This window comes from Glycine soja, chromosome 16, assembly GCF_004193775.1.
Source record: "Glycine soja cultivar W05 chromosome 16, ASM419377v2, whole genome shotgun sequence".
Taxonomy (NCBI): domain Eukaryota; kingdom Viridiplantae; phylum Streptophyta; class Magnoliopsida; order Fabales; family Fabaceae; genus Glycine; species Glycine soja.
In genome coordinates, this window is record NC_041017.1 from 36,452,233 (window position 1) to 36,596,411 (window position 144,179).

The 144,179-nt window shown below is 30.6% G+C and overlaps 12 protein-coding genes, 2 long non-coding RNA genes and 1 pseudogene across 18 annotated transcripts; 11 read left to right on the forward strand and 4 right to left on the reverse strand.

Moving 5' to 3' along the window:
* Positions 1 to 9,127: 9,127 nt before the first annotated feature.
* On the reverse strand, positions 9,128 to 11,410 carry LOC114390249 (protein DETOXIFICATION 49-like). Its single transcript, XM_028350960.1, has one exon. It carries the CDS (start codon positions 11,133 to 11,135, stop codon positions 9,447 to 9,449), a length of 1,689 nt encoding a protein of 562 aa, XP_028206761.1. The 5' UTR covers positions 11,136 to 11,410; the 3' UTR covers positions 9,128 to 9,446.
* A 19,971-nt stretch (positions 11,411 to 31,381) lies between these two features.
* On the reverse strand, positions 31,382 to 37,705 carry LOC114390033 (two-component response regulator ARR1-like). The gene is made up of 8 exons (XM_028350719.1): positions 37,603 to 37,705; positions 35,551 to 35,703; positions 34,335 to 34,703; positions 33,846 to 33,922; positions 32,761 to 33,705; positions 32,394 to 32,474; positions 31,532 to 31,627; positions 31,382 to 31,441 (listed from the first exon to the last, which is right to left on the reverse strand). The coding sequence occupies exons 1-8, from the start codon at positions 37,703 to 37,705 to the stop codon at positions 31,382 to 31,384; spliced, it is 1,884 nt and encodes a 627-aa protein (XP_028206520.1).
* A 10,026-nt stretch (positions 37,706 to 47,731) lies between these two features.
* Positions 47,732 to 51,682, forward strand: LOC114389581 (annotated as a pseudogene). Its single transcript, XR_003661791.1, has 5 exons — positions 47,732 to 48,273; positions 48,454 to 49,563; positions 49,724 to 50,015; positions 50,111 to 50,908; positions 51,003 to 51,682. The product of XR_003661791.1 is annotated as a TMV resistance protein N-like (transcript).
* A 7,408-nt stretch (positions 51,683 to 59,090) lies between these two features.
* Positions 59,091 to 60,273, forward strand: LOC114390126 (dehydration-responsive element-binding protein 1A-like). The gene has a single exon (XM_028350808.1). The coding sequence runs from the start codon at positions 59,348 to 59,350 to the stop codon at positions 60,041 to 60,043; it is 696 nt and encodes a 231-aa protein (XP_028206609.1). The 5' UTR covers positions 59,091 to 59,347; the 3' UTR covers positions 60,044 to 60,273.
* Positions 60,274 to 62,087: 1,814 nt separating this feature from the next.
* On the reverse strand, positions 62,088 to 67,118 carry LOC114391204 (post-GPI attachment to proteins factor 3-like). The gene is made up of 5 exons (XM_028352241.1): positions 66,743 to 67,118; positions 64,176 to 64,437; positions 63,882 to 64,078; positions 63,020 to 63,207; positions 62,088 to 62,633 (listed from the first exon to the last, which is right to left on the reverse strand). Exons 1-5 carry the CDS (start codon positions 66,835 to 66,837, stop codon positions 62,347 to 62,349), a joined length of 1,029 nt encoding a protein of 342 aa, XP_028208042.1. The 5' UTR covers positions 66,838 to 67,118; the 3' UTR covers positions 62,088 to 62,346.
* A 6,134-nt stretch (positions 67,119 to 73,252) lies between these two features.
* Positions 73,253 to 78,104, forward strand: LOC114391180 (sorbitol dehydrogenase). The gene is made up of 6 exons (XM_028352198.1): positions 73,253 to 73,460; positions 73,604 to 73,671; positions 74,192 to 74,428; positions 75,851 to 76,141; positions 76,662 to 76,849; positions 77,531 to 78,104. Exons 1-6 carry the CDS (start codon positions 73,343 to 73,345, stop codon positions 77,721 to 77,723), a joined length of 1,095 nt encoding a protein of 364 aa, XP_028207999.1. The 5' UTR covers positions 73,253 to 73,342; the 3' UTR covers positions 77,724 to 78,104.
* Positions 78,105 to 79,587: 1,483 nt separating this feature from the next.
* Positions 79,588 to 85,594, reverse strand: LOC114391179 (zinc finger CCCH domain-containing protein 48-like). 2 transcript variants are annotated; one of them, XM_028352196.1, is made up of 9 exons: positions 84,805 to 85,592; positions 84,020 to 84,115; positions 83,023 to 83,112; positions 82,746 to 82,847; positions 81,941 to 82,087; positions 81,691 to 81,810; positions 81,538 to 81,597; positions 80,387 to 80,484; positions 79,588 to 80,145 (listed from the first exon to the last, which is right to left on the reverse strand). In XM_028352196.1, exons 1-9 carry the CDS (start codon positions 85,228 to 85,230, stop codon positions 80,001 to 80,003), a joined length of 1,284 nt encoding a protein of 427 aa, XP_028207997.1. In that variant the 5' UTR covers positions 85,231 to 85,592; the 3' UTR covers positions 79,588 to 80,000. The 2 variants fall into 2 exon arrangements, with proteins under 2 accessions (XP_028207997.1, XP_028207998.1); XM_028352197.1 differs by lacking the exon at positions 81,538 to 81,597 and having other exon boundaries at positions 84,805 to 85,594.
* A 3,475-nt stretch (positions 85,595 to 89,069) lies between these two features.
* LOC114390581 (calcium-dependent protein kinase 26-like) lies at positions 89,070 to 92,730 on the forward strand. The gene is made up of 5 exons (XM_028351364.1): positions 89,070 to 89,336; positions 89,779 to 90,699; positions 90,808 to 91,104; positions 91,534 to 91,941; positions 92,022 to 92,730. The coding sequence occupies exons 2-5, from the start codon at positions 90,114 to 90,116 to the stop codon at positions 92,285 to 92,287; spliced, it is 1,557 nt and encodes a 518-aa protein (XP_028207165.1). The 5' UTR covers positions 89,070 to 89,336; positions 89,779 to 90,113; the 3' UTR covers positions 92,288 to 92,730.
* A 7,955-nt stretch (positions 92,731 to 100,685) lies between these two features.
* On the forward strand, positions 100,686 to 102,508 carry LOC114390743. The gene is made up of 2 exons (XM_028351615.1): positions 100,686 to 101,307; positions 101,860 to 102,508. The coding sequence occupies exons 1-2, from the start codon at positions 100,852 to 100,854 to the stop codon at positions 102,133 to 102,135; spliced, it is 732 nt and encodes a 243-aa protein (XP_028207416.1). The 5' UTR covers positions 100,686 to 100,851; the 3' UTR covers positions 102,136 to 102,508.
* A 332-nt stretch (positions 102,509 to 102,840) lies between these two features.
* Positions 102,841 to 103,552, forward strand: LOC114390034. The gene is made up of 2 exons (XM_028350720.1): positions 102,841 to 102,992; positions 103,087 to 103,552. The coding sequence occupies exons 1-2, from the start codon at positions 102,841 to 102,843 to the stop codon at positions 103,550 to 103,552; spliced, it is 618 nt and encodes a 205-aa protein (XP_028206521.1).
* Positions 103,553 to 105,282: 1,730 nt separating this feature from the next.
* On the forward strand, positions 105,283 to 108,709 carry LOC114390742 (pentatricopeptide repeat-containing protein At1g62930, chloroplastic-like). Of its 2 annotated transcripts, XM_028351614.1 has the most exons (5): positions 105,283 to 105,369; positions 105,456 to 107,220; positions 107,720 to 107,917; positions 108,011 to 108,151; positions 108,333 to 108,709. In XM_028351614.1, exon 2 carries the CDS (start codon positions 105,538 to 105,540, stop codon positions 107,206 to 107,208), a length of 1,671 nt encoding a protein of 556 aa, XP_028207415.1. In that variant the 5' UTR covers positions 105,283 to 105,369; positions 105,456 to 105,537; the 3' UTR covers positions 107,209 to 107,220; positions 107,720 to 107,917; positions 108,011 to 108,151; positions 108,333 to 108,709. The 2 variants fall into 2 exon arrangements, with proteins under 2 accessions (XP_028207415.1, XP_028207414.1); XM_028351613.1 differs by having other exon boundaries at positions 107,720 to 108,151.
* Positions 108,710 to 109,782: 1,073 nt separating this feature from the next.
* On the forward strand, positions 109,783 to 113,863 carry LOC114391267. 2 transcript variants are annotated; one of them, XR_003662084.1, is made up of 4 exons: positions 109,783 to 110,443; positions 111,157 to 112,048; positions 113,156 to 113,293; positions 113,565 to 113,863. It is a non-coding gene; the product is annotated as an uncharacterized LOC114391267 (long non-coding RNA). The 2 variants fall into 2 exon arrangements; XR_003662083.1 differs by having other exon boundaries at positions 109,793 to 112,048.
* Positions 113,864 to 119,809: 5,946 nt separating this feature from the next.
* Positions 119,810 to 120,148, forward strand: LOC114390035. The gene has a single exon (XM_028350721.1). The coding sequence runs from the start codon at positions 119,810 to 119,812 to the stop codon at positions 120,146 to 120,148; it is 339 nt and encodes a 112-aa protein (XP_028206522.1).
* Positions 120,149 to 133,218: 13,070 nt separating this feature from the next.
* Positions 133,219 to 134,898, forward strand: LOC114389152. Its single transcript, XR_003661708.1, has 2 exons — positions 133,219 to 133,506; positions 134,676 to 134,898. It is a non-coding gene; the product is annotated as an uncharacterized LOC114389152 (long non-coding RNA).
* Positions 134,899 to 137,293: 2,395 nt separating this feature from the next.
* On the forward strand, positions 137,294 to 140,586 carry LOC114389293. The gene has a single exon (XM_028349933.1). The coding sequence runs from the start codon at positions 138,435 to 138,437 to the stop codon at positions 140,373 to 140,375; it is 1,941 nt and encodes a 646-aa protein (XP_028205734.1). The 5' UTR covers positions 137,294 to 138,434; the 3' UTR covers positions 140,376 to 140,586.
* Positions 140,587 to 144,179: the final 3,593 nt, after the last annotated feature.

The window sequence follows — 144,179 nt, forward strand, 5'->3', positions numbered from 1 at the left end:
GTTGTGAGATTTTTGAAAAAGACCTTGGGTGGTTTCAAGAGAATATTGTGAGAGAAGTGGGGTTTGTGAGTGAGGTGAGCTTTTGACACTCTAGCTGGATAGGGGAGGAAAGCTTATGTTCTAAGCTAAGTAGGGTGCATCTAAATTTCGAGGAGAAGGAGAAAAGTATCTTATGGAGGTGGTATGAGGGGAGATGGTGTTGGGAATTATCATGGAGAAGGGCATGATTCCAATGGGACCTTCCATTAGTTCAACAATTGTAACATCATTAATGACTTTCAACCAAGTATGGATCGAAGAATAGGTCTGGTTGGAAATTAAATGATGGAAAAAAAGTATGTGATAAAGGAGGTATAATGCCTTACATAGAGAAGGAAATTCGGATGATGAAATTTTTTTCAAATACCTTTTTAAGATGTCTATCCCTTCAAAGATTAAAGGGTTGATAAGGAGAGTGGCTCACAATAGAATCCAACCTATGGATAACTTGAAGAAGAAAAATATTATTCCTATTTTGGAGATTTTTTTTGTTGCTTATTCTGGAATTTCTCTCCCTAAAATAATAATTCCTTAACAGTTTTTTTTAATTCAAACAGTTTTTTTAAGCTAAATTTCCTCAATGGAGTATTCCTTGACAACTTCTTAGTTTCTTGCTTTTGGAAAACTAAAAATCTTCAAAATACTCACATCTTGCTCTTCATTGCATGTCCATCAATTTTACTTGAATTGTTCACTTGGTTTGCATCACTATTTTGTCATATAATATCTTTGCTTTTAGAACATGTTTCAAAGCAAATTTAAGACTTTTTTTTTCTTTTATTGCATCACTATTTTGTCATATAATTTTTTTTAAAATTTGATTCTTATAAATTTTTATTTATTTTTTTAAGCTCGATATTTCATTCACAAAGAAAATGGTTGAAAGCCTTAGATAATAGGTTCTAATTGGTGAGGGATGTCCTTAATCCAAAATCTTTCTTTACACTCAAAAGAAAAATGAGCCATGAAATCTGTGACTCTACTAGCTGATCTGTGAACAAAAACCAGAGAATTGGAGAATCTAGAATTCACAAAACTAGAGCAATCCTTAACTACAATATCCAAATAATTGTTCCCAACAACCTTTTCCCTCTACCAAAGCAATCAATAAGAAAACTTCAGATTTATGAGTCTTTTTTTATTTATTTATAGTGTTTAATTTTTTTATTTTTATTTAACGTAAAATTTTATCTCACACTTATATTCTAACACGTTTAATAATTCGATCCAATTTGAATGGAGAGAAAGGAAAGGTTAGTAACAGGATCAGCAGCCCATCTGAACGCGATAGTTTCCGCAATGTGCAGATCATAACAGTTACAAAAAATTCACCACAGTGATCCCAAAAAACAAACCTTAAAATTAGCCTTTATGAAACCACCGCTTAAGAATCTGCTTGCCTTCTCCAGAGGATAATTCTTCTTTTGGAAAAACCACTGGTTTCGTTGGAACCCAATTGCCCAAGAACTCTGCAAATCGGCCAACAAAATAGGACCTCTGACAGACGTTGATTCTTCCTCCCAAATTTGAGACAAACCATATTCTCCATACTTTCATTATAGCTTAAAAGCGCATGAACAATGTCCTCTTCCTCTAACTAATCCACATATTTTGCATTTTTTAAATTTTAGTCCTTCTAAGAATTTTTTATTTATTTATAGTTTATATAAGTTGCATTTTTAAATTTTGATTTATGTAATTACAAATTTATTAGAATTAAAAATGAACAAAAAAATTACAAGAACCAAAATTAAAAATAAAAAACTTATACATATATCAAAATTAAAAAAATACAAACTTATAAAAACTAAAAATATATTCATACTTTTTTTTTTTACTTTTTACGTTTTTTTAGATAGTTCTCTTTTAGTGATGATCAAATACTAAATATGAATATATATCTTTCCTTTAAAAATTTGATTCAGTGTGTGTTGAGGATAGATTAGTGTTTTCCTTAAATATCAAGTATTCTAACTCAAGTCTCTTCCCCTATATTAAACTTTAACACTTAAGTAAATAGTTATCAATAAAAGAGTTATAGTTCTAATTGCAAAAATTATATTTAGATTTTGAATTTAAGTTTTTCGTTTAACTTCATATTTTGTTTTATAATAACTAGATTACATTTTTTTTTACCATCAAAAGGGTTATTTTAATGATTATTATTTTTGCATCTATCTGCAGATTCACTTATTAAATGTTGAGAAAATATGTCTTTAATTACATTATTCCCGTTCTTGCAGTCTGCATTTGGTCGAGGAATCTTGTGATGTTCTTGATTGAGCATGGCGCACAAAAAATATATATTCCCAACCTAGAAGTCAACTAAATATATATAATACATGTGTAGAAAAAATTAATTAAATCATATAGAATCTTTTCTGTAGAATCTACTTGTGATTCTTATTGTACGGTCGCTGCCTGCTCAATATTCTATCATATCAAGCTCTGTTAACTTTTTTTATTACTGCAAGCTCTCCTAACTTGAACAATAACAATTATATCAAATTTGTTTTTAGAAACTATTGTCACAATATATGGTAAACTCGTATGAATTATTGTAAAAGAATCATATAAATTATTATAAAAAGTCATTAAAAGACAAAATACTGTAAGTGCAATCAATTATGGCAATTTGGTTTCGTCTAAAATGATGAGATATACTACTTCCGATCTCTCTCTCTCTCTCTTTTAATAAAAAACAAGTTTTAGTTTAATATATACTGAAATTTGTTTCTTATAAATCGGAGGGAGTACTTTAGAGAGTAAAATATATTCATCATTGTTGATTAAAAAATCAGTTATGCAGAATTGTGACAAAATTTTATATATATATATATATATATATATATATATATATATATAATAAATCTTATAATTAATTATACTTTCAATTATTGATTTTTTAAATTAAAAGTAGTTATTATTGTATTTTATCCCTTATCGTGATTCCTTGCTAAAATAAAACGAATGCTTAAACGAGAGATGCATTTTGGAGAATAAAATGTACTCACATTTATTATTAAAAAGTCGTTTGAAAATTATGATAAAATAAAATACATATATTAAAAAAAACATAAAGTTAATTACAATATCAATCATTAATTTTTTAATTAATAATTGCCATTATATTTTATCTTCTAAAGTATATTTATCTCTAGATGAGTTAAGTCCTAGTTTTTGTGATGGATTTTTCTCACGTGCATGTAATACTGATTTGTTTGTAGAAGCAACCCAAAAAATGAGTTGCATATGCTTATTTTCTTTCCTATGAATCTTCTCCTATATTATAAATTAGAACATACAATTTGGAGAATGAGACTCCATTTTTACCCTTCTATCGATTAGACATACTCGATCTTTTCCATTTTCTCCCTTTTAATGTGCTTTTCACACACTACACAACTAGCCATAGATTTCTCTTTCAAATATCATAAAATACCATAGTTTTCTATTTATTTGTATATTTTACATTTTTAACTAGGGTGTAAATAGTTGAACCGAGTCGAGCACTAAAAATTTAGACTTGTCTAGTGAAAAAGTGACTTGCTCAAAATTAACTATTTATTATTTAAAAAGTCTAATCGAAAGCTTGACGTACCTAGCCTTCTTTAGAAAAAAAAGATGTTTGAGCTTGACTTTGTTTACCTTATTTAAAACTTAAATAGTTTCTTATATGAAAAATTTCTTTAAATATAATTTTTAATTTTATCAATCTTGTATTTAATTAATATTTTAATACTAGATATTAATATGCGCTCAAAATATAGTATAAATCTATGCAATTTTCTCTCTCTCTAATATTACATAGAGGGAAAATTAATTTATTTCAAAAGTAACTCTTCATTCTAGATCTGACCATTCATATTCTTAAAATCCAATGGTTATAATAAATAATTAATTTTAACAATTAAATTTTAAAAAAATAAATGATTAGGATGACAAATAATTCTTTTAAAATTATCTTTAAAGTAAGTTAATCTCTCCCCTCTCATATTATATATATATATATATATATATATATATATATATATATATAATTCCAAATTTTTATTTTTAGCTAATTTTACTCCCAAAAATTAAATTCACATATTTTTTCCTTAACTTTTAAAAAACTCACAAAGTTTACCTTTTTGGTTTAGCTGATGTGATAAGGTAAAAAGTTGGAGGTAAGGCTTATCAAAAAGTTAAAAATGAGATAAAATTTGCCAAATTAATTTTTCCTCAAGGATTATTATGTTTGTTAAATATGGACTGCAATTGTAAAACAAGTTTTAATTAAGTTAAAGTAATTTGAAAAAAATTATAAACTGTCCAACTGAATTTTATTTTTCTTGAAGGTTCCTAGCGGGCTATTTGAGTGAAGTCGCTAAAGCAAATCTTCAAAAGACGGAGAATGAGAATTAGTACCTACCAAAAAAATTTATATGAACATTTATTTTGATTTAAGTTAAATAGTCATACAGCGTGAAATAATTTCATATGGTTAATTATCTTATCACAAATATTAATTTAGAAATATTTTTTAATGTGTAAATGAGAATGAGAATTAGTACCTACCATATCTGCCCATCTATTACCACCTCAACACACACATACTGACATACATAATAGGGATAACATTTATCATTAGTATTAACACCTCTACACATATATGATATGATGTGACATTAACTCTCAGTGTTACCTTAACAAACTTCTATTTTTCTTAATGTTAAAATTTATTAATTCAACAATTACACTTTTTTTTTTGTGTTCATTAATCATATCGAAGTAAAAATTTATGATATATCATATATATATTATTCAAATACTCCACCACTAGATCGACCTAGTGAATATTTAACCATTACATTAAAATTTGCCTGTGATAGATTGAGTCTATATAATTTCAAATAATTATACAACTAATTAATACTTCATACAAGTTAAATATCTATGTTATCTAGAACTTAGAATAAATAATAATATATGATATATATTATTACATAATTTAGCGATTAGATTAATAAGTTTTAGTATTTCTAATATGTAAATTATCAAAGATGCGTATAACTTTGCCAAAAGTTAAATATTTGAGTTATATTATTATATAAAATTTAGTATTTATAGAAAAATTATTAAGATGCGTATGAATTTGCCAGATCATACATCTTATAGACATTGATCTTTTTATATATAAAAGGTTCACAGATAAGAAATACTAGTACTTTATATGTTACTCAGAGGGGAAATATCCTTACATTAGTTACACAGTGATTAAAAAAAAAAAAAAAAGTATTTACATATAAAAAGACTAAGTATTATGTATTTCTTAATCATTGCAATTTATAAAGAATCTATAAAGCACAATCCCAGTATAAATATTCTATATAACATGCAAATAAATCAGTTGACCATAATTAAAAGTCAACCACATTTTTTTTTCATTTTTTTCGACATACCAAATTCTAAACAGAAAAAAAAAAAGTTTAATGATGGAAATCTAATCAGATGACACCTGATGATTGACTTCTATCAACAGCATTGCTCTTTTTTAAATGCATGACATTTCATTCTCGGGCTTTTCTGTTTCCCGTTAACTGCTTGCACACCATTATACTATGTGTGCAGAGTCTAATCAGATAACACCTGAACAATGAATAAAAAAAATAACACCTGAACAGAGTTTTTTTTTAATAAACAAATTTATGGATAATGTATAAATGAGTCCTTATTAACATCCACCCTTTGGGGTGAAAGGAGGTAGATAAAAGAGAGATAGAAAGAAAAAGAGAAAAGATAAAAAGAAAAAAGTGACAGATGTGATAAATGATGAAATAGAATAAAGAGAAGAAGAGAAGAGATAAAGAAAAAATGAAGCAAAAGTGAGATAAAAGAAAAAGTAAATATATAACTATCAATTTTCTAAATAAATTTTTTAAAAAGAGATAACATCTCCATGAAAAGGTCTTCAATTTTAAAGAATATTTACACAAGAACAGATTTTCAACCTGATTTTCTTTTCAAAAATGTTTTTTATATAATTTCTATGAGATATTTTTTAATATTTCCTTAATTTTTGAATAATACTATTGGATTTGATTGAATAAAATTTTAATGTTTGAAAGTAAATATATTGAATTTTCTTAATTAATTGTTGGTGATGTACATCATGTTTAATCGTAGTCATTTAGGCAAGATTATATGAAAGGTTAGAGGAGCTGTCATTTGGAATTAAGAACTCTGGTGATATATATGAATTTCTATCTTTCAGCAGGCACACAAAGATAAGTTCATTTTAAAGGAATCTTTTCCATCTTAATAAATATTTTACACGCAAATAGTTTATATTAACTCAAATAAACTTAATTAATCAAATAATATTCTCTAAAATGTTTCTTAATCATCCTTAAATGCTCGTTGACTTTTAGAACATCCTTCAAATAATCCCCTGGTTTCAAGTTTTGAAGTTTGATCCTTTTCTTAATTTTTGTATAGTTTTATCTCGTAAAATGCCTACTTCACAACCTTGTTTATGTTATCTTGCTTGCTAAAATTATGATAAAATGAGTGGTGCTGTTTTTTGATGCTAGAACAATGCAAGCACTAAAACAATTTAAAAAATTTGACTTAAACAAACCAAGTTATAATAAAACCGTACGTGCACTTGAATTTGTCACAAACTGTTGGTCCAATAACCTTTGTCACCAGCCAATTCGTAAATAAAATTGAAAAGAAATTTATCCGAATACATTTTTTTTTTGTCATGGAACATTAAAAAATTTGAAGAATCAAAGCCAAGTGATCAAAACCAAAACAAGTCAATTTATTGTAAAAGTATATACTTGTCCTTTAACATAAGCTCCTTAGAAAAGGAATTTTGAGGAATCGTGGTAGAATAAGCTATCCAATATTTCTATCAACTTCATCCCCTTTTAATAAAATAAAATAAAGAGTAAATTTTTTTTAAAAAAGGAGGAAATTTGATTCCCCATTTCCCAGACTCTACGTTGATTTCCAACAAAAATAGTGTCATCTTTATTATTATTGCTATCAATTAATAATGAAAGCAACAAAGCTAAGCAAAGAGGGTGTGAAGATTTTGTCCCCCCCTCCCCCCCCAAATAAAAATGTCTTACTGGTGACTCTTCATAAGAATCTGTTACCCCCATTAAATCAATGTGCAACTTGATCTGCAACTTGCAGTGCTCTTTTACTTTGAAAATATGAATGTGCATAAATTCCTCTGCTTATATGCACAAAAAAGTACCCATCCCATTTTGTGCCTAACTAATGGTTTTTATTTTTTGTTGCATCTTATTTTATTTAATAGTAAAAGGCCACAACATCATGTCCACCAAAAGTTTTGGACAGGGTCATGATCAGTGCCACAAAGCACAAATTCACTAATTATTATGATATAATTCGCAGATAATCATGCTTATTAAACATATTTAGGTATTCAGTTTTTAGATAAGTGTATAGAAGAACGTTTATTGAGAGAGGTCAACTTTTATAAAGATTTTAATGTTTCGATAAATTAACTTATAATTCTTGGCTTGAGGATATTTTAGATTAAAAAGAAAAAGTTTAAATTCAGACAAAAGGCACAAGAACCATAAAAGTAGGAGAGGAAACAAAGTAAGACCACTTAGTTGCCGGCGTTGGGCAATGACACCCCAATTTTATGCCTTAAATTGTTGTCCTACCCGTGAGTGAGTTTGACTTGAAATTCAAGTTCTAAACATTTTTTATACTCCAAAATACTACAATCTTCACACTGAGTGAGATTACCTTGTACTTGCTAACTCCACGACAAATTTCCACCACTTGAACATTAAAACATAGATTTCCACATATCCATTTAATGTGGTCCTTGAACAAATAGAAACTCCGCATTATATCAATTGGTCAAACTCTGCCCCATGAGTGATTGATCTTGTGATCTGAATTGCTAGTGACTCCACGTTTGTTACGATCCCCATCTTATTTTAAGCAAACAATATTTGATAGTTGAGATCTTTCCTAGTACAATGCCAACGGGGAGAGGTGTACTTTTTCTTTTATTTTATTTTGTCCCATGTATAAGTATAAGTAGAAGGAGAGGGAAAAGTTGAATTAACAGAGTAGCAAGTTTTCAAGGTGTGAGGATCATGAAATTAATACTTGATAGTGAAACCAACTCCAGTCTCTATCTATGCAATCCCAAAAAACAAAATAAAAACTGATTGTCACTTAGAAACAGCTAAAAGGGACTTCTTTAAATATACTATTGCCTAATCAAATTCTAAAAATAACTCTTGATAATTAATTTCTTTGACTAAATCTCTTACATATAATAATGTTGTCAATTAGGCATAGGTTGAAGTGCCATGGCAGTGCAATGATAGGACCGAAGATCTTAGTTTAGTAACAAGGAACCAAATACAGCTAGCTAAGCCTTTGCTTCAATTTATGTGGGGTGAGAAGAAAACGCATTATTTTATATCCACTGATACATTAAAGTTACAACAACGTGCAATTCGTTCCCAAAATAAGTGTCAGGCTGGCTGCTATACATAAATAGAAGCTCCTAATTCTCAAGTCAATGTTAAATTTCAATATATTAAGAAATTCTTAAGCTTCAGAATAATTCTGGTTTTACTTTAATTCTTTTTCTCATATAGATATTTCTCTTTTCCATTTTCTATTGATCATATAATTTGCCAAAATACAACTCCAAATAGAGTAGGCAGATTCTCTAAAGCTTGTTGTAGCTTATATAATGACTTCTTTTAGAGAACATGAACAAAGGAAGAGAAGAAGAGAGAGAGGACAAAAGGTGAATGTATTGAGGTAGAAAAAAGAGAGGAACAGACAAGTCAATAGTAATAAGCATAAATCATGAAATGAGGGCCTATTCTCTTCTTCTGTGCAAAGCTGAACAAAAAAAGAGTACGTTACAGAAATAATGGTTACTCCTCCTGGACACCCCATTTTCCTACTTCCAATGACATTCAATGCCCTGCAAGATGTAATTGAATTTTACTGGAAATAGCAGAAGTCCTTAGAGGAGAGGCATATACCCCAGTGAATTTTTCTTAAGGACAAAACTTAGGTGCAGCAGTTACTTACGTGCTTTTAGTATTATTTTTTAAAATCAAAATTGAAGTTTCACATGGGTAACTTATACTATTTTTTTTCCTATGTAAACTTGTATTATGCAAATTACCGAGATAAAACTCTAATTTTAATTTGAAAATAACAAAAAAAAAAACACTTAAGGAACTGCATCTAATGTTATCTAAAAATCATAAAATAAAAATGCTATCCTCTGTCTCTACCCTACTGCCCTATACAGTTAAAGACAAATTTACGAAACATCTTATCCTCTTCTCTTCAGTTTTTGTTTTTCTCTTTAAGGAAGTTGATGAATTTTAAACCAATCACTGTTCATTTTCATCTGAGTCAGCGAGCAGCAAAGAATCTTCATTGCTTTCATGTTTGAGTGGCTTCTCTGGATCAACCTCACGGCTCTGATCAACACCAGAAGCTGCTCCTCCCATTCCTGTGAGTTTCTTGGCTCTTTGAGCCTCGAATTCCCAATCAGTTCTACAAAGAACCACCAACATGGTCACTGCGCAAGACCCTTGAGCTGCAAGAAGGCCAAGCCAGAGCCCTTGAAAGTCATAGCCAGTGAAAAAGGCCAGCCAAATGGACACAGGCATTCCCACAAGATAGAAGCATCCCAAGTTGATGTTAGCACCAACTTTAGGCCTTGCTGTGCCTCTCAGCACCCCACACCCTGTTGTTTGAGGGCAATTCCCAAGCTCACAAAGACCAATTATAGGTAACACCATAGATGTCAAAGTTATAATATCCTTGTCCTTTGTGAACATGCTAGCCCATGTGTTCCTAACCATGAGAGCAAAAACCAATGCCAAGACACCTGACATGAAGCTGCAAGACAACCCCACAATGGCAGAAAGCCTTGCCTTTGAGGGCTTTTGTGCACCAAGCTTGTTGCCAACTCTTGTTGACACACTGAAGCTCAATGAAGAAGGGAAAATGTAAAGCAAAGAAGTGGTTTGAATGAGAATCCCCATTGAAGCCACAGTAGCCTTGGGGTTCACCAACAAACCACACAACAAAATCATGATCTCATACCACCACCACTCCAAGCACACCGAAACACAGCTTGGAATGGCCAAATTGAGAAGAGACTTCCACTGTGTGAAGCACTCAAAGGAGAAACCACCCCATGTTTTCTTGTGAGTGCCAGAGAAGACTATGTAAAGAATCAAGGAAGCCACAAGGTTGAAGTTTGTCAACACCCCACCAAGAGCAACCCCTTTGATTCCAAGCTTGAGGTGAGCCACAAGGAAATAGTTGATGGGTATGTGAAGGAGAATAGAAAAACTTGCACAAAGAGTGAGAGGGAGAGTAATGGATTGGGTTCTGAGGTAAATTCTCAAAGGGTGTAGGAAGGATTGTGCTATGAGGTCAGGAATGGAGTAAACAAGATATGATTGGGCTTGTGTGGCTATGGCCACATCCTGGCCACAAAGGAGGAGAATTTGCTTCATGTAGAGCCAAAGGAGTGATATGGGGAGGGAAGTGAATAGAAGAAGGAGAATGGTTCTTTGTAAGCAGAGGCCAAGGAGGGTGAATCTTTTGGCACCAAAGGCTTGGCCACAAATTGGTTCCATTCCCACAGCTAGGCCTGAGAGAATTGAATAGCCAGTGATGTTTGCAAAGCCAATAGCTAGAGAGCCACCAGCTAAAGCAAGCTCACCAAGATGGCCAAGGAAGAGCATGGAGATCATGGAGCGGCAGTAGAGGAGGAGGCCAGTGAGGATCATTGGGATGACAATTTTGGATATTGAAAACACTTCTTTGATGGCTTCAGGGACATGATGGGGTTTTGGTGCTGTTGTTGTTTTTGTTGCTGTTGTTGATGGTGGTGGTGTTTTTGTTTTTGTTGTTGTGTTGTTATGTTGATGAGGTGGTGGTGGTGGTGTGGTGGTGTTTTGGGGTTTGGAGATCAAAGGGTTAGTGATTGAAATTGGGCAATCAGGAGGCGAAGTGCTGCAGCATTGGCAATTGCAAGTGACGTCAAGAGTTGGATGACACATGGTGTGTTGTAGCTACTTTGTGTCCGTGTGGAGGGGAAAAAAATGGTATTGTTTTGAATAGACTTGAAACAGAGAGAGAGAGAGAGAGAAAGATGTGAGGATTGAGAAGAAGGGGTTGTGTGTGGGGTTTTATATAGGTGTTAGAGTTGGAGGTCTTTTCCCTTTTATTTTATTTTTTTCGGTGGGAGAAACAGAACAATATAGACTTTGAATTTGTACCTTAGTCCAAGAGGAAGGCTTCACATTGATTTATCATGTGAGTTTAATCTTGAGTTTCATGAGTATGAAAAAGAGTACAAGGAGATTAGTTTTTCACCTGGTAGGTAGGGATTCTATTTTTTTTTTTTTAACTTTTGGTATTTAAAAGTGAATTTAATTAAAATATGGGTTGATAGTAGTGTTTTTCTAATACTACTACTATTATCTAATCATAAGTTGCGATGGTGATGATAAAGTTATTCTTTTTGACTAGTTTAGTCACGAGTGAGTTTGAATTCGAAAATATTTTTTTTATTTAATTATATAATTTTTTTTTTAATAATTACTTTAAAAATAGTATTTAAAGTTATTTTTAATTAATTATATAAAAAATTATACTATCAATATATGAAAATTAATCTTTTCACAAATTACATTCCACTCAATTAGCTCAAGTTAAGTACAAAGGGATAAAGTTGTAGTGACATCTATTTCTTCTCTTTACAAGACTTTATTAATTATGCCAAATCAAGCTTCCTGTCACTTGATTAAGAAGTCTTTAGAAATATAACATTACATAACCGTACATGATAATTAAATTAGAAAGCATGACATACATTACATATCTTTTAATTCAAGTTGTGTTTCTTAAATATAAATTAAAATAAACAGTGTTTATGTCCATAATTTATTTAAATAATTAAAAATATTTAAAATTGTAATTAAAAGCAAATAATTGAGAATAAAATATATTATTTTAAAGGGAAATATACTAAAATAATAAACCACTCTTAAATAATGTAAACAACTCTATAAAGATATATATAAAGTTGGATTATAATTAAGCAATATATATATTTCAACTATTTAGAATGTTGCGTAAAACTATATATAATTTTTTTTCCCTTTTGGATGGGCTAAAGCGTCCAACATCGTCCGGCCTGAAAATATATACAATTGTATTGCACTATCCACTTTGGAATTTGAAGAGTAAGATTTACAGGTTAAAAATTTGTGTGTGTTTTGGTTCTTTGGAGGCCTAATTGAAGTATAAATAGATCATTCCAACTTGAGCTGAGACTAAAAGACAGAAAGAGATAGAATCATCCAAAAGAGACACAGTAGAATAGATTCAGAGAGTTTCTGGACTATTAAGGGCCAAGATTACATCCAGACAGAGGATATATCCTTGGACATAACATACAAGGAACTAAGCAAAAGCCAAAGAGCCCAATGGAGTTCATCCATGTTTATGATCTTGATATATAAGGAATTGTGTATAAGCATTTTGGATTTGTTAATATATATATATATTTTTTAATTAATGCCAACCCATAGTTGTCTGCTTCATAGCTGGGCAGGTTGGGACAAAGTCACTTAAGAGATAGTTCTATACTAAGCAGTTTGAGGCATCAAGGGATACCACTGTGTTTTCTTGTTTTGTACTTCCCACGAGATTAATCCCCAACCAACCCTCTTAAGTCTTGTCTCCAACACTCTCCAAGCTTTGTCTCCACATAATTAATTAATTATTGAATTATATTATCTACAGAATATTTTTTTAATCTTTTTTTTAGAATATATATTCTATGTTTATCATATTACTCATTTTATTTCACACTTTTTTCTTTTTTAATTGTAAAAAAAGCTATGTATAAGTTTTGTATAATTTTTATTTTTAACTGCTTCAATTAAGGCTTTTTGGCTCTTATTAATTTGGTGAGATTTTGATGTATCTTTAGAAGCCTCCATTTTTTAGATTGAATATGAGATTATTTTTTAATTTAAAATTTAGTCACATTTAAATTTTTTTTACCTCTTCCCAAAGAAGTGCTGTATAATTAATAATTCTCATTAGCAGTTAAGTGTGAGTGACTGCTGAATCAAAGGTTAACCAAGGTAGCAGGGATAAATGAAAATATATTTTTTTAATTCTCTTGATTTAGAATAACAGGGACCAGTTACATTTTTTGGCAGGACCTTATTTAATTTATCTTTATTCAAAAATCTGAGTTTAATCCTTGATCTTTTTTTTCTTCTTATTTTTAATTCGGTTCTTTTTAGTCTATTTTGGTGAATGTATCTTTGTCTGTCAGAAATTATTTTGTTGACCATCATCACTAAAACCAATATGTTGATAAAAAAATATTAAAACAAAAATATATATAAACAATGAAGTTGAGAAAAGAGATAAGAGTAATTCTAAGTATTATAATATATATATATATATATTATAGTATCTGCGACATCTAGTTATTTTCTATGTCTTGTGCAACTATAGGTAAAAATAAATTAAACTTGGATATTCAAGCTGAAAAAGAACTTTGGTTAATATACATTGAGAAAAGGTTAAATTATTTTAGCTCAAGGATAAAAAAGAATTGAATTGTGAGCGAGCAAACTGATATAACATTGGAACTTTTTGCTTATAACATCATTGTCTGTTAGGTTTAGGAATTCAACCGGATTTGTGGTATACATGATGAGGTAAATAGAGAATGGCATGGTTCTACCATTAATGACGAAAATCTTGAGGCATTTGGAGCCGAAATGCTACTTGACATCTTGCCATTATAAGGTGTAGATTGTGACTGCAAGAGTGTTAGTAAGACCCTCTTATCAATACATTAGGTTAAAAATTTATTGAAATTTGTATAATTATGGGTGATGAATATCTTTTTATGTCTCTTATTGAGTTTTTGCTCTGTTATTTCCTCTTTTTTGTTCTTATGAAATAAATATCTTTCCATATGCAGTATTCGACCAAGAATGACATCGCAGACCAAATTAAAATGAGAATAATATATGAATTTTATAACAAGATGGCCAATGCATACAATGATCCAGCTCTGATGCCAATGAAATATTCTGAAAGATCTGATAGTCACACATCTAGATCTCCACTTCTTCGTTGTTCAGAGAATAGTTCATAGCAATTGTAAAATATTTTCTGGAAATCATCAACTGTATATGTAATTGTAAACTTTTACATTTAATTGTTAAATTTGATGAGATAACGTTTGGTTGAGAAAATTCTTATCTTTTTTTTTATTGATTAATCATTGAAAAAAACTCATTGTTAAATTTGATTTCTTTCGTTTAATTGTCCATTAATCAAATGTTAAGAATGAAACTATAGTAGATTATATAGTATTTGTTTTGAGTACAATAATCAACCTGTGATATAATGAATTGTAAAATATATAATATTGGTTATAAAAATAATTAATAAATATTAGAGATTAAAAAATCTGATGAAATAATTAAAATTTAAAATACTGTTTAGTTATTTCTGGAACTTTTAAAAAGTGTTAGAAAATTCAAAAATTGAATACAGTAGTATCCACATCCACTTTGTGATAGTTTTTAATATATGCCACAAATTTATTGGAAAAAAATATCAACATTCAAATAGGAATCATCACAAATTGTCATTGATATCTGTAATCCTAACAATTAATCTTGAGTATCTCAAATGTATTTTGTGAATGGATTCTGTGACGGTTTTTAATTTAAAAAATGTCATTTTAATCATCAGAAATGTCATTTTGTTTACTATCCTTTTGCATCACGTACTGAATTAAACCTCGTTAACTATGACTTATATGTACTTGATTTAATTAACTATGATGAAATGTAAAAAAATTAGCTATGATTGTGAATTTATTAATCTTGGTTTCAATTCCAATTATAACATTTTCCTCTTTAATCCAAGCTTCATAAAATTTAGTACTACAAAAAAAAAAAATACTATAAACGATGAGTTAAAAGTATGAAACTAATCCCCTAAAATTGTGTATAAATTAAAATTAGTTTTCGATCAAAAGCTTGCACACGTCACTCGTGGAACAAGTTTCAAACTTTGCTCCCTCAGTGTGAGCAAATACTAGCATCCCAAATAAAAACAATAATAAGAAAAAGAAACATGCTGCATGCATTTTGAACAAAGGCGACTTTCATGCGTGCAGTACAATAAAAAAATAGAATCATATAACTTTAATGTTATAAAATGTACAAATACATAAAATGTACTAGTGTCCTAAAGAAAAAAAAAATGTACAAAAATATAAATTTATTGTTGACTGATAAAAGAATTATATTAACGCGCGTTCTTACGCCCTTTTTACAATACTCTTTAATTTTTTTTTCTTTTATATATCTTTTTTTATCACATTATCTATCATACTATTTTTATCGCTCCTAATTATAAAATGAGTCGGAATAAAATTTGTCATAAATAAGTCACGGTTCAACAGCAGTAGGTGCATTAGCTTTTTTTCTTCATTGGTGGATTTGTCATTTTTGTAGGGCAAGATTTATGCACGAACCTATGTTAAAAAAAGTATGGGTAGGAGCCCACAGAAAGCCAGAATATATAATAATAAGGAAAATGCAGTGATCGTATTACTACTCTCACAAGGTGTAGAAATTAATTTCCCCAAAAGTTACATTGGCGAAGAATCATTTACATATGTAATTCATTAAACTCACAATGACTAGAATGTTTGAGTTTCTACACCGCTTTTGTTAGTTGATAATACTTTGCCATGGATTCTAGTGTCACCATCTTTGTGGCAGTTATTAGGCCACTTTATATATGCTTCCCTTTTTTAAAAATCTTTTTCTTTATTTTTTTAGCTTGTTTTGTGTGAAAATTTGTTATTTGATTTAGAAAACTGTGCTTTCGGTGCTACCCCTTTTGAAGATTTGGAAAACTCCCTAATTAATGAGGAAACGAAGACCTTGGATGGGACTTTAGCATCAAAGTTTGAAGAACAATACCCAAGTTAAGGAGCAGGAAAAAGGTTGTAGATCGAGGGAGACACGAATGAACTATTGGAGGGGACATAAAAGGTATTGAAATAAGAAAACAATGACCGACTGTTAATTAGTTTGAATAGGAAAAGTTCGATTTTTTTTGCTTAAATTAAATCTTGAGATTGAGTTTGAGTGTTCCTTATAAGTTCAAATAAAATTTTGTTTCTCATTAAAAAAAATGAATTCAGATTTTATGAATGGAAAAAGTAAACACTAAATTAGTTGTCTATTAAGTGGATCCACATATATTAGTTAATTTGAATCTAAAACAACTTTTGAATATGTTATTAGGAGCTTTAGATCCGAAGAAAAAATAGGAAAACAAGATACCATGCACAAGATGCAAGACATGCATGCAATGGCAGGATATCAAATTCAGGGATAGAATTAAAGAAAACAAATTTCGATGCATCATGCATTTTTCCAAATTAATCCAATGCATATATATATATATATATATATATATATATATATATATATATATATATATATATATATATATATATATATATATATACGACTTTCTTTACGATGTATTTTTTATATACTCCATGTATAATTGACAAAATATTAATTCACACTAAATGCCAAGCTTAATAAATTTTCATTTTTAATATCTTTGAACGAATATTAAATTTATCAATCTATGATTCTAATTACAGTATACATCAATTTTCTGATATATAATGGGATGTATCGAGTGAAAAAACATTAATCACATAATTAAATATAAAATTTTAAGATTATTTGTATTTAAATATAATTATCTATATATAATTATATATGTAGATAAAGTTAATTATTCACATTTATCATATACGCGTGACTGTGTGTGTGTTTGATATTACATAGTTTATTTAGCTGCGTTCAAGAAATCAACCAATCAAGCATGGAAAACGATACATTATTCCCTATATTGAACGGACACAGCACACTAGCTTAGTTAGTCCAATAACTACATAACATGTTTCAATGCACAAAACCACTTTCTCACTTTGAAAATGGCAAAAGCTGTGAGAAATGCGTATAATCAACTCCAATATCTTCAAACTGAAAATTTGAATCCATGATTGAGAATCTTGATCAGATGCACTGGTCTCGCGAATTCATTTGTTGGGCATGCAACAGTGGGTAGGTTCAATGAGTCTTTCAACAACAAACCACACTTCTTTTTGATTATTCTGTTGTTGACTATGTATCCATATGCAATCTAAGTGAGGACTTTAACACTGTTAGTATTCTGTGAAAGCTGAAGCGCATGCATATTTGATATCCGTTATTCTCCACGTAAGTATTTTTTTTTTCTTATAACTATTTATATGTGCTGAATCTAAAACACTTCATTATAAAATTAATTAATCAGAACTTTACACACTTCTAACAGACCATATATATTTAACAGATAATTAATCTTAAAAGTAGTATATCTAAAACCTGTAAAAGCATACCATATCAATCACATCCCCTTTTTGCTTGCTAAAGTGTATTGGTTGGATCAATAAGACTAGCTAGCAAGTAGCAACAGTGATCTATACGTACGGGATAGGGAACCTAGCATCCGATTTTTATGAATGAAACTAGTAAGTGATACATCTATGATCTAACAACCACACAAATCTTAGGAGTCATAAGGTTTATCTTTATTGCACATGATATATCCCTTCCTTTGTCAACCTTACAAAAATTCTCTAATTTTTGGACTTTTGTTACATCGATTATCCCTCTTAGGTGTAAGTTATTACACTAATCCTCCCTCTTTGACATAAAAAATGTTAGGCCGACCATCTGTTGAAAGACTCATAGTGTAGTGTAAAAGCATGAAAATATATGGAGTGTAATAAGAGTAAATTTCAGAAAGAATTCATATAATTTACTCAAAAATAAATAACCAATAATAGAAAAATTTCATTAAAAATGACCAATTTGATTTTTCTTGCCAATCTAGTACTTAATTATTCACATGATAGATATTCAGATCTATCATATAACAATGATAATAAATTTGCTGATTAACTTTTGTTCAAATCATGATTTGGTGAAAATCAACACCATATCATTAATTAATTACACTATACAACACATATTTACAATTAAGTTCAATCGTAAAAATACAATGTGATTATAAATCCATTTGTGAATACAGTGGACCACTTGTTATTAACATCATCTCTCGCCGCACACCCAACCCCACGCCATATAATAATTAATTCATTGATCAAAGACCAACTAAGGTAAAGCAATACCAGAAAATTATAGCATCTCTTAATTTCAAACTAAAGAGAAGTAGAATACTTATTATATTCTTCCTCAGTTTTGTGACTATATATATATGTTTAATTTGAAGAAATATATGGTGAAAGAAAAACAATCTAGAAGTATGTCAAGAGTTAGCATGCTTTAATTTGTACGAGAATCTTTACGACAACAACTTAAGCCATCATCACTTTTCAAAAGCAAATCGATTTCTAAATAACAAGGGATAAACCTTCTTTAATCATATAGTTAATTAATGGCATGATTTACAAAAATCACAATCGTAAGGGTCCATAGGGACCACATCTTAATTAATTACATATCCTTCAAAGTACGACAAAACTATATTCAAGCACTGACTACTTTAATTTTCTTGGCGTCACACGTGCAGATTGGATGCCATAAATCAGGTGTGCGTAAAATCAGATCAGTGGTAAAAAATAACGACCAACGATCTGGTTTTAAATTTTGCATGTGGGTACATATGTGGATCAATCTTTTACCATAAAAATATTTGGGACGTCGACGACGGTCATATCGTTTGTGTTACCCGAGAGAATTGATGCAAATGAAAAGATATCCCAAGAATTCTCTTCGTAGATGATGTATATGCTTATTGAAAGATTTGATCATAGTTAATAACAAAATGGAATGGTTCAAACATATATATTTAGGAAGCATGTTTTGTGTCACAAATTCATAGGTGAAGGGTCAAGGGATGTTATCAAAGATTTCATTAATTTCTTAAACTTTCTGTCTAATTGTCATCGTGCACATCTTTCTCCCTCTAACGTAGCTTTTATCGTTTGCTTTTACTGATAATATTACTTACAAGATTATCATCTATCCAAACCACTTTGTTGACTTTGTCGTCGTCTTCAGTAAAGCCATTTTTCACGCCACTTTGCTGTTTTTTGTCTTGTGAGAAAAAACAATTTTCCCATTTGTTTGTTACTAGCAGAAAAAGTTAGTGAAAGATTATTCCAATTGGTTTATATTCGCATTTTTGAGAAATTATACTATCTTTTTATACCTCAAAATATACAATAAAAAAGATTATAAAACATATGAGCAAGAAGAGTGCAGTAAATAAAAAAGAGAAAGAAGAGTGATAGGCACAAGATATTCTAAGCTATCACTACTCCTTATCATTCTACCAAAACTAAGAAAAAACATAACAATTTTGATTTTTTCATTGATTGATCCTGATAGGTAAAGGGAATACATTTATGTGATCCCAGATGATATTAATCTATAGACAATATTTATCCAAATGTCAATATCATTTATTATAGGCATAAATAAAATAAAACTATAAGTTATAGATATCTAATTCCATTCTATATAATCTTTGACCCACTTAAGCATCTTTCTTTTGGGTCTCTTTGAGCCCATCTTATAAAAAAGACTGTGAAAAAAATTATTCACCTGATAAAGAGAAACGAAAAAATAATATTATACAAAAATATAAGTATATGAATTAATAATATAATTTTTTTTTATTTCCTTTCGGTGATTGATTTGTATCGTAGGAAATAACATTTTGTGATGTTTTTTTACAGTGCTAGTTTTCTAATTAGTGTAAGTTTGGTTTTCAGTATTTTATTTTTATAGCATTTTGGATAATAAAGAATTATTTTTCTTCTTAAACTTTCATTTGAAGCGAAGAGGAAGATTTTTTTCTTGATTGTTGTAAAACCATAGAATTCCCACTTTCAAGAAATACATCTTTAATTTAGGGTTATTTTTTAATTGCAGACACAAAGTGACTACAACATACATCTTGGTTAGAGTAATTGTCACAACCACATAATAAGGTTTCAATGGCCAACGACAATGACTACATTTAACTGCAACAACCATAACATGATCCTGATTCCACCGTCTGAACCATATTAAAACATTTAATCCAAGCATTAAAAAAATAAAAATTTAATGTCACTTTTAATCAATTAAATTTTATTATAATTTATTTTGATATATTAATTTTTAATGTTGATTTCAAAATGTTTTAATTTGGTATTTTTAAAAATTTTCTGTTAAAAAGATTAATGTTCTGTTTATTTTTTAATTTTAAAATAATCACAAATAAAAATTATTACTAACTTTATTTTATTTTAAAAATTAAAAATTATTAAGAAAATTCATCACCTCCCTTTCTCTTCTCTCAAGCACTTGGCAACCTCAAGCCATTCATGGAGTGACATCACGTGCAATGGTGTGCAGCTCTCGTAATCCTTTGTCTTCACCAGTGATGGATCCTCTTCTATCACGACGTTGTTTTGGTGCCTTCTCCTTCTCCTTTGCTGTTGCCACCGCCATCTATGACAATCTGCCGCCGCTGCTCATCACCTATGCCACCTTCCTTGGTTGCTATGGCTTGAGTTTGATTACTACTTGTCAATGCGGAAATCAAATGCAAATGTAAATGGAAAATGCACGTGCAATGCAAATGAAATTGAAAAATCAGAAAATATAAATTACCATAATAATTATAAGTGAATTACCATAATTATAAAACTCCTACTCATGAAATATAAATTATTCTATAGTGGTAAATTTTACAAAAATTACAGTAATTAGGTGATCTAAAGGTAAATTATTCTATACGACTAAAAAAGCCGTCACAAGCCAACGTATAACCTAGGGCTACTCTGTGGATGTAGCAGTTTTTTCCTGGGGAGTTATGACTAATTTTTTTCTTCTAGAAGTAGCTCTTCGGGGAAAATAATTTAAAGTAGTCATATATCACTAATTACTGTAATTTCTAACATTGACCATCGATTTATATATTGCATATATATTTTAACGATCTTTTAGACCAATATATACATGCATGGCTGGATGAGACTCCAACTTTGGACTCTTCATGGTAGAAAATTACTCCCTTTAGAATCTGACTCACATTTGGATTTAATTCCAATAGTCCACCTGATATTGTCGTGTTAGGAATCAGTCTACAACGAATAACATTCCTCTCATCCACACTGCAGCAATGTACCAAAAGCAAAGTTTATGCTGTTTTGGGATTCCAACCAAAACCTTGATTCACGTGGGTGTGTAGATAAACTGATATATAATTCAATGCAGATCGCTAAAATTAATTTGAATAAACTGATAACTAATTAAATGAAAAAAGAAAAATGATTAAATTAGTTTTTGAATCTAATTTTAAAGGTTATTTCAATCCAATTCAAATATATATACATATCATATACTAATATATATATATATATATATATATATATATATATATATATATAACTCATATTATATGTATAAATTTATAAAATTTTCAATTCTTCATATTTTTACTATCTTGAAAATGTTTTTATTAGGATTGGAAATATTTAATTTTGTCCTAACTCATTTAATTTTGATCAGATTATTTTTTAAAATAAAGAAAGTAAAAAACATCAATTTTTTTTGCTATTCGAGTTGGAAGAAAAACCAAAAAATGATAGTTTGTTTTTCTCCCTTTTAGTCATACAATAGAAATTAAATAACCTTTTGCACTTCACAAAATAGGAGAGAAATAAAATTCAATAATAATATTAAAAAAAAGATAGAAGTTAATTCGTGTCAGGCAAAGAAAAGAAGAAAAGGAGGAATACTTTTAAGTCTCGTATCAGAGAAGTTCTAATTCTCTGGAGTTGATGTGATTACAACAATTATGTTAAGTCATTGTAAATAATAAAAACGGTGAGATATTGAGTATTTTCAGAGTTCGATGACAAATTATCAATTCATAAAATCAACTACTAATTAGAATAATAGACAGAATTTGTAATGATATCTATGATTTACTAAAGAATAATAGTAATAAAAATCAACACAATGTTTTTTGTTTTCCTATTATAGCAACAAATTATCAAACAAGAGGCTAAAACTTTTGGATTCAATTATTCAAGATATGTTAGAGACTAAAATGAGATTAATATGAATTATTTGTGTACTTTGTTTGTCAAAGTAACTAGATTAATTAATCAAATCCTAATTTTTAAGATAAATAAATCTTTATTTTTAATTAAAGGCTCTGATTCTTTGTGTGAATTCAAAGACGAACTAACATTACAATCAAGAATCCTTAATTGATAGCAAGTATTCAATAACCATTTTTAGTCTAAATTAAAGTATTGTAAGGTTCAAATATTATTAATAGAGCAAATTTATACATCAAATTCTCGTTCAATATCGGAGATTATTGATCAGGTTTTAGAAAGCATGAACAACAGGGATAATTGAACACAAAAATGAAAGAAACCAAATAAATAAATCAAATCAAGAATTCACAAGATCCATCGAAACCCACTCAACTCCAACCAGGGATAGTGTAGTTAGACATGAAAATAAACCAAGATATATAAAAGAAAATAAAAACTTTTAGATAGTTAATATATGAAACTTGAGCTTCCACCTTTATTGCCTTCTCTTATCATAGTATTTAGAAAATGAGAAACCCCAATAGACAAATTCAAAATGTTACACTTATGGTTCCATACAATGCATGCATCTCTCCTTTTTGCATTCTAGTATGTTTGATGCTCCACAGTGGTTCCCCGGCCCAGTGTTCTGATTATAATAATTAATGTTGTTTTTTCTTTCTCTTTTTCTCATAGTTTCAAGTTTTATCCTTCACTGTAACACTTGATCCATCAAAATGTGATAATTGGAACACAAAATATTCTCAAATCACAACCAAGATCAGGCAAATAACTTCAGTCGATTAACATGTGCCATCTTTACTAAATTTAGAATTCTTAAAGGTACAAACAATGTCAAAATTAAGATGAATATAATTGGCTAAACCCGTTAAAAAGCATATGAATAGTAGATAATATTCAATATTATGAAAAATTGCTCTCCATATATTTAGGTAGAGCCGTAGAGCTGGGAACTAATTGAGTCAAATTAAAACCTGGCTTAATTAGCTTGGTTGCGGTCAATAAGTATTAATTTACTTTAACTTGAGTTCAGTTTTATATTAAATTAGTTTCCGTTCGACCCCATTTGATTTTGTTTTCAAACTTGTGAACTCAAGTACTTAACTTCATAGAATATCAATTACTTTAGGCCTTTTTTTCTAAAAAAAAACAAAGGTGGTATATGAAAAAAAAACACTAAACTGACTGATTTGGACAAAATCAAGGATTAACATAAAGAATTTTAAAGGAAAATAACTAAAGTGATATATAGACCCACATGTTAAACTGGAACAACTTCATACTAATTAATTTACATATTCAATTATCCTACATATTGCAAAGTTGTGCCTTGGTGACTTGTTGGTCATGAGTTCGAATCCGGAAACAGCCTCTTTGCATATGCAAAGGTAAGGCTGCGTACAATATCCCTCCCCCATACCTTCGCATAGCGAAGAGCCTCTGAGCAATGAGGTACGAAGTTTTAGAGGGCGAGCCCTGGTGCAGCGGTAAAGTTGTGCCTTGGTGACTTGTTGGTCATGGGTTCGAATCCGGAAACAGCCTCTTTGCTTATGCAAGGGTAAGACTGCGTACAATATCCCTCCTCCATACCTTCGCATAGCGAAGAGCCTCTGAACAATGGAGTACGAAGTTTTTTATTGTGTTTATTATTATATAAACAAAAGTGTACATTATTTTGACAAACTACCAGTCAGTCAAGTAACCGTTTTCCCCACAAAGAAGATGTGAAAGGGCATAATCAAGTATGACTAAGACGAAAGAAAGGACCCAGCTGTCGTGGGGCAAAGCTCGTTGAGTTTGTCAATAAAACACTTTGTTAATTGGCAACCGAAACTTTTGTTGAGGATATAGAAGCTGCGGAGAAAACTAAGACGGTATATATAGACTCTAATACGATGTTATATTTTATCTTAAAATCAATTGATATTAAATGAAATTGTCCAACAGATATATAAACTGTATGAAAACTTCCCTAAAAAAACCTTTTCACACGTGTTCCCATGCATGTTTCATTTAGCACCAATATATATATTTCGAGTCTTGCTTAAAGATTAGATTCCAATTTGTCTAATTTGGTGCTGTAGAGTTGAATGGAGACTTGGAAAGAAAAGGTTTATACGACTCTATCGATGTGTCATTAAGTTCAGAAAAGAACGTACAGATCAAATTTTGTCCTAATGTTGTCATCAAGTTATCGGCACTTCACTTTAATTTTCACATTGTTACTTTATTATTTAATTAATTTGTAACCTTTATTTTCACATTTTTTCTTTACTATTTACTTTATATAAAGCTAAAATGCACTCTTAGTCTCTCTTTTTTTTGTTTTAGTTTGATTCTGTATACAAATTTAAAAAGTTTCAATGATCCCTTGAAATATTCATTTTGATTATATTAAATTGACAATTATGTTAATTTTTTACATCAACAATATTAATTTTGATTAACGTATTAAATGTCCATCTGATAAAATATTTCTCACATTTTATCATAGTTTTGATCCATTGGTCTAAAGTTTTTTCCTACTCCCTGCCATGCATGATAGTTATAGATAGCTATCTTGTGTTAGTTTTGATACCTAAATTGTGAACCACTAATTTGAATCATTGATATTCATTTTATATTTTGGTTTCAGTTTAATCTTATAAGCTTAAAATATTCTGTTTTGGTCGTTCTTTAAAGTGTCTATGTTATATAAAATTGGTCCTTACGTTAGTTTTTTTTACTAGCATGACTATTGTGACAAAAGTCCATCTAATATGATAAATTGACAAAAAAAAAAGAGGAATCAAAATTATATTTTAGCTTTTATTTGTTATAGGAAAGGATAGTTACACTAGCATTCTATAAGATTTAGCATGCTTCTTGTTTCAGAACAATTACAAATGTCACTCATTGTTATTCGTCAAAGAACATATAAATATTTTTAAGAATAAATATAATCATTCAAACAATTTTTAGTCATTTCTAAAAATACAAACTCATGCATAAAAAAATTTATATGAAACTTGTTATTCATATGATTCATAATTTTCTAGGCATAAAAAATTTCTTGCTACCAAACCCTTCCTTAATACAAATTTGCATTTTATAAGAAATGCTCTTTGATCTTTTACATAAAAAAAAACAAATAAAGATATTTTTTTGTCCTAATTATAAGAAATAATTTTCTTTTATATCCTTCATTTACTATAAATTCTACCTATCAAATTAATTATTGATATTTATTGATAAAAAAAACTATAAAACATCCAAAGGGAGACACAGTCATGGTTTTGCCATTTGTTACTGCTTGTGACAGATCCCAACCCTTATTTATCTGTATAATATATCTTTTGGATTTTTTTTTATAAAAAAAGTTAAACATTTTTAGTATAAGAATAATCACAATATTTGGGATGGTATCACGTACTGGTTGTAGGGAAACACAGACCCTACCTCATCACTGTTCCAGGTTTTTTGACATGTTAGATTGAGCTACGTGAGGTGGAGCATGTTATCCACACTTTGTGATTATTCTTTCTTTGGCCATGGAATTAATAATAGGAATTGAAACGATCGATGGACAAGGAAAGCAAGAACACCATATGCGAGGGTCCAACTCCAACACCAATGAACATCAACTAACCCAAATAGAGAGGCTCAGGACTCACCATTTTTGTTGCCTGAAATCTATTCAAAAAGATATATACTCTGTAGAAAATATATCATCAGCTGACACCTTTATATGGAAAAAAAACATTAATAATTGAACAAACTTTATTCTATCTTCTTTTCCATATGTATAGACCATAAGGTAGGGCCTGCAAATCACTTCAAAAATTGAACTTCTTTCTCTTGAATATCTTTTTTAAACAACTTGAATAACAGTTTCTAACGTACTCTATGTCTCTATATAATTTATTAAAATTCACAGTAATAGAAATCCAAAATTTAGAGACCGGTTTAAAGGGAAAAAAATCTCAATAATTATGATGACTAATTATGAGACGAAATCATTACATATAATTTTCTTTGAAAGTTTTGTACGTATATATATTAAGTGTTCAAAAGAATCTCGTTAGTATTTTTCTTTTTAGTAATTGCAATAGAAACTAATTTTTTAACAACCAAAAAATCAATCCCTAAATTTAGATTTGACAACGGAAAAACCAGTCCCCAAGTATTTGTTTAACAATAAAAATAAATAAATAAACTTTAATCTATAGTGGCCAAAATTTTAATCTTTAAAAACTAACTCAATTTAATGACAGAAAAAAATAATCGTTAAATACTAATTAGTTACTATTTTCTTTTTGGGCTTGGTAGTTTAGTTTCTAGTCAGTGTGATTAAAAAAATAATTGCAGAAGTGGTGAAACTTACACAAATTTTAATCAATGAAGAATGAATTAGAAAGAATGTATGACAGAATGTACATCTAACTCTTCTATTTTTTACGAAGCGTTCCTTGCACGATGCAATGCATGACAGTTTTTTTAAATCACACAGTTGTACGTGTTACGTTTTTTTAACTGAATAGAGATAAGGTAAAATAATTTTTTTTACTGGGAACATTGAATTAGTTTAGCTAACTAGTAAAAAGATGGAAATCGATGAGTACAAGTTGATAGGAAATGTTTAAATGAGAAGAAATTTAAAGTGAAGAATGAAAAAAATTTAATTTAAACCATTAGATTGTAATTAATTAAAATGATAAAGGAGATTAAACTCTAACTTTTAAGAAAACTTATTCCAAATGAATGAATGCTATTATTAAAATTTCAAATGTTTTTTAACATTTGAATATATTTTATCAATTAATGTTTAAATATGATTCATAAATTTAATATTTATAATTTTTAATTACATGATAAAAAAACATGAGTTTAAATGCTAGCAAGAGAAGCATCATAAGCTATTGATGTTGTGCAATTTGAATTGATTACAATTTGTATTTTCTCACTACGCTTCCCACCCACACTATTTGTTGAATTCTCTTAAATTTGTGAAATTTATTTAGGCAAAATTGTGCAAAAACAATACAATTTGTTGAATTCTCTTTCACAAAATAGTGAAATACGATTTACTAAAAAAGGCATCGCATTTAATATCTAACCACGCATGAAGCAAGATTAAATGCTATAATATATATATATATATATATATATACCAAAATAAATATTGTTAGGGAAAAAATTATTTCAGAATAAGTATCATATTTAATTTTTCAATATTATTACTTTCATTTATATATTTATTAGCTTTTTTATTTATAAAAAATAACCCAAGACAACACTTATTTTAAAAAACATGAAATCCTTATATAAGAAAATTACCTTTAATCATAATTATATTTGAAAAAGATTGGGATACAATGTAAAAAGTTAAAACAATAATGAGTTGGATAATACATATGAAATTCTTAAGACATCCAGATAACTTATTTTATTTTAAAATTATTAACAATGATGTATTATACAATTTCATTTGAGGTGGCCTAAATCACAAGGTCACACTCAAATATGTAAAGGGTTGTTATTTTTGTCATAGTTGAACACAATGATTAAAAGTGATGACACTTGCAAAAACTCTAATACTTTTAGTAAATATTATTCTAGCATAATAATTGGATATATATAAGATGAGTGTTGGTACTTATAGCTGAGGGTTGTTGGCAAAAGGATGACGGTGAACCATGGGTAATTATTCGCTAATTATCTCATCTCTTGACAGGCATGAAAGGCAATAAGTCCTTACCTACATGTTTAGCCTTAGATAAACCGTTAGGGTTAATCCTTGTGTCTTCCAAGGTACATGATGTGAGACAAAGCATAGGATAATGTTACAAGTTGCTTTGATGCTTTTTGAGTGGGCATTACCTATTGAATACATGATTAAAAACTAGCTCTAAATTAAATGTTGGTACGCTAGCCAAATCTGTAATAAATATCATATTTGAAAGTGTTGGACTTTATATGACACCTATTTGCATGACTTTATGTCTTAAAAATGGTTTATCTTTTTCAATTTTGCCCAAAGTGCGTGAAAATGTTTAAAATATTTATTTAACAATCTTAAGCCTAAATCATTTAATAATAATTACCAATGATTGATAGATCTTATGATCTAAAAATTTAGATTGAGAAAAGTCGAATTGGGCTCGGCCCATTATCATTAGTGTAGGTTTTGTTGGACTATTTGTTTGTATTATTGTTTTGAAAATCAAACCGAATGAATCAATGGGTTAGATTATGAATCGATCTTGTGTCGGTACTTTGAAAATTCCAACGCTTTCATAACCAATGAAAATCGGATAAAGACCACCGAAAACTGTTGTAAAAAATTGGTTTGAGCTAGTAATTTTAATAAAATATTTTTTTTAATTACGTTTAATCTAAAATATTTTAAAGATAAATAAAAATATTTAGCAAGCTTTACAAATTGGTATAGATTAGTTTATCAATTATTATTAATTTTTATATAAAACATATAATTTAGTCATTTATATTAATTTATATTTTTCATATCTTAATTTTTATAATTTTATATTATATTAATTTGTATTTTTTTTCATCCAATATGTAATCTTGTTATTTTTAATTGAGATTGTTGTATTTTATTAAAATTTAAACCTAAGTATTATGATATATTTGATTTATATTTTTATGTTTATTTTGAATGTTAAGAACCTATGAATTGATATTTTATTTTTGTTGATGTGCTTATATTAATTTCTTAATTGAATTATCGTTCATAATAATAGTAATGATATTTCCTTCTCTAATAAAATTCTATAATAATTATAACACAATCTTAAATAAATAAAAAATAAAGATAAAAGGGTTACGAATAATCAACATTTATTTTAAAGATCACATTCAAAAGTTCAAATAAGAGTGCACTAAATGGTACTAATCACGATAATAGTGGTTGATTCCAATTTCTATAATTAGAATAATCAAAACATTAATTTCCCAAAATCATTTCTTGATTAATCTAAACTGGCAATATTAATTATGACGATAATTGTTATAGCACTCAACCAATTGGTGGATATATATTGTGTTGAGCTTTTGTTCTGAATAATAGCCCATGATTAGTTGGAATATTCAATTGATGCTCAGAGAAATCCCTACCCTCATACCATAGCTTACTTGATCGTTGTCCCATTAGACAACTAATTCTCTCTTTCATAGCCAATCGTGATTGAGGTGAGTCTGCTCTCATTCTAGTTTTCTACGTGGTTTACTCAAATTTCACGAAGAATAAGACAAATAAATTCTTTATACCAGGTGTGCAAATTTTATCATCTTATTCGCTCTTTACTCAAATAGATGGTTTATAACCGTCGTTAAAAGTTTCTATTAACCATCCTTAAAGGACTTTTGTGTAGTAGTGTTATTTTCATGTGATGATATGGTATTATCCTGTATCTATTTGATCCTTTTATGCTTAGGAGTTAGAACTTATAAAAATCATCAATTGCTATATAATTATATGTTGCTATTCTTTTAATTTGATCACAATCGAGTTAAAGATGCAAATAATATGAACCCTATGCGAATGAATTATCACGTACATTGAACTACGTTCTTATCAATAACTGGATGCATATGCTTTAAGATGACTTGAACTATAGGTGAATCCAAATTCGTTTTTTTGGGAGCTTTTGTTTACAAGTGAATGTCGATTCATATGTCCTATATAAACTACTGGTTTTGATCGAGCAAATTAAGAGATCAAGACTGTTCAAGATGTAGCATGAAAAACCTTTTTTTTTTTTGCACAGTTTCAAATTGAATGAAAGAACTCGTTCTGGTGCCTTCGATTTACAAAATTAATTGAGACCTTCTTTTCCATTCTATTGTGTGGCTTTTCTCCTTTAAAATTGCATTGTTTTGGTGCCTATTTTGAAGATTGAATTAGTTGCAATTTTTTACCTTTTTTTTTGCGTTTTAACACAAAATGATTGTGTGTTTATTAGGCAGATGCTTTATGTTATTAGCATAATATATTATTAATTAAATATCTGAGGAGGGCCAACCTTAATATGGCACCCAGTTGGGATTAATTCTAGGGGTTTTGTTTTTTGTCTATCGTGCTTGTTTGTATGACTGTTTCTTTCACTAGTTCCTGTGTTGCATTCAGATTTTATTTTAGAATTGTGCTCCACTTGCTCTTGAAATTGAATGAGGAGGTTATAAGTGGTGCTTCACCATTATACAACATATGTGAGTACTTCACGCTAATTAACCAGCGCCAACAAGTTTAATTGGAGATTTTAGTTTTCAATTATTTCTTCTTAATTGGAGATTAATTGAAAAATGAGAACTATCTTTATTCAATTTTAATTTAATATAGTATAACAAAAAAAGCAGAACATAAAAGATGATTTAATTTAGGAATGTATTGGATTATGATTTCAAAAAATTTAAAAGAATATCATCAATTTTTAACAAACATTTAAAGTTACAAAAGTTAATAGAAAATATAACAAAAAAATAATAATATTCAGATGAAAAAAGTAAAACAAATACAAATTTTATAATCTTTTAATACCTAATTGATGCTACCTTTATTATTAGAAAACATGATTTATACGAGAAAATTGAGGGAGAAATATCAAACTCAAACTATAGTTTTGAAATGAGTAAAGTCAGGTTATAAGTGCTCCACTTGATACTTAAATTGAAGGAGGTTATTATAAGTGCTGGTGAAAAGTGTGGTTAAACGTTATACTATTGGTTTTGAAATGCTAGTCATACTTGTTCAGCGGAACCACTTTTGACATATATATAGAGAGATACATGAAAAATGTACATATTTTATTGGCAAAATCCTTTATTAAACATTCTCTCACACATACACATATATATAAAGCAAACAATTTATTGGATTTGTTCAGTTTTCTCAGTGTCTCTGATCTCCCCCTATCATGTCTTTGTATTGATATATGGAATCAAATTCCATAAAAATGCAGTATATATCTAAACAAATTATTGTGCATATATATATATATATATATATATGTTCATGATTCTGGAGCATCCTTCTCATTCTCCCTGATTTTTCTCGTCACCGAACAGGGCTTCAATAAGTTCGAAATCCCAATCCTGCATATTATTAAAGTAAAAATTCCATATTAGAAGCATTTCCAAATTCCAATTTCAATAACATGAAGAATATTTAGTATGTTGACTTGCCTGATCAGTAGCCGAGTTACTTCCTGAGGAGACATCATCATTCATCATGAACCTGTTCAAGTGTTCCATGTTTGCATATCCATCATCACCTCCCATCTAAAAATCACAGAAGTTGGGTTATGTGTGTGAAACAAACTTGAATCTTTCCTTTTATATATGTAAAGTAAAAAAAGAATAAAATTTTAAATCCTATGTTTTTTCCGTGCTGTTTTTTATTTAAAATTGGAGATTCACTTTAATAATTCGCGTCATAAGAAATTACATTAAAAAAAACCCAGATTATCAAAATTGAACTTCAATTCTAATTGAAAAGCAATACCAAAACCACATAAGAAATTGTATCCAAGTTTTTTCCATATAAAAAAACTTTGAATCATTTTATTGGTTTATTAAGTTATACTCACCAAGTGAAAAATATTCTACATGCAAACTGTGTGGATTAAAAATACAGAAGAGTTACTATGCAAATTGTTAAAAACTTACTAATCGGTTAGAATTCTTGTCAGAGCTTGTTGAGGTCTCGTTTGGCAGATTTGATGTGCCTTTAGTTGGGTTAATAATCACATCAGTAGTAGCTTGGTAATTTGTCAGAGCTTTGTAAGACTGTTGCAATATGAGGATTGAATAAAAAATAGTTGGGGTTCGTGAGACATAAATATTTGTCGAAAAGGAATTTGAATTTTCTTATATGTTATACATTATTATGTTAACAAGTAATATGAGAAGATACCAATCTAATCTAGAAAAAAAAAACAAAAAAGGAAGATCCAATGTGTGATATGTCATGTATACTTATCAAAATTTAGAAAATTCATGTGTACACATTCCACCCATACAAAAGAGACAAAGGCAACAAATGTACCTGTTCAAGGGACTGCACAGCGTGATTAGAGCTTGAAAAGTCAGACTTCAAGAAGTCATTTGCATTATGGTTCTCTTCAGTCTGATTAAGAAAACAAAAGAGTAATCACAAATACCAAGCAAATATAACATTGAAATGATGTAAAAATGTTAAAGTTGCAAGATTCTAGTTGTGACAGAATTTTTTTATAGTAAAAATGAAAACTTTAAATATAGACTATTAAATACTTTGTTAAGGGTCATGTAACTACTAGCTAACTTTTAATCTTATAACATTTTTGTATTGTTACATAGTCCAAACCATAGTTCTCACTTTTCACAATAAAATAGTTCTCACTATATATAAAGTTTTTCTATATCCGGCTTACCTCATTAAGAAGATCCATTTCATCTAGCATCATGAAAAGATTAGAAAAGTCATCTTCGTCCAGGAGGTTGACATTGCCCTCACCAATGGAAGTACCAATATCATTTTCTGCAAAATTGCCTTGTAGTTGTTGATGCAGTGTTGGGTTTCCTTGAATATTTTCTGCTGGAAGCTCCTTTGACCAACACTCCCCAGCACTAGAAGTAGAAGCAAACCCTCCTTGAGCCAAATCAAAATTTCCTTGCCCAAAACTTAACACATTCTTATTCACATTTTCACTCGTCTCATTGATCAAGCCAAAGCTCCTGTTGTAATTCAAAGATCCAATGTTCCAGTTTCCTTGACCACAGCTAAACTTGTGTTGATTTCCCAATGAAGCATAGTTTGGATACATCAATTGGTTGCCACCATAGTTCACACCTCCTCTTAGGCCATTTGTGGAAGTCATCAAGCCATGTCTCGTTACTCCATCTGAAGGAAAGACAACACCAACATTGTTGTAAGAGCTTTGTGCATAATATGGTTGGTTTGCATAGCTTCCCAACGTATTTTGCTGGATATTATTGGTCCCAACATTGCTTCCAAAGCTTGATTGTGCTCTAAGCCTTGCTTGATCCGAAGAACTACCATGTTGGTTGTGAAGCATCATATTCAAGCCTTTGTGATATGGATGGGGAAATTGATGGCTTCTTCCAAGTGGAGTATTAGTCACACTTGAAACATGGTTGTAAGATTTAACAGCATTGGCTATTCCTCCATACACTGATTGATGTGCTATTCTTTTCATATATTGCTGCGCAGTAACACGCGACTTCGCAGTTTTTGCTTGGATGTCTTTGATCATTGATGCTGAAAGGCCATAGGCAAACCTTGACCTTAGATCCCTGTTAGATAAGCCCTCAAGCAATCCTTTATCTGCTACTTTTCGCAGGAATATGCGATACTTCTGCAAGCGTGTTATGTTCGTACTAAAGCATTAGAACTTGTAAGAGGTGTATTATCCAAGAAAATGTAATTGAACTTAGATGGATATGCACAATAGAGATTCTACCATGCATGTGACAGAATAGAAGTTAATTAGCAAACCTGTAAGTGACTGGCAACATTTTCTCTTGTCAAGTTTGGCACATTCATGACTTGAAGAATTGTCTTTGGAACAGCCTCTGAATAAGTAGAAAATAAGCGCATGGTTAAAATCAATTACGTTTACCTACTGCATAAGAGTAGTGATTTTTTTCACACTCCTTTTACTACACTAGTACACTTTACTCCTAAGTCTATCTCTATCTTCTTTTTAGAATAATTAGAAACATACACACATTTTCTCTTTTATCTCATTTTTTCTATCTTTCTTTGAGAGTTCTTATCACATCAGTTATCACATTTGATACTTTTTCCTTTTTCTATGTTTCTCTTCCTTGGGTGTACATTTAAAGAACTCTTCTTTCTTATAATCAGGTCTTTACATTTCAACCAATTTATACATAGGTGCAAATGGAGTCTAAACAATAAAAAAAAAGTGTGAGAAACTCATTGCAGAATCTAGAAACCAAAAATTTGCAGCAGATTACTTACTCTCCAATCCAATTTGTTTTATGGCAAGCAGAAAGCGGTTGTGAAGATATGGTGTCCAAACAACCTTTGGTTTCTTTACAAGCGTAGAGCTTTCTCCACTTTGGCCTTCCTTATTCATTTGGGTACTCTTTCTTGGGAAACACTTCCTTTTTCTCTTGCTCACATTCGATGATATTGCAGAGTGAACATCCTGAATAGAAGTGTTATCACCTGGTATTGACCCCCCTTCAATATTTTGAAAAGTTAGTTTCCTTGCATACTGCCAAATGTCTTTGAAGTCATCTGCAGAAAAGGGTTTCAAAATATAGTGTGCGGCACCATTTGCTAAACTCTTGGAAATTACACTATTTCTTCCATCTGAAGACATAACTGCATGAAACAAAAAAGATAAGTCACAAATTGTTTCCTCTTCCCAGTCTCCCCAATAGAAAAATAACATTTTCTATTCAGTTTGTTAGTGTGTGTTCTGCTAAGGTGTTAATTTCATTTTATTTTTTATTAAGAGACAAGAAAGTAGACACAGAAAAGAGACGCAAGTAATCCAAATCTCTTAAATAACAGACTAATTCGGCACAAGAATACATTGGACATCAAAGAATTAAAGTAGTAAGAGTAAGACTGAAAAAATTAACTCAAGAACATTTCAGCAAAAGAGACTCCAATACTATGTCAGGAATATTCATAAAGCTTAAACGTAAGATACACAAAATTAGTCAGTATATTAATGTATATCTATGAGTAAAACAACAATGCTTTGATCTTTATAGATGTGTATTTAATTTCATTTTAGTTTTTTAAAATCATTTTCTTTCAATATTGTTTACGTGTGTACATTTAACATATACCCATTTTTATTCTAGTTATGTATTTCCAAATTATCTATCCAACTGCAAAGATGCTGCTGAACGAATGTGAGTTTTTTTGAAACAAAAAGCATGTGAATGCATAGATGAGAGACCAAACTAGTATATTAGTACTTTTGTTTCTTACCTATCCTTTTTTTTCTAAACTTATGTGAATTACTTGTAAGTTTGTTCTTTATTTATGTATGTATGAGAAAGTACTGTTTTTTAATCCATTAAATATGTTGAATTACATTGATATGGTATATAGGGTCAACATTAGAATGAAAGAAAGGAAAATAAAGATTGTATATGTACTAAAAAGAAGAAAAAGCGGAAGGATGGTTTAATGTTTAATTAAGAATGATACTCACTTATCACTGGTAAGTGGAATTGATTTTCAACATACTTTTGAAATTCAAATCCATTCATCCCAGATATATGAAGTTCTGTAATGAGGAGATCAATAAAGCCTCTGAACTCTCTAAGAATCTCCAAAGCATTTAGGGCACTGTTGGCAGTGAGAACTGAAATTCAAAATCAGAGAGTGAAATATAAGTTCATTAAACATTAAAATTTAATTACATAATGACATAAAAAAATACAATTTTACCTGAAATATCATATCATATGTTAATACACTTAAAAATAATTTCTTTATTTTTTTTATTCTCCCCTTTGATTAGTCTTACAAAAATTTAGGTAGGAATCAATTTTATTTTATCAGTTTGTGTCCCTTATTTTTAAAAAGTCATTTATTAATTGTCATGCCATCATTCCCTAAATCATCTCCTTCCCCCACTTATCTATTTGTAGAGACTAAATCATTAATTTGGTCATCCCAAATATTACTTTCCTTGCTAAACTATCCTTAAAGTAATACAATTATATAAATAAATTTTAAAGTAATGTCCATCAATTTAATCAGTACGTTAATATATTAGGCTAACGTTAATTTATAAACTAATTTGAAACATTTTTCAATATTTTGGAAACTATTTTATATGATTTCTAAGACTTAAAGAGATTATTTATATAATTATTTACTTTATTGAACTATTTAAGAGAGGAAACATATTTTAAGAGAAGATTTATTTCTTCTGTAATAGATGATAAGCTTCTTCACTAGCATAAAATTGGAGTTAGAATATATGATGAATCCCTTGCTGCCACCAAAATTTGGCTTTACGAATGTGTCAAGTGTGGATTAAAAACCTTTCAATACGAATAGTTAATACTAAAAATGAGTCAAGGCAAGTGGAATTAAACCTAATTCGACTCAATTAGAATTAATTTGATTTGAGTTCAATATCAATCTTTTCTCAACTCAAATTCGTTTCATTTAGAATTATAATTATTTTATATAATTTATTTATTTGCTTATTTCATACAAAAAAATATGAAATTAATTAAAAATTCATTTATATGAATTTAATACTATAAATATATAATTTCATTATCATTTTCAATAAATCAATTATCATGTTTAATAAATCAATTATCATTTTGAGTCTCAAACTATATCCGACTTAGTTTAATTCATTAGCAGTCCTATTAGTGGTCAAATTCCAATGATGAAGGTAGGTGCATGGTGAAAGAGGATTTTTTTATTTTTTTTTTACAATGTCATCTAATAAAAAAATTTCATGCATAATAAATTTATTAAATTTTACAAAAATTACTTAAAAATCATACATTTCATAATTTTTATTAATAATATAAAATAGTTTTACATTCAGTATGTAATTATTAAATTCTAACAAAAACGACACAAATCAAAACTCAAAATTTCAAAAATTAATTAAACAAAAAAAAAAGATAAAACATCAATTTAGTTCTTGTAATGAAAAAAAATCGCACTGTTAATGAAAAAAAACGAATTTAGAGAAGTGGGAAAAGAGAAAAGAGATAGTGAGAGAAATGGATCGTGAAAAATATTAAATTCTTATTTCCATGAAATTTGAAATTTTGTAATACTATTGCATTCTGTAAAAAAAAAAATGACTATTACATTATTCAATTGTTTTAATTAAATAATTTTAATTATCTCATCAAAACACATTCAGAATTGATAGTTGATGTAAATTACATATACAAAATTTTTCAATTAATCTAAAATTATTTGATGTATTACTCCTGTACACTAAAATTGCCAAAATATATACCTTCGAAATATACAACAATATGAACGCTCAATAAAAAAAAATACAACAATATGAATAATTATATTGTCTTAGTATTATGAAATTTGACACAAATTAATAATCATAGTGATATATAAATATAATTCATCTGCTGAATTAATAAATTTCATATAATGTTATTCTTCACACATGAACATTATGAAAAAGTGGTCCGAATACATATAATCCCAATAGAAACAAAATGGTATACAGCATTAGTTAAATAAACACAGAAACACGTACCTTTGTATCCTAATGAGGTGAGTATATTGCTAACAATGGCCAAAGAAGTTTTATCGTCATCCACAACCAAAACACTGATGATATCAACTCTCTCATGTGTCATTTTCTTTTAGCCTTTTTTGCCGACCTTTCTTTTGTCTTAGACTTGGAGCAAACTAGAGAAAACCACTGTAAGAAAACACTGAAAGTCTAAGACTATATAAAGAGGAGTTTTTCCCCTTTAGCAAAAAAAGATGATTACTTACATGTGTCACTTCAGTTCTTTAAGTAGAGAGACAAGAAAAGTAGAGAATATCTTTACCCAAAACTTATCCCTTATACTGTCTGATTTGTATCTTTCAATTTATATAGAGTTCTTTTGGAAATAGTTATACATATATGTGATATTCAGCTCGAAAAAAATCTTTGCTAAATAGTTAATATTTATTATATTTTCCATGTATAGTTTATTTTACGGGAAGTTCCTTCTTTAATTAGAAGATTTGACAATATTTTGTACTGCCTCTTTAGGTGCTACCCATTTAATTTTTACCAAAAAAATTAAAAAAAAAGCTATGATTTTTTTTTGAGATACTCCGCATATAATTTTTTTAATAAATATAACAGTATATGTACTAACCGTGAAAAAAAAAATATACACTATCATTTAATTAAAAATTAATTTATAACAAAATTTATTAATTTTTATATTAATTAAACTGTGTATAGATAAAAACTTTGTCTAATTGCATCAAAAATTCAGAAATGAAAAGTAGATGAAAAAATATACTATACATTGACAGTATATATGACAATTTTACACTATAATAAAATATTTTAAAATAAGTGAAACTATAAAATAAATTTGTTGGCAGTGTCATAAGACAATGTTATGCTATCATAATACAATTTTACAAATTATTGTTTATACTTTATAGTAAGTTTGCTATTTATTATAATAAATATGTTAAAAGTTATACCAATAATAATATCTAATTACTTGACATTATAAACTTTTACATAATGCATAGCTATTAAACTCCTCAAAATTATAATGATCAAATTGTTTAAATTGTTAATATCTAAAGATTTGATACTTTTGATGAATTTTTAAAAAAAAATAATATTTAATTAATAATTATGAGTAATAGTATATTTGGTTAAAGTTCATTTTATTAAAATAATTACTTACTTTTTAAAATTTTATATCAACATGCTGACAAAAAAACCAAATATTTATTAAAATTAATTTCAACTATATATGTATTTTAAAATATATATATAAATTCAGTAAGGTCAGTATAGTGATCAAATATATAGTCAATTTACACAAAGTTTCATATTCAAACCATTTACCACCAAATGTATATACATATATATATATATATATATATATATATATATATATATATATATATTAATTCCATATCAATATCAATGGGCATTTGGAAATTTCAAAGTTAAAAAAAAAAAAACGGAACCACTTCTTTAATTACTTTGCAAAACAGCCCAATCTTGTTCATTAATTATATTAAAACTACTTTTTTTGGTGAATTGTATTAAAACTAATTAATGAAATTAAAAAATGTGAATTTATAATATTAAATTTAACTATTGGGTACTTTAAATAATTAATTAATAAGTATTTAATAAATGTATATTTAATAATTTTGATTACATAAAAAGTATTAAATATATTTCAATATCATTATAATAAATATTTTTACTTTTTATGTACACCTTTAAAATCTAAATAATATTTTAGCATAAAACCCCAACTAAATGAACACTAATATTTTTACAAAAGGTTGGATTCAGGACAATTAAAAATTAAATTTTTTATACTCCTTCCATTTTAAAATGACTTTTTAGCCCTTGAAAAAAATTGTAAATTAGCTGATGTTATTAGTTTTTAGGTAGATGTTCAAACAATTATTCTAATTATGCACTCTAATAAATACGAATGTTTTGAAAGACTTAATAATATATGTATTAAAATTATCCTCTAACAAGTATTATTTTCTTGAAATATTTGCTTTTCTTAATCTGAATCGTGATTTTAAATTATGGTCCGCATGCAACCATAATTGCGACTACAATAACAAGGTGAAGTCACATGAGTCGCATTTTTTGTAATTATCTAGGAAGTAAAGATTTTCTGATTTGCCACAATTGCAATTTAAAACAATGATTTGTATGAAAAGAAAAATCTTAAACATCAACCATGTTGTTGGTTGAAATGAGTGTTTTTAAAAGTGCATACGAAAGCCACTTAAATAAATAAATAAATAAAAAATGTGGCAACAGTTTATACAAAACCACTTGAATAAAAAAGAATATTTAGTATCATTATTAAAAGAGTTTGATTATTACTAGAGCATTGGTGTCGTTTGTTAAACCATTTTTTTTTTATCCATTTACTGTCGTTGTCAGCCTATTTTTTATGTATCAAAATAGAGTTTGACTACGACAACAATTATATATCCAAAATATAAGGTTTGACTTATTTTCTTTCAAAGTTATTTTAAAAGGTTTAAAATGAAAAAAATTAAAAAACACTAAAATATGTTCTAAAACTTTTCATCCATTTGCAATCAAACTTAAATTTCAAAGAAAATATTATATTTGATGGAGTTTTATTTTTTCTTTGAAAGTAAAGTACTACAATTTCACCTGAATCCATTTGCATCGATTTATAACTTTTGTTGAACTCTAATATTTTCAAAAATTAATTCATAATTAAGGTTATTTTAGGATATTAAAAGAATTTGACTATCACTAGCTACATCACTGGTATCATTTGTTAAACTATTTTTTTATTTATTTATTGTCGTAGTCAACCTCGCTTTTTTTATGTACTAAAAGAAAGTTTAACTACGACAACAATCATATATCCAAAATATAATGTTTGACTGATTTTGTTTTAAAGTTATTTTAAAAAGTTTAAAATAAAAAAAACTAAAATATGTTTGACACTTTTAATCCATTTGCAATCAAATTTAAATTCCAAAGAAAATATCATATTTGAAGGAGAGTTTTTTTTTTTCTTTTTCTGCAAAAAGTACTACAATTCCACATGAAACCGAGTAAATGTGATTTGAATTGAATTCACGACTTATGCCGAACTCTAATATTTTCAAACATTAATTTGTAATTAAGGTTATTTTAGGATAATTTTTTCATAAAAATTTAGAAGAAAATAAAGTAAGAATTTAAAATAAATTAATTTTTATAGTTAAAATTAGCTTATGCACTTAACTTTGTAAAAACTCTTTTATTTAATTTCTCTAAAACGCATAAGTTGATTGTATTTATTCTCATGTCTTCTCATGTGTGTATTTAAAAATAATACATGTATTTAGTTTTATATTTGTATGGATAATAATTTTAATCATCATAACTGTACCTGCCGCTGGAAAGTGCTCAAGTAAGTGGGGATCCGCAAATGAGTCCACATGAAGCCAATACAAATTTGTTCCTCCAAAACTAGGAAGAAGTATGCTAGAGAAATATAGTTAATATAATTATTAATTGTTTAAATTTGTATATGTATCAAAACATTAAATGTTTAAATCTTAACAAATCTTTGTTGGTCGTTCCAAAGTGAGTTATCTAATACCTATTGCAGACAAAATTAAAGCCAAACTCTCATTCTGGAAAGTGCTCTATTGTCCTTAATGGGAAGGGTTCAATTGGTAATCGAAATCAATCATTCAGGGCATGTTGGCTTTGTTTCTAGGAGTTGTACGAACAACTCTATTTGTGACTTCAGTGTCCTTAAAGCCTTTTTTGTTGCTGGCAGGCCTCGCAAGCTAGCTTTCTTCCCTGATTCTAGTAACTTGGCATGTTCCCCTCCTTGGATGGGTGAAAGCTAATTATGATGAGCTGCTGAGATGATCCCCTGGTGTTGCTTCTTGTGGTGGTATCTTGAAGGATCACTCTGGTGCTTTTTGCTCTCATCTCAATATTCATAATTCTTTTCATGCAGAATTGTGGGGTGCTCTTTTTAATTGGCTTGAATCAGATTCGTAGCTGACAGTTAAAGCTTTTAACTGCATTGATTTGCAATTGGTGTCTTCGAAATGATTGGATTAATACTTTGGTTCGCTGTAATGAGATGTCTTTTAGGGTTTCTCACATTTTATGAGGAAAATTAGTGTGTGGATTTGCTAGCTGTCAAACTATGGGGTTTCTAATCAGGGTTCATTCGGTGGGATTTCCTTCCTAGTTTCCTTTGAATTGTAGTCCTTCGAGGATAGAATAAGGCTCACTTCCTATAGATTTTAATGTGTTAATTTCTTTTTCATGGGCTTCAATTTATGTGCATGCATCTTCATTTTTTTTTATTTGAACAAATTTTTGGGGTGTTGCATATGACAATAGGTCTAGCTAGTAGTGACAATCTAGCTAGTTAGGATTATTAATTATGTCTATTTTGATGTTGTTGACAGTAAAATTTTACATTTATTTTTGTCAACGAATCTCATATATATTTGAGGAAGAGAATAAATATTTTTTTTGGAAATCTTTTATTCTCTTAAATAGATTTATTATTATGAACCAATGTGTTAAACTTTTATTACGAGAACAAAATAATAGATGCAATAGAAAATAAAGTGTTAATTAATCATGAGAATAAAGATTTCTAATAATGAATAACTTCTCATCAATCTTTCCTATTAATGGTTTTGGTCTTCAATTTCTTTTATTGTCAACCTTTATCTTTAATCCTTATCGTTCGATGACTTATCTTTAATCTTCATTGTTAATGTTTTTGGTCTTTTATCTTCATCATTGATATATTCTATGATTTTGATGTTTCCTAAATCTTCATCTCTAAATACTAATGCGTCAACATAAAATATTATTTTGATAATTAATCAAAATAAGCACCTTAGAATCATTAAAAATTAAATCTTAAAAATTTAATAATTTGATCATTTTTTGTCAGCGTGTTATATCTAAGTAGAGGAGTCAATCATGAGAATTAAGTCATTAACAATGACAAAGTTGTTTGTTACTAGTATATTTTGTTCAACCAATTTCTTATAATAGTTTAAAATCTTCATAAAAATGTAAATGAAACTATAATCTAAAAAAAGGTACAAAGGATGGGCGTTTAAAAAACAAGGTGCAAAGCTGTCAATGTCAAAATGAACAGAAATTTGCAAATTAAAAGACAATAATGAAGATTATGTTTTAATATCAAGAAGTGGCAATTTTGTATTCCCACATTACCGGAAAAAAAAATCAAGAAGTGGCAATTAATTGGACAGGATGTTGGTGACAGAGGAAATGAAGTAATTGATCTTTTATAGAAGACTTGAGGTTTATCTAAACCCTAGTGACAACAATTAATGGATGGTTTTTTTACCACTATGTCAACCCTTTAATTTTGTTCCTTCGACCACGATGAAAAACACATTGGTTTGAATTAGGTTCTCGTGCTTGGGGCTAAAGTATTATAATGACTGTCCTCTTTGCCTTGGCTTTGACAGTGGAGATACCGATCAAGGTGGACACAACAGCAATAGACACATCCAGGGGAAGTTTGCTAGAGAATGCATGAAAATTGATTTAAATTAGCCTGTGGTAGCAAGATTCTGGTTGAGTACGAAGGTTTGCATTTGATGTGTAAATGTTATGGACTCGGACATACTATCTGTGTCTAGAAAAATGTTAGGAAGAGACTTTTCTTAACATATTTTGTTATTAATTAAAATATATGTAGCTCTCCTCAGTTGGTTAAGGTTATTCTTCAAAATCAATACAAGTTATGGGTGTTGGTAATATAATGATTGGCAATATGTTCAATCAAAACAACCTTATTGGGGTTTTATGCATGGAAGCATTGGGTTGTCCAATGTTCTTCATGCAAAGATAACGGGTCTGCTCCATGTAATTCAATTATTTAGGAGTTAGGGGTATAATAAGAAGGTGCAGTGTTGCTCATACTCCAGTCACGTAATGCAGCTAGTGCATGCAAGAGGATGAATTAAAGTAATACCGACAAAATTTTCGTCATTATTGATAATTTTTTACACTATAATACTTGTGTCACTAAAATATTTTTTGATAATTTTTTAAAAATTACATGTAAATTACTTTTTCATTGTTGTTAAGCTTATGAATTCAAGAACTATTTGGAGCAATAATGAGTCTACCAGAATTTTCATATCCTACGTGAGGGTAACAACTATGCAAATCACTAAGCTGAAATGGGTGCTAGCTAGGTCAGGTTCTTAGTTGCTATGGGGTTTTCATATATCAGTGCCCCACCAAACATGCATGGCCACCTTGCTTCTTGCGAATGCCATGAGCATGGCTTTTGAACGTCATTAGGCTCTTAGTTTCTATTTCCTCATTGTGGTTTTTTCACTTCTCTAGTATTTTACTTTTTATGAACCACATTCTAAATTTTGTTTATTTACTTAATCAGTACCACAAAGTACACCTTTGAAAATCTACAGAATATTTTTTCATAAAACCCCTACTAAATGAACATTAATATATTTTGGCAAAAGATTTGATTCAGGACGTACAATTAAAATTTAAAATTTAATATGTTTTCAAAAGTGTTCGAAAACTAATGAAATAAAAAGACAATTAAGATTTGATTCCAGCAGTTTTACAAAACCACCCGAATTAAAGAAGATTTATTTTCATATCATATAAATGTAAAATAATTATTATCATTATTTAAGGGTTTTGACTCACAATAATTGTATATTCAAAATAAAATGGTTGACTCATCTTTTTCTAAGTTATTTTAAAGCTAGCTTAGAAAAATTAAAGATAAAATATGCTTTTTTGATTGAATTGAAATAGAAGAAAAATAGAGAGAATATATGAAGAAGAAATAGAAAAGAGCTGGAAGAGAAATGAAGGATGGGTTTGGTAGAAAGAAAAAAGACTGGATAAAAACATAAAAGTGTGAGCTCACAGCTTTAATTTAAAAGAACTCATATTTTAAGCCTTCCCAGATTTGTAAAGTGATATTTTCTTTTAAGCCGGATCTAACTTGTTAGCCTACATAAAATCTATTTATGTTAAAACTTTTTCTGATCTATTTTAATTTTAAATAGGTTAATTGGCTAATAAATTAATGAGAATTATTTTATATAAATTAAATTGTAAATTGTAAAAATTAAAATTACTTTTAATTATTTAAAATATGACACAAAAGTGAAAATACACAAGTAGAAGTTGTAATAGTTGAGTGTATATTTCTATAAGAGTTGAGGTTAAAATATATATAGTATAAATATATTATTGAGATCTAATTCATATGTATGTTAATTTATTTAAATGTATATTTTCTAACAAGACTTTTAAATATGATATAAATTTATCTCTTAATAAGTCATAATATGGCTTTTATAAAATATTGGTCTAATTTTTTCAAAACAATTTCACTAGAAGTCAATTGTCTTGGTTTGATTTGTGTTGATTCATTGACAACCATATCAAGTTGTTAACTCATATTTTTTTTATTGTTTCTATAAAAAAATTACACATTACTTATTAAATATCATAAATTTTTACTTAAATTAACAAATAAACAATGATGATTTGAGTATAACATTCAACAATAAAAATAAATTAAAACAAAATTAGAAGTTATAATATTTTTAAAATTTTCAATAAATACATAATAAACAAATATGGAATTCAAATGAAGAAGATTGTCAAAATTAAATTTTATCAAATCAAAATTCTCTTTACACTAAAACATGATATTTAACTTAAAATTCAATATTAATATCTAGTTCAAAAATAATATTTTAATCTTTAATTTCTTAGATAAAAAGACCTAATTTTTTTATTAAATGTCAATCTCTTACGTATTTAATAGAAAAGTTTGTTTTAAGCTCAATGATTCAATGATAACTATTAATTAACTTCATTCTATTCTTAGCTCTAAGATTTAATAAACATTTTATTACAATTTAAAATAAATAAAAAATATTTTTCAATAATAATCTCATCTAAAATTTAAGTTACCAGTGATCAATCCATAACGACCATAATGTATTAGAAATAAAAGGCTAACATTGAAGATATGTTTAAACAAAAAAAAAAAAAGAAGCATATTTTACATATTTTTAATTATGTATTTTTGTCTTAATTTAGATTAAGTCAAAAGTTGTTTGGCTTAAGCCGACATCTTCTCTTCAGCTTAATTGTATCTATCCAAAAATGAGGACTATAACTAGACCCTCATTTCCTAGCTTGACTACACTTGACCTACAATTTCCACCTCAAGGTTTCACAAAACCTTGTTACAAATTCCAATTCAATCCATTTTATATTCTTACAAAATAATTCATTAATAAATACATGCAATCTAACAAAATAATAAGTTGAAGAAAAAAAACTATAAATTTACAAATTAAGATTAAAAAAAATGCATAAATAAAATCTTAAATAAAAGAAAAAAAATAAAATAATTACCTAAATTTATATATCTTAAATAAATATTTTTTATAATTATTGGTATCTGCGTGAGTGAGGACGTTGGGGTGGACTCAGAAAAATGAAATATATGAAAGGCTGTTTGAATTATATATATATATATATATATATATATATATATATATAAAATCCATTTTACAGTTTGGTGGCGAAATGGTGCTGTGCACAACAGTTCCGGAAGACGCTAGAACTAGAAGGGACACCATCAATATTTGCACGTAATATTACTGTCTTTTTTACATGTTATGAGTTCTAAACGATTAACGCTATGTTTAAAAGAATAGTTAGTAAATTAGTACAAAGCTGAAAATTAATTTTTAATTAAAGGTTGTTAGTTCAAGGTTAAAATTTAATTAGTTTATGGATTAGAATTGCTTCATAAATTTAGTAGCTCATAAATATAGAATGATATAAAAGAAAATGTTTCTATATTTTATAGAAAAAAATATTTTAAGTAATCATAAATTTAGGTTTTCTGGTTAATTATAAACTCTTATTATTTTTTGCTTAAATGCCAAATAATTTATTAAAACAAATCATATAAATATAGTGTAACAATTAATGTAATATTAGATTGGATGAGATAAATGAGAAAATTTATTAAAATACTACATATAACAATGAAAAAGATTACGATACATTATAACTCAAACATTTTTCCAAATTGAAAATATTAATATAATGTATCGATCAAATCAATAAACTCATTATTTACCAAAAACATGTAATTCAGTCAAACAACATTTTGATATATATATATATATATATATATATATATATATATATATATATATATATATATATATATATATATATATATATATATATATATATATATATATATATAATCGATGCAAAAACTAAATTCACAGTACCTCCTTTATCATATAATGAAAAAGGATATATAATATATAGTGAAACGTATTGAAAACATAATTTGTTTAATATTCTCAACTAATCATTAGTTATTGGTTAAATTAATCTCCAAGTCTCTAAACTATTTGCAATTTTAAATTAGGTCTTTGTACTATTTTTTTTCAATTGGATTCTTGGACTTGAATTTTTATTATTATTTTTAATAGGGAAGGGTTCTGCCCCTAAGAATAACAACTCTAATAACACGAGGGGTGAGGATGGACATTAAGTCCTGGAGAAGGGGAATATTAATTACAAAGGCAGGTGTTCTACCAAAGGTAAAATTATTGGTTAACATTTTTCATATTTTCATATGATTTTTATCATACAAAATTAACTTCCATTACTTTTCGAACAAATACATCTGACTTAAAGCAAAACATCTTATGTGTGGGTGTTTTCAGCAAAATTATCAAGGTAATTATAAAACTCTTTCAATGAGAAATTTGTATATATAAAAGACAAATTTTGAAGCTCTTGTGATTAAAAATTATCAGGTTACTTATTAGTTAATATATATTTTGATTCTCTAATTAACAATTCTTTTTGGGGCGGGAGAATTAGTAGTACCACCAGTTAATTATTTGAAATACAGTACCAATTATTAAAAATACTTTTATTGTTTATTTGTAATAATTTGAATATAAAAAGTAGTTTTTAAAATGAAAAAAAGTGAGAGCATCTTTCTTTATAAGAGCATGACCTGACTTTTCCTCATAGCTAGCCGGCTATCTTCTTTATAACACACAGCATTTGGTATACTTTCATTTTCATATTTGTTCAAGTTTGATTCTACACTCCTATCATACTAATCTTTTTTCTTCTAATAATGCCTGCAACAACACGTTCCCTTGCATCCATCTATGATGTGTTCCTCAGCTTCAGAGGTTTAGACACACGCCATGGTTTCACTGGCAATCTCTACAAAGCTCTTGATGACAGGGGAATCTACACTTTCATTGATGATCAGGAGCTTCCCAGAGGAGACCAAATAACACCTGCACTTTCCAAGGCAATTCAAGAGTCCAGGATTGCTATTACTGTGCTTTCTGAAAACTATGCTTCTTCCTCGTTTTGTTTAGATGAACTTGTAACCATCCTTCACTGCAAGAGTGAAGGGCTGTTGGTTATACCGGTCTTTTATAAGGTAGATCCTTCTGATGTCAGACACCAGAAAGGTAGTTATGGAGAAGCAATGGCTAAGCATCAGAAGAGCTTCAAAGCTAAGAAGGAGAAGCTGCAGAAATGGAGGATGGCTTTGCAACAAGTAGCTGACTTGTCTGACTATCATTTCAAAGATGGGTATACAATCATACTAATATATTTTACATTATGGTTTTTATTGGATTATGATTTAACTAGTAAAATTTAAATAGAAAAGAAATGCTCTTGTTAACCTTGACAATTAATGTAGCTATCAAGACATGGATGCAAGGATTTTAGGCTGACTCCATCAGAACTTTTTTTGTTTGTTTGAAACAGAGATGCATATGAATACAAGTTTATTGGGAGTATTGTTGAGGAGCTCTCTAGGAAGATTAGTCGTGCTTCTTTACATGTTGCGGATTATCCAGTTGGTCTAGAGTCACCAGTGACAGAGGTAATGAAGCGTTTGGAGTTGGATCCGATGATGTCCACATCATAGGAATCCATGGAATGGGCAGGTTAGGAAAAACAACACTTGCTCTGGCAGTTCATAATTTGATTGCTCTCCATTTTGATGAATCCTGTTTTCTTCAAAACGTGAGAGAAGAATCAAATAAACATGGGTTAAAACACCTTCAAAGCATCCTTCTTTCAAAATTACTTGGTGAGAAGGGCATCACCTTAACAAGTTGGCAAGAAGGAGCTTCAATGATACAACATAGGCTCCGAAGAAAGAAGGTTCTCTTGATTTTAGACGATGTTGACAAGCGCGAGCAATTAAAGGTTATTGTTGGAAGATCTGATTGGTTTGGTCCCGGTAGCAGAGTCATCATTACCACTCGGGACAAACATCTGCTAAAACATCACGAGGTTGAAAGAACTTATGAGGTGAAGGTTTTGAATCAGAGTGCTGCTCTTCAATTGCTTACTTGGAATGCTTTTAGAAGAGAAAAAATTGATCCAAGTTATGAGGACGTCTTGTATCGTGTAGTAACTTATGCTTCTGGCCTTCCATTGGCTTTGGAAGTCATAGGTTCCAACTTGTTTGGAAAAACTGTAGCAGAATGGGAATCTGCTATGGAACATTATAAAAGAATTCCCAGTGATGAAATCCTAGAGATTCTAAAAGTAAGCTTTGATGCTTTGGGAGAAGAACAAAAGAATGTTTTTCTTGACCTTGCTTGTTGCTTGAAAGGGTATAAATGGACAGAGGTTGATGATATACTCCGTGCTCTTTATGGTAACTGCAAGAAGCATCATCTTGGGGTGTTGGTTGAAAAATCTCTCATAAAGCTTGACTGCTATGATAGTGGTACTGTTGAAATGCACGACCTGATTCAGGACATGGGTAGAGAAATTGAGCGGCAGAGATCACCCAAAGAGCCCGGGAAGTGCAAGAGATTATGGTTACCAAAAGATATAATTCAAGTTTTAAAACACAACACGGTGAGTGAGCTCATGAATAGTTGAATTTTTTTTTTTGTTTATCTCGTATTTAACATCATGGTTAACTTTTTCTTGATAATTTGTAAATTTTTCTAAGCGAGTCAATTGATATTTCACACAAGTTGTAATGTGGTTGATTCGTGCCTTTTTGCATTAATAGGGAACTAGTGAAATTGAAATCATATGTCTGGATTTCTCCATATCTGACAAAAGAAGAAACAGTGGAATGGAATGAAAACGCCTTCATGAAGATGGAAAACCTTAAAATACTTATTATTAGAAATGGCAAATTTTCCAAAGGTCCCAATTATTTTCCAGAAGGTTTGAGAGTACTGGAATGGCACAGATATCCTTCAAATTGTTTACCATCTAACTTTCATCCGAACAACCTTCTTATATGCAAGTTACCCGACAGTTCCATTAAGTCATTTGAGTTCCATGGCTCATCGAAGGCAAGTTTAAAGAGTATATTTTCCTCATTCCATGAATTAAATTTATTCATTTGTTTCTTATTTCTTTTCTTCTTTTTTTTTTTTTTCCTTTGCAGAAGTTGGGGCATCTAACAGTTTTGAATTTTGACCAGTGCAAATTTTTAACACAGATACCTGATGTATCTGATCTCCCAAATTTGAGGGAACTTTCATTTGAAGAGTGTGAGAGTTTAGTTGCAGTTGATGACTCAATTGGTTTTCTGAATAAACTTAAAATATTGAATGCTAAAGGTTGCAGCAAGCTTACGAGTTTTCCGCCTCTCAACTTGACCTCTCTTGAAACACTTGAACTTTCTGGGTGTTCCAGTCTTGAGTATTTTCCAGAAATATTAGGAGAGATGAAAAACATAAAGATACTTTATTTGATTGACCTTCCCATAAAAGAATTGCCATTTTCATTTCAAAATCTTATTGGACTCAGTGAGATAAACCTGAATAGGTGTGGAATTGTTCAGTTACGATCTAGCTTAGCCATGATGCCCGAACTGTCTGCATTCTACATTGCAGATTGCAACAGGTGGCAATGGGTAGAATCGGAAGAAGGTGAAGAAAAAGTGGACTCAATACAATATTCAAAGGCACGTCAGTTTCGTGCCATAAACTGCAATCTATGTGATGATTTTTTTTTAACAGGTTCCAAGAGGTTTACTCATGTAGAATATTTAGATCTATCGGGGAATAATTTCACAATCCTTCCTGAATTCTTCAAAGAATTGCAATTTTTAAGAGCACTTATGGTGAGTGATTGCGAGCATCTTCAGGAAATTAGAGGGCTTCCACCAAACTTAGAGTTTTTCGATGCAAGAAACTGTGCATCCTTGACTTCCTCGAGTAAAAGCATGCTTTTAAATCAGGTATTGTCTTTTTTGTTACTGTACATGATTTGATGATGTATAGTGCACTTAATGTTGTTAAACTTATGAATTCTTTATGAATGATGACTAACAGAAACTGCATGAGGCTGGAGGAACAAACTTTATGATTCCAGGAACAAGAATACCAGAGTGGTTGGATCAGCAAAGCAGTGGACATTCAAGTTCTTTCTGGTTTCGTAATAAATTCCCTGCCAAACTTCTTTGTCTTGTTATTGCACCTGTGTCTACTGGGATTGGTGTCAAAGCAAAGGTGTTCATCAATGGAAAAATTCTAAAACTTCCATTCTTTTATGGAAGTAAGAAGATACAAAGTATGTTGGAATTGGACCATACATATATCTTTGATCTCCAACCGTTTGCTTTCAAAAATAATATTAATCGGTTTGAAGAAGCGGCTTGGGAAAAGGAATGGAACCATGTGGAGATTAGATATCAAATTGTGTTAAACCATATAAAAGAAAAAAGAGAACAAGGTTCAGTCATTAAAGCAACTGGAATCTATATATTCAAAGAAGAAAGCAGTATGGAGCAAGATATTCGATTTGATGATCCATATCTCAGCAGTTCTGCATCAGAAAACCCCTGGTTGCCACAAACCATAGCTTTGGGGACACGCAAGTTTTCCATAGCTTTTTTCTTATTTTTTTCATGTTTTTTATTTTATTATTTTGGTTTCAGTTGTCAAAAATGGACTTAACCCAATGTACTTTCGACTCATTTATATTCATCTTTCACGACTTTATGCATTTTCTATATATAACCTTTCATGTTTTATCCAACTTGAAATAATATTTCTAACTTAGTTTAATTTCAAACATAATAATGGAATAATATTTTTTTTTATTAAATAACTAAAAAGTTGTAAATTTAAGTGCAAGTCAACTAAATTAGTATTCACATAAAAATAGATAAGTAAATTAGTATTCATCGAAGTTTAATTCTCCATGACTGCTTCTTTAGGCATTGCAATGAAAAGAATCCCATGAGAAAGCATTGCACGAATTGAATTCATATTACATCTTTTGAAATTTTAATTTCTTTGCGTAAACGACTCAATTTGTTATTGGATGCATCCATAGGCCTTTCTCCATATACAATTAGAATAAATTTCATCTTAATTTATTATTATGATTTTCTTTCTATTTTTAATTTATGTCAGCAATATTTTCTCTTATTACTTATCAAGTTTGGAGCGATTAATTATGATATTCTTAGGTTCTGTGTCCTTAAAAATAAAGGTGTGAAGTTTGGAGAAATTGTTAGGTTATATATATATGGGACCATCATGTTTCCTTACCCCGATAAATGAACATTTGTAGATGATTTAATAATAAGTAATATAATAAACTCATTATTCCTAGAATAAATTCTAATTTTATCTTAGAATTTGAATTTAATATTAAATTAAAAACTAGCACAAAAGAGAAATTGCCCACTACATACTATCTTTTTGTTATGGAATCTTCCAACTTCTAATTCTAATGGATAATAAATTGACTCAAAATATAATTTGCACATTAAGATTAATGTCATTGTTGGCTCAGTGATGCTAATAGGCAAGCGTATCGAGTCACAAAAGTAATATAAAATGGTAAGAATCGAGTATCGTAGCCACAAAGAATTTGTTTCACCTAGAAAAACATATGTTCAATGAACAAATATTTGTATAAAGCAAGTAAATATTGAGTTGGATTTTTGAATGAGAATCTAGTTAAACGCAAATTAAAATATTTAGAGATTAAGAAGTAAAAACGGTGTGCAAATAAAGTTCAAAAAATTGGAAGAAGAAAGCTTACACGATCAGAAATAATTGTTTAGCCCAGTAAAATGTTCATAAAAAAGATATTTATAGTATAAACTGGTTCAAACAATAATAATTTGTGCACTTAATTGATATTTTTTTTTCATTTGTGAACCTTTATTTTTCAAATTCAGGCTCTATTAATTTTTTTTCCTTCAATATTTCATTAAAATTAATTACTTAATTAATTGTAGTTAGTTTAATAAATAATTGAATAAAATATTTAAAAGTAGAGTCAATGTGAGATCTAAAAAAATTGTCTAAAATCCTAAAATGAGATTTACCCCTAAATATATATATATCTTAAGAGATTTTCAATACTACGGAACGCTATGAAATCCACCAAAAAATAATCTAAGATTCTAATTTGAGATCTATATTATTATTTAACAGATTCTCAACCCACTAATGATAAGTAGTGTTAACTCATTCACAAGTGTATCAAATCAAATTGTCACAAGTAGTAAAGTTAAAACGAAAATCCGAATGTCAGAATCTACATATTAGATTAGTGTGAACCCAAATTACAAACAAGAGATAAAGAATTTAAAATAGAAGATAAAGAGAGATAAAAAAAAATAAGATAAAGATTTAAAATAAAAGATGATAAAGATAATATATACAAATGATAATAATGCGTTTGAATGTTTAAAGGTAAATCCAGAATTTAAAATAACATGTTTAACCACCCTTGATGTAATGTTAAGTTAATGTTATTTCAATTTTTACTCATATCTATTAAGATACTTAACTCTGATCCCTCGCGAGACCAATTTTTCTTCAAGTTTTTACATCAATTTTCCAAAGCACTTAAACTTTGAAATTTTATTCTTTTGAATCCTACTTGTAAAAAATTTCTTCGTTATTTTGTTAAAAACAATGTTAAAGTAAAGAAATTATAACAGATCTACATTATTATTTAACAGATTCTCGGTCCACTAATGATAAGTAATGTTAACTCATTAACAAGTATATAAATTAAATTGTCACAAGTAGTAAAGTTAAAACAAAAGTCTGAATGTCGAATATATAGAGACTTTGTTTATTTAGATTGGTGCAAACCCAATTTACAAGCAAGAGATAAGAAATTTAAAATAGAAGATAAAGAGAGGTAAAAAAATAAGATAAAGATTTAAAGTAAAAGATGATAAAGAGAATATAAAGATGATGATAATGTATTTGAATGCTTAAAGGTAAATCCAAAATTTAAAATATGTTAGGGCCTAACATGTCTAATGACCCTTGATGCAATGTTAAGTTAATGTTATTACAATTTTTATGATGCAATGTTAAGTTAATGTTATTCCAATTTTTACTCATATCTACAAGATACTTAACCCTCTCTTACGATGACATTTTTTTTTCAAGTTTTTACATCAATTTTTCTCTAAAACATTAAATTTAAAATTTTCTTTTTTTGAATCTTACTAGTACAAAATTATAATGATATCAATTTCTTCATTATTTTGTTAAAAATAACATTAAAGTAAAAAAAAATTGTAATTATTCTTAGTCAAAATTGACTATCAATTTAACTCAAATTATACAATTATCAAGTATTGAAATCAAATATAATATTTTTAGATAGTAAAATAAATAAATAAATTAAGATAATAAAACCAAAATTTATTGGTATGAAAATTAAATTTAAGTGTTTAAAATTTTATATTCTAAAGTGGACTTACATTTTTAAATTTGAGTATAAATTAAACGAAGAGATACAGGCTGCTTGGACCTAAAGTCTAAAACTATAATTCTGCTACATATTGAAAAGAAAAACCTAATTAATTCATGCTGAGTTGGACCCACCAACAAGTTGATAATTGAGGAATCTACGCGTTTCCGCGGAAAGAAATATAAATGGAAATTAATGCACTAAAGTCTATTCTAATGCGTCCTTTTGTTTTATCTCCAGGAGTATTAATTAAATTATAATATATTATATTGATGATAATAAGAAAATCGATGGGCGGTTATTTATGTCAACTGTGTTTTAGAAACAATGTGCCATCTTGTCAGAAAAGAAATGTTAGGCTACCGGTGTTAGAAACGTGACACATGTCAAACTTTAAAAAAATAATTGCACACATGTCAAGCTTAGTATAGCAAGAAGAGACGTGATATTGTTTATTTTTTGGTATTAAAACGTGTAACAATTTTCACCCCATTAAATCAATGTGTTTGGCTTCCAAATTTATTTGTTTGATTTTTAATATTTATATTATTTAAATAATCTACATAGTATTTATGTATCACAAAATTTGGCCATATAAAGTTTATTATGTAAGATTTTCAGCTTTTAAATATTTGATACGAGTTTTGAGAAAGAAAACATTAGAGGGTCAAGAAATTGAAGATGTGTTTGATTATGTTTTTGTTTCTTGATTTAAAAAAATACTTTATAAAATTTATTTTTAGAGTATAGAAATGAAAAAAAAAAAGACGTAAAAATGCGAAGAATGACATAATTAATAGAAAACTAAAAGTGAAGAGTGAAAATTACTTTAAAATGTTCTTATTTCTGATTTTTAAAATAAAAAAATAGATATGAAAATTTAAAACAATTTGAAAAAATTACTCTCATTAAATAGTTTTTTTAAGTTTTCTGTTTTTAAAATATTGATAAACCATTTTCAGAAACACGAAACAAACACGCCTAAGAGACTTATCTCACGTTTGGAAAGATTTTTAAATAGGAATAAAAAAAAGTTTTGACAGATAATATTGCTAGTTATGGGAAAGGACCAAATAAAGTTTTCAATAATATGTCAAAGGAGATAAAAAAAAAAAGTACAAACAATAATTAACAAAAACCTACGTCCACAATAGAAAAAGATTACAGTGCTTGAAATTAAGATTTCACTCCTCAAATTTCTTATTTCAACCAACTCTCAAAAATTAAGGACTATGACTTGATTTAGATTTCAGTCACATGAATGCAAGTATATGCCACAAACTTGTTGGCAGGTAGCCGGTAGGAAAGTTGTACTAATTATTAATTAGCTATAGTTAATTAGTCTGGTAGTTGTAACTTGTATATATACCACAGTTGCATCTGCATGTGCTCATGGCATCGTATAACTAACTAAACGTTTTCTTTTGTAATTCCTTCATTTTAAAATTATTGATGTTAAAGCTTTTAAAAAAATTCAAATTGATTTATATTCTCACTTGTCAATAAGATATTTAAACATTTATTTTATTTTATCCTATAATTAATGTTGCCTTTAACGAATTAATGATACATTTATTAAAATGAAGAGAACTAGCAAGAATATTTTAATAAAATTGTTCTTGAATAAATGTTAATTTTCTTTAAATACTTATTTTATTTATGCATGAGAAATAACCTTAAGTATCAATTATTTTGAAACGGAAGGAATATCATGGTGCTATTCATTCATTCAGCAATGAAAGTTATCATTAACCCTCTCCTAATACTTAAGGTTGAGACATTGCGAAAAACGAATGAGTACTTATAAAAGATGCTTCAACTCTCAAGTCAATGATCTAACAATCTCTCTAGAGTGACGAAGTGTATTAAATATTTACATTTTGCAATGATATTGTTGTGTTTATATGAGAATCAAAGATAGATTGATTATCTAGTATGAACCCAAGGCCTTCCAAGAACAATGATTATATGTTTTGGTGTAGCGATAAGTTAACTTTGTTTTGTCTATTTCGTTTGTTGTCTCAGTTTGCTTCAAGAGCTAGTCACATCAGATTAGGAACATCATCCTTGTTGTCATTGTCTTTATAATTGGTATAATTTGGCATTGCAGAAACTCCAAAAGATTTAGCAACAAATCTCCAGATGTGCAAAGCTCCGGGGTTGCTCTGATCTTGGTCAAGCTGTGCATTACTGGTAATGCTACTAAATTTGTCATGAATAATACTATATCTGATTTTGTCCTCTTAAGATCTTCCAAGATTCAAGGTCATTCGAGAAGGAGTCAGATTATCAAACAAGAAGTATTCATGGATGGACCTAGTGCAATACAGATGGAGCAACTAAAAGTAATAATACAAGGACTGCTAGATATGGTGGCATTTTCAAAAATGAGAGAGTTTGTGCCTTGGGTTGCTTTCTTTGAATTTGGGAACTCAAAACTCTGTTTGCGGAGCTTGTGGGTGTCACATTAGCTATTGAGTTGAGTGCCAAGAAGAATTGGAGCAAGTTTGGTTGGAGTGTGATTCTAAGTTAGTGGTCAAAGCCTTCATAAACCTCTCTCTAGTCCCTTGGAAGCTGAAAAAACCGTTGGACCAACTGTGTCCATATTACTAAGAGTATGCACTTTCAAGTAAGCAACATTTACGAAGAAAAGAAAATACTTGTGCAGATTCTTTTACCTCTCACCCAACTACAATTAATTCTTTCATTTTTTTTTTATCGGTGTGATTGTATTTTTTCTTTTGTGATAGTAGAATACAACAGAAATCAGATAAGTCTTCTTACCTATAGATTCTCTTGATAGATAGGTTGAGTTTTCATTGGTTTTGTTTGCTGTCTTGTATATCTCATTCTTTCAATTCTTTTAAAAAATTGGATATAAAATTGATTTATTTTTAAATCTTTTAAAAATTTAAAAATTAAATTAAATCATTTTAAATAATTTTAAAAATTAAATTGATAATTAAACTTTAAGTGTTCTCCAATAGATAAGCATAGAAGACTCCTAAGTTAATGTAGGTATTTAATTAGAAGTATATTTTATAGTATATGCAACTATGTATGCACTGTTGGGAGCATACCAATAAAGAAAAGAAACGCGCAAGGGAATTGTAACATGTGGTGGTGGTGAAGCACAAGCAGGTGCCACCTGTACGACAGTTGTGTTTCTCATTCTCCCAAATCTATCACTTTCCCTACGCGAATCCAGCTTATGTAACGGAAGACAACCTAATCAACCGTACTATAATAATTCCCACCCGTCACTCAACTCATGCCTCCTCCTCGTACTTATACACAATTTCCTACCTTACGTCACACTCACTTATCTAGAGAGATAAAGTTACCTATACTTTCTCACCAGTCACCAACCTTTCTTTTTATTGTTGAAAATCTTATTCTTGTTTTATATATAGTAAATTTTATTTATAACTTTATAGTTTTTCGTAAATTTTAACTGAAAATACAATATGTTATTATAAAATACGTACATGTTTTCTAGTTTTCTTTTGGTTCCCAATTTAGAAGTGATAATTTTCATCTTCTAATTTAAAAACATTTCACTTTTAGTCTCTAATTAATGAAACTATTTTGAAGTGATCATTTTTGTTTCATGACGAGGATCAAAAGTAGGTTACTTAAAAATATCACTTATAAATTTAGAGAATCAAATGAAAAAATAAACATGCATTTACGAGATAAAAAAAAAGTATTCAAGTCTTATTTAATATATTGAAGATTCAAACCTCTTTAATAATCTTGGGTGTGTCTTTATTAACTGTCTAAAGAGTTTGATTGTTGTTCAGTCTAATATTTATTCTAGTTTTAAATATAAAAAAATATTTTTTTATAGTCTTAAATATAAGAAAATTTTAATTTATTTATTTAATATTATTATTTTTTAAAATACCCTTCATTAATTTAATTAAAATTTTAGTTTCAATCACTTTTTTTATTCCTAAGATTAAGTTTCAATGGTAAATTTAAAAAAATAATAATAAAGATTGGTGTAATTAGATATAATTAACTACTTTTTTAATTAGCATGAATTATTTTTTCTTATATTTGAAATTGAATGAACTACTTTCTCTCCATTCATATATAAATCAAAATAACTAATTTTACATTACTTAAAAAAATTAGTTAGACATTATTTAATTTTCATAACATCATTTAAAAATAAATTTATTTCTAAAATATTATTTATTTAAACTTATTATCATAAATAAAAATGAGTTATTAAAAATAAAATTATAATTAAATAAATAATATTTTTGAAATAATAACATTAAATAAAACAAAATTAATTAAATTTAGTTATATTTAACCAAGACTATTTTTTTATTATATGAGTCGAAAGGAAGTAATATCTATCTGTTCTATCATTTTTTATATTTAATTTTAAAAAATATCACTGTAACCGAAATCCCACACAATATCTTATGACTGTGTCAAACACAAATAGGATAACATATTTAGTCCCTCTTTTGTTCCTCACTCACTCCCACACGCACACTTTTCTCAACACTTTCCTCTTTCACTTTCGGAATCAGTCAAAACCCAATCACAAGGCTCCCCAACTAGCCAACCAGCTGGCTCCTCACAACCCTGAGCTCACAATCACACTCTCACTCTCCGTGTTGCCTTTTTCTCTCTAAACCAAAATTCCTACGTATATATATATATATATGCTTCCCTCACTTGTCTTTGCTTATTAGTATATCCCTCATTCACTCTCTTTTCTCCGGCAGCACCAAAACCACCCAACACTTGAAATCAATATCCATTGTTACCAAAAAAGAAAAGATCAAAACACCCTTTACATCATTATACTCAGTTCCCTCTTTCCCTATCAAAACCCTTTCCCACAACACTACTCACTCTAGTAGTACAAGCAAAACCTTCTAACTTTGGCTTCAGCGGCACATATATATATATATAGAACATGTATACCTTGAACCACTCTTCATATTTGTACCATGTTTCCCCTGAGCTCTCCTCTTCCTTGGACTCGTCCTCGCCGGCTTCCGAGGGCTCTCGCGGCGTGGCATTTTCCGACGAGGAGGTGCGGCTGGCGGTGAGGCACCCGAAGAAGCGGGCCGGGCGGAAGAAGTTCCGGGAGACGCGCCACCCGGTGTACCGGGGCGTGAGGAGGAGGAACACGGATAAGTGGGTAAGTGAGGTGAGGGAGCCCAACAAAAAGACCAGGATTTGGCTGGGGACTTTTCCCACGCCGGAGATGGCGGCACGGGCCCACGACGTGGCGGCAATGGCCCTGAGGGGCCGGTATGCCTGTCTCAACTTCGCTGACTCGACGTGGCGGTTACCAATTCCCGCCACTGCTAACGCAAAGGATATACAGAAAGCAGCAGCAGAGGCTGCCGAGGCTTTCAGACCAAGTCAGACCTTAGAAAATACGAATACAAAGCAAGAGTGTGTAAAAGTGGTGACGACAACAACGATCACAGAACAAAAACGAGGAATGTTTTATACGGAGGAAGAAGAGCAAGTGTTAGATATGCCTGAGTTGCTTAGGAATATGGTGCTTATGTCCCCAACACATTGCATAGGGTATGAGTATGAAGATGCTGACTTGGATGCTCAAGATGCTGAGGTGTCCCTATGGAGTTTCTCAATTTAATAACGTGCTTTTGGTTTGGTTTTTTATGTTAGTTTTGGAGTGTGACTGTCTGTACTGGTTTTTTATTAGTAGTACGGATACTAGCTATAGGTGGCAGATTGAAAGGGACCAAAAGGAATTTTCTTTTGAAACCCTTTTTGTCAAAGTAATCAATCGCGTATCATCAAGTGAATCCCTTGATCAAGTTTATGTATGAATTAAATAAAAGAAGAATCTAGTTTTGGTATGAATGTTTGTTAAAGTAAAATATCAATGGGAGTTGAGTATGTGTACGTGAAGTGTGAACCTTAAACTTGATAGAACTCGTGGTAGAGCGTTATTTATAGTTTTTTTTTTTTTTGCCAAGTACTGTACGTACGAGGAGCCCATAAAAAAACTAGGACCACACTTTTATCCATGTAGCTAGATTATAGTATTAGTTTTTTTAGTTTCAAAAATGTAGATAAGAAGTATATTTTCTTGTCCTGATATGAGTTGGATTGGGTCAACCTATTATATTCAATTTTGAAATTATTAATCATCTCAACAGTTCTTCGATCAAGTCTTCATAGCTTCAAGTATTTTGAAATTGACACCTGACCCTGCAATAATGCCGCAATAATTGAAGAGGATTTGCTTGGACATAGAAAGTAAGTCTTTGAATTTTCCTTTAGAAACCAAAAAATCTCATTCTCTCACAATGTGGAGCCACGTCGCCAACTTGAACAAGGTTGAACTGTTCGATGACCCAAACAGCCAAAATCAAGTTACCAATTGTGACTTAAATTCTATATTCCTGAGAAGAAGCTACTGATAACGTGTAAATGTACAGTTGCAAGAAAATTATGCACCTAACTAAGTTTTAAACTTTTGAGTTCAATCTTGATACACAGGTTAAAAAATAGCATTGACCAATTAGAAATCTCCTTAAACAATTATTACAAAATTTAATAATCTTAGCATTCATGGTTAAATAAGAATAACGTAACCAGTGTCCAAAGGCTCCTCATTATATGAAATATGGGCAGTCTTAATCTTGTATATGCAAAAAAGACTATTTTCATATTGAATCAATGACCGATTAGTCACCACCAAGATACAACTTTCGCACTCATGGTTAAATCATATATTATAAAAACATTTATACTAGTATTTAAATTAGTCTCATTCCTATCTGCCATCTTCCGTAATTAAGATGAAGGAAGCAAGAGCCCGTGAGACCGCAGAAATTTTAAATTTCTCCGTAATTTGTACTTTCACATTTCTGTCTAAATAATTAAGACAAATTTCATGTGTCTCTCTTCTTGCTATTCTCTTCATTTTTGTGCGCACTATTTCTTCATTTTTCTTCTTGAAGAAATTAATGATGAGGAAAGGAACAAGAGAAGTAAGAAAAAACATTCGATTAATGAAAGCAGTGAAGCTGACCCAACAGACAAATTCGCAGGAAAAAAGAAGAAAAAACTTGGATTTATTTTGCAATTTAACCAAAAATTAATCATGTAAATATACAAATTGTAGAGGGAAACTGATGTAGCTACCGAGCTAGCTTTCTCATGTTTCAATAATGAATGGTCAATCAAATTCACACTACTTAATCAGAAGCTAGTCATTAATTTGCCCATTAACTTCCTCAGGTAACCATTTTGAAGGGTATTTAGCTTCTTTAGAAAGTACTCTAGATTGTTTCTCTTTCCATCTTGAATGTGTGATGGAACCTTCTCTAAAAGGATGTGAGAACATCAAGAGTGAATTATACATAAGTTAAAAATCAACTTTTATATATATATAAGTCTAAGGCCTGTGTTTTCAGAAATGCTTATAAAAAAAGAAAATAAGAATAAAAAAAACTTATCCCTAAACTAAAATTGAATTATACATAAGTTAAAAATCAACTTTTAAAAAAGTTAATAAAAGAACTTTTACAAATTAACTTATATATTAACCAAAGTTCACAAATAGAGAAGCTTTTTTTAATTATTTTTTTTCCTATAAATATTTATGAAAAAAAATTATTCGAACAGGTCACTCATGCGAAATATCTGTTAGTCTTTTCTCTCTTAAGTGCCGTTAAGAATCCACGCAGCTTCTATTGTTTTGAACAGGTGTATAATTGCAATTAATTTCACTAAGAAAGTATGCCTCATACATGAGGAAAACAAATAGTTAAAAAATCAAAAGCACAGAAACCATCGTGTTAGGCATTTCAAATAAACGCCTACACGAGGGGAAAAAAAGTTCTGATGTACAAAAACAAAGTAAGCAGCAGCATATATGACAAATTCTTCATCTGATCCAACTTCTGCCAAATTGTTTCTGCAGCACTATTTTACCTTCTTAAGCAGAGCAGTGGTTCTAAACTCAGCATCATCCCTTATAAAACCCCACCAAAAAAATGTGAGAGGAATGCTTGTTGCATGCCATAGAGCATGAGCATCCACATATCCCATGTAAGGTGGGAAGTCATATGTCTCCAACACCATAGCTAATCCTCCTCCCACTACTACTGCCCATAATTTCCATCGTGCCGGGTGGTTCGAAGCACCGGCCCAAATGGCCCAAATAAGAAGCTGGACAACAACCATTCCTGTGCAAACTATTCTGTTCAAACCTGGAAAGAAAAGAAAAAGAAAAAAAGTCAACACATCAGCTCACGCCACAATAACAATGCAGCACCATTTCTATAGACCTCATTTTGAGTAAGGTCCTGTTTGAATGAAAATCAACTTACTCACCTTGACTTTGGAGAAGTCAGATGAGAGAACTTTTATCAAAGATAAGCATAAGTTGATTTTATCTTATGAAGAAACTGAATTCATTTGACCTTATTTTCTTCTTCCTTAAGTACTTATGGAGAAGTTTATCCAAATAGGGTCTTAAACAATTCGAAAAGGAAATGTGTCTTCCATCTTTTTTCAGCATTGTTAACAAAAGCATTTTGAAGTTCTGATTGTAAGATGTGTGAAAGGGAACAAAAATTTAAAGATAAAAGATTACCGTAAGCAAGTTCATAGAAATTCAGATACATGATATGAGTTGTCACAAAAGCAAGTAAGGGAGCAGAAATCATGACTCTAGTAGCCTCATCCCTCACGTTAAAAGCTCGCAGTATTGCTAGAATGAGGGTGAATCCAAGTAATGCCACAGCAGAAGAAAAATCCAGCTTCTCTGTTAATTCTACAGCTCTACAGTAATAAAGGTTGGAATACATGTCAAAACTCAACCGAAAAAAAGAAGTTTAAATAATAATTACGGAACATTCTCTCCTCTTCATTATAAACTAATATCTGAACAAAATAAGCAGTAATGGTTGGCTGTATTAATAACAAAGATATCAGAGTATATTTTTTTATCTGTTGAATGAAATGAGTTAATGATTCTGGGCAATGTGGTTGTGCATTATATATAGAATAGGCCAGTCATATTTAATACATATTTGCTTTATATAAAAGCCTTGTGATGCTTATATATATTTTGAATAAACCTCCAAATTAATCACTTAGATAGTAAACATCGGTCACTTTAGTCTCTAACTCTATAAAGGTCCATTTACTTGTCCTTAATGTCAGTGAAAATGTGGCGAAAAAGGATTAAAGTGAATGACTTGTTGCAGTGACCAAGGCTAAAAAATTCAAGGACTAAAATAGGGGTTTACTCATATTTTATGAGTATTAATCATTGTAGGGTCAAAATCCAATTTTTACGTCACTACTCAAAATACATACACAAAAGTGCATGAAAATCAATATTAAGGCACCACGAAGAAACAACTGTGCTTTGAGGGTTATTACTTCAATAATGAATCATAATTTTATATATAAAGAACAAACCATAAACGGAAATCACAAAAACAACTTACCTACTATGGAAAACAGCACTCCACAACCATGCATTCATGGATAAAATCCCATAAATATGCCACAATCCAGTGTACTCATAGTAAGTCTTCTTATCTGGCCTCAAAGGCAACTTATAGTACACAAGAATGAAAAAGGATACCCAACCATGAAACTGTATAGCAAGATTGACAGCAGACAGAGCAACAGCCACAGGTTCCTGAAATCATATATAGCATATCCACACCACAATCACAAACCGAAACAAACTTAGCAGTAATACCATTCAACCTTTCATAGGAGAATCATGAAAGAACCTGAATTCCATAAACACGATGGAATGGCCATTTTCCATGATACTTGACAGGCTTGTCACCAAGTTTTGTTCTTTCTTCCTCTCTAGATAGCATACAGTAATATCTACAGTCAGTGCAACAGTCCCATTGTTTCCACCTCAGATAGAGGGGTTCATGCATATACCATGGACCATCAATTGGTTTTCCATCTGATGAGAATTTACAATGTTGAAAGCATCTATCCCCTACACATCCAGTTTTCTTACACTGCTCCACACAACCTCTGCAATTTAATAGTCACAACCAAAAATTGATCATATGGCAGGCAAGACAAGAATAAAGCACAAGATAATTATTCTACTAATGCTGGATCAATCAGCAGAACAACTATAGTTTCTGCATCTACCATTCTGCTTATTGTTTATTTACTATTGACAAGTGACAATGTTTAAGTCACAATTTTCTTATTGTTAAAATGCCTATCTCAACAACTAGATTTTCCAATTCCTTCATGAAAGCATAAATAAGGGAATGGATTAAACTGAACACTCTTTACTCCTTTGTTCTCTCTCTCTTTCTCTCTCTCTCTCTTTGGTTAGTCATGGCATCCGTTGTAACAATTTTGCTAGCATGTTTGTTTTAAGAGCTAAGACCTATAACTTTTTATTGTTAATTATGAACAAGTTAAGATTTTTATTTTTTATTTTTTTTAATTTGAGAATTTTTATATATAGTTAGTATGAATTATATAAACTGTATAAAAATTTTGAAAATAGCAGTCATATTGTTATGCACTATCAACTATATTACTATAGCAATTTTGGTGTCAGCTGCTACGCGTCTGCTATCTGGGATTGATAGAAATAACTAAGTATGCCTACAATTAATATTATGTCAATAGTTGTGATGCTATTAGCTCAAGCGTTAAACAAGAAAGGAGTCCAACAAGGCATGCCATCAGTTAACATTAACATAAAAAAGGTATGATATTTAAATTAAGAGGTTCATCCTTTACTGATTGCATCATTACAAAAATAAAAGTTCAGAAGATTTTAAATGTTCTAAATGCTCTGAACTCAACTTCATTCACATGCTCTTTATAAATTACAAGATGTGCAATGTGAAATGTAATAGTAATAGAAAGGAGTTTTGGAGCACTATTTTCAATGCACCCAAGAAAACTATCAAAATATTGAAATAAGAGCTCTAAGCTTTTATAACAAAGAAAATAAAAAGTCAATTTAAACATGAAAGTTGATCAGGAAAATAGTATTAAGCCTAAGGTAATGTTGGATTTTATTAATCATCGCACATCAGAAAACAGGCTTAGGTAATGTTGCAATGCAATACATCATAATGTATATAAAGTTTACCCAAGCAGGTTATTTATGCTAGGCTCAGTATGATAAGAAATGCACTAAAGATAAACCCCGTTACACTCTTTGTTAATAACTCAATATTTCTAAGAAAAAGGAAGGCATATGATGATCAGTAGGAGCAAGGCTGTTAATAATCTAAGCTATTTTTGTGAACTATTCAAACTCGACTCATTACATGCTCAATCAATCTTGTTTTTTTAGTTAAACGTACAAGACCACGCTTAAAGACAAGGCTGGCTATTTAAACAAGTTAAACCCAACATTGGCAAGCTTGACATTAATAGTTTGAATATATTTATTACCTAAAAAGTTGTAATTTTATTTATTACATTTACTTGACAAATTATAATTTTGTTTATTATTATCTAAGATATACCATTTACCGAATTTCAATTTTAAATGGGTGACTACAAGTTGTATAAAATTCACCATTTCCATCATCAAAGATTTCATTTTAAATCTTGAGTAATCTTTATGAATATAAAATTATGTTTTATTACTTATTTACTTCACTTTCTAGCTTCAAAGTATCTATCAGAAAAATAATCAAGCCATAAACAAATAAACGAATCAAGCCCAAGCTTCATATATTTTAACCAACTCAAGTTGAAGTTTTAAATTTGTTCAGTTTAAATAAACGAGTGAAGCTTGAGTAACCCATTTTCTTCACAAGGCAAACCTAAACTTTAGCTCAGCTAAACTTGTTTACACCAGTGAATGCGGGTGGAGAAAAATCATGGCAATGAATCCATGCTCGACAATTGACATCAAACCAAAAAGAAAGAAAAAGTGCATCATCGTTCATTACATCTATGCAGGACACCAGAATCCAAGAATCAACTACATAATAATACACCAGAATCCAAGAATCAGCAAAAACCAACGACATAATAATACACAAATAACATCAACTTAAAAATTTCTAACTCCACAATAAAAACATTTATAAACAAAAAGAAAGAGAAAATTCCAAGTTCCAATTTTTACTATACCCATATCATATAAACACCAAACCCAGATTTTTTTACGTCCCAAGAACCTAATCAAGAACTTTGATTGAAAATTTCAAATCTTGGATTCTCCAACTCTAACCATATATATATATATATATATATATATATATATATATATATATATATATATATATATATATATATATATATAAAGAGAGAGAGAGAGAGGGAGAGAGAGAGAGAGAGAGAAACTAACATGTAAAGCGGATCGGCGTCGCCGTGGGTGGCGGCGAGGGGGTGGAGGAGGAAGAATACGGTGGCGAAGAGCAAGAGAGAACGAAAGGGACTCATCGGAATCGCAAGAAAGCAAAAGTCAAAGCCCGAAGGGAAAGGAAGAGTGGGAGAAGGTTCCGGCGAGAATTGACGACGAGTTTTGCATTGAAGGAAAAGGGTGGCGGGGTTGCGGTGACGGCGGAGAGCGGTGGTGGTGGCGGTTGATCTCGGAAGGGAAAGGATTGAGTCAACTCGGAGCGAGTTGGGGAGCGGTGGTGGTGTGTGGGTGGCCTAAAGAGAACCAGAATCTCGTGGGAAGATGAACATGAATATATATTATATGATATTCTTCACAATGTTATTATTAGCAGGGGAGGGAAAGAGAATCAATCCGTGTATTTATAAAAAATTTAAATAATAAAAGGAAAAAGTTTAATATAGTTTAAAAAATAATAAAATAAAAAAATTAATAATGTAAAAGTAGTGAAAATTTAATGTAAGTTAAAAATTTAAATGTAAGAAATGATTTGAAAATAAAAATATTAAGTGATTGATGGATAATTATTTAATTTTAATCAGAAATATGTATAATTAAATAAGATTAATTATTATTATTATTTTAATATCATTAAGAATAAGAATAAAATAATTTAAAAAATATGAGACTAAAAACTTTACGTAAAATTATATCAATAATAAAAAAGGACTAGAGTTTAATGTCCATGTGAGTCTAAAGATTTTTCTTGTGAATCAATGCATTTATCAAGATATATTCTGCGACATACTGAAATTTATTCCGGATTGTTTTATTTAGGTTTTTAAAATTCAATCAATCAAATTATCTTAACTATGATTGTTACCAAGTATAAAATTCAATAATATACATGTTAGTTTAAAAGATAAATCATCAATTTCACTATGAAAATGTTAGACCTTAATTCTTATAAATTTAATCAACTTAATTCCTAATGAAACAAGGAAATTAAGAAAAAAATTGAAATAAACTGCAATTCATTAATCATACTAGTTCAACCATTACATATATGTGACTTTGAGTGATAATAATTTTTTAGTGCAATAAATGATAATATCAACGTATATTTAACAACCAAAATTTTAATAAGGAGTTAAATTTAAGAATTTTTTTTTTTTGGATTTAGATGAGAAGGCTAAAAATTTTAATGAGTTTATTTAAAATTTGATTTATTTCAAGAATTTATATAACAATGTTTAATACTTTCAAGAACCTGGTTTAAAAAAAAATACTTTCAAGGACTAAAAAGGTTTTAAAAAAATACTTTCAAGAACCAAGAAGGTAATTTACCATTATGTCGTGGATGACGAAGTAGATGCTATGGGGAATTTAGTGGAGGCGACGATCGTTGGAGGTAGAGGACTGTCATTGGAGGTGACGATCTTTGACGATCACTTGCAAGTTAAACTCTAATTAGTTACTAACAAAGATTCTGATGTTCAAGCTCGTATATGCATAAAAAGATTAAGTGTCTAGAATTAAAGAGAATGAGTATTATTTCTTATTAAGTTTACTCAAATAAGGCTCTCATTAAATCATGGTGGTGTTTTTCATGTAATGTCATGCAAAAGGTGTTCTTGAACAAAATCTCTTAATTTGTGGTGTCTATTACCGATGATTAATTGTCATGATTTAATGTCTCACGTCTATATAAGCTTTGTGTATTATTAAGAAGGTTCGGAGTTTACTACACAACACAAATTGTTAACTCATTGATAAGTGTACCAACTCGTTCAAGTGATATTTTAAAACGGTAAGATCAAGTGTCATTTTCACAGAAATTTTGTTTGAACTCAAGATGGTGTACATCCAATTTATGTGCAATTAATGAATGAAATTAAGAAATGCAATTCAGATCATTTTGTTGGTAAATTAGATATTTATATGATTCTAGACTAAGGCTGAGAAAAAAAAAAACAAACATTGGAAATGGCGAATAATTGTGAATGCAGGAGTTGATTATGTTAGGGGCTTCCTACCGAAACTTCTCTTGATGTAAGATAATTAATTTTTTATTTATTTTATAGTACTCTAATTATCACCTACATCTATTAAAGTATTCTCTAATCGTGATTCCTCATGTGAGAGAACCTAATTCCCATATTTCTTTTCTTAAATCATCAAGAACTAAATTAGTTGAACTACATGACTAATAGAGATGTATAAACAGGCTAAACCACCTCACACTATCCCTAGAAATGAAACATTTTAGATGTTCTTTCCAGTTCTAAGGATTAACCACATTTTACAATGCCTAAACTCTAACATGGTATATAAATGGGTGATCAAACCAAATACATGTAAATAAGCACAGAAAGAGACAATAAAACTGATAATAATATTAAATAGACAGTGAGAGTCATTACATCAAGAGAGTTTGGTGGAAAGCTCCCCGACAATGGGTTGCTTAGTCCTTCATTGTCATGAGAGGCTTAACTATACAAAAAGAGTAGAAAATATGAAAGGAAATGCAATGAAGATGAATGAATGGATAATGGGTGGCTCCCAATGACTATATTCTTCTTCCTCAAGCTCTAGGGTTCTGTCATGTCTCCACACAAACATCCCCTCATTCTTCTCTTTTTCACTTAAAAACCATCCTGAGATGAGATTTCACAATTTTGCACTAAGTGCGTCTACGCACTAAGCGCGAGTAAATGGTTGGGCGATAAGCGTGCAACATGCGTTAAGTGTCCCTTCGCATGACTTTAGATTCTCCAAGCTGTTTCTTCCCGCTAAATGACAACAATTTGCTAAGCGAACCTGACGCGCTAAGGGTGAATCCTCGAGCTTCAACTTCTCTTCCTATCCCTTGCTTTCTACAAAACAAGAACTACCAAAACAATATAAATTTAGTAGTTTAACGCATCTACTGCATAAAAACTCAAAGGATGTCGAAATTCCAATGGTTCACACAAAAAGAAGCAATGAAATGGGAGAATATTGCTAATTCTTATATGTTTGAATTACAGAATCTACTTATGCACATTAGTTATCACACATCAATTTTCATTTATTAGGAAAGAGAAATGGATGAATGGGTAGTAATTTAGTTAGGAAAAATGTTTGATAGACATTCAATGTGTTATTCAACACCTACAGAGAGAAAAAAGAGAAAAAACTATAGGTACGATAAGGTTTATGATGTGATACGAAGAAAGAGATAGAGAAAAATGAGAGGTGTTGATAGGATGTTTAAAATAAAAGGTGATTTATGTAGCATTACTTGTTAGTTAGAGGCATCATAGCAATGTTAAAAGGTGGAAATTGTGTTCCGAGATACATGAATATGTGTTTGGTTGTTAAATTAAAGTTTAATTATTCATTTGATTCATAAAGCGAGTTGGCATTAATTGTTTTAGTCCCTACACTATTCAAAATTGTAGGGACTAAACCTGATTATAAAAGTGTATGTATAGAGAGTAAAAAATGTATGTGTAAAGATAAAATGGATTAAAAAGTGTAAAATGAGTTAAAAGATGTATGTGTAGGGATTAAAAGAAGTAGTTTGTAAGTATATGGACTAAAACATAAAAATTGTGTAAAGATCATACAGGTAAAAGGGTTAAATGAGTAATCAAATCAAAATAATATTTTATTGCATATTTTTGTTTGTTACATTAGTCTTTGAGGTCTTTGAAGTGGGAACTAATTTGATTGAAGAAACAAGTATTCAGGGATTGAGAGATCTTATTAGTATTTTTCTTGATTTAAGGATTAATTTAATTAAGATCACAATTGGGCTTGAAAGAGCTTATTTGAGTTTTTTATGATTTTTTTTAGGTTAATCTAATTTAGATATGTTATTATTGGTAAAAAAAAATAATTAGAATGTAATGATCGTTTAAAATTTTCTTACATTATCATTCATAGATTGTTATCATGATATTACATGAAAATTAAACTAAAAAATGTTTCTCTTTTCCTGCTGTAAGATGTGGTTTGTTGAAGGAATGGTTAAGTAAGAATTTTTTGTTTCTATTTTTTAAAATTTTGTTGTTGTCTAATTGCTTCAGCTACTTGCCCATCAAATGTGGTTATTTAAATATTTGTTCTAGAAGGACGGGAGTAAAACTCTCTTTCTTTTGTAGAAAACGGGTTAATGAAATTTTATTCTCTCATGGAAAAAATTTGGGTTGTTGTGCAACTTTGTATAGTTATTGCAGTATTTAAAATCATGGCATTTGGTATGCTGTATTTTATCTTTTGATTCCTTTTCACCCGCTGTTCATGCATGATGTCACTGTTGATCATGTTATATATGCATTCTTATGTGTTGTTGTTCTTTTAGGACAGTATTTTGAAGTTCTAATTGGACCTAGACCTGAGCCGTTATGGAAGCAGCTTAGTAAAATTGGAGTTCTGTATGCCCTGGAGCCACTTTTGACTATTATTTTTGTTATAAACATGAACATAGTGTGGGAGAAAATTATGTCAACACTAAGAGCTCAGATCTTTGGAAGAATATTGATTCAAAAGGTGAAGTTAAATCTTTCTTCCTGATCATTTTTATTTTCTTTTTCTATTCATAATTATTATTTCTGTCTGATAATAATGCTTGGAGATAGTTATTTGTTAGAATGTATATGGTTGTTTGAATTATTTTATAGATGTTGTTTTGCTTTGATTGATTAATCATATAGCGTTTTTTTTAGTTGTGCAGATAGAATTTTTTGACAAATACAACAAGGTATGTATATGGAATTACTCACATTACATGTGCTTTTACTTTTCCATGTTTGTGATTTGTCTCTTGAGATATTTGGGTTGAGACACTGTGTAGATAACTCATTTTTCTGTCACTTTTACCTGATTGTTGTGCATGATATCTATGGTCTTTGTCTTCGTTCCCTCCTTTTAGTGCTTCTGTCTTCTTTCTTTGTATCCCATTGATTATTTCCATCTATTGCTGTAATAACTTATCTGAATCTCTTTCCAATAAGATTTGGTAAATACCAATAATTTTTTTTAAAACTATAAAACTTTGATTTTATTAAGCTATATAGTATCAGTTGGTTTTTTGTTTCTTTGCTTAATGATAGTATACTAACAGAGTAGGTGCTAAAACTATTGCACCTGGGTTTGGTTCTTATAGATTGGTGAACTCACAGGTTTGTTAACATCAGATTTGGGTTCTCTTAAAAATATAGTCAGTGAGAATGTCTCAAGGGGTCTCGGATTCAGGGTTATCTGAGGCAAGCAATTCTACATAATCATATGTTAAACACGTAAATTAATTGGTGTAGATTATTCAATTGAAGGATATTTAGATAAATTTTTTTATAAAGACTACAAGTATAGTCTAAAAAGAAGTAATTGACACTAAATATTAACTTACAGCAGTATATAATTATCTTTAAACATTATTAGTTGTTAATTTTTTAGGTAAAATTGTAAATTTGATCCCCCAATTTATCTTTTATTTGAATTTTGGTCTCTCTTTAAAATTATTGATAAATTTTGTCTTCCTATCTTATCCGATCATAATACAATCTTGATCCTCAAGTTCAGAATTAAGCATTGACATTAACAAATGAATATTGACTGTCACGTGTCATGTTCTTATTGGATGATGACTGTTACATGTCATGTTCTATAGATTTGATATTCAAACATGACACGTGTGACAGTTATCATCCAATAAAAATAAGAAAGTGACACAATCAACATTCCTTTGTCACGGATAATATCTAATTCTGAACTGGGGACGAAGATTGCGTGATTGAATAAAATAAGAGAACAAAATTCGTCAATAATTTTAAAAGGAAACTAAAATCAAAATTTAAAACAACTAGAGGGACAAAAATGCAATTTTACCATTTTTTTAATAAATGGTAAGTGAAAATCATTCTCACATATATGCACCACAGAGTTTAATGTCTCGTGCTAAGAAAAAATATCCAGAGAAATAGGATTATGTGAATAAAATAAACCCAACAGAAGAATGGTCCAACGGTATCTGAAAGCCCAACAGCACTAGAGAGTGATTGAGAGGATATGCACCACCGAAGCTTATAGATGAGAACAACCCAATATCAAACACAACCACCACTCATTTGTTGATAAAAATAAATAATACTTAATAATATATGAAGAAAATGACTAATAATTCTATAAAAAAAACTATTAATAATTTACTTTCCTCGTTATAAATTATGATATGAAGAGGGCCGGTAACATACTCTGTCACGTTCTTTTTATTACACTTTTATGAAAAATGTATTAAATTATAAAAATAGGAGCGAAACTCATTAAATAACATGCAAAAATCACAATAATTTGTGATTTCATAGTCAAGGTCAATAATAAAAAAATTTAAGATGTCACTTATTATGTGACGAAAGGAGTAATTATATAGTAAAAAAAATTACTTATTACAAATTTAATTTTAACATACTAATCTATATAATAAAAATATTTACTTACTATAAATTTTCCTATATAAAAAAACATATCATGGCACAACCACTTGGCCAGAACTGACAGCACTGTACCGTAAGTCTTATTATCTCCGAAAGCTTTCTAAGAAGAGAGAGAGAGAGAGAGGAAATGGGTAAGGGGGGAATGTCAATTGATGAACATGGAGAAGGCAAAGAAGAGAATATGGCTGCTTGGCTTGTTGGAATGAACACTCTCAAGATTCAGCCTTTCAAGCTTCCTACTTTGGGTATTCATTCTCCTTCTCTCCCTCATTTTATTTTTCCTTTTTTTTTTCCAAGTTCCTTTATTGATGATGATTGCATATTTGCATTTAGTATTCACCAAGCTTATTTTCAAATCATTTGCTTACTTAATTCTGTGTTTTGGAAGGACCCCATGATGTCAGAGTTAGAATGAAGGCTGTTGGTATCTGTGGGAGTGATGTTCACTACCTCAAGGTAGATATTAGTTGTACAATGACTTATGAAATATTTGATATTTTAAATTATTTTTTGTGATTTTTATTAGATATCTTACTATCTGGTTAATACTTTCTCCAAAGAAAAGTAAAAGCCAGAATAAAACGGAAAAATCGATCCAATCCAAACTGATTTAGATTGGATTGGATTTAAATTTTAAAACTAACTGATTGAATGATGAATTAAGAAAACTTATGTGTTTTAATTTGATGGTTTTTCTTTTCAAAACCGATATGATACAATCCATGAACACCCACATCCTATGTTGGAGGTGTTTGATGATCTATGTCTGTAATTAATCTGCTACGAAATCTATTGAGTTAAATGAGCAATCTATGATTGATTTGATGGATAATTATTTTATTTTCCACATTTGGGTAAGACGAGGATTTGAGATCTTGTTTTGGTTGGAAATTTTAAATGGAGGGTTTATTTCCTGCGTTTATCTATGTTTTCTCTAGTGAAAAGTTTCAAATTTTGTTGTTTCATTTACTTTCAGACACTGAGGTGTGCTCACTTTATAGTTAAAGAACCAATGGTTATTGGTCATGAGTGTGCTGGGATCATAGAAGAAGTTGGTAGTCAGGTAAAGAGTTTGGTGCCTGGTGACCGTGTGGCAATTGAGCCTGGGATCAGTTGTTGGCATTGCAACCATTGCAAACACGGTCGATATAACTTATGCGATGATATGAAGTTTTTTGCTACTCCACCAGTTCATGGTTCCCTGGCTAATCAGGTTTGAAACAATTCACTTCTCAGAGTATTATTCTTTCAGTCATGTGCAACTGGAAGTATACTTGGCTTTTCTAAATAATTAGAATTCGAAAGAAACAATGACAAGATCAAGTCAAATCTCATGCAATTAAATACCACATCAGTTAACAAAACTGCCTTAGAATCCTAAAAAAAACTCTGACTGACTTATATTCTTGACTTCAGTTTCAAAATTATATGGTTATAGGTAATGTTATCTGTTGTACAAATCATCAGTATAATTTCACAAATGCTTTTCATTTTAGAAGTGTGTAAATTCAAACCATTTAATAATATAAATTGGATGGTTATAGGCTTATTTGGGCACATAGTATATTATATCTATGAGACTATTTGTTATATGCATCATCATGAGAGATATGGCATATCCCTCAATGTTGTGCGTCAGTAGTATTCTTTTTCCCAGATTAAGAATAGGTTAATTGATGGAACTTTTGAAGAAACAAGTAAAATGATAAAATGAAGCCAATGACCCACTGGTTTCACGTCAATGACTCTCAATAACAAGTGGGAAGTCCCTTTGTCAATTCGCTCTCCTGCCATTGATTTATCAAACACCTAAAAGAAGAAACTGAAAATATAAAATTCCATTTCATCTTTGTTCTTATTCTCATTATTTTTTTATGTATAGAAAGTCAATATTTTTAGATTTACTTTAACATTAACAAAATGGTAGCAAGCAGTGTGCACTTTGACTCTTGATTCTACAACAGTGCTATATATGCTCAAACTCAGTAGTTTGAAGGGTATACTTTTTAAAATCAAGCTGTGACCTTAAAAACCAATGGAAATGTTTCTGTGTAGACCTCTTCATATCTTATAATTCTGGGATGAAATATACTATATGCTACCGTCTCAAATGACTAATTGATTTAAAAAATAAATGTAGTTATATTCAATCCAGAGTGAAAAATCATACATATATCTAATTTCCATGCTGTAAAAGTATCACCTTACTTCCTTTTTTGTGCCATAAAATGATTATAACAAGGTAAATGATTTCTTTAGAGAATATTCAATTGCATAAACCTTTGAATGTACTCAGTTTACAGGGATGATATGCTGGCTAGTTTGAGCACTTCAAGTTTCATACTTAATGTTGAATATGATTTTATTCAGTGTGAATATGTGATTTTTTCATTGGAAAATGTTCTATTTAAAACTTCAATTGCTTTGATTTCTGACCATGTCATTGGAAATGAACTTTTTCTGTATATTCTTAAGTTTGAGATAATAGTTGTTTCACACGATCATGACTGATAAAATACAATATAATCATGATTTTAGGCACCATACACTTAAAACTATGCTATAGTCCATATACTCAAATGTGGTGAAAACTCCAATGAAAACCCATGTTTGAGTTGCCTTTTTCTCTTTACAGATAGTGCATCCTGCAGACCTATGTTTTAAGCTGCCAGACAACGTGAGCCTAGAGGAGGGAGCAATGTGTGAACCCTTAAGTGTTGGTGTTCATGCTTGTAGAAGAGCTAATATTGGACCAGAAACAAATGTGTTGATCATGGGAGCAGGGCCCATAGGACTTGTTACAATGCTGGCAGCTCGTGCGTTTGGGGCACCCAAAACAGTCATTGTGGATGTTGATGACCATCGTTTATCTGTTGCAAAATCTCTTGGTGCAGATGATATTATTAAAGTCTCAACAAACATTAAGGTATTTAGAATCCTTAGTTTCCAAGGTCTTCCATATTTTCTTCTTTAACAATAAGCAAGTTGGACAATCCCATTCTGCAACACTATTTGCATCTGTCATTACAGTAATTTGCATGTATGTTTAGTGGCTGTTGATGCTGTAGAACAACGATTTGATAAAAAAAAATAATGAAATTGGTATTTTAACACAATGCTATCGAGAGCTAGGTGTGTAATAAGGAAAACTGACAATTCACTTTCAGTAGCTATCTGTTTCTGTCTCCATTCATCATTTCCTTTACATTCAGTTGACACCTAGTTGTTTACATTTTATATGTTCTTTTCATTGAAAGAACTGTTGTTTCATCAAAACTTGTTACTCTCCCTTCTGTAGTCAGGTTTTAGTGCTTGGTTTCTATAATATGTTTTTGAAATAATGCCATTTAAATGTGTTTGTGTGACACATTTATATATTTACTGTGCATTTCTGTGTGCTTCTATGAGTACCATTCAAACCATATTTTAAATACACTGCTTTGCAGGATGTGGCTGAAGAAGTTGTGCAGATACAGAAGGTTATGGGAGCTGGTATAGATGTTACCTTTGATTGTGCTGGTTTTGACAAAACCATGTCTACAGCACTGAGTGCTACTCAGCCAGGTGGCAAAGTTTGCCTAGTGGGAATGGGACATTCTGAAATGACTGTCCCACTCACCCCAGCTGCAGCAAGGTTGATTTTATTAAAATAATAAATAAATAAAAGCTTATGTCATTTCTTACAAACTATTTATGCACAGATACGATATGTTTATTAATATGGGGATATGATTATTTAAAAATATATAAGATATGATACACGTTCAATACATATGTATAAAAAATCATAAAACATAAAAAATATATAATTGCAATTTTGCAAATTCAAATTAAGAACATAATTTTTGGACATTGCTAAAAACAAAACAAAAATTAGAAATCATTGTTAGCATTATAAGAATAGTCTCAGTCTCATTCCTTTCTTGAAATCATCCATAAGAAGACAATTTCCATTTTCGGTTCATCAAGAAACAATGCTTCTAAATTTCTATATTTTACATGCTTCTATTTTCCAAATGTAGTTGTATTGGATTTTCATCACATTTTTAAAGGCTTGGATACTTCACTGATACATACCGCTGATATATCCAAGTATGTTGGTATCAAATACATATACATGATGCAAATTGAAATATCATTGTTTCACAGGTTCCAGATAAAATAATAAATATACATATTGTATATCCGTTTTAATAGGCATTTCTTCATGACAGAATGATTTAAGAAAAATACATGTCATATGAGTTGTTTTATTTTTCATGCCTTAATTTTTCATGTAACGGTTGATAGTGATGGTTTATCATACATAATACAGGGAAGTTGATGTGGTTGGAGTTTTTCGCTATATGAACACATGGCCTCTTTGCCTTGAGTTTCTAAGGAGTGGCAAAATTGATGTGAAACCCCTTATAACGCACAGGTTTGGATTCTCTCAAAAGGAAGTGGAAGAAGCCTTTGAAACAAGTGCTCGTGGTGGTAACGCCATCAAGGTCATGTTCAATCTTTAGATACTGGACTGTGACTTTACAAACTGTCGTATGTTGAACAAAGTAGGTAATTTACATGTTCATGCTCATGTTAAATACCAATGTATTGATAACACGGGTTATGAATAAAGTGGTTTCAAGAAGGACTTGTAAAACATGTGAATGGTAACTGCAGCATCTACAGATTCAGTTATGAGGTGAAACTTTTTCTTAATATGTAAATGAGTAAACCCTCAAATTTGTCTAGTAGTAATTGAGAATTTCAATGCACAATAACAAACTGTTGCTTCCAAAGTAGAAGTTCTTTTAGGTTCTATCAACTTTTATCCAAACATGTACTAAAACTTTATTTGTGGTTCTTAAGAAATCATGATTGCTGGCCACATTAGTCATTTTAAGGAATTAGCATGTTCTTTGCTTAAGGACCACCGTGACCAACAATTGTTAATTCTTTGTGGGCAATGAGTGAATGTTTATATTAGAAGAACTAATATGTCCACGTTCCAAATTTCATTAGAAATTATGAATGATATTGTCTTCTCTGCACTCAAGGGTAGTGCAGCAAAAGGTTACTGACATGTGAAAGAAGGCAAAACCAGTAAAACATAATTCCCTCACTTCAATAGGGAACCGCAGATTGGTTCATGCATACCAATTCACAGGACATTATGAAACTGGTTTGGTAAATTTTAGTGTAGTCGTGAAAGCAATGAATCGGGAAACATCACGAGTTTGACTTTGGAACTCTTGAAGAACATCAACAGCCAAGCTTGTTAGTTATTAGTTGTTACAGAGAGGAAGAAAGGATGTTCAAAGGATAAGAATGATGCCTTTAAAGAGAGAGAATCCGCAGTCGAAATGAGGAGATTAAAAAGGATGATTTTGTGTTATTCATGACTTGGTGTTGCCTTCAATAAACTACTGTATTCGTTTATTTTCATAAATCAAAGAGTAAGATGAAGTTATGCATTTCAAAGCAGCTGGTAGCCTAGCTAGTGTGCTTTAAATAAAGTGATAAACTACTTTTTAAAAATTAAAAAGTCACTCATTTATTTTCTTTAGTTGTCCAACACTTTTCTTGATAAGACTAACTTGGATAACTTAAAATATAACAAAATTTTCTAAAGGAAATGAAAAAAATACAAAATATATAAATAATAATTAAAAAAATGAAAATATTACGACAAGGGATTGTGTTATTGGGTATGCAAATTTTAAAATATAAAAAGAAGAAAAAACTTGTTACTCAAACCAAAAATTATTAGATTTAAATGAATCGAGTTGACTACTTGACCTGGACAATACTGAAATTTAAACTAATGTATTTGGAACGGTTCAGACTCGTGGTTACTTTGAACACCCCTACTAAAGCAGGACTTGGTTGCAATTATAAAACTGATTACCAATTGAAAAAACAAGAAAAGTAAAGTAACAAAAAAGAACTGAAATACAATGCACCGAATAAATAAATGGCCTGCCACAGCCAATCATTTTGGACTGGTCCATGATGGACAACTTCGCCACCAGTACATTCTAAAAGCCATTAACCCATAAGTCAAAATCACAAGTTATAGGTCATTAATATTGTCCATTCTAAAAGCCATTAACCTATAAGTGGTTCATCCTTTAGACGTGGTTCATGTTTATCCAATGGCTACAACTGTCAATCTCAGTGCAATGGAGCCACCAAACCCTCTGGGCCATGGATACTGTATTATAATATTGTATTCATAATAGAGTTATCCATTTGTAAGTGTAGAGGTTCCAGCACCAAGGAGTTGTTGGAGTTATGACAAGTTATGTCGTATAGCTCTAGAAAGATAGCATGACATTAAAATGGACTTTCTAAGTTTTCGTATGTGCATTCAAAAGAAAACGAGTTAAATCATATTTATATTTCGTCAAGCTTATTATGATCACCAAGAAAAGAATACAACAGAGGAAAATGCAAGACCTCCCAGTTACTTGTAAATAACAAGTAACACATTTCTTTGGTGGTATATATACGCATTGGAGGGTGTTAAGTAATGCTAAACAATGTTGTGATTTCACAAAATGTTACATTAATAGGCACGCCTACTTGAGCACAGCTTTGTGCCAAGGATACTTCCACAGCTCAGATTCCCCTCTCTTTTTCTGCAAACTTAAATTACACACTCCCGTTACCTGTCTTTTTCTGCCTCTTCCCAATCCCAACCTCAGCCCGAATTCCCTTCTTGCAGCTAAAAAATTACAAAAAGGAAGACCAGAAAAAAAAACTAGTAAAACAATTAAATGGAACACATTGTAAGTGCCACTTTATTGGGTGGTAGTAGTTGCCTCCGCTATCCAATTCCACACTCTTACTTCACCAGTACCGTCACCAGTGAAGAATATGCCGTTAGGCCCTATCTGAATTGCTCGTACCTCTTTTTTTGTCAATATCTTGCCTCTCTCTGCAAATCTGAAGAAATGGGACAAACAATGAATAATGAGTTCCCTTCTATTAGGCATCGGGGATATAAAAAATAACGTCACAGTGAAAATATAGTAGTGGAGAAAATAGGAACTGATACACTATTTGGGTAAAATATGGGTTTTCCTTATACAGAAAAGTTATTACAATTTCTCTTCAAATGGTCAAAACTTGCTTTGTATTTTGTAGTGAATCAAATGAGAGCATGAATAGGAAGTCAACTACTTACGATGGCAGATCATAGAGGTGCACAGTATTATCATTGCAAGCGCACAGCAAAATGGGTTTGCCTTGTGAATCATGCATCCCACATAGGGTAAGTATACCCTGCACACCGATAACAACATCAGAAATTTTGTGAAAATCATCTCACACACTTAACAATTCCACAAAGCCAAATTTCATGTGCAAATAATTACTGTTTAGAATGAAGAATAGTTATATAAGAACTAAAAGATAATATCCCTTGAAAATGATAGTGCAGCAAATGAGTGCACTTAGAAATATAAAATGTGTAAATAGCTCATTGAAGTATAGGGGATAGCAGCAATTACAGATGCAGAGTGGAAAGCATGGGCCACGTCCCCACCCTCCTAGATGTTTCTAGTTACTATAAATAAAATATAGGCAAATATTGGACTTGCCCCCCTTTATTCATTTTGGTGACTTGGTCCCCTTTTTCTCATAAGTAATAGATTGGGTTAAAGGATTAGACATCGTGCTCCTTTTTACGAAACCCAGACTTTCCATTAACCCCACTTATCAGAAGTGTTCCAAGTAATAGGACACTTAATTCCAGCTGCATAGCTTCTTGAAGTTAGTGAAGTAGGAAATGTTGTCTGAGAAATTGAAGGAAAAAAAAAAACTTAAAAGTAATGGTAATTTCTTGTTCTCTCTCTACTTCAAATACAAATGAATCTCCAACTCCAAAACTTCTTTCCCTTTGGCTTATAACTCATTAATTCTGCCCTATACAAGGCTGCTTTAGTTGCTATATCCAGATTTGAGTCATTTTTTATTTTGTATCTGGTTCCTATGCCTCATTATTTGTGAGGATGGAAATATTTAGAATAGTATTATCACCAAGGAATGACTTTAAAAACTAAGCTACAACATCTATATGCCATTATGCCCCTTTCTGGTCAAGTACCTATCTGGTTGTATGCAATACTGAGCCAATTTCATCATCAGAAACTTGAGCACATTTCTTATATTTTCTAAAACCATTAATTCAAAAGAGTAGTAGCTGGAACATTGATAGCAGAGGTAAGAATTGATTCCACACAATTCTGAGAAAACATCATTTCAACCTGGACAAGCAATATCATATTAAAATAGAAACAACTATCCAGGGGAAAAAGTAATTAAATTAACAAATACATTTTCTTCGTTGTGAGTATATGTCACTTCCAAGTTTCCGCTTTCAGTAGCATACCATACCTGCATAAATCAAATAAAAGTTAAACAAATAATAATTCCAGAACTTGCATATAGTCAATACATATATAACCAGTAAATGGTGTGAAAACCAACCTTCACTGTTTTATCCAATGAACAAGATAAAAGGAATTGGTCCCAGCAGAGAACAGACATCACAACAGATGTGTGCTCTGTTAGTGTCTGTAAACACTGCAAGGTTTCAAGGTTCCATACCTAAAAGACATAAACCAGTTGGAAGAAATGTACCAAATTAACAAAATAAAACAAAACCTATTAATACATTACTTAGAGTCTAAAGGAAAATGAATCAGGCATTTATGGCAAAGAGCTTATGTAAACTTACTCTTATTGTATTGTCCATTGAACCAGAGTAAAGTCTATTGGCACCAACAACTAATGAAACAACACCCCGAGAATGACCTTTAAGTGATGCAGCCGGCTCAAAGCAGTTGGTAGCTACATTAAACTTCCATGCCAATATAGATCCGTCCTGCAGGAGAAGTATTTCATTTGAGATAAAAAAAAATGATATTACAAATATGTAGACAAGTGAGAACCTTTTCTTGTGTATTCTGTTTTCATTTTCAATAATAAAAAAAAAAAGGCTTTGAAACATGTTTGGTCCAGTTTAACAAAAATATTTCACAAGACATTATAAATTCATTTACTGTTTAGGAGTTAAAAGGCACCCAGCTGACTTAATAGTTAATAACTAAAGAGTTTAAACAGATCATCACAGTCTCCCCGAAACAAATCCCCAATAAGTCCTCCTTAGACACAATCAATGGCCTATAGACTAATCCAAGATATCCACCAGTAATCTGGAATATCCCACATATCCAGGTGATGACTGCTTCAATACCATTTTGTCACACCTAAAGCCCAACTAAGCATAAGACAAATCTTCTTGGCCAATCACATTGCCTAAAAGACTAATCTGAGTTGTTTTATTAGCTAGTAATCAGTGCTAGTCATTAGCTGATAATCAGTAAAGTCTAATCCATGTAAACACAGATGAAAATGCACTTTATCATCTCATCTAACAGGTCCTAAGCATAATCAACATTTAAATCAGGACTACTGCATCAAAAAATAAAGCATGACTCTAAATAAAACAAAACATTGTCAAAGGAAAAGAAAATATTTACCTGTGTACCAGCAAAGAGCATATCATTATTCACAACAAGTGCATATACTTGTCCAACAGGACCATTAAGACTTAGCTCTGATAAATTTTGTGTGTTCCAGGCCTGCAGCACCAATATCATTAACCAAAATAACATTAATTATGATGTTATAAGCAGTGGAAAGAGCATACCTTGGCAAAAACATGTCACTAAATTAGAGAGATATACTTTGTTTAAAAATTGACAGTACAAAATGAGAGAAAAACAAAAAGAGATCCCTATTTGTGTTCTTTCTTACCTTGACAAAATTGGGTATCCCAACAAAGACCCAAGGGCCTTCACTGATCATACAACCTACTTCACCACCAAGATTGATCACACCTACACACTGCAAAGGAGCATCGACAAACGAAATCAAGACAATCTCACCACTCCAATAAGCTCAAAAGAAAACTATAAAAGCTTAAAAGAAAAATACAATGTTCACTGCTGATTTTGAAGTCTGAAATCAAAATAGAGAGGAGAAAAATGAAGCCAATTGAAATAATTGAGAAAATAAAGAACACTACAATCCTGTGTTACACCAAAAATATCCCCGTTTCACATAAAAGTATCATAGAGAAAAGTGTCGGGCACTGATCATCAGGCATAAAATATGCATATGCCAAAAAAGTTTGTTATAACATAAACATGAGTATTGGAGTGTAAGCAGCAAAAATTGGAATGTAGAAGGGTTAAAGCAAAATTATGGTTGATCATCTAGAGCTTCCCTTTTGTCAAAGTAACTATTCTATTGGAGAGAATCACATACTTTGGCTTTCAATTTCAAAAAATGGAAAATGCAACCCAAATCCAAAAATAGTTCCCCGAGGAAATTTTCAAAGTTCAAAAGTGATCAAATACCTAAGAGAACTAATATATCTAGGAACCAATACAAACATAATAGTTTCATAAAAAAATGCAACCAAACAATTTGATGTAAAAGAAATAAACAAACTAATTGTGCTATTAAATGTATCAAGACCACAATAACAAAGCAGCAAATACAAGTTATACAACTATATGATTCGACCTAGCAGTCAAACATGCATCATGATGGAACAAGACATGCTTCACCTAGAATAAGCAAACAATTCAAATTGAAACTTAAAGTAATAAAAAAGATTCTCCTATTCCAAGGATACAAACAAAATCATGAAGCTTAACATTAGTGGAAAAAGAAAAGTTGTCTGTAACTTTAAAATTGAAACAAAAATTGCCCCTAGAAAAGAAAACACGAAACAAATAATAACCACCTTTCCAGATTGGCAGTCCCAAATCCTTGCAGTCTCATCAGTGCTTCCGGTATACAGCTTATCTGAACCAGAGGGAAAGGCAATTGCACTCACAGCCTGTTCATTCAACAAAACCACAATTCATCCCATCAACACCAATCACCAAACAGACACACAAACACACACTTACTTGTAAACAGGATATCAAATATCAAAATTTTCACAGAGTAACATTAACGCAAACCCAGTTCACACATCACACTTAGCCCTATATACCATTTAAAACACGATTAGAATTAAAAACACACATATACCATAAAATCCAATGATAAATAAGTTATCAAGCACGGGTTTGAAATGATTCAAGGAAACAGCCCACAACCGCAATTTTGATCACATCATCGAGGTTTTTGGAGACACCACCGCAACCACAATAATGGCCACATTTGTCCACAATTTCCCACAACATCAAGGATCACAACAAAACTGCAACCATAACCGTAATTTAAAACCTTTCACTATCAAGCAGAGTGTACACTATAGAATGCAGTTCCTCCAAAGTAGGCAAATCACTTTATTATAAAGTACAATCAACTGTCAATATCAGTAAAGTACCTAATTTCAGTCATTGATGAGCAAATCAACGGTCAACATCACACATACGTGCGTAACAAATCAATATCCATCATTGATTTTCTCATTTACAGTTGATTGAGATTAATTACTTTACCGTTACATTTAGTGGCTTCGAATCCTATACTATATACTAACATAATTATCCAATAAAAACCTTTTTTTTTGGTTACCTTCTGATGCCCTTCAAGCTGGGTCAGCAAAGAAAACCCATCCCCCACACTCCAAGTGTGAAGGAACTTGCACCTCTCTCCATAACTACAATTCCCCTGAATCCAATAATTACAGACTTTCTCCGCCTTCACCACCACCCCTCTACCGGCACCGGCACCGGCACCACCGCCACCACGGCTCCCGCCACGGCCCCACGTGTTGTTGAAACTGGGGCTGCGGCGCGGGCCCGAGAAGCCCGAATTGTCGTATGCCCGCTTCGAGGAGGCGCCATTGGCGTGGTGAGAATTCGCGGGCAATTCGCTGTGCAGGAAGGGGCACGGGTAGCGGTTGCACTTGCCCGCTTGCCAGTGGAAGCACACTTTCTGGTGCTTGGCGTCCCCACCGAGGCGGTTGTACACGCGCTTGTTGCCACCGTCCACGTCCATGATCGAAACAGAGAGTGTGTGATAAAGTGAATTGGGATTCAGGGATTTGGGGGTTTGAACGAGTATTTATTCTTTATCTTTAGGTGCGATTGGAAGAGGAATAAGGGATCGAGGGTTGCTATTGATTGGGGAATTGAGAAGGGGAGGAAGGGAAATGTAGAGTGCGATCATCAAGGAGTGAAGAATGAGATGAGAAACCTCAATAGATGATGAGATTAGGGATTAGGGTTCGTGAGGAAGAGAGTGATGAATTGAATCGAGCAACAGAGTTGGGGAACTACACGTAAGCCGCGACTGAGGTCTGTAGAAACCTGGTGGAATTACGGAACTGTCCTGACTTGAGCATGCCAGAACATGTTAAGAGAGCAAGTGTAAATGGATCCAAGTTAACAGATGAAAAAATAAATCCAATCAAATGAATTGGGTTAAAAAATAAATAAAACTCGATTTAATCCAAATCATTTGTATCCCTGGTCATTGTGTATCAAAGCATATGTATGACTTCTTCTTCTTCTTCTTTTATTTAAGAAAAGAAAAGGAATGTTATATTTTTTGTGAAAAAATATATATTCAATGGTATTCAAAGTATATATTGAATTTTTCTTCTGTATTTAATTTGAAGATTTCAAAATATTTTTTTTTGGAGTACACTAAATGCAGTCAAAATTTCTAAAATATATCATTAGTATTTTAATTTTATTAATTTAACACTAAACCTAAATCTTGGCACTTCCTTTCTTTATGATGGTTTTCTCTTTGTTTGTCTCTCTTTCTTCCTTGTGTTCTTGCTTCCACAATTGAAGATGGTGCATAAGTGTGTTTGTTTGCTTCTTACTTATTCTTCTTGTTCAATTTGGTAAATATACATATATATTTTATTTGCAAATGCTAATTGTTAGTTTTTATTAATAAAAAAAATCAAATTGATGACTTTATCTTCTTTTTTTTATCATCCAACCAATCTTATATTTTCATACAAATACATATACATGATACATACAAAAAAAAAAAATTGTTTTGTAGATTAAATGTATGTCATTATGCTCTCTTGCTTTCCAAGATTACTGGTCTGATTCAGGGATGGAACAAAAAGTCTTTATCTTATGCAGGTAAGTTAGAGTTGATCAGAGCGGTTATTCAAGGAATTGTGAATTTCTGGATGAGGATTTTTCCTTTGCCGCAATCTGTTATTGATCAGATCAACGCTTCGTGCCGTAATTTTTTGTGGGGCAAAGCGGATATTGGCAAAAACAAGCCCTTGGTTGCTTGGTCAGTAGTTTGTTCTCCGAAAAAAGAAGGGGGTTTAGGCCTTTTTAATCTCAAGGACTGAAACCTTGCGCTTCTTTCCCGTATCCTGTGGGACTTTCATTATAAGAAAGATTCTCTATGGGTTCGGTGGGTTCACCATTACTATTTCAGAGGGAGCGATGTGTGGAATTACAATACTTCTTCATCAGATTCAGTTTTGATAAAGAAAATCATTCAAATAAGGGACTTTATTATCTCTAAAGAGCTAAGTATAGAAGGAGTCAAAAAGAGGATTCAATCTTGGAGCACCAATGAACAATTGCTTGTTGGCAAAGTCTATGAATACATTAGAGGTGTCAAGCCTACTGTTAGTTGGTGTTCTGTTATATGGAACCCAACAATCCCCCCTAAGATGTCTTTCATTTTGTGGCTTGCTAAAAGGAATCGACTGCTTACTCTTGACAAAGTTGCTTTTTTGAACAAGGGTTCCCTCTGTCCTTTATGTTCAAATGAGCCTGAGTCAAATGCTCATTTGTTCTTTTCTTGCAGAAAATCTCTTCAAGTTTGGGCTCACATTCGTGATTTGGCTCCTTTCCGCAAGCGTTTCACTTCTTTACAAGGCATTACTGACTCTTTAGTTAGGGGTAGATCTACATAAGGTGTTCAAGGAAAATTACGTTGTCTGGCTATAACAATTACAGTCTACTGCATTTGGCTGTCTAGGAACAAGCTGATTTTTGAAGATTATCAATTTTCTGTAATAGAGGTTATTAGCAAGATTAAGTTTCTTATGTATATACAAGCGCACCTGTTGCATTTGTTTTAGCATCTTGATATAGGTCTTCTTGTATTAGGGAGACTTTTGATTTTCTTTAACTGCGGGGTATGCCCCGTTTATTATTGTATCATTTTGGGGGTTTAATATAATTTACATTTTTTTCCCAAAAAAAAAAAAAATTTGTTTTGATATGAAAATACAAATTATTGACACCACTCAAAATGGCAAAGGTAATTATGGACATAAAAGGTTTTTTTTTTTATTTTGAAATGTATTTTTCATATATTTAAAACAAATTAAAAATTAAGAAAGAAAAAAAAATATGATGGAAAATTATAATATTTCTAATACTAATCCACACACCTTTCTTAAGAATGTTGTGATGGACAGTTATTATGTAATTTCATCCTTTTGCTTATAAAAAGTAGCTAATTGTTGTAAATTAAAGTTAAACGCATCCTAAAAAGAAGTTAAACTAGCTATCACTCTTACCATGTACCTTAAGAATGTCATGACTAGCAATTATTATGTATTAATCCATAAAGGTTTAAGGTTTTGTTAAGAAGAAGGAGACAGTCAACTAAAACATTTTTAAAATTGATTTTTTTTTTACAAAACATTGTTTCATTACATCTTTTAAAGATATAAAATAAATAAAATCTAAAATATTTGCAAAGGCAATCATTTACTAATTAATATTTTCTGGAAACGGAAGAGAGCTTAAAAAATAAAATCAATAGCAAGACTCTAATTTTCTAGAATTCTAGAAACAATAGTTGGACTCAGTAACAGCAACAACGCAAACGTGTCGCTAGAGATGAAGCCACTACCACCAAAACATCAATTCCAAAAACACAAGCAATAGAGCAAGAATCTAATTTTCTGCACTCATAATAAGTTAAAATTATGAATTTTAAAACAATAGTTATAAAATTAACAAACTTACCGTATTTAATATTTTATAATGAAATAATAATAAAAATAATTTAAAATTTGAATTAAATTCATAATATAATATGTTTTTCTAATCATAAATGAGATTCTCACTCTTTTAATCTTTCATTTAGACATTTCCATGGTATTATAAATAATTGTTTCTATTTTTTATGGTATTATCATGATTTTTTTGGAGTAAATATTTTGTATTTATAGGGATCAAAGAAAATATTAGAGGAGGATTGATAACAATATATCCATCCTATTTAATTAATTAAGTTAGTTCCATGGTGAAGTAGAATTAATTCTATACATTATTATTCAAATACATTATTAGTATACTACCCTCTAAACACACAAGGGTACAAGGGTTCACTTCGTGGTTAAAGTTGGGATAGTTGCATAAGATTTTAGGTTAAAATCTTGTTGTTTTTATTATAAAAAACCAGTAGACTACCTGTACAATTTATTCATTTTCTTTTTCTCATATTATTATTATTATTATTATTATTTTAGTTATATAAGATTAATTCAGTGATATAAAATTTCACTGCATTTATATAAATAAAAATAATTGATAGTCATCCATTACCAACAAAATTAATTTCTGATGTAATACATAAAAAGACACTTGTGTACTCTAATTTAAGACCAAAAATGGTTATATAGTCACTATTGGTATAAAATGATTTTACATACTAATTAATCACAATTCACTTGATAAAACTCTTAAAATATTTATCTTAAAAAGTAAATAAATTTATCATAAGATAAATTATTATTAGATAACATAAAAAAAAAACACAGAATCTGGTGGTAACAATGAGTGTGAAGTGGGAGGGGATTTCATTAAACTAAATTAGAAGTCGGTGTTGGCGTCCGAGGAGCCTTCAATTTCAAAAAGTCTCAACCAAACAAAGCAGCAGCAACAAAACACAACAACAAAAGTTGGTGTTACTGTTTATTGTTGTTAGTGTTTGTGTTGAGTCTCTCAACTCTCATAAGAGGTCCCTCTTTGGAGTCCCATGGTTGCTCTCTCTTCCGCGGAGTTCAACCACTGCTCCAACGGCCTCTTTCTCTCTCTTCCCTTCCTCTCTCCTCAGACCCACCCTTTTCCACTTGTTAAGGTTTCTCTTTGCAGCAGGTGAGTTTTCTTCTTTGTGGTGGATCTGGCTGGGATGGTATGTTTTTTGGTGGACTTTGATGTGTTTGTGCTGTTTTCACTTGTTGTATTGTTTCTGTGCGGTTTTTCCTTCTGGGCTTGCGGTTTTGTCATTCTGGAGTTTATTGAGGATTGCTATGGAAGTGATTCGGGTTGGAATTTGCTGTTGGTGGCTTAAAAAATGTTTTTTTATTTGGTTTTTCAGTTGGGTGTGTGCTAGTTCTAGAAGAATCTGTCACTAGTTTTTTTTTTGTGTGAAATTTGAAGCTGGGGATGGTTGAATCTTCTAATTATTGTGACTTGTGATCTGGGTGTGTGATTGGGAGAGGGGGTTGTTAATGTTTGCTGTGAGCATGTTTAGTTTTTTATTTTCTTAGTATTGTGAAGGGTTTGATGTGAGTCTCATTGTTATTTTTTTCTGTAGATCAAGTGACTTGGGAGAAGGGAGAAAAGTGGTCCTGAGTTCTGACTGGTTCAGATTCATGGTATCGTGTGCCATATGGTGTGTGTTTTCTTTGTCAAATATAACGTCGTTAAGCTTGTTCAAAGATTTTGACTCTGAAATGGAAGGTTTTGTTGTGTAAGTGAGAAAAAACAAAGGTTGACCTTTGTTTTATTTTGGTGAAGAGGCTGGTTCTGTGTCTTGAACTGCAGGTTTAACAATTCAACAAGAGTATTCAACAAGAGTTTTGTTGAGGTAAGCAAATTGAGTAGTTACTTGTTATATTTCTTGGTTTGTTGAGGAGGGAGGGAATTGGTATGGCTGTTGCCAATAGCAACAGCAGCAATGAACCTTGTGCTTCATACAATTGTTACAAAGTAGCAGGCTTGACTGAGACCATATTGGACATAAGTCACATCTCTAATTTAAAGGATCGGTACATTCTCGGCGAGCAATTGGGTTGGGGACAGTTTGGTGTAATAAGGACATGTTCTGACAAGTTGACAGGAGAGGTTTTGGCCTGCAAATCAATTGCTAAAGATAGGTTGGTTACTTCGGATGATTTGAAGAGTGTCAAACTTGAGATAGAGATAATGGCTAGGCTATCCGGGCACCCCAATGTTGTGGATCTCAAGGCGGTTTATGAAGAGGAAGGTTTTGTTCACCTGGTGATGGAGCTTTGTGCTGGAGGGGAGCTGTTTCACAGATTAGAGAAGCATGGATGGTTTTCGGAATCTGATGCTAGGGTTCTCTTTAGGCACCTTATGCAGGTGGTTTTGTATTGTCATGAAAACGGGGTTGTTCACAGAGATTTGAAGCCTGAGAACATTCTCTTGGCAACAAGATCTTCCTCATCTCCTATTAAATTGGCAGATTTTGGGCTTGCAACCTACATCAAGCCTGGTACTTACTTTCTCTTCAATTTGCGTTTTATAATCTTTTTTTCAATTTTGGTTGCTCCTATGAATATGTGTGATGTTCATCTTCAAGTATTGGGATTTGTTTAAGCAGGTCAGAGTTTGCATGGGTTAGTTGGGAGTCCATTCTACATAGCTCCAGAGGTACTAGCTGGTGCATATAACCAGGCTGCTGATGTGTGGAGTGCTGGTGTTATTCTTTACATTCTGTTGAGTGGGATGCCTCCATTTTGGGGAAAGACTAAATCGCGAATTTTTGAAGCCGTTAAAGCTGCCTCCCTGAAGTTTCCATCGGAACCTTGGGATCGCATTTCTGAATCGGCTAAGGATTTGATCAGGGGAATGCTCTCCACAGACCCATCTCGAAGGCTCACTGCCCGAGAGGTTTTAGGTAAGCTTACTTCTTTTCTTCCCCTTGCTAATGCCTATCTGCCAAAGTTGTTTTATTTAGATTTCACATTGGAGTTAAGATAGCATTTTTGCCAAACAGGATAATAATGACCAATCGTTCAACTGATATATATATATATAGAGAGAGTATCATAAAATTGAACATAAAAAGATCATTAGGAATATGCTAATTATGCTTATTGAACCAATAATCTGAAAGTTCTGAACATTTAGATTATGACAAAGGGCTCAGCAATAAAGTTATGCCATAACACCAAAGAGAAATGCTGGCACCACACTCTCTAACTCCAAAAGCTATTAAAACTAATAGGTTTTATTTACTGTATGAAATCCATCATATTATGTCATTTATGGTGTGTGTTCAAATGAATATGTTTCTCTATTTTTTTTCTGAACTTTCCCCTTCTAGATCATTACTGGATGGAATGCAACCAAACAAATCCTGAACAGCTAAGTGAATGTAAAATCCGAAATTGTGAAGAATGGAATGCTGGTGGCAGCTCATTCTCTGCCTCTTTAATGTCCAGGAGTCAGGACATCAGTTTTGGTGCCAGCTCACCTACTTGTGACGCTCAATCACCTACATTCACTTGCAGATCATCATTTTCCTCTTTTTTGGTGGAACCAGTCACTCCATGTCTAGTTTCTGGTGGGTTTTCATTCAAGAGTGCAGGCGATTCCCCTGATTTGGAATTTTGTTCTCCCGTTCCCTCAATGCTTAGCTTTTCATTCCTCAGCCCCAGTTCTGTTGTTGAGCAAAAGAGTTGTAAATTAGAGTGCTCAGCTAACATGGCAGATGTAAATGCAATTGCTGGAGGTATGCTTAAAGCCTTTTATTTTCATCGTCTTTACTATTTCTTAGCTTCCTGGTCTGATCTTGTTTGCAATTTTATGCAGAAACAAACTTGGGAAAATTGCTTATGCTACAAGATTCTCCTCTTTGCGTTGGACGTGAGGTTAAAGAAACGGATCGCAAGCCTGTAGAGGCCAAAAGGGCAAGCGGAATGAATGGACATAAGGTATTGGGAATCCACAGCAAGAGAAACAGGACAATTGGACTAGGTGAGTGTGAGCAACTTGACCTTATGGTGACTGAATCAGTCATTCGTTGGTCATCATGCACTCAACTACCTACATCTTTGAGATCATCTCTTGTCTGCTAAGCGGATAGAAGACTTGACTTGTTAATCGGATTGCTTCATGCCGTGCCTAAATTGCAGCATACTTGACGCAAATTTTGCTCAGCTAACGCATTGTATATGTTTTCCTTATTTGCGTTGTTGTTAATGTTAACTGTCTTCTGGCTGGTGCAAAGTTTTGTTTAGTTTTGGTAGTGGCTTAATGGTGTGTCTGATTGAGAAGTGGTACTATCTAATTTCTCACTTTCTTGTTTTTCACTTTTTCTCCTCCTTTTTTCCGTCTCATGTTATTTGCCTTGAGTGTGAGTAAAAGCCTGACGGCATTCATTCAGCCTGGATTGTAAATGAAGTTGATCTTGATGTATGCTCCAGTTGTCTTAATCTGATGTATTCCAGTCATCTTGATGTATCAGTATCACTATCACTATTAGTGTGTGTTTGGTTTAGTATAACTGATATTTTTTATACTTTTATTTGTTAATTTTTTAGACAATTTTGTGTGGTTCAAAATGATCTAGCTTTTGTGCTTGTCTCCTTTCTGCATCAAAAGAAACTCTAACTAATACTAATCTTCTTGTTTAGTTTAATTTTGGATTTCAAAATGAAGTTACCTAGAATGCTTATAAGTCTTGTAAATTGTTATTTAATTATAAACCGGTAAGATTATTAATTTTGTAATATTTATTTTAAAAGTCGTATTTATATATTACGGTACAATTTATGATTTTTTTTATATATAAATAGTACTAGTAGTTTACTTATGAACTAAGCTGTACTTAGTAAATGCTGATATTTTTCGTGACAATTAATGAACTTAGGTTCTATCATTTCATTCATTTGTTGCTGTCCACATATTAACAAGTGTTGGGTTGCACCTGGCCCTTACATTTTGGTACAGTTTGTTTTTCGTCTTATTTTTCCTTTTTGTTGAAATCTGCGTTATGTCTAAATTTTATGGACAAGAAGAAGGATTCCCCTAGTAGTAGAATTAAATGTGTTGAGCCACTAAGCCAGCTGGTGATGGTTGTAATCAATTGTCCGTGACATCTCAACTCAACAATGATTAATCGTTGTAACCTGTACATAGCCACATGTGGGAGGGAAGAGGAGGGTGGGTAGGTTTGTCATCATTTGTTAGGCCAAAAGTCAATGCCACCTTTTGTAGTATATTATATTATAAATGGCATGTATTAAGGTCTCGATGGAAATGATTTTGATTTATGGCAACCATGACGACTTCGTGATTCCAACATCTTTTTCTTAATGTTATTTTCGTAGTCACGTTTTCATCTGTACGGGTATTTTTAGTATTTTATCGAACTTGATTTGTCTTTGTAATCTATCGTAGGCTTCTACATAAATAATTCATATGGGTTAGTGTTGCGAAAACGGTAGTAGTAAAATGGAGTTGAGGTGTTAGTTAGTGTTACTCTATAAGGCAGCTTGATTACTTTATTAACGACAAAATCTTCTTGGTGTATTGTAAGATATTTGAAATCCAAGATATAAATTCATTTATGAGTATGAATTAGAGATCATAGTTAGACTAAATTTTTTAATGAATATTTATAAATTTATTAGAAATGAGTAAAGCATTTTATCCATTAAATGAGTTTAAATTTGGACTCAAGTAATGATCTGTAAGAAATTGATGGTACTAGTATGAATTGCCACAGGTCTATTATAGAAGATTTTGTCATTGTTTTAGCGTGGTTTTCCTTCATGTATTGGAGAGTGGGAATGGACCTATAGAGACTACTCAAGTCAAAATTCAATTAAAATAATGTTATTAATGTATGAATAATGCATGTACGGTTGAGGTTGTCATAGGGTTTTTATAGAGAATGCTGATGGTGTATTCAGTGGTTCTTCATCTATAGTTTATTACTTCTCATCCAAAAAATTCGTTGAAGAAATTACAATGATAGTCTTTCATATGTAGGGCTTATGTTTGTAGAGGTTGCATATGATTCACAGCATTGGTTGTGTGATTTCAAAGATTGATAGTCATGCGACAACCACATTTAATTTATCCTTGAAGATTGTCATGTATAAAGGTAAGTCGAGTGGCTGGTGAGGGTACAGGAGCTAGTAATATGCCTAGTAGAGTTGTTTAGCCTTATTACACTTCAAGAACAATTATCATCCTTTAGAATTCCAAACATTAAAATTTATACTTGCTAACTTATCATTAACTTAATCAACAATTGTGGATATAAGCATTTAAATAATACATATATATGTTAATTTTATACTTGCTAAACTTATTGTTATCTACACATTTTTCCATATTTCATATTTCAACCACTATTAATACTGATAGTTCTTTTTTCTTTTTTTCTTCTTCTTTTTCTATCTTTCTATCACATATATAACCTATAAAATTTATACATTTTTTTCTTTCTTTCTAGTGTTAAGTGGTATTCCCTTTCCAGTTATATATAAATAAAAAAGCGATCTTATATACATGATTTAAGTAATTTTATCTTATTTAATATTATCATTTCTAAAATATTTTTTATTTAATTTTAATTCTATTTTCAATGACTCTTTTTTATTCATGATATCTAATTTCAGATATTTTAGAAATAATTTTATGTTTCATTTGAAATTAATAAAATTAAATGATGTTAATTAATTTTTTTAATCAGTATAAAATTAATTATTTTTGCCTATATATAAATTCAATGGAAGTATAAGAGTGCCTCACATCATTTTCTTTCAACTACTTTTAACTAAACCTTTGAGAAACTATAATTTTAATATATATAAATTAAAAAAAGAAAGAAAAAGAAAATTAGATTTCTAAAATGGGCACATTTACTTTGCATCAAATCATATGACTTGCAAAATTCTACAAATTATGAAAGAGAAAAAAGAAAAATGAAAGAACAAATTAAAGGTCTTGCACCACGAGTGTAAAGTACAAGACCAACTGTTTTGATAGTGAGGGCCTATTCAATATGGTGATGTGAAAGATGCTACTCCTCTAGCTAATAACACGACACAGCCATTAATAATGTTACATATGATACCGTCGTTTCTAGCCAGACAGGGAAACACCTCAAAGTTAATGTCTCCTTTGTCAAAAACTTCACACATGATTCTGTCCCTGGACCTCTTCTACCACATCTTTTGGGGACGACACGTAAATGAAATTGGGATATCCCTTAGTTTCTAATGCAACTTTTTATTTATTTATTTTAGGTATAATTTGATGCAAGTACCTCAAATATACAACTATTGTCCAATTCTTTTGGTGACATCCTATAGCATGAACAATAAGTTAGGCATTGGCCCCAGCTTCCCACTTTGCCCAATGATGTGACTTTTTTTTTATTATTTCAAAGAAAACTTTGATACATTATGAATACATGCTATGCTATAATTGCTTCTCAATATTCTCTTAACACAATGATGAATTTAATGCCAAGACTTTGGAGCAGACGTGTGGATGGCATAACAACATTTGCTTTTCAAAAGGTACTTTTAGGATGTGGGTATAACCGTAGTGGCAACTCTTTGTATATGTATTAACACAAAGATATATAGTTACATAATTATTGGATTTTATAATTTATACTTAAAATAATATCCGTGTTTGGGCTTTCAAAGATCCTCTAAGTCCAATATTGTAAAGATTGCTCATGGTAGATTACTAGATTATGAAGATGGCATATTAATCTGAGTTTATTTGCATGTGATAATCAGAGAATCTCATTACAATAGTTAATAAATATCAAATTTCCGAGTTTAATAGCATTTTCGACTTTAATGTTGATGCTCAATTACCCAATTGGTCAGTGAAACCACAGAAGAATATCCGAGCAATAATGCACTAGTACTAAAAAATAAGAGCTTTTGGCATATCATACACATGTCTAGGCTTCTTGGAGTAAATTATCATAATGCTACGGCTATATATATATATGTATACACACATTAGACAATTAAACAAGAGCCTGTAAAAAATTCATATCACCAAAAAGTTTATTCCTGCAATTAGCAGTACGTGTGTGATACTATAAAACGTTCATGAGGTAATAAAGAAGAAGAGATCTCATTTGTTTGCAGCTTAATTAGTTGCATAGAGAATATTCTCACCAATCTCATTCTCTGTTAGAACTTAAATAGAAGAAGAAAGTTCAACCCAAAAGACTAATCCATTAGGTGGGCCACAACACTTAAAATATTAGTTTATTTTATTGAATGTGAGACTTTTAATATTTTTATTCTCTTTAAGGACCAATATCTAAGATGATTTTCATTTTATTGACATTGATCCATGATAGTCGTCCTTTTATCTTTTACTGGTTTATTATTATTCGATTTGCAACTTAATTCAATCTATAGGTAACCTTTTTTGTGATTTAACTTTTAACCAAAACACCAATTGTTAGGATCTAAACACAAGAAAAAAATTTAACCCAAAAGGTTAGTCCATTAGATGGAAGAGTCTCAAGGCTTAAGTATCACATTAAGTAATTTATTCTACTTAATATGAGACTCCTACGTTGTTTCCACTCTCACCTTACATTACATGCTTTCTTGCATTATGGTTGGTGTTTAGGCTTAATTTACAGTATTGTGCTTGATGGAATGTGAAGTGCTGCAAAATCAATGATGCATGAGAACTCTTTTTGGTTTGTATGCTAGCTAAAAATGTTTATATATACTTTATATTTATATCATGCTTGGTCCATGTAAAGGACTACAGGATCATGCTGAAGGAAGGGTTACTAATGATTTATGAGCGTGGAAGAGAACGAGTGCCTGCTGACAAAATGTACTTATATACCATGTCTTTCTCCAAGTTGCAAATTTATAATATGTCAAAGTTAACAAAACTCCTTCATTTTTAATTTCATTTTTGTGTGTAATGACTACAGCCTACACGCACTAAAGTTAGAATTTAGAATTTGCTTATCCTATACATTATCAAGTTATGCACATTTTTTTAATCAAACCTATTTAATAGATTTGATGTGAGTTCCCATTTGATGCTTTACAAGTGGTGTCCCGACGTTGATGATGCAAAAATTGATAACATATTACATAGAGATTGGTCAGAACTTAATGGGTATCTAAAAAAAATACTACTGCCATAGGGAAAACAGTAATTATTTATCAAATGGGTTTGAGATATGAGAAGGGATATGTGTATTTATAGGCAAAATTTTGTGAGGATATATAGATGTCGCTATGAGTAACTTACTAACTAACCATATCCCATACAGCATGTTATTTATTATATTAAATTTAACAAAATTAAATAATAATATTACACAAATTACCATATATAACTAATTATGCTATTTTAAATAATATTACATAAATCGTTATATATATCAATTATGACTCGAACGCTATATAATAACGTATTTTTTTCACCAAATCTCATTCAATATCCATGCCTACAATTCTGTTGACCTACAGTATCTATATTATTACTGTTATTATATAATAAATTTCATCTTGAACTAATATTGACCGTTGATCAAAGCTTGAATTTGTCAATAACCGTTGATAGTTTTTTTATAATATCTATATTAATGAAGAATCAAATTACCCACATTAATACTATTTAATAATCAATTTTGATAATTAAAAATTAATATTGATTTTTTATATTAATTAATAACATGTTATTTATTATATAATTCTAATAATTAAATGTTAATTTTCTATAATTTTGTTATTAAGCAGTAACATTAAATTTTGGCTTATAAAAAAGGTAATAACACAAAATATTGTATTACTACTCATGAATTTTTATAAAAAAAATAGTTACATTAAAATATATTTCACGAAAAATAATAATTTAAAATGAATAGTCAAATTTAAATTTACTATTTTATTTTCAAATTTATATATTTCATATGGATATTACATTATTATTATTTGGAAAAATAATAAATCATGACAAATGTCAATAGATTTAGTATTTTTTAAAATAATACTTGCTCAAATCAAAATATAGTCTTTTTCTTCCATTTTAACGAATTCGCTGTATCCATTTCCCTTTTTTTTAAGTACACTTCCCTTATTAGTATAAATCCTCACTATACTCAAAATACCCCTATATCATCATTCAGGAAAGTAATTCCAAAATTGATATTTAATTTTTGTATTTTGAAAAGTATTTTCTGAAATATAAAAATTTTCAAAATGTACTTTCTGGAACACATAATTATAGTTTATGGAAAATATTTTATGGAATATAATTTTAATTTTGTATTTCGAAAACTACTTTTATAAGTAATTTATTTTAAAAGTACTTTCCTGAATTTAACGAAAAAACATGTTACATTTATTCCAAAATCCAAAAAAATGATAATTTCAATAAAGTGACAAACAAAAAAAAAATCATTCTAATGTGTCTATACTATACCATTTGAACCTCTAACCCAATTACACAACATGTGCAAATCATATCTTTGTAAGTATTTTTCCTAGTTTGTATCAAGATAATAAAGCTATTAGATATGTAAAACCAAGAAAATGAGGAAGAAATGAATGTTTTGTTGCCATGAAAGAAAATTGGAGTGAAAGAAAGGCAAGATTCTAATAAAAAGAGATGGGGAATGTTTTGTTGTCCTGGAAGGAGGACATGGTTAGGGGAAGGGGGAGTGTGCAATCGTGTGAAGGGAATAAGAAAGTTTGAGGTAAGACCCCCTTTTGTTTCTAATGACTTGTGGAATGATGACAATGAGTAGAATCTTATAATATTTGTCATCATACCTATGTTTTAAGAAAAAACACTCGTACCTGGTCCATACCTGCACAACAACAACTCTAATCCTCATTCTTGTACCTACTGAATACCTATATACCCATATGCGCAACCCCCTCAAATCTTCTTCTTTCTCTCACACGATCACACCACCCTCCCCCCACCAAACAATGCACTTCTTCTGGGACAACAAAACATTCCCCCTCTCTTTCATTAGAATCATTCCTTTGTTTCACTCCATTTTTTACTTCCATGGCAACAAAATATTCCTTCCTACCTCATATTTTTGGTTTAGTTATATAATAGATTTATCATCTTGCTACAAACTAAAAAAGTGCTTACAAGCTTTGAATCTTCATACATGGTTTGTATATGTTGTGTAAATTGGTTAGAGGTTTAAGTGATGGAGTATAGACACATTAAAATGCTTTATTTGCTTGTCATTTTTTTGAAATGATAATCCGTTTGGATTTTGGAACAAATGTAATATGTTTTTTTTTTCATAAATTCCAAAAAGTAATTTCCAGATTTTTTTGACTTCTAGAAACTACTTTCCAAACTACAAAATTAAAATTGTATTATGGAAAAGTATTTTCTATAACCTATAATTATGTGTTTAAGTACATTCCGAAATTATGTTTAAATTTTTGTATTTCAAAAAGTAATTTTGAAAATACAAAAAATTAAACATTAATTTTGAAATATACTTTCCTGAATAATGATATAAGGGTATTTTTGGTATAGTGAGTATTTATATAGTAAGGGGTGTGTACTTAGGGAAAATGGTGGTAGATATTGCAAGTGCCTTTTAACATAATTTAATTTTGGGCTCAATTTCTTTATTCAAAAAGACCATGTTTGGTAAAAAATAAATAAAAGAGGAGTATGGTCCAAACCAATTTTGAACATGAGCCTAAAATAGAGAACCCAAAAGCCGGGGTTCAAACTGCGGAGACAATTAATAGCAGTTTTTTTTTTGTATTTATACTTTTTACTTATAGATATTAGTCTAAAGATTATAATCGAATAGGGTTTAAAAAGTGTTTCATTTATAAAATGTTGCTGTATTTGTAGTTTTTACTTATTTAAGATATTAGTCTCATGATTATAATCGAAACGAGGAAAAAAGTTATGATGGTTGACATCTGCTTAAATGGATAATATTATAAATTAAATAAAACAATATTTAAATCATAACTTTATTAAAGTCAAAGGATTTACGCAGTTGTGTAAGATCTTGCATTTACATAAGTAGATATAATCTATTTAGCGAGATATTTATGATCTCTAATTTTTTTAAAAATCATAATTTTATTAGTAATTAAACTCAATATAATAAGAAATCATAAGGGAAAAAGAAAAAAAAAAATATCTCACTCCAATATAAAACTCACATGCCTTAATTTTGAAGTATCCAATTCGGGATACGGTAACAGACTAGGCTCTTAAAATAATAGAGACATTTATTGAGTTTTTAAATGAATTGAACTAATTAATATAGTAATAAATACAGAAATCTAAATGAATTAATTAGAAAAAAATAGTAGTAATTCAATTTGCCATAAAAGTTCTTTTCAATTTTGAAAAACAAAGAAGTCCAATGGACGATTTTGTTTGTTTTCTCTGCCTAATCCCATTAAAACTGCCAAGTGTTGATTGGCTATTGTACAAAGTCCAAACCTCATGAAAAGATAAGATTCATAGCCACAAACCAAACCAGCCTCATATTCTTGATTCTTTAGGTGGCTTCAGAGAGTGAGCTTATGGTTTTGGTAAATTCCATTTTGTTCATCAAGATACATTTCTAGAGTTCAACCTCTATTATCATTCAGCAAGCAAATCACACACACTATAGATGAGTTGCAAAATAAACTCCTTAAGCTCACCAATTCCATGCAAATTTTACACCAACAAACCAAAGCTTAGAAGAACAAACACCATCTTATTTTCCTTTCCCTCAAGTGAAAAACAGCAAAAAACCATTTCCACCAGCACAAGTGAAACCCCAACAACTGAGGCTTACACTGTTAGCTTCAAGACAGAAAAGGGTTGCAAGCTTGGCATTTCAAGGTATCCTGACTTTGAATATGATGCAGAAGGGGGAATGGGAACTGGAGTTGGTGCAAAGGTCACAGAGAATAATAATCCAGCCAACAATGACCTTCCTGTTTCATTTGATCTTGAAACTTTGTATATTCCACCACTAACAAGTTCTACCACCAAGTTTCTTGGTTTTCCATTGCCACCATTTTTGAAGATTGATATAGTTCCAGAGGCATTCCATGGAAGCATTAACCAAGAATCTGGCAAGGTAAAACATATAAGTTCTGGAGATTATGTTTCAACTTGAAAGGATTGTGCATCATGTGTACAACTACTAATTAGTGAGCCTGATAATATAATACCTTGGTAGCTTTTGTTTCAGCTTTTCTTCTGAGAAGTTAAGCCGAATGGAATTTTAGAAAAACTCTTAAAAAAAGTAACTTATTTTTAAGAATTTTAATTAGAAAGCATTGATAGTGTAAAGATTTTTATCATGTTACCCAATCATAAATTTCATGTATGAGTATGATAAAGTTGTTGATTTTTGTAATAATTACATTAAAAGTCATTTAATCTGTTGCCACTGTAAATAAAATTACACTTATAGTTCATAAAAATTAAACTCTATTTTTAATGAACAAAAGCACTCGAAATAGCTAGAGTTACTAAAAAAGCTAATTAGAGAAGCTTCTATTTTTAGTGAGAAGAAAAGTTGGGTCAAACATGGCCTTATTTTAACTTGTCATTAGGTGTCTCTCTAATTAGTTTAGTTCCATAACTACTCAATTGATAGTATGGTTGCCTTGGTTTTTTTAACCAGGTTGATCTTGAGTTCAAGGCCAAGTTCTTGTTTTCTGCCGGTAGTCTCTATAAGGCTCCCCCATTGATGGTGAAGACAGTGTTGACATCTGAAGAAACAAAGGGCACAATGAGGAGTGGAAGAGGCAAGAGATTGGATAAAGAGGGGAAGTGCAGACTGGTTGGTGTGGCAACAATTGACCCTATTGATGATTTCTTTATGAATTCCTTCCTTGGTCTCCCAACTGAGTGCCTTGCTGAGTTAAAGGCTGTAATCTCCATTTCTTCCTCATCTTAAGATCTCATAAAAAGATTTGGACATTTGTTGAAGCCTATTTATAGTCATTATACCCGAGTTGGAAAATCAATGTGAAATAGTACGAGATGATGCATTGTAGAGACTAGAGAGCAGTCTTAAAATTGGACTAGTTTACCCAATTCAGCCTTGTGGCCTGATAGCCATGTACACCACTTAGGTAAAGCAATTATAATGTACACTAAAAGTCTAAAAAGAACAATGAAGTACAGTACAGTAGCATTAGCATCCTTCAACTTTTGTTATCTCAGTGTGTTTATAACTATTTTTTCAAGGACTGATTCCGTGTATAAAGTTGAGATACTGAAAGATTGTCACACACATATATGAATGTTAAGAAAAATCCATACACTAATTGCTCCTGGAATGTTTGAGTTTAACCTCTATCATGTATTTGATGGTCTCTGCAAGGGAGAATAGCATAGGTTTGGGAGCTTGTTGACAAGATGCATGATAAAGGTCAATCTGCCAATGTAATCACCTACAATTCATTAATCAATGCATTATGCAAAAATCTTCATCTAGACCAAGCAATTTCATTATTCAAGAAAATGAAAGAGCATGGAATTCAGATAGATGTACCCTCATACACAATACTTATTGATGGACTATGCAAGGGTGGAAGACTTAGGAATGCACAAGAGATCTTTCAGCATCTTTTGATTAAAGGGATCATCTGAATATACAATGGGTTTTGTAAAGCGGGCTTGTTTGATGAAGCATTGGCCCTGCTGTCAAAAATGGAAGACAATGGTTGCATCTGAATATACAATTATTTGTGCTCTATTTGATAAAGATGAGAATGATAAGGCGGAGAAAATGATTGCTAGAGGCTTACTGTAGGAGTAAAACCAGTTGATATTCTTTTCAATTAATAAATAATTAGTTCATTCATAACAATTAGTCAACTGTTCATTTTAATGATTTATGTAGACTTTCCAAACCTACTCTCATTTGCTTGTATATACAAACATCTAAACACATTTATGATACTGACTTTGCTGGACCCTTTAAGCCATGGGAAGGCATTCGAAAGCAGTGGCTTAACTATGTAGAGACTGCCACGCATTCTCTTGAACACCCAAAACAAACTCTGGAGATCATGATCAAGTGGCAGCCACCTTCTCAAGGGTGGTTTAGCATAAACACTGATGACAAAGTCCAGGGTCAGGATGGTATAGTAGGCTGTGGAGGATTAATCAGAGACGCCAATGGACATGTTTGCGGCTTTGCAAAAACAAATAAGCTTGTGCTTGATCTTCATTGCGGAGCTTATGAAGGTCTTTGTATGGCACAAAATAGAGGCCTTACAGCCGTGGGACTCAAAATGGATGCCCAAACAGTGAGTCAGAGCTTGGAAAGAACACAGGAAGGATGTTCCTCTAGACGAGTTGTGTAGATGCAGTAGCCAATCATGCATTTATCGAGAAGACATTCAGTGTGTAGATGCAGTAGCCAATCAGTGTCCAAGCCTGATAGCACCAGCAGCAGAAGGAGCAAGGAAGACATCTCACGTAAAGCTGCATGCATGGCCCTTAGTCAAATGCGCAAGAGGTTGCCTCGAATCAAGGCATTTCATTTTCTTCCTCTCGCTCATAACAAAGCCTTAAACAGATTGTTGCAGACAGATTGGCAAGTTAGAATAAAGAACATTTATCGAGAAGAAGACAATCAGTGTGTAGATGCAGTATCCAATCATGCATATTTTATGGTATAAGGGTTCTTGATATTTGATCAATTACAGCTGATGTTATTGGACCTGCATCTCCACGTATTATTGCTTTGATGCTCTTCTTTTCGGCTTTGATGCAGTAGCCAATCATGCATAGTTTAGTGTTTGTACTTGTTAATAAATGCCAGGAGCCATGCTTGTGTCAGTGCAAATATCCATCTGGACAGAAAACTGAAGGAAGTGCTCCACTTCTTTATTCTGTATGGGGAGTGCTTATCACTTATTAGCTCTCTGTCATTTGTTATTTTCCTGCTTGGATCCTATCTCTATTGTTAGACAATGAAATGTGCGGATTTCCTTGTCAACATGCCCACGGTCTAGGGGCATGAGTCTGTTGGAATTGTAGATGACATTACATGGAATTAAATCTCTTAAGTAGGGGATAGGGTGGCTTTTGAATCTTGAATCAGTTGTCAAAGATTCAATTTCTGCAAAGATGGCTGCTAGAATCTCTGTCCCTTTGATGAAATCTTGAATAAGATAAAGTTTTTTAACACACAAGAGCCTTTCTATACAGTTAAATGCTTGATGAGAACTTTTTTTCTAAATTGAAGTGCATGAATAAAGGATGGAAAATTTGGCATGGAAAATTCATTCAACACGAGGTTCAATTTCAAATAAATTTGGCATGGAATAAGAAGATAATTTTTTTTTTTTTTTTTGTGAATCAAGGTATTTTGGCCGAAAGTTAAGGATAATATGAGGTATTGAAGAGACAAAGTTACCTATATTATATCATGTTAATTAAACATAAATATTTAAATTAAAATAATACACTGAAGACATAATTATTGAACTTGACTTAAATCGATCAGATTGACTCGTTGGTCCAAGAATTGAATATTCAACCCTGTCTGAGTCACTTATTAGATTGATTGTATGTGACTCAGTGCGACCTGGTCTCAAACCTGTAACTTGATCATTCGATTGACTCGTTCATGTTTTTTTTTTATTTTTTTTTTCTAGTTGAACAATATCACTTATATTAAAAAATTTAATTTATAACTTGTAGTTGTGTATTTATAGATTTGTTTATATTTTTTTTACTAAGCACAATTGCATCTTGAAATTTGACTGATAAACTTATTATCATTTTAAATTTTTTTTCTTGATTTATTTGTGTGTATATTAAATTCTAAGACTGTTTATATATATTAAGTTCTAACAAATATGTTCAAATATGTTGTATGTTGAAAATTTTAAATAAGTTTATAAGTATGCTTCTAAATACAATAATTGATACACACAATATTGTATAAATTTTAAATTTTTAAGTGTACAAGTTTTCATATTATAAAATTATTTAGATTTTTTTAAAGTATAAACCGAGTTATGGCACATAATTAATCAATGACTCACTGATTTTTAAAATATGTCCCCTGTATTTTTCACACACTACCAAACACGGGGTAAATTTTTAGATACGTAGAGTGGAGGGAAGGTAGGTAGGTGTTGAACGAACGAAGGACGCCACAAACGCAAAGGTTTATCTTCATCCTTCCTTTGCCCTAATTTCTTAATCCTTAGTTAGGTTCTTCGTTACAATTCCTTTCGTTCTTTTTTCTCGCAGTAACAGAGCTCCTTTCGACATTGAAGTTGTCCTTCGAAGCCCTTAAACTTAAACCCCATCATCACCTCATCTTTTAGAAGCAATGTCTTTGTCAACACTGAGATTAAGGTCTGCTCCCTCTCTCTCTGTCTCTTTGTTTCGGCATTCTCTTCTTTGTTATTCCCAAAGTGCATGTACAAGGGCAAGTGCAATGCTCCACTCTCAATCTCATTATAACAATCACAATGATCACAATGATGCTGTTGCCTTATTCAACCGCATGCTCCTTATGCGCCCTCCCCCACCCACCTTCCAATTTAACAACATTTTGAGTTCTCTTGTCAAGATGCAACGTTTCCCCACTGCCATTTCTCTTTCTAAACATTTGGATTTCAAAGGGATTACATCCGACCTTGTTACTCTGAACATCCTCATCAACTGTTTCTGCCATCTGGGTCAGATCACTCTTTCCTTTTCTGTATTGGCCACGATTCTCAAACGGGGTTATCACCCAGATGTAATAACCCTCACCACACTCATCAAAGGCCTCTGTCTTCGTGGGGAGGTTAAGAAAGCACTGAAATTTCACGATGATGTCGTTGCCCTAGAATTCCAGTTAGACCGAATTAGTTATGGGACATTAATCAATGGTTTGTGTAAAATAGGAGAAACAAAGGCTGCCATACAGTTGATGAGGAATCTGGAAGAACGCTCCATTAAGCCTGATGTGGTAATGTACAATATAATAATTGATAGCTTATGCAAGAATAAACTTGTAGGGGAAGCTTGTAATTTGTACTCTGAAATGAATGCGAAACAAATTTATCCTAATGTTGTCACCTACACGACTCTGATCTATGGCTTTTGCATCATGGGTTGTTTGATAGAAGCGGTTGCTTTGTTAAATGAAATGAAATTGAAAAACATCAACCCAGATGTCTATACCTTTAGCATATTGATTGATGCATTAGGTAAGGAAGGAAAGATGAAAGCAGCTAAAATAGTGTTGGCTGTAATGATGAAAGCATATGTAAAACCTGATGTTGTCACTTACAACAGTCTAGTGGATGGATACTTCTTGGTTAATGAAGTGAAACATGCAAAATATGTATTCAATTCTATGGCCCAAAGCGGAGTGACACCTGGTGTTCAGAGCTATACGATCATGATTGATGGGTTATGTAAGACAAAAATGGTAGATGAAGCTATTAGTCTCTTTGAAGAAATGAAACACAAAAATGTGATTCCTAATACAATAACTTTTAATTCTCTTATTGATGGTCTGTGTAAATCAGGGAGAATAGCTTATGTTTGGGATCTCGTCGATAAGATGCGTGATAGAAGTCAACTTGCAGATGTAATCACTTACAGTTCCTTGATAGATGCTTTGTGCAAAAACTGTCATCTAGACCAAGCAATTGCATTATTCAAGAAAATGATTACGCAGGAAATTCAGCCCGACATGTACACATACACAATACTTATTGATGGATTATGCAAGGGTGGAAGACTTAAGATTGCGCAAGAGGTTTTTCAGCATCTGTTGATTAAAGGCTATCATCTAGATATACGGACATATACTGTCATGATCAGTGGGTTTTGTAAAGCAGGCTTGTTTGATGAAGCATTGGCCCTACTGTCAAAAATGGAAGACAATGGTTGCATCCCTAATGCTATAACTTTTGACATAATTATTTGTGCTCTATTTGAAAAAGATGAGAATGATAAGGCAGAAAAACTTCTTCGTGAAATGATTGCTAGAGGCTTATTGTAGGAGTAAAACCAGGTGAGATTCTTTCCAATTAATAAATAATTAGTTCATTCATAACAAGTAGTCAATTGTTCATTTTAATGATTTATATAGACTTTCCAAACTCACTATCATCTGCTTGTATATACAAACCTCTAAATATGACTCAGCTTCTCTAATCTACCTATGGTCTTTGTTTTTGTCTTTTCCATTCCAAATTTTACTAATTTTCACTGCATGTGAGCTTTGGGTGAAAACTTGCAGTTAGTTAGTTTCTTCTCTTATTTTACTAGGATATTTTCCTATCATTCTCTACGTCTTTAACACTTAGCTCAACAAAAATTGTTGTTGTTTTGCGAAGGACCACTTCAATTTTTTCTTTTCACACTCTACCACTGATAGTATGAATAAAATATATGCCGCATTGCTTTGACATTATCTTATAGAACTACCATGAAATTCCTCACAAGGTATTTGATTTCTCTGTGTTAGAAGTAACATTTTGGGGTAATTAATTTATTATTGTTTATTTCAGGGGATGATGGGGATTCTATGGTGCCGATGCGCTAATGCAATTTCTGTGGTAGATGCAGACTGGTTAATCAGCAAAGATCACCAGTGTTTTATTTGTTAATAAATGTGATGCTAGGAGACTAACATTGAGGATTTGATGGTTAAATTTCACATATATTCAATAACCAGTAGATGTTTTCATTTTACAATCAAAATCATTGTAACGAGTTTCACTGAATTTTCCACTTTGCCCGGAATTTTTCTAGTCAATTATCATTGATGCATCCTGCTGATTTGTGCGTTAAACTACCAGGGTTTGTGAAATTGGGGGAAGTGGCTATCATTGAACTGCTTGTTGTTGGAGACATCTTGTCAATATCAATATTCCGTCCTGATGGAATCTTTTGGTTTTGCTGCCTCTCCATTAAACTCGGGTTCTCTTGCCACCAATAAGGTAAAATTTTTTAACTCGAGCTTCCTATGATGTTAAATGTTGCCTAAAGTGAGCTTATTTCTAAAATGAAGTACAGAAATAAGGGTATATATTTGCTTGATGTTCGATATACCCTTATTTGTAGCCCCAATTTGGGTGCATTAATTTGCTTTTACTTATACAAACTGTCATTACAAAACAGGCTGGGCTGATACGGGTGGTACCATGGAACACTTTGCAGCATTCAGTGACTTGTGCATTCATAGCTGTCCTATATAGAGACTACAAGCTGACATCTCAAACTAAAGCTCTATATTGTAGTAAAAATCAGCTGTATAATCCAGTAGATCTTGTAAATTATCCACTTCTTAGGTATTCGTGTTTTAGGAAATGGGATCAACAGTTTTCCATTCTTATCATAGGGAGTCAGAACTTTTGTCAATTACTGAATTGCAGATTTACTGTTTGGAACAAAGCTTATTTCGCAGTATTAGTGTGCTTATTTTATTTGTACATTATATATGCACTACGGTCAACTATTAAGGGCCAATTGTTACATCAGTGTTTCAATTTCAACTTGAATTTTGATAGAAATCTAAAGATATATATATGTTTGGCCTTTGTATTTTGGTGATTCTCATTATATAGGTGGCTTTGCCAAACTTTCAGTTTGGCCATTCTATCACCTGTTTATAATCTAACTTTCCCCCTCTGTATATATTGCATTTCTCTCTCTCTATTTGGAGCTGACTTCCATACACCAACTTAAGAATTGATGTTTGGATTGGAGTAAAAGTATAATTTGAGAAGCATATCACCCTTCTCTCTCACACAAGAAACATATCCCAGACCGATTTTACTGTCCAACATTTGGTAGGACATACAAGGTTGGGCCAGCAGTTGAAGAAGTGTGAAGGAAGGGAAGAAAGAGGTAGCATGTTCGAATTCTACCAAATAACATTTGTTAATAAAAATAAAATTGTCCAACATTCTGTGCCATTAGACTCAGCCATGGCCATGCATTGCTCTGCTGCTAGACAGCAGTATTGGGGCATGACAATGACTGAGGACAACAGAGCTTATATTTTAAATATATTAATATTAAATATGAGAATTGCTTTTCAATTAAAAAATAACAATTATATGATTAAATTTGTTAAGATACTCTGCAATATCTTAAAATTATTAATATAACAACATGCAAAAGAATCATTTTTCCTTACCGTTAAACTAACGATAAAATTATAATCTTATACTTTCATTTTAAATTACATATTGTTCAAATAATATAGGCATTTCTACACTACTCACTATTTCAAATAGGCCTAAAACACATTAGGCCAAAACCCATGCTGATGAAGATTAAACCTGTACTGAAGCAGCCCCATAAAATCATCATCAGGGAAGAATACATGGAATGACAAATAACGTGACCCAATTATATTTATTTTACAAATTACTATGTATTTATTTTTCAAGCTACATATCAGCTTGCATATAAGCTATTTATGAAATTATGAAGCCTCTTGCCCTAGCATTTTAGAAAGGATGAATAAAAAGACGGGTGATTATATTTCTGGTTTTTATAATAAACCATAGCAGTGTTGAAGACAGTCATTGAATTGATATCATCAAGGTACAATACAATGAAAATTTACCAATTGAAATGGAAACTGCGAGCATCAGAACACCCCAGAACGGGTGCCAGTTGTGGGGATAAAGAAAAAAGTATGAATATTGTTCCAATCACCTACAAGAACAAAGAAAACAGGAGAAGGCAATGATACAAACAAACATGAGGCATCAATCTGTCATGTCTCACACAAACTATTTACCATTTCCCCTCTGAAAAAGCACATCGGATTCTCTCGCATTTCGCTTTCTCCCAACCTCGCAACAGAGGCTTTGCTCTGTAAAAGCTGACACCAACCACCCCCCTTCACGCCATTCACGCCACTCTCCTCTGTGTTCCCACATTTTCTTCTTTCTCATCCCCTAATTGCAAGTGCAGCAATCACCAGGATGTTGTTGTCTTATTTATTGGCATTACCCCATACACCTGACCTTCATACTCTGAGCATCCTCATCAATTGTTTCTGGCATCTAAAGCTCACATCACTTTTGCTTTTTCTGAATTGGCCAACATTCTCGAGAGGGTTTATCACCCAGATGCAATAACCCTCACCACACTGCACTTTTTCACGACGAGGGGGTAGCTCAAGGGTTCCAGCTGAACAAATGGATTGTGTAAAACAGCAGTGTGCATATAATCTTTCTCTTCCTTTTTTGTCAACAAGGTCAGCGCTTCACCAAGTAAGTCCGAGTCCATTGATCATAAGAGTGTATATCTGGACATTTAAATGGTAATCTTATGCCGAGAGAACTTTTCAGCATCTTTTGATTAAATGTTACCATTTGAATGTCCAGATACGTACTCGGATGCGGACTTACTTGGTAACTTTTGAAATAATTATTTGTGTTCTCTTTGGAAAATATGAAAATGATAGAGACTCCTTCATGAAATGATTGCTAGAGGCTTATTGCAAGGGTAAAGTAGGTGAGATGCTTTCCAATTATTAATGAATAAAACTAGTTCATTCATAATCGTAACTACAAATAGTCAATTGTTCATTTTCCTGATTTATATAAACTTTCCAAACCTACTTTCATTTTCTTATGCATACAAACATGTGAAGATGACTCAACTTCACTATTATACTTAATGGTATTTCTGTTTCCTTTCCATTTTTGATTAATTTGCTTTGCATGTGGGCTTTTGGTGAAAATCTATAGTCAGTATAGTTTTTTCTCGGATTTTACTAACACTTAGTTCGACAACAATTTTTACAGCTTTGTCAGTGTCCACTTCAATTTTTTTGTCAGACTCTACCATTGATAGGATTTAAACTGTACACTGTATTTGCTTTAATAGTATCTTGTTGAACTACCTTCCTCACATGGTACTTTATTTTGTCCATGCTAGGCGTAACAGTCTGGGTTTATTAATTTATTTCTGTTTATTTGAGGGGATTGTGAGATTCTAATGTGCAGCTAGAGGATGCATAGGATTCACAGCATTGGTGGTGTGGTTTCAAAGAAATTACCATAAACAGGGATTAGCCCTGACATCTTTACCTTTAGCATCCTCATGAAGGTTTGCTGCCACCTTACTTAGATCAAACGGTGTTTGTTCTATGCTGGGTAGTATTTTTAAGAGGGGTTATCATCCTATCCATTAGGATCACCACACTTGTGACGAATCTCTTTTTTCGTGGGAATGTTGAAGAAGAATTGTAAGTTCGTGATAGTGGGTTAGCTCAAGGATCTCACATGATCCAGGTGGAATTGATCAGGTGGAATCCTTGGATCATGTGATATCCTTGAGCTAATACACTATCATGAAGGCTTCTTTAACATTTCCAGGAAGAAAGAAGCCCTTCATGAGTGTGGTGATGGTAATGGTGATAACCCCAGAAAAAACAGCATTGATCTGAGAAGGGTGACCGTAAGCATTTACGAGGATGAGTGAAGATATCAGGGCTAATCCCTTGTTGACTGTAATGGTTGAAAAGGGGAATCACAGTGGGATAGTGCTTCATCTTCACGTGAGAACTGAGAAGACTGTTAAAGTGGATGATAGGAGGGGGAGATCGCTTAAAAAGCATGCGGTTGAACAAGGCAACAACATGATGGTTATCAAGGTGATTGTCAGTTTAAGACTGAGAATGAGAATGAAGAAAACGTGGAAACACAGAGAGGGAGGGAAGAAACCTGAAGAAGGAAGACACTGTGACGGGCCAGGCCGGAAATGGAAAGAGTGTGGTGTGGGCTTTATGGCAAAAGGTATGCAGTAAACAAAAGGAGGGTGTGGTGGGGTTTATCAACTTGAAATGATGTGGGTGATGGAACTATGGAAAGGTCAGAACCTGATACCTGCTTTCTTTTTGAAAAGATAATCAACTTTTATAAATTTGTGATAAAAATAACAATAATAAATTCTTTAACAAAATTATATTACTAGAGATTGTAATTAGATATTATTATTCAGGTTTAAATAATAACCCGCCATTTGATTCATGTTTTTAACATTCAGAAATTATTAAATATTGATTTTCATACATGATTATATTGTGTTAGTTTCTAGTGATTATTAGTGACTTCTCTATTGCTAGTAGTACCCTGAGTCATGCTTCACGCTTATGTGTAATTGCCTCTTCTCACTTCTAATCATCTCTCGCATTTTGCCATGTATTTTGATAGTAATAGTGTCATGGTCACTAAAATACAGGAGGCCGACACACCTCATGCATAAGGACAGCTCAAGAAAAGTACAAGCATCCAGGATATTCTCACAGATTTTGTTACTAACAAATTCACAAATTCTGTTATTTGCAATTCGTGCATCCATTCTTTACTCTTCACTATTTTCTATTAAACCATAAATAGTTGCCTTTTCTGGTACATGATAATTGGGAAGTAAAAATTTTAACTTTTCTTGGTGAGTCTCATTTCTGATAAATCAAGATGATAGGAATGCTCAGTAAGAATCTGGTAGACACTTGCTATGACTTGGCCAGCTCTTGCATTTCCTCCAATTATACACTTAATCCTTTGTGAATTGTGCATCAATTCTAGATTCTGCTGCAACAATAATAGTAAACCTGACTTGGCTCGACAGCATGTTCAATTTCAAAGAACTTATATAGCCGTTATAAATTGACAATAACAAGTTTATTTCTATATTGAATTCTTTTGAACCTGTAAATTGGTTTGTATATTAATCCAAAGATCACTTTTATTGAAAATTAGCACATAATCAGAATTTACTCATACTAATATAAGTCCTAAATTTTGATTGGATACTTCAGTTTTTGCCTTTACATTAGTAATAGACTAATAGTAAATAGTAATATGTCATTGTAATGTCTAGACTCTAGAGGCTTTTAACTTGTCTCTGATTAGATGCTTCTTACAAGCTATTTTCCCAAATTACATTGTACTGGCTTGACATTGTGATTGTTGCAGAGCTTGACAGGGCATAATATCAGTTGGAGAGGGTTCAGACTTTACTGGTGTCCCAAGAAAATTCTGGCAGTAAATGACACTTCACACATGAGCGCTTCAGACTTGGCATCCATGTGCTTCAGACTTGCAATTGTTGAGGTAAGAAGTTTTTTTTTTTTTTTTTTAAACTTCCTTTCTTCTGTTAGACAACAATTGATTCAATCATGGGCCAAATCAACTTTGACTCTCTGACAATGGTTGCCTAATAAGATTTGATTATTTCTAAACTGGGGCATGAACTAACCCTTGGATAGAAATTTGATTTTAATTAACATAAAACAGTGACATTGAAAATAAGCCTAATAACATCTACATATTCATGTCATGTTTTATCATGCAAGTAACTACTCGTCTATGTAACTTCTTGCAGATTGAAAAAATGCTATCAGCCAAGAAGAAGTCACTATATTGTACCAGTGAACCTGGAAGGTAACCAATCAGGTTTTGCTGTCTGAGGCTGGATCCTCCATTATAGTATCCCAAACTGTTGAAGTTCCACGCACATTGAAGTTTGATATATAGTTTTTAAATACATCTTGTATTTGCTTTTCTGGTAAGAGACATGGGTAAAAAGAGTTAAAGTTTAATTTAGTCATCAATTCAATTTTAATAAAAATAGAGTTGTATGTAATTGTAAAGTAATTTTGTATGATTTGATTCGTTTATGGATAGAGTAATGTGTCTCGGGAAATTAATTCATTAGAGCTGTTACGTGAAAGTTTATGGTGATGAACAGGGGATTTAACATCCTCTCCCAAAACATCCGTTTCTAATTTCTCATTTTTGTGTTGAAAGTTTCTCTCTAGGCCCTAAATGAGTTTTGCTAAAAGAATATGATTAATGGTGTTTTTTGTTTTTCTTTCCTAGTGTCATTGCTGGTTTTTGCCTGATTTTTAAAACTCATAATTTTGGTTCCTACATTTTGTAATCCATCATCATTCTGACCAAAATGCCGGTTAGAAAGATCATTAAATATTAATGATTTTTCTAGCCGACATCTTAATCATGGAACACATGAATTTTGCTTCTCTTGTTAGATAGATTATGAAGTAATTATTTAGTAATTTCACAAAGTTAGATTGAAGGACCAAAGTTTGGGTATTAGAAAATTTAAGAATGAAAAGTGAAGGCTTTAAAGTTAGGAAAAAAAGAACCAAAAGTTGGCAATTTTATATGGACAAAAAAACATTAACCTACAAAAAAATGCCGAACAACTAAAAAACAAAAAGCTAGAATATTGATAAAAATTAATTAGATGAAAATAGATGTTGGAGGGAGTAAAATGATATAAATTACTCATAAATTTAATATGAATATTAAATCACTATGGTTCTGTTTCAATAAAACTTTCCATTAGTATTTATAGAAAAAAAAAAACAGAAGATAAAATGAATTGAATCTCTAAATTAAAATAAACTTCTGAATATCAAGTTTTAAAGAAATTAGATGAGAGACCTTGTCAAAATTGATATGATTTAATATGAATATATAATTGTGTAAGATATGTTTTAGATCTTTCAATTTTTGTCAAAATTAGTTTTAATGATGATTTTAGTTCTCGTATTTTTTTAATTTGTGGATTTCATCTTTCATCTTAGTATTTTAAGTTCCATAAAAATGACAAAACTCTAACACTATTAAAATATGAAGACCAAAATCATTATTTTTTAAGTTTAGGGGTTAAAATTACTTTTGATAAAAAAAATTGAGAAACTTAAAACACATTTTATCATAAATTTCTTTTTGTATCATTTAAAAGTTAATCATTCTAATTGTAAATCATAATAATCAAAATTCTTTAAATCAACACTTCTAGAACCAAGTGAAAAGGAATTTCATTTTTCTTTCATAAGGTAACAAGTTCAAAATATTGCAAACGAAAGTGTTTAGAAAAAAAAAAAATCCCCCTTTCAATAAGTTTTTATACAAAGGATAGTTGGCTTTCAGAATTGTGGTTGTGTTGGTCTTTTTCTAAGGGTTGGGTACCCTTGTACCCATTATCCTCTTTACAATATATACATGCTTATTTTGCTGAAGAAATTCTATTTTTGGTGCGTTAAGTTTGTTTTTGAATATAAACAAATTCATATCAATTTTTCTTAAAATCTCAAAAAATTTCTATCTACATAAAAGTGGTACATTATTTTTCCCTCTATAATGGATTACCGTGATAACACTCCATTTTTTGGGGCTATCACCTTCCTATGTCACGTCCAACCCACCTAGACCATTTCTTTCTACTCAACTTTCAGCCACCCTTTTTATTGATCCAACGAATCCACAAAACAAACGCTGTTAAAGTGGCAAAAACATTGAAGGTAGCCCCCAAAAAATCCCAAATAGTGCACTGCTCTTATTCAATGTGAATAGAAAATGACCCCTTTAACGCCAGCCACCTCTATGTGCCTTGCCTTCAATTGCATTTAAATTGTGTGCCAAATTTCCATTCATTACCTGTTCTTATTATGACTTTGTCAAACTTGCCCCCACAGTGCCACTCACCCAATTCCACTTCATCACCACATGTCCAACTTAGTCTCTCACTCCCCATGCCATTGCCATCAATGACTGACTTTCTCAATCAAATCACTGTTGCCTCCCCCCAAGTTTGGGTTTACTTGGTTTAGTTGATTTATTGGGGTTGAGTTTGGTTGTACACTTGCCTACATATCAACAATATCTGGACCAAGGTCTAATAATGGTTAAGGGGCTAGTTTGTCTCCATAGTGACATTATCTGAACCAGGGTCTAATGGTTAAGGGCTAGGGCTAGTTTTCCAACTTGTTGGTTCAAGTTATATGATAAATCCACAAATGCCACCTAAAATGTAAAATAATAATAAACTATTAAAGGATTAAAAATATGTCTTTAAGTCTCTCAAAATGGGTTTTATCCACTTTTTATTTTTAAAATAGTATGGTTTTGTTTCGATTCCTTGTTTAATAAAATATGTCTGTGAAAGACAATAATCATATTTGACACGTTTCAATAAAAGAAAGATAAAAAAGAAATAATTTTAAATAATTTTGATGGTCATACATTACCCATATAAAAACTTTATAATTATTATTAAATTAAAAATTATTGTTAGTATGACTTTTAAGATAATTATTATAAAAAATAATTAATTTATCATACATAATAATTTATAATTAAATTGTTTAATAAACTATTTTATGCTGTCGTAATAACATGTTTTTTCATTTTACTATAAAAATATTTTATTATTATATTTATAGTAACTAGGCACATTTAGCCCATATTAAAATTTAGCATGCATTTTTAAATTCAATAAAAAAAAATATCAACTTCATCCTTATTTTTATCCAGTTAAAATGGTGGGAATATTTACATTTCCGGTTCATCAATTTTGATGTCAAAACGATAGTTATTTTATTAACTCTATTATTATCTCTGTGATATGCATCATGCTACAAATTTTATAGATTGTCGAATGTCGAATCAAAGTTCAAAGCAGAATTAAATCACCATTGGAGTTGAATGTTAACGCATTTATTATTATGTTCTATGTTTTCTGATTTGCTGCCATCTACTTTATCTCAAAAGTTTAGAGTTTATATCTAAAAGAGTGATAATATAGTACCAAAACATGGCATTGCACACATCACTCGCATGTCCCAATTTCTTCTCTTTTTCCTCCTTACAACCCCACTTATGCCAATGCCATTGTTGGCATACCCATTTGTTTGGATCGAGATTCTGTGTCTCTAATTTCTGTTTTCATACCATTAAATTATAGTGAAGGCTCCTCTTTGTTTGGATTGGGTGGGACTCTTCTGCCTGAAACATTATTAATCTTATATATATGACCTGTTCAAAGGGCCTTACAATTTGTATTTACTAGAATCAACGGTTTTTGAATAAACTTTAGAGGATCTTTCTTCTTCATTGTTACCTTACGATTGAGAACGATTTCACTAAATAAATTACCAATTTTTCTTTTCACGTGTATATATATGTTAATCCCCATGGAAGGATTTAACATGTGTTGTTTTCAAAACAAAATTGTCAATGCAAATTAGCATAAATGGTTAAGAACGACTGTTTGTTTACGTGTTCAGCCACGTTAAACGTCAAAACTCTCTCTTACAAAAATCATGTTCAACGTGTCTCAAAATATATAATTTGTGTAAAATAAACACACCCTAAGAAATCAGATAAAACTTCTTCACATATACATGTTTAAATATCCTAATTAATTGAAGTCACTCAACAAGTTGTTTTGTTTTGACGTCCATTCCTTCCAGATAAACGTTCTAGTGTCTATAGATTTTGGATAAAATCATTTACCAAGATGGACATAATTAAAAAGAATCTTGTGGTCTATCAGATTAGTCTTTAAACAGTCAAATCATGTTGTATAATTCATATAACCCACCTCACTGTTATATTATTTACATATGTACAATAATTAATGCTATAGTTTGAACCTCAACTGATTTTCCCATCATGCCACGATCGACTACATGCCCCGTAAGGTTGGAAATATTGTACCTAAAAAAATATGAAATGAAAAGATTTTATTTTATTTTTCTCGCTCAACAATATGGTTAAAGTGGTAATCAATCTTAACTAAGAAGTTGAGTTTTAATTTTTGCCCAAAATGTTTTTCAATAAACACAATCTCAAACGTAGAAAATAAGAGAAAACTCTGTACCAAAAAGATAAAGAAAATAAGAGAAAACTTAAGATAGGAAAAGATGATTTATCGCTAGTAATTCCTTAATTAATCTAATATTATGATCATTATCTGGTGTAACCACTTTTGCACCTACCGGATCATCAAGAGAGTAGGGTTAACGTATCCTATCAGGTGGAAACTTAATGACTTGCCACGGATCAAACACTAACTTTCTTGTATCCAAAGACAATTCAACATCTTTCCTTTATTTTTTCTACACAACCCAAAATTCAACCAACCTAGAATTACGCCCTCCCTTACATGCTCCACAAATAATATTATTATGTAAATAATTATTAATTAAACCACCAATTATTTTGCAGGCGTTTCACTTTTTTACCGCATATTACTGACTCTTTAATCAGGGATATATCCACATCAGGTGTTCAAGGAAAATCAAGGAAAATTACGTGCTATAATAATTACAGTATACTGCATCTAGCTGGAATAAGCTGATTTGTGAAGATTATCAATTTTATGTAATAGAGGTTATTAGCATTGATATAGACTTTCTTGTATTAGAGAGACTTTTGATTTTCTTTAGTGGCGGGGTATGTCCCGTTTATTATTGTATCATTTTAGGTTTAATAATTTACATTTTTTTTTAAAAAAAAAAACCCAAAGTCCTTTTCTGGTCGAAGTTTCTTCACATCACTAATTTGCAGACTAAAAAGAATTAATTATGATGATAATGACCATTCGGGTTATGGCAAAGTGGAGCTCAAATCAAATGCTAAATGTCAAAAGTGATGTCGTTGAAGGTAGCATCACCTAGTATACAAACGGTAGAAGGTATTATTTACACGTGAATTATATTATGTTACATTCTATAACAATATTTTTCTTTCATATTAACGTTTGACTACGATATCTGGGGTTTGTTAGTATTATCATTTTTTTTTAAAAAGAGGCACACATATTCAACCATTATGAGAGAATTTATCTGAATAAATTAAAGAAGGAAATTAATTAGGAGAAGAGAGTTCTATTTTATATAGCCACATCGATATCATATCACAAGCATGTAGAAAAATCATGATCATTTAGCAGAAATTATATAAAAATATATATTTATCAATTCAATCAAATTAATCATCGTCAGCATGACATGACGGGGGACGGACTCTATAATCCCCTTCTCACATGTTTTAAGCAAAAGATTCGTTTTAATACTAAGCTTAATAAATTCATAAATAAATAAAAGAGCCTCCTTTTGAATATGTAGTTGTACACCTTCTCTGTAAATATAATAAAGTGTTCAACTTTTGTCAATTTGAAAATTTTTACATTATTAATTAATTAGAAATTCTTTTAAATATGACTTTCAAAGAAGATATTCAAAAACTCATAATTAAATGATAGTGTAAAAATCTTTAAAGGGATTGGGTCAATTAGTATAAAAAAGATTCAAATATATTAAATTGAATTTAAATACAGTATCAATTATGTACAAAAAGCTAAAAAGATTAGTTATGTTGCACTCCCGTCCCGGCCCAATATTCATACGTACGTAGTAGCATTTAATGAATTTTATAATATTATTATTATTAAATTTATCAAATGAGTGTCAATAAAAATTTGGTGAAAGTATATACAGTACAATAAAATCAAAATTAAAAAAAAAATAAAAATCATATCGATCCATAATGCAAAAATCATTTTCTTTTGGCAGATCCCTCGTTCTTTCTCCCTCTGTAGTTGAATCCAAACTTTCCCCCAACGAATACACCAAACATTACTTGAAAAACCACCACCCTTCTTTCACGTCCTATATATGTCCCACATAAGAAATACTCTATAGTTTTTATACCATGGTACAAAAAATCCCTACATAAGAATCACTCTCTATATATAGTCCCACTTTGTTTCTTCAAATACAAATACATCTCATTTCATTTCTTTTCTCACACAACATGTACTCAACAAAGAGCATAGCTGATTCAGCATCATGGTGTTGTGCCTTGGCACTATTGTGTCTAATACTATTGGGGTCCATAAGGGAGAACCATGTGCCGGAGGAGGATGAAGCCACCGCGAGAGGGCGGAGCAACCTCTTTGAAAGGCCGTGTGATGAGATATATGTGGTGGGAGAAGGGGAGACCCTACACACCATAAGTGACAAGTGTGGTGACCCTTTTATTGTTGAACGCAACCCTCATATTCATGACCCTGATGATGTTTTCCCTGGCCTTGTCATCAAAATCACCCCCACACCCACATACACCAATACTAAGAAATTGTTCAAGAGGTAGAGCTCCTAGTTTTTGTTTTTTTTTCTTCTTCACTTTTTCACTTTTTTGTTTTCTTGTGTATTTCATTATGTATATGGTTATGGTACATATATATACCCAGGGTATAGTTGTGAATCATACAAGAGAAGAATATGGAGTTTTATTTTTCTTTTTTTCTTTTCAATTTTTTAGAAGTTGAAAGTAATAGTGATAAGCACTTTCTGTTTGATTTTCACAAGAGAAATAAAATGAAAAGAATATCTCTTATAGTCATGATCATGGTATTCTCTTATTGTTCTTCTTCATTAATATTTGTTATCGGTTCTGTTTTTTTATTGTTTGGTTGATTGATGCATAGTACGTGTTTCGGTTTTCGGTAAGGTAAGGTCTCTCTCTTCCCCTCTTTCTCTTTCTTTCGTGTTCCAATTAAACTGGTTTTGATATGTCACCATATGAAAAAAAGTTAAGTTACGATTATTTTTTGCCACGACATATCATTTCTGGTATTCTTTATTATATAAATTATTATGTCTGGTGATGTATAGGTGAAACTATTACAACTGCTTGATCACCATTTTTATATTTTTGTTTTTCTAAAAATGGACGGTTATAAAGCTCAACTATGTGTAAGGACTAAGGACCAATTACAATTCTTCTTATTACGTAATCCATGTCCAGCACTATTTTAACACCTTAATTTATATATTGCTGGTTAATTACCAATTAATAAGTTTTAAATTTAGAAAAAAGACTTATCCTTTCATGTTGATATTTTCTATTGGAAATATGTTCTTGCCGTATAGAAGAATAAGCATTTGGAACGTTTAATTGCTTCATCTGAAAAAAAAGGGTAAAATAAGAAGAAAAAGGATTTGGATAGAAGACGATAAGAAAAAGGAAGAGGCGGCAATAAGAAGGAACTTGAGTTTGAATGACCATCATGGATGGCTGTGACTTTTTGGTTGGAGCTCGTGTAGTAATATACTTTTCCGAATCTTTTGAATTTGAGAACTACAAAAGTAAAACAGAAATATAAAAAATAATAAAGAGGCAAATGGATAAAATATAATTTTATTCTTGCTGAAATATTGACTTAATTATATATTTTATCATTTAATCATTATTATTTCGTCAATTTCATAACCCAAGATTTTAGGTATTTTATTTAGAAATATTTAAATCCAAATCGATTCGAAACAAAAATAAAAAATTGTCCAAAAAAATCAAAATCGAACCAAATCCATTTTTTTTGGGATTTGTTTAGATAATTTTTTTCAAATAGATCGATTTGGTTCAGTTTACGATTTATATTTTTGAAATTGAACTCAATGCAACACTTATATTAACACTTATATTAACATTTATGTTATATGTATATCACTTGAATTTTATTGTGTTTTGTAATTTTATTTATATGAAACTTATATAATGTATATCACTTTCTTTTTTCGAATAAATTTTTAAAGATAAATTTGGTTTAAAATATGAAAAATTGATAGATTTTGATTGTAGAAGGTTTAATATATTAATAAATTTAATAGATTGTTATTAGTAATTTTTTAATGTGAATTAATTTAAAAGATGAAAAGAAAATATATAAATTTTGATGAAAATATTTTAGTAAAAATTATGAAAACTAAACCGAATTAAACCAAAAGTATTGGTTTAGATTGATTCAAATCTTATTTTAAATGAATATCGAATCAAATTGAATTACATATATTTTATAAGCTTGATTTAAGTGATTTTTTTATTAAAAATTTAACCAAACCAAGGGACAAATACCTCTCATTTTGTCATCATGTTTATTTTAATTTTTTATTATTTTACCATCATGAAAACACTTTTCATAAGTAAAATTAGTGACAAAATGACTTATTTTTTGGGGACAAGTCAGTACTTTGTTTTGCATTCAAGTGATAGGTGAAGTGCACAAAAAAATTGAAAAATATAATAATGAAATGTGCAAAAAAATAATCTTTGATGGTTTGCAAAATGGTAATAGTTAGATGATAAAACGTATAGTTTAACTTTCTATAAAAAAAAATTAATATGTTATACTCTTTATATTTTAATAAAAAAAACGTGTTTTTAATTCTTATAAGACTTTTGGTAAATATAAGAATTAAAAATAGATTAAATTTTTATAAAGACTAATACTATTATTTTAACGAATCAAAACATTTTCACCAAATATTAAAAATACTATATATCTAATACGGCTCGGTTAATTTGAGCGACAAAATGAAAGAAAACGAAGTGTATAATTTCTTGTTAGAATCTCTACGGAAAAAAGAAGAAAACAAATATCAAAGTGCAACCACTTATTCGAAGCGTCACATTAATCTGATTCCGATCAATGTTCGAACGTTGCAAAAGAAAGACGTGGGTTAACCGTTCTCTTCTTCAACACTTTTTCGTGGAATCTAAACTTATAGCCCCAGGCCCCAAGTTTGATGCTATTTGAATATTTGACGAGGAATGCTTGTCTTTTATAAAAAAAAATGAAAATAAAAAGTTTTAATATGAGAGGATAAAAATACTTTTTAAGTACGAAAGAAAAGAATGTTAATTTGTGTTATTTTAAGGATACAAATTTTCTATGTTGGTAGGTGATAATTGAATATAAAATTATTTATATTTTTTATAATAATTAGTTTTAAATATATATGCTTATAAATTGAATATTTTTTTTTATTTTTTAAATCTCATTTTTAAGAAAATAATCTAATTGAAAATGAAAGATTGTGTGGGTCAAATGTGTATCAAATACTATATATAACCCAGAGTTACTAACTCAGTTTAACTTTAGTGTCAGACCAAATATGTCATTCATCTGATAGTGGCCCATTGTCACTAGAATTTAGTAATTTACCAACACAGCTTCTGTGGCCCACTTGGCCCTCACAAATGCTAAGTTAAAAAAAAAAAACGAATTCAGACGTTGTTGAATGGATGGCCAATATTGTCTTGTATATTTTTTTAATGTTGTTATTAGTATGAAATAATATTTATTAGTGTTATTTATGATTAATTTATGTCAAAAAAATTTACTAATCTTTTTAGTGGAACTTTTTTTCTTTTAATTATTTTTTTCATTTACAAGATTAGAAATAGTAAAAAGATCGATTTCAATACCTTTCAATTCAATAATTTATTAATGTTTTATTGCATATGAAACAACTAAGGTGTGCCCAATTTTTAAAAAGAATTACTATTGTATATTTGTTTCTAATTAGACCCATGATTATGATAAGTTTTGAAATTATTAAAAGAAATCTATGATATCACAATGGCATGCATTAGCTCCTATACATTTTTTTTAACTATTTACTATTGATGTGGGCCATCTGTAACTTGAAATGACTTTTATCTTAATTCAAAGAGCAAAACTGAGGCGAAAATTGTTGTTATTGAATTAAGATGAAAAACTGCTTAAATGATACAAATCAAAGTATACATAAATAAATTATGATAGTCCTGTCAAAAAAAAACTTATGATACTGATTGCATGCATATATAATATAATTAGCCATATGAGACGAATTAAAATAATTAATACCACAGAGGATAACTAACTACAATTTAATTATCATGTTGGATTTTAGAGATTCCACAAAGACCTAACTTGGAAAGGAAGATATTGAATGAGGAAGAAATTAGAAGTTTAGTCAAAGCATCAACAATTCTTTTTTCTTTTTTTCTTTTCACAGCAGCATCAACAATTCTTATTACGTTCTAGGGCTGTCAATTTATTTGCCTTAGCCTACGACCAACATTTGAACTTAGAGGCTTGAGATTAAACCCTTTCACTAAACCTGTGTGCATTATGCATCAATGTCTAATGTCTTAAGCTGACTTTTTTCATGTAATTTATTTGGGGCCATTTCTCAATTGATCTTCAAATTAAACCGTCAAAATTAGCCATATATCTTTGGTTTATTTACAATGATCCGTTTGCAAGTATCATAATCGTTCAGATTTTTGGCAAAATTATTAGAGAAAGGTTTTTTGAGCGACAAAGCTAGTTCTTGATGATAAATGTAAATCTTGTCATTGTTTTATTTCAAATTATAATTATAACCAGATATATATTGATGTGTACATTATGTACATGTGTGTCAAATCATTAAAAGATGAGATGTCGGGTAAGGGTTCAATTAATAGCTGAAATGAACATGATTACAAAAGAAATATAGTTGCGTGAACTACTGGGGAATTCACGTGTATTAGTGTACCCTAACATACTAACATACGTATATTTTTTTATTATATTATGTTTATCAATATTGTTTTTCAAAACCTCTCATATACTGACACATGTATTTTTTTATTATTTACAATTCTATTCCTTTTAAATCTTTAATTATATTGATTACTAATGATAATTTAAAACAAAAATAAGATTTGGCATATCTTGGACACCATCTTTTAGGGTAATTATAAGAATTCAGTTACAACAATATCGATCTACATGTAACTATAAGTGTTAACTGTTATCTAAAAAAAAACTATACATAAAATAGATGCAAGAGATGAAAACCGCCAAAAATTTCAAATTATTAGAATTATATCAGAATTTTACCGCCAAATCAAACTCACTCTATAGTCTATATATACCTTTCCCACACAAGTTTCTTGATCAAGTTCCAAATTAAGGGTAAAGTGAGTTTGTAGCTGTAAACGATTCTGAATTACATGGCCCTTAAATTACAATTACAATCCCTTTCCTCCAAAAAAGACTTCGACGTAAAGACGCAAGGTAATTAATTATCAATCAAACAACATATCATTAAAAATGCATCGCTTAATCCTATTCTTTGGAATATCTTTAATTCTTGTTGTTTCTTGATTTCTTTTCTGTTTTTTCAACAATAGCAAAGTCAACAAGAATCAAGAAGGCAAGGATGCGTGGGCTTGAACCAGTGTCATGGTTCCTTTTAATAATGTTAGCGTTACGATTGATACCCAACATGGAAGAGTGTTCTTCTCCCGCTATTGATGTAGAGAAACACACTTTGGAAGAACCATGTAAGGAATTCTATGAGGTCAGACAAGGGGAAACCTTGTACAGCATTGCTGAGAAGTGTAGGGATCCCCATATATGGTTGTGGAACCCGCACGTTGAAGACCCCGATGATGTTTACCCTGGTGTCATCGTCCGATTAAAACCTGTTCGATGACTAGGAATTGAAATTTTTCTAGGTTTTAATTTAATGTTATCATTTTATTTTCTTATTATTAATTTGTTGACTACTTGTAATTGCTGGGATTTAATTCCAAATATAGAGATTCAACCAATCAGCCTAATTTCATTTTAGCACACAATTATTGATCATTTAAATTTATACTAAATGCTTTATATCATTAATCACATAAATGATTGTCTATACCAAATGCTTTATATCATTGATCATTCCCTATATTTGGTATCAATGATTTTAACCGCACGTTGAACACATAAATGATGCATTTAAATTTATACCAAATGCTTTATATCATTGATCATTCCTCGGTAATGTGCTAATCTTGTTTTGTTTCCTCAAAACATTTTACCTAATGTGTGTATGTTCTTCAAACATCATATATGAATCAAGCATGAGTGACTCTGGTACCAAATATTGGGATTTAACTTTAAATATAGGGATTCAAGAATCACTTTGTGTTCTCATACTCAAAATCATGATGAAAAATTGTACGCAGAAATGTATGGATTAGCCATAATGGAATGATGATGAAAGGTTAATCAAAAAATTGTATGCAGAAGCGTTTGCACCCTGTTTTTCGTTGCTCTCTACTAATGGGAAGACCATAACCCCTTATATTGGTAGCTGTCATTTGTTACCCCACATTTGATAATTATAATTTGGCCCCTCATCAAATTATAATATCATTGGTTTCTACACAATTATCGACATATATGTCCTCAGTCATACTTTTATATTAATTAGACCCAAATTATTCAAATCAGTTTGGCCAATGACTCATACCCATAAACACCTATTTATAATTTTGTGTGAACAGTAAAATAACTTCTTAAGATGCCTTTGACGCGAGAAACATTGAATGCGGAAGAATCACTGTTAGAAAACACAGGTTTGGTTATAAGTGAACCGAACCTCTTTAAAAGAAGCAATTCGGTTCAAATTATAACTTTTTTAAATTAGTGCAATTCATTTTTTTCAAATTGGTTGAGTGTAAACTAGTAGTTTGGTTCAGACCCAACCTATTTTTTTGCACCACCCTACCTTTGAGTAGTAGTCACTAAAGACTTTAGCACTCAATCAAGTAGTACACAGAGAATTGAGAGGTGATCAAATTGGAGAGTGAAAATTAAATTACCTTATACTCTTGGCTCTATGTTGAGCTTCAGAACTCTCATGGTGGTGTGTCTCTTTTACGTGTGCACGAAGGATATCATTATTGGATATTTTTGGGTTTCAATTCTTTGCTTTGGATGTGTGTGTTGCCTTGATGCATCGTCAAGCTATTAGTCGATTGGGTCAATGCATTGTTGCGGTTTCTAGGCCTCTTGAATGTTGGTCCAGAACACAATCCAATCGTTTTTTATTTTCATATATATATATATATATATATATTAATTATATACAATGTTAATTATTTTTTTGAAGAGGATATAAAATGTTAATATTCACTGGTGTAAAATTTCACACACACACACACACAAATATTAAATATGTTTTGTTTCTTTAAAATATTTCAAAATGTTAATTTTAATAACTAAAATACAAATGTGTTTTTACTTCTATATTTAATAAAAGTGATGATGTGGTTTCAGTCCTCGTTAGGGACAAAACACACGTTTCTATTAAAATATAAAGACTAAAAATAATTTTTTTTCAAGAAATATAATTGTGAGTCAAATCAAAAGAGGTAAGGCAAATAAGAATTTTCCAAACGCACAAAAGAGTTGGAAAGAAAGAGACCTTAGGGCATGCTGTGCCTGTAGGTGTGACCGACCTTAGGACATTGGTTGTGGTCACTCAACAACTTCAAGTAATGGAGCATATCAGGATTCTTTCAAAAGCTATTAGCTGACTTTTAAAATTAGGAAGAATCTTAAGTTTATTGGAAAAATAATTCAAGACTATGACATCTTATAGGAACTTCAAGCATATGCCAACATTTTAAAATATAAATAAAATAAAAGGGAAAGTAAACAGATTTTAGCTGGACGAGTATATCCAAAGCATAACCCTCGAGTAGATGCCAATGTGTCTATGGCTACCCTTAAATGTTGTGCCTATATAGTTTGTAGGGGGTGTCAATCACTACTTGACAATTTAAAGTAGCAAAGGTGTAGACACAGTTTATAGGGAGCAAGGCAATGAGTGAGAGCCTGAGAGGGACTTGTGTTCATTAGTAAGTAAGCAAATCATTCATAGGGCATGTCTCTTTTGGCAGGTAATGGTGATTACTTTGGATTAATTTAGAGCTACCAAAATATGTCTTATATAGTAATCAACTTGCCAAAGGAGAGCTGCCCTGTGAGTGTTTGATTTACACATTTGTCTCCTTTGCCTGCATGCAATGAATGATGCCATGCAACTATATATTGAAAAAGGTAATGTGTATGTGAGCTGAATTCATTCGAAAAGAATTAATTCATAGTTTGATAGAAATATTTTGTTTTTTTTAGGACATCTAGAAGTTAAAGACAAATTACTTAATCGATTTTTCAAAGAATTATTTTGTACTGATGCAAAATACTACATTATATTATAAAATAAAGTGTTTTGCATTAATAAAATATTTCGTTCGAAAGTCGATCAAGTAATATTTCTTAAATTATCTTTTGAGCCCACACTTGATTTGCATAGAAAAATCATTATAGTTATCAAGATTTCAATGACATGGAAAGAGGAGTGATAGTAAAAAAACTTTCAAACTCAGGTACAATAGTATAAGTTAAACTTTATTAGAAATTAGAAAATCATAATGTGGAAGTTCATTAAATTAAAAAGTTACTCTAATTGTAATTTTTTAATAAATTTTAATTAATAAAAATATATCTTAGAAAGAATCTTACTAACTTTTCTCGAGTTGCAAATTATTACTTAAAATATCATGTGATTATCATGCTCTTTTGCCATTCATTAATTATTCCTAGATTTCAAGAATCGTTGATCCATGGAGGACATTTGCCCCTATACTATATAAAGAGAACTTCCCCCATGTGTTGAAGGTACAGAATTCACTCTAATTGTGCATCCTTTGTTGAGCTTTGCCAAATTACTTGAATGTCAAAATGTTTCCATAGGTATATTTCATGCCCGATCCGCTTTGGCGTCATTAGCTCAGAAACATGAAAGATTGAAGTTACCCCAGAGACCTAGCTAGGGAAGCGACCTATGACGATGTTTCTAGTCTTCTATTTTTTTTTTTTTTATCAGCATTATTTTTAGTCTTCTATGATGTACTTTCTCCATTTTATACTAAGTATATATCATGTAAGGAAAAATAATACATCTTAAAATAAATATTATTTTAACTTTTTAATATAATATTAATTATTTTTTCTATCAATATTTTTATTAAGTATCAGTTTAACTTTTCAATATAGTATTAATAATAAGTTTAATTTTATAAAATTACAACTTTGCTTAATTTATTTATTAGTTTTGTTTAACCTGTGTAAAAAAAAGAATAATACTTAAAACAGAAAAATTATTTCTTTTTAATTATTTATATTTTAAAAGATAATTAAAAAACACATTATTTTTATTTCATATTTTAAAAATCCGGACACGGAATAATGAAAATAAAGAAATTCGCTTTTCGCTATTTCTTATATAAACCTTTAAAAATTAGGAAAAAGTAAAATAAATTATATTCGAATATAATTATTTGTTCATCAAGCAAATTAAACAAACTCAAATATTTTTGTTGACTCATCAAAATAAGTTGCAACACGTGTCTGAACCTAGTTCAACTAGATTCACTAGTGTTTTACATTGTAAGAAAAAAAATTGGCTCACTAAGACTTTGAATTATATATGTTGACACAGATACATCACTTAATCACGTGTTAAGGTATTTCAACTTAAAAATAGTATTAAGTTAATTAAAGACAAGAATAAATGTTATGAGGGAGGTTGCCTGTATATGAGATTCTACAAATGACTTAAAGAAATTAATTAATATTATTTATACCAATAATATATATTTATTTTTTGATAGTTTATTACATAAAAAATTTATAATTAACTTACGTTTAATTTAAAATAATTATAAGATATATAATCTTATCTAAAAGATTACCTATTCTGATAAGTGGGTGAGAGATTTTGATCAACAAAATACTTGAATGAAGTGTCATCTTATGAAATATCATAGAATATGAGTCGTTAAAAATTAACCGTTAAAGATGTTATAATATTTAAACCATAATTGGTGATGTTATTATGTGTTTATAACTCTATATTGTTGTGAAAATTTAATAATTTTCTTTTATAGATTTTTGCGTTGTTTTTTCATATATTTTTCGTGTTCTTAGTTTTCTTTCTGTTTTTTCCTTCTTCCCTCATATTAATTTTGGTGAGGAGACCCCTTCAATCTTGATGGTGGGTCGAATATAGGTCTTTTTTTCTTTTCCTGTTGACTAGTCGTTTTTCTTTTTGATGAACCGACTCGTCGTTAATTAAAGTGAACATAGAAAATATTACAAGCATATCTTTTTATGCATCTATGAAGCTTCTCCGTGATTTTGCCTCGGTGGCTTTTCTCTCACCAAATCTCAAGATCAGAAAAGGGATTCCAGAGAGAAGGAAATTAAAGAACATTGAATAAATACTCATCATTAACTGATTCCCCTTTGCAACGAAGAGAAAAAAGGAAGAATAAAGAGACTATTGATGAACCAAGAGGAATCAACTCATAGCATAACTCAAGCATATGCTATTTTGCTTCATTGCCTTTTTCTAAATGGTTATGTTTATAAAGCTTGCAAACGCAACATGCAAATTAAAATGTAGTTGTTCAAAGAAAAGAAGTTTAGTATATGCAAATAAGTCATGGGGAATAACATTAATTGTGATTTGAAGCATCCTGGGGAGCTATACCAATGACTTTTATAATATGATAATCTAGTGACTTGCCAAAAGAGAGTTTCCATATATGCAGCTACTTTAATTAGCTTATATATATAGTGTTTGTAGATACCCCATATATATAATCGATGCAATCATACGAAGTTGCTTATGGAAGGGTGAAATATAAATGAAGGATTAATAAATGAAATACAGAAATGAGAAGAACAACTTTTGGTGATAAAAAAAAAAGTGACAAGTTGTACTGCAGTCAGCTCTCTTAAAACTAAAAGGTCCTTCTCTCTAAAAATTACCATACGGGTAGTACTTACCAAAGTTTTAAATTACGATTGTGATTTCATTATATTCTTTAATATTGCGGATAATTACAATACATACAACTAAAATAACTATAATTGCAATCGCGCTGTGGTCACAAAGACTACAAAAACTTTGATCTTGCAGCGGAAATTGTGTCCACTGACCTTTTTTAAAACCTTGGTACCTACACACAAGCATTTAGGTTATATAACTTTTTTCTCATAAGTTGTGATTGAAGCAACCTATAGATTAATATAGAAGTACCAAATCAAAACTAACAGCAATTGGGTTCCCCTAGGAAAGATGTAGCTCTAGATTAATATATCATGTACAGTGAAAACATGGAGTAAGGCATTCTATGTATGTGTTGAAATACGAGGCAAAAAGCTAGAGATATATAGAAATGAGAAAAGGCGATTATACAGAAGCATGACTTACGTACTACTAGTAACTAATAATCACTAGAAATTAATACAGTACAAATGCAGGTGTAACTAATCAACCAATTTAACTAATAGTGTCAACAAACTCAAGTAAATGTTCTAACATTATGGTTGGAAAAAAAATTCTTCATCGCAAATCTTCACAATTAAAGTAAATCGATCTCTTATTCGGAAAATGTAAGTGATTATATAGTATGTATTTCATGATAACTTCCATTTGCCACCTAAATATACGTACGAGACCGGTATGAACTCCTTCCAACCTTTTCAGGTAAAACATTTTAAATGGTAACAAATTTTGTCCATTTACTGTAGTCTGTTATTTGCAATGGCAAACCTTGGCGCAATGATAAGATTAGCCTTGTAACTTAAAGGTTTCACATATAAATCCTCAATAAAATCTCTTCACTGAAGATGGTATGGAACTTTAATTATTATTCTTAATTTCTTTTCTTTTTCATGTTCTTATTTATCGTTAGAAGTTCAAAACAACAATATTAACTATTGTTTTTTCAATTATACCCTTAACTCTGTAATTCTTAAATATCTTACACACTTATCATAAATGAGAGAGATATAATATTTGAGGTTATGCTGGGAAGTTTAAGTAGTTTTAGCTTAAGCAAGAGAGTTTTGTTAATATACTCTAACTTTTAATTTAAAAAGGAGCTTTTTAATAGAGTTTAATGACTATTATATTTGTATAAAAACTTTTTATATTGTCTACCGATATCATTAGTATATAGTTAATGTAATTATTATCCTACATAATTATTTGTAGTTACATAAAAATGTAAAATATTTTACAATAATATTAATTATAGACTATTTTCTCATTTTAATATTATACAACAAATTTTTTGGGGTGTCTAAATCTATAATTTAGATGCAACCACTTTAACTCAAAGGGCATTTAAGTAAATCTTGCTATTTAAAAATAAAATAAAAAGAAGCTATCAATACTTGCTCTTGCTTTTATGCCACAATCACTCCCCAACAAAAGCTCTGTTCCGTGCAAGAAATAATGTTAATACGTATTCTTTTGCCAAAGTATGAGTTGTAACCATATATTAATTGATACTTTTGTCTATTTTTATAAGTCATATAAGATGAAGACACTGACTATTAAAGGTTAATTATCTTATAATTGTCCAGATGCAAGTCGTATATATAAAATACATGCGAGGAGTCAAAGCTTTATACAAATATTGTAAATGAAAAAGTTCACGACTATGAGCACAAACAATCTCACAATTCTTGATTGTACTACTAGTTGTACTGTTTTTGAACAAATTGTAACACATAAAAAGAAGAAAATTTAGTTTAAAGAAAAAAATGTATTTTTTCATTCCTATAATTTTTTGTCAAACTTGATTTAATCCACGCACTTTTAAATTAATAAAATCAATCATTCAACCTTGGAAAATACGTGATTAATGTTTCTTCAACATATTATTTTGTCAGTAACGGAATTAGTAGAGAGGCAAAAGTCAGGTTTGATTTGATTGAAAGTAAAAAAAAAAAAACACATTTTATCCCAGTTGAAATCTTATGTGTTAGTATTTGTTAAAAAATAGTAGAACTAGTAGGACAATTATTAAATTGAAAGAATTATGACAAATTTCCTCCTCCTTAAATTGTCCCATTCAATGTCTACATTCAATGTGCCAAGTTTTACAGTGTCAATCCAGCTTCATTCTCAGTCATATTTGTATCATATGATGTGAGGCAGCATTGTTGATATATTATTACAAAATAATATAGATGATGAATTACTCACTAGGATGGTTTAAAAGACAACCAACCACGAATGATAATGCAAAAAAAGTTGGCTAGGCGAGCTGTACTGCAAAATGAGCCTATGGTCCTGGCCACATCAACTTTGCCAACAAAATCCTGCAATGACTAATGAGTCATAAAAATCTATAACAGCGGAAAATGTTTGATATCAAAAGGCACAATAGAGAAATAAAAGCCCAAAAAAACTTGCTAAACTAGGAGACATTTAAAGCAACACTCATAAAGCAAAAAAAAGTTGAAAGATATGGTATGAGTAATGAGGACTGAGACCCTTGTGCTAAGAGGGCCATGCCACTCAGCAAAATTGATTATAATAAAAGATACCCTGATTTTGGTACAACTTTTCTCCACTTCTCTTCTTTAAAGTACGGAAGAATCTGAAAATGTTGGGAAGGACCAATAAAGCTTTGTGACCTTTAACTATTAGGAATCAACAATGTATGAGCATCAAAACTGTACAATTGTCAGCCAAAGTAAGACATCCTTTGGTGAATGGATATCCTTGGCATAACCCTAAGCATATGCCAATGTTTCAGTGGTTTATTCCATCTTCTTTGCTATAAAGACTGCTATACACACACAAATTAGAGGCAATTCAAGACACATGCACCAATTCAAGGTGAAAACTTAAGCAAATCAGCAATAGGGCACCTCTCTCCTGGCAGGTATTTTTGGAGCTACCAAAAATCAATGTCAATAACTTGCCAAAGGAGAGTTGCCCTGTGGCTGGTTTAGCTTAATCTCATAGAATGGTGGCAGAAAAAAGGTAATCAAAGGTTAATGGAAATGCAGGTATTATTGTCTTTGGTTTTAGTCTCATGCATCTTAATTAGTTTAAGGGAAGTTATTCTTTCTCATTACATTTCTCTTGTGTGAGAATATCAGTTTTCCATTAATGTGCATAAGGATTTCAGTTCACAACCTAAGCAGTAAAATGTAATTCTCTAAAAGTTATGAAAAAATAACAATTTGATGTAAGTAGCAAAGTAGTTTGTTTTTTGGAAACAAAATGCATAGAGGTATGTTTGTCTTTGTATGTTTATCTTTACTATGTTCTACTGCATGCATACTTTGTCTGGTGATTATAGCAGAACCAGAAACCAATCCTTTTGGTCTTACCCAATGCAATCACTATCTGTGCAAAACATAAGAGTCTAGAAATATACATTCAAATTATAATTAACAATTGATTTAGTTGTTTAAATTACAATTACCAGACGCCAATCATTTAAGTTTTTATTTTTCATCATTTAATAATTTCAAATATTAAAATACTTTTCTTTATATAATTTCATAGTAAAATTACAACTACTGATAAAGTTGTGGTTTGAATACTTTTTTTATTTGATATGACCGTAATTAGAGCTTTAAGATTTTCAATGATACTTCAATATATTTTCATAAATTTTGATGTTTTGAACTATTGGTGTGTAATACTTTTGATCCTGTTGATAGAACGTATAAAAGAAATAAATTATTTTAAAACGATAAAAGATGAATTGAGGCAGAGTTGGCTTGATTTTAAACTCAATGTGATATTTCTGAACCCAAAATTAAAAATAGTAACGTGATACTACTTTTTATAGGACCGTTGATTTGACCATAGTAAGTTAGAATAAGTTGAGCCGAATCCGATATTTATTTTAAAAACAGTAAAATATCATCGGATTAAAAATTTAAAGATAGGTGATTGAAATTAAATAGGAAAAATAGGAAAATCATACCCCTATTGATTTAACGTATTATTTCCTATTTGATACCTTTAATTTCATATTTAAAGTTATAAATGAATCGATTCAATATATTTTTTATATAACATGAGTGTTATATTAGGTTTGAATCAGACTTCGTTTTTCCCTTCCTGCATCATGGGCTTTGCTATAATCCTTCACTCATGAGTTATGAACTAATTCTTTGCTATTCTTTTTTTATCAGTGTCTTGTCATACTGGAAACTAGATGAATTGACTATCTAACTCTGTTGGAAAGGCTTAACTATGGAGAAATGTTTTTGGAATTTGGAGGCAAGTCTCTTCTTTTTCTTTTTTTGGGGGGAACATTTTTGTTAACAAATGTTTTAGATAAAGGCAGATAGCATATTGCAAGGCTGAGGAATAATACAAGCATGGCAATGAAATGAATGAATCATTTTTTTTCAATTTGGTCCTTAAAAATGTATGGTGTTGTCACATTAGTTCTGGAAAGTAAAAATAAAAAAAAAATTCAAAACATGACAGTTAAAGAGACTAGGGAAAGCATGTTGTTACATCATTAATTATAATGTTGATATTTGATCATAGAGATTAAAACAAAAGGAAAATTATAGAAATTAAAATTAAAATAAAATCTTTAAAAGATTAGAATATAAAAAAAATTCTTTTTTCAGGGATTAAAAAGTTATTTAAGTCAATTTTTATTATTTGTTTGAAAAGAAAGATGAGGATGTGAGAATTGTGTGTGCCTACACCCAAGATTTACAAAATTATAAAGTTTCACATGCACATGACATGAAATGTGTGTGGGGGAGGATGGGAGAAGAGAGTTGCTTTTTTAGTTTATTTTTAAAATTTCCTTAAAAAAATATTTATTTAGTATTTCATTTATATATACTATTAATATATATAAAAAATTAAACATAAATATGTTAAAATATAATTATGTTTTATTTTTAGTACACCAAAAATTTTGTTTGACTTTTTGTTCCTGAATTATCTTTTTCTTTTATTTTTCATCCTTGTCATTACAATAAATCATCAAGTATAATAGAAGTGCCATGTGTTTGCACTTATGCCACATTAGCAATTCACTTGACATTTAGGCCAATACTTATGTTATATCAACTACTCACTCGATATGTCACATTAACACTAAATATAACTAGAAGAACTAAAATAGAAACTAGATAATTTAAAAGGATCAAAATAAAAATTGGATGCCTTTATAGGAACCAAAATATGTTTAGCCTAGTCTATTTATGTTTTACCCCTATATATTTACCTATTAACGGTTTATGTAATAGCAAGAACAAAAGACAAAAGAAAAAACATTTCAAGGATCAAATGTCAAGCAAATTTTTTTTTTAACCTAAATGCAAGATACCATTATATTTTAGGAATAAAAGCATATTTAAGATAACTTTTTATATATAAATCCAACGAAATTTGTTCATTTTACCACATCATCCTTTTCATTAGTTTGATGTTACAATAAAGAGACTTTTTAATTTTACAATAAAAATATATATAAATTAAACTCTTTTTCATAACATAAAATCTAATAACAAATAATTTTACGTCAAAAAATAATAGAGTAAAAAGGTTTAAATTTTTTAGTTGAATAAGTTTTTTTTTTAATTAGTGCTTTTTATTCATTTTTTTTCTCTCCTTTTTGAAGTATGTAAAAATAATTTTTTCCACTTCTTTTTTCTTTTAATTAATTTATTTACATCTATACAAAATAAACAACATATAAACCAGAGGATTCATGCACAACTGATTATGTATGCTCTTTTTGGCCTGTCGCTCGATACCCAATTATTCTTTGTTGTATAGCATGCAATTTTGCTTGTTTTCGAATAATTGCATACACTTTAAGGTTAGTCAAATTCACTATTTCACACTAATAACTCATTAGTGTGAGTAATCTTGAATTTTATTTTTTTAAATAAGATTTCATGAATGAAAAAAATATGATTGAAAAGAAATATTTTACTAAAAATTATCAATCAGATTTTCCAGTAAAATTTAATCACCAGCAAAATTTATAAACACTTTGCTTGCAAAAAAAATCACTATCTTACTTTGGTTTGCTTTGCTTTGAATAAGTGCCCTTCCTCGTCATAAATATGCCTGAGATTATATTTGTCTTAATGAGGCCATTATCCTTCCCCGTCTGATCATCCTTCACAATGCTATACATTAAGCATTCAATCATGCAATTCTCTATCCAAAAAAATTAATAATAAGTCAACCCTTCACAATGGTAGGTTAAATTAATATGATGGGTGATTAAGTTTACTCGATATATATTTAACTTCAACCACCAGCACGTGCGGATCAATTAGTAGTCTATGAAAAAGGGATTGTTAATTAAAGTTTTTTATTTCAATTATTCCGGCTTTGTCTAATCTAAGTCCCCAGTTAAATACTGGAAGATATTTTTTTATCATCCTTATTATAACATCTTGACGAATCATCAAAGAAAGAGTGATTTAGATATTATACAAGTATGAAAATATACCATTAAGAATAATTTAAAAAAATTAATTGATTAATTGATATTATCTATATTAATAAGATGTATGTATTTATTGGTAGTCCATCACTTAAGAATTTTATTTCATTATTAAACATGTCTGGTTTAGAATAATTATGAGATGAATGATCTTCTCAAAAGTTTCCTAAAAAAAACACGTGAGTGAGGATAAAACACGTTGAGAAGTCTCACGTGTTTATTTGTAAATGTCAGTCATTGATTCTCAAGGAGACAAAATTGATTCTTGAGGTTTCAGAAAAAATTATTTATCGAAGATTCTAACCAACAAAGATGTTGAGTGAAATAGTACTGTATGAAATATCGTGGTATTTAGAAATCGATAATTAGAAATATTTTACTTATCCTTTTTAGGTAGAAGGAAATTAAGTCTGTACACAAAACTTGTAGCTTATGAAAAAAACATATATTCAACTTCAATAGAAGAAATAAAAAAAAACTTTATTCAATAGGACAATATACCTCTTCTCTTTCTCTGAAATTGAATTTTTCTTAGATAACGCAACTTAAATAATGACCACTTTTGCGTCCACTGCACTAACACTCAGAAACCATGATCAGGTCTCATTCATCAACGCCACCAAAAATCTTTCTCCGATTAGTTCTTATCAGGAAATCAAAAAACCATTGTTATTTGTTAACAATCTCTTTTTCAAGAACCTGACTTAGTTGCCGATATGTCTTTGATCACTAAAACATGACCTCAGTTCTAATATTAGTCACTTAAAAAGAGGGCCTATTTTAAAGCAATAAGTAGTTTGTATTAGAATACAATCTTGTGTGTTTGGTCTCTGATTGTATATGTATGACCGTCCTATTAAATATCTTTCTTCAACCACACACAAATCTCTTATCTCATCATTGTCTATGTCAAATTCATGACTTTATATTATCAGGGATGTTCACTTGTAATAATTTAATAAAATGGACATATCAGACTAATCAAAAGAACAAAAACAATTGAGTATTGGAAGGGGAAGGGGCAACCCACCAAAGTACAACTTAGCTCGCATACACTTCAATTACGTGCAACAAGAAATATATAATATTTTAAATAACCCTTGTAAGCAAAATTTCAAAATCATATATACATTACCATCATTAGACCAAATTAAACGGTTCAGATTGATTGGCCAGTAAGTATTATCAGGTCAACTGGGCTAGGCAAACTAACTATGCAAGACCAAGTCCAAATTGTATTACAATGACCCTTTCGATAGTTTCAACTTTCACCATACATTGCCGTATCAGCCAGCTAAATCCAAACACAAAAATATATTATAAACAAAAGGAGAGAGATTCCGTTGTTATCTTTTTGTGCTTTTCCTATATGCCGAATGGCACAAAGCATCAACCAATCCAATAGGCAATATATACCAAACTTGTCTTAGAGTGCAACAAACAAGGAGGATAAGAAAAAACAATGCAGACCCTTAATGAGGCCTCACAAACAGACTCTCAATGTTGTTGCAGCTGCACAACCCCATTTTTCAACTCACCAACATCACTACACAACACAACATCAAAAATCAGGAACAGTTCTGCCGAGTGGCGCCACAGCTTCGCGGTTACAACAACATCCTCTATATTCCCAAACACTCAATTCACCAACCATGAGTCTCTTCCATCACTTCATGAATCATTCAATGAGTTCACCAAAGTGTACCCTCAGTATTCTGAGACTGAACAAGTTGACCATGTTAGAGCCAAGCACTATTTCCACCTCTCACTCTCCAACCAAACTTGCCTTGATTACATTGGCATTGGCCTCTTCTCCTACTCTCAACTTGAACACCATGAAACATCAAAAAGCCAAGTACCCTCATCTTCAATTCCTCAAACACCCCAATTACCACCACCTAATTACTCAGATATTCCATTCTTTAGCTTATCTTGCAAGACTGGGAGTCTAAAGACTTTGTTGCTTCATGGTGGGCAAGACTCAGAATTTGAGGCTGCAATGAGGAAGAGAATCATGTGTTTCCTTAACATATCTGAAAATGATTACTTCATGGTTTTCACAGCCAACAGAACCTCAGCTTTCAAACTTGTGGCAGATTCATACCAATTCCAAACTAGTAGGAGGCTTTTGACAGTTTATGACTACGAGAGTGAGGCGGTGGAAGCGATGATTAGTTCCTCAAAGAAGAGAGGAGCCAGGGCCATTTCAGCTGAGTTCTCATGGCCAAGGCTGAGGATTCAGACTACAAAGTTGAGGAAGATGATTGAGCGTAAGAGAAAGAAGAAGAAGAGAAAGGGTCTATTTGTTTTGCCACTTAGTTCAAGAGTGACAGGAGCAAGATATCCTTATCTTTGGATGAGCATAGCACAGGAGAATGGATGGCATGTATTGGTTGATGCATGTGCATTGGGGCCAAAAGACATGGACTGTTTTGGCCTCTCTCTCTTTCAACCAGACTTTCTTATTTGCTCTTTCTATAAGGTCTTTGGGGAAAACCCTTCTGGATTTGGATGCCTTTTCATCAAGAAATCCGCTATTTCCAGCTTGGAATCTTCCTCTTCTGCAGGAATTGTCAACCTTGTACCAGAAAAGCAGCCTCATCAATTATCAGATGATTCTTCTGGCACTGACTTAGAAATTAAAAACAAATCATTACCAACATGCCTACATGAAGAGAAACCATTTCCTTTGTCATCTTTCTCAGGTCCAATGCAAACTAAACAATCTGAAACTGTTGAAGAAGGAGAACCACCTGACTCAAAACTAAAAGCTCCTCAATGTTCTGAAATTGAGGAGGTACAACAAGAGCCAGTTCAGACTCCTAAGACAAGCAATGTCCAAGAAAGTGACATTCAATTTAGGTGCTTAGACCAAGTGGATTCTTTAGGATTGATTCTCATCACTAACAGGTCAAGGTACCTGATAAACTGGCTGGTGAACTCAATGTTGAAGCTTAAGCATCCCAACACACAAGGGGTTCCTTTGGTCAAGGTTTATGGTCCAAAGGTGAAATTTGATAGAGGGCCTGCTTTGGCATTCAATATATTTGATTGGAAAGGTGAAAGGGTTGAGCCTGCTCTTGTCCAGAAACTTGCTGATAGGAGCAACATATCTATCAGCTATGCATTTCTGCATCATATTTGGTTTGCAGATAAGTATGCAGAAGAGAAAGGAAGAGTCCTACATACCAAAGTGGTTGGAGACCAAGAAGTGGTGACAACAACCAACAAGAAGAAAGATAGTGTTGGAATCAGTGTGGTTACTGCTGCATTAGGCTTCCTGGCTAATTTTGAAGATGTCTATAAGCTTTGGGCTTTTGTTGCAAGGTTCCTTGATGCTGACTTTGTGGAGAAGGAGAGGTGGAGGTACATTGCTATCAATCAGAAAACAGTCGAAGTTTAGTTTATTCCATTGAGTTTCATTTATTCTTATGGATTGTAAGTCATGGAAGAATCCATGAAGTGTGAATTCTGCTGAAAATTTAATGTAAATGCAAATATGATTCTCGAAAGAAACAAGGATTACTTACCCTATTCATTCATTTGTATGATGGATTCAAAAACTATGGAATTCATTATGTCAAATATACTTTGTTGCCTGTGTTGTATTCTTCTGGTATGTCCATAACTCTATAGCTGACATTGAAGGGTAATAAAGTTACAACAATAAAATTGAATGTAAAATCAAATTAAAGGGGAGAAAATATATCCGCTTACCCTCTAACCCCTCTAAGAAGTAAGAAGTGCTCAAGAAAAAAAGAAAAAGAAAAAAATGTGTTTTACGTCTCTCAGATTTTGATCGATATTGATTATCATTTCAACACTTTGAAAATAACAATTTTGGTCTTGTATTTTTTTTATAATTGGTAAATTTCATCTCTTTTTATGGAACATAAGATATTAGGATAAGAGACCAAATTCACTAATTATAAAAAATAAACGACTAAACGTATCGTAATTTTTCAAGTATAGGAATTAAAATTAATTTTGACCAAAGATTAAGAGAGTTAAAATACATTTCACCCAAACAAAATTAACATTCACATTTCTGTTAATGAGAAAAGTACGGCCTCCTCCCTCTGGGTTAGTTTTATATTTCGGTTTTTGGTTAGTTCCTAAAAAGTTTGCATATTTCACCATTTTTTACATTCGAGTCAATTTGATTAAATTAGCTTTGAAAAAACATAAATTGTGAGGGTGAAGTTCATTTCCTAGCATTGTTATCCACGTTTTTTTCAATCCCTTATTCCCTGCTCTCATTTTTCTTATAAGACTTAATAGGAGCCTCTCTTTATAATAATAATAATAAAAATATTAAAAAAAAAATAAAGGCACATTTTCGCGAGAAGCCTCTTGCCATTTTGGCTGGCAGTGGCATATTATTGCAAATTGCCCGTCATAAGATATAAGCTCTCCCTGTACAAATTAGGGTGTTATTCGTGGGGTTTTGTTTGATTTAAAAATAAATCCAAATCAAATTAACTTTTTATTGTTTGGTTTGATATATTTTTTTTTATTTTCTAATCTGTTATCATAATGTAAATTAAAAATTATTAACTAAACTTACATAATTTTCATGTTATATTATTTTAAAAATAATTTTTGTTTTTATTAAATTTTATCTAACATATTTTAGCTGAAAATTATTATTCTTTACTTCTATTTATCATTTTAAAATAGTATTATGATATCTTTTTGTAATATAATAATAAACTGTGCATCTCTCGATATTTATTCTTTTTAATATATGAAAGTAAAATATACACCTTAATTATAAAGCAAATGAAATATTATAAATTATTTAATATCTATTATTAATTACTGTAACAAAAATCACAAATTAAAATTTATTATAAAAAAAGTACAATATAACTCGTCTATTATAATCATTAAAAAATTTAAAATAATACTAATTACATAAGACTAAATATCTATTAAACAAATTTATTATAATTATAATGTGTAATTTGATTCAATTTTTATAACAAGAATAAAAAATCGAACCAAATCATGAAAAAGTATGGGATTTTTGAGAATTTTGGTTTGTGCCATTTTCAATTTATTTATTTTTTTAATTTTTTATATCAGCTTAGCGATTTAAAAATCGATTAGTTCGGTTTTTAACAACCCTAATACAAATGTGATAATATCTTTCTAACTATGTTTTCTTGATACTTACACAAGGGCAGCATTAACAATACACTTTTCAACGGGCTTTCTGATATTGATCTTAACTTAGATAAGGCCAATTAATTCTATTTACACTTTCTTTTTTCTCTTTGCATCCCCTTCCGTTTTTTTTTTCAAAATTTCTTTTTTTAAAATATTATTTAAAATGTTTTTTTTAGAATAAGTTGATGTGCCATATACATTTTAGTTTTCAAAATGTATTTAATACATTCTGAAATTAATTCGTTCCTCTTCTAGTAATAAAAATTTCTAGAGAAACAACTTCAAAATCATTTGTGACCCGTCCATTCTGGAAATATCAGTTCTCCCTACTCTTAGATTTGAGAGGCTATTTTTACTTGGCTAGCTGACAATTATTCGAATTTTGGATGTCGTGTTAACTTGAGTTTATTTTTTTTAACTATCAAATCTTTAAAATAATGATAAGTGTACTCACTTATAGGTCAAGGTCTCTCATGAAACATTAAAATGAGTATAATATTTAGTGATAACTGATAAGTCAGTTTTGAATAGCTCAACCTAAAGTTAAGAGAGCACAATTTCATACTTACTAGCATGTGGTTCGTACCATGCTCGAGCATATGTTTAACTACAAAGTAATATATATATATATATATATATATATATATATATTAGAAAATGTCTTGAAAATAATTCTCATAAATTTCTACTTACCATCATTTGGTCTGTGCCATGCATGCCCCCTTCGATCTGCCTTTTAAGATTGGTCATATGCTGGTAAGTGAGATCTTAAAGACAGAAAGAAAGTGGGAGTTGATTTGGAAACGTGACATTCCTCCTATGATTAAACATTTCATGTGGAGAGCTAAGGTCATCATCAATGTCATTCTATTTTTGAGATTTTAATCACTTTTTTTTGGTTAGATGTTAAATTTTGTAAATTTTTTATTTTAATATTAAATCTCTTGAGATGTTAAACCATTTTTTTAAGATTCTACAAGAAACTCACCTCCAAATATTTATTTTAAAATAATTAATTATATATTTTTAATTTTAAAAAAATAATTCAAAAATACAAAAATTTATTAATAATTAAAAAAAAAACTATTTCATTTTTACTGGGTTCTGTTGTTCGAAACCATTCTACCAGCAACAGCAGGGAACCCAGTCGTCTTGCAGCAACAACAGCGTTACCTCAAATTTGGACTCCAGCAGTTCAAGAATTCATGAAGTACAATTTTGATGCAGCTATTTTTAATGAACAAAATTATTATGGCATTGGAATCTGTCTTTGCAATGAGCATGAATGGTAGTTTTATAAGAGCACAAACAGCTTTAATTATTAAATGGTATTCCCCTCCATGCAGAAGCTGAAGCCTTTGCATTTTAGTTAAGAGACAAGTTAATCTTCTTGCTCATTTGTGATTTTGATTGTATTCCCTCCGTGATTTTCCTTCTACTATTCTTAATCAAATGAAATGAAATGATCTACTTCTCATAAAATAATAAAAATATGTTAGTTGCTAAAAAATAAACTTATATCTAAACAAAATGTAAATTTGATTCTTATTATCCATGTAAGAATTTGTTAATGATAATATGTGAGTATCTTTATAAAAAAAATTAAGCCTTAAAATTTATCTTGAGTGTAATAAGTAATAAGGACTTATAATTCAACTCACTTAAACTTATTCATATAAAAAATGCATATAATTAGTCAATAACTATTATGAGATCCAATTTAATACCAAAATTTATTAGAAGAACTAATTATAACACTGAAGTTTGCCCTTTTAGGATATTCCTTTCATTTAGTTTATTTTAATTTTAATTTTTCATTCAAACGTTTTAAATATGATGTCTTTCTTATTTAATTTCTCTAAATGTAGAACTGAATAAAAAATTCATATATTTAAAAGACTAAATATGAATCTTGTGATATTTAGCGAGATTAAAACAACTTATATTAATGTACCAAAAAAAAATTTATATTATTAGATAAAATAGAAAATGAAAATTACAAAAAAAAAACATTTTAAAAAAGAAGAAAACTTAC

Excerpts from the sequence above, each read along its gene's own strand:
- LOC114391180 (XM_028352198.1), top strand. The coding sequence starts at position 73,343 with ATGGGTAAGGGGGGAATGTCAATTGATGAACATGGAGAAGGCAAAGAA. Across the intron at positions 74,429-75,850 it reads ATGGTTCCCTGGCTAATCAG|ATAGTGCATCCTGCAGACCT; the intron begins GTTTGAAACAAT and ends TTCTCTTTACAG. Across the intron at positions 76,850-77,530 it reads CTCACCCCAGCTGCAGCAAG|GGAAGTTGATGTGGTTGGAG; the intron begins GTTGATTTTATT and ends TACATAATACAG.
- LOC114391204 (XM_028352241.1), bottom strand. The coding sequence starts at position 66,837 with ATGAGTCCCTTTCGTTCTCTCTTGCTCTTCGCCACCGTATTCTTCCTC. Across the intron at positions 64,079-64,175 it reads ATCGTGTTTATGGAATTCAG|GAACCTGTGGCTGTTGCTCT; the intron begins GTTCTTTCATGA and ends ATATGATTTCAG. Across the intron at positions 63,208-63,881 it reads AGTGCTGTTTTCCATAGTAG|AGCTGTAGAATTAACAGAGA; the intron begins GTAAGTTGTTTT and ends TTATTACTGTAG.
- LOC114390035 (XM_028350721.1), top strand. The coding sequence starts at position 119,810 with ATGTACTCAACAAAGAGCATAGCTGATTCAGCATCATGGTGTTGTGCC.
- LOC114390034 (XM_028350720.1), top strand. The coding sequence starts at position 102,841 with ATGGGTTTTGTAAAGCGGGCTTGTTTGATGAAGCATTGGCCCTGCTGT. Across the intron at positions 102,993-103,086 it reads ATGATTGCTAGAGGCTTACT|ACTTTCCAAACCTACTCTCA; the intron begins GTAGGAGTAAAA and ends TGATTTATGTAG.
- LOC114390742 (XM_028351613.1), top strand. The coding sequence starts at position 105,538 with ATGTCTTTGTCAACACTGAGATTAAGGTCTGCTCCCTCTCTCTCTGTC.
- LOC114389293 (XM_028349933.1), top strand. The coding sequence starts at position 138,435 with ATGCAGACCCTTAATGAGGCCTCACAAACAGACTCTCAATGTTGTTGC.
- LOC114391179 (XM_028352196.1), bottom strand. The coding sequence starts at position 85,230 with ATGGACGTGGACGGTGGCAACAAGCGCGTGTACAACCGCCTCGGTGGG. Across the intron at positions 83,113-84,019 it reads GGGACTGCCAATCTGGAAAG|TGTGTAGGTGTGATCAATCT; the intron begins GTGGTTATTATT and ends GCTCCTTTGCAG. Across the intron at positions 82,088-82,745 it reads TGCTCTTTGCTGGTACACAG|GACGGATCTATATTGGCATG; the intron begins GTAAATATTTTC and ends CTTCTCCTGCAG.
- LOC114390743 (XM_028351615.1), top strand. The coding sequence starts at position 100,852 with ATGAGTTGCAAAATAAACTCCTTAAGCTCACCAATTCCATGCAAATTT. Across the intron at positions 101,308-101,859 it reads TTAACCAAGAATCTGGCAAG|GTTGATCTTGAGTTCAAGGC; the intron begins GTAAAACATATA and ends TTTTTTAACCAG.
- LOC114390249 (XM_028350960.1), bottom strand. The coding sequence starts at position 11,135 with ATGTGTCATCCAACTCTTGACGTCACTTGCAATTGCCAATGCTGCAGC.
- LOC114390581 (XM_028351364.1), top strand. The coding sequence starts at position 90,114 with ATGGCTGTTGCCAATAGCAACAGCAGCAATGAACCTTGTGCTTCATAC. Across the intron at positions 90,700-90,807 it reads TGCAACCTACATCAAGCCTG|GTCAGAGTTTGCATGGGTTA; the intron begins GTACTTACTTTC and ends TTGTTTAAGCAG. Across the intron at positions 91,942-92,021 it reads TGTAAATGCAATTGCTGGAG|AAACAAACTTGGGAAAATTG; the intron begins GTATGCTTAAAG and ends AATTTTATGCAG.
- LOC114390033 (XM_028350719.1), bottom strand. The coding sequence starts at position 37,705 with ATGACACATGAGAGAGTTGATATCATCAGTGTTTTGGTTGTGGATGAC. Across the intron at positions 31,628-32,393 it reads CTGTGCAGTCCCTTGAACAG|ATGGGAGGTGATGATGGATA; the intron begins GTACATTTGTTG and ends TGTGATTTTTAG. Across the intron at positions 31,442-31,531 it reads GTAACTCGGCTACTGATCAG|GATTGGGATTTCGAACTTAT; the intron begins GCAAGTCAACAT and ends AATAATATGCAG.
- LOC114390126 (XM_028350808.1), top strand. The coding sequence starts at position 59,348 with ATGTATACCTTGAACCACTCTTCATATTTGTACCATGTTTCCCCTGAG.